The sequence below is a fragment of the Carex rostrata genome, chromosome 16, assembly GCF_964058835.1.
Source record: "Carex rostrata chromosome 16, lpCarRost1.2, whole genome shotgun sequence".
NCBI lineage: Eukaryota > Viridiplantae > Streptophyta > Magnoliopsida > Poales > Cyperaceae > Carex > Carex rostrata.
Window position 1 is genome coordinate 4837496 of NC_135933.1, and position 117434 is coordinate 4954929.

General features: G+C 34.1%; 13 protein-coding genes, 1 long non-coding RNA gene and 2 pseudogenes across 29 annotated transcripts in view; 8 read left to right on the forward strand and 8 right to left on the reverse strand.

Annotated features, from left to right (window-relative positions):
* Positions 1–1371, forward strand: part of LOC144567697 (RNA polymerase II degradation factor) — a 6437-nt gene extending 5066 nt beyond the window's left edge. The window contains exons 14-16 of one of the 2 annotated variants that reach the window (XM_078317862.1): positions 1–118; positions 1003–1068; positions 1161–1371. The exon at positions 1–118 is cut by the window's left edge and continues 244 nt beyond it. In XM_078317862.1, the coding sequence (XP_078173988.1) occupies positions 1–118; positions 1003–1036 (152 nt within the window). In that variant the 3' untranslated portion in view covers positions 1037–1068; positions 1161–1371. Of the gene's footprint in view, positions 119–1002 lie in introns of both variants that reach the window. The other variant, XM_078317860.1, reaches the window with a different exon arrangement.
* Positions 1372–2594: 1223 nt separating this feature from the next.
* Positions 2595–4715, reverse strand: LOC144567498 (S-adenosyl-L-methionine-dependent methyltransferases superfamily protein). The gene is made up of 2 exons (XM_078317642.1): positions 3863–4715; positions 2595–3444 (listed from the first exon to the last, which is right to left on the reverse strand). Exons 1-2 carry the CDS (start codon positions 4456–4458, stop codon positions 3057–3059), a joined length of 984 nt encoding a protein of 327 aa, XP_078173768.1. The 5' UTR covers positions 4459–4715; the 3' UTR covers positions 2595–3056.
* A 6042-nt stretch (positions 4716–10757) lies between these two features.
* LOC144567240 (Major facilitator superfamily protein) lies at positions 10758–15164 on the forward strand. Its single transcript, XM_078317329.1, has 9 exons — positions 10758–11044; positions 11358–11502; positions 11977–12145; positions 12772–13021; positions 13208–13296; positions 13858–14040; positions 14128–14213; positions 14633–14717; positions 14857–15164. Exons 1-9 carry the CDS (start codon positions 10837–10839, stop codon positions 14983–14985), a joined length of 1344 nt encoding a protein of 447 aa, XP_078173455.1. The 5' UTR covers positions 10758–10836; the 3' UTR covers positions 14986–15164.
* Positions 15165–31230: 16066 nt separating this feature from the next.
* On the forward strand, positions 31231–34769 carry LOC144567242 (beta-carotene isomerase D27). The gene is made up of 6 exons (XM_078317331.1): positions 31231–31931; positions 32953–33045; positions 33222–33283; positions 33674–33780; positions 34309–34404; positions 34483–34769. The coding sequence occupies exons 1-6, from the start codon at positions 31563–31565 to the stop codon at positions 34530–34532; spliced, it is 777 nt and encodes a 258-aa protein (XP_078173457.1). The 5' UTR covers positions 31231–31562; the 3' UTR covers positions 34533–34769.
* Positions 34770–38039: 3270 nt separating this feature from the next.
* On the forward strand, positions 38040–40762 carry LOC144567241 (endoglucanase 19-like). Its single transcript, XM_078317330.1, has 8 exons — positions 38040–38313; positions 38403–38612; positions 38956–39156; positions 39284–39376; positions 39462–39623; positions 39756–39867; positions 39980–40143; positions 40247–40762. The coding sequence occupies exons 1-8, from the start codon at positions 38113–38115 to the stop codon at positions 40562–40564; spliced, it is 1461 nt and encodes a 486-aa protein (XP_078173456.1). The 5' UTR covers positions 38040–38112; the 3' UTR covers positions 40565–40762.
* Positions 40763–41055: 293 nt separating this feature from the next.
* LIF2 (RNA-binding (RRM/RBD/RNP motifs) family protein) lies at positions 41056–45346 on the reverse strand. 3 transcript variants are annotated; one of them, XM_078317231.1, is made up of 9 exons: positions 45276–45346; positions 44173–44571; positions 43777–43893; positions 43535–43675; positions 43272–43445; positions 42861–43065; positions 42072–42223; positions 41873–41958; positions 41056–41488 (listed from the first exon to the last, which is right to left on the reverse strand). In XM_078317231.1, exons 2-9 carry the CDS (start codon positions 44548–44550, stop codon positions 41386–41388), a joined length of 1356 nt encoding a protein of 451 aa, XP_078173357.1. In that variant the 5' UTR covers positions 44551–44571; positions 45276–45346; the 3' UTR covers positions 41056–41385. The 3 variants fall into 3 exon arrangements, with proteins under 3 accessions (XP_078173357.1, XP_078173359.1, XP_078173360.1); XM_078317233.1 differs by having other exon boundaries at positions 45047–45337; XM_078317234.1 differs by having other exon boundaries at positions 44863–45313.
* A 4546-nt stretch (positions 45347–49892) lies between these two features.
* LOC144567051 (cytochrome P450 89A2-like) lies at positions 49893–53525 on the reverse strand (annotated as a pseudogene). The gene is made up of 5 exons (XR_013515346.1): positions 52828–53525; positions 51817–52027; positions 51337–51494; positions 50965–51089; positions 49893–50481 (listed from the first exon to the last, which is right to left on the reverse strand). The product of XR_013515346.1 is annotated as a cytochrome P450 89A2-like (transcript).
* A 1333-nt stretch (positions 53526–54858) lies between these two features.
* Positions 54859–58537, reverse strand: LOC144567050 (cytochrome P450 89A2-like). The gene is made up of 5 exons (XM_078317092.1): positions 57652–58537; positions 56706–56916; positions 56208–56365; positions 55797–55921; positions 54859–55312 (listed from the first exon to the last, which is right to left on the reverse strand). Exons 1-5 carry the CDS (start codon positions 58297–58299, stop codon positions 54955–54957), a joined length of 1500 nt encoding a protein of 499 aa, XP_078173218.1. The 5' UTR covers positions 58300–58537; the 3' UTR covers positions 54859–54954.
* LOC144567052 (uncharacterized) lies at positions 57065–57391 on the reverse strand. Its single transcript, XR_013515347.1, has 2 exons — positions 57289–57391; positions 57065–57255 (listed from the first exon to the last, which is right to left on the reverse strand). It is a non-coding gene; the product is annotated as an uncharacterized LOC144567052 (long non-coding RNA).
* Positions 58538–65370: 6833 nt separating the features above from the next.
* LOC144567373 (ENHANCED DISEASE RESISTANCE-like protein (DUF1336)) lies at positions 65371–67686 on the forward strand. The gene is made up of 3 exons (XM_078317497.1): positions 65371–65531; positions 66062–67100; positions 67405–67686. Coding segments are annotated over exons 2-3 (1014 nt in total). The 5' UTR covers positions 65371–65531; positions 66062–66087; the 3' UTR covers positions 67406–67686.
* Positions 67687–68937: 1251 nt separating this feature from the next.
* On the forward strand, positions 68938–71058 carry LOC144567750 (MEF2BNB-like protein). 2 transcript variants are annotated; one of them, XM_078317914.1, is made up of 4 exons: positions 68938–69245; positions 69373–69485; positions 69615–69784; positions 70409–71058. In XM_078317914.1, the coding sequence occupies exons 1-4, from the start codon at positions 69209–69211 to the stop codon at positions 70776–70778; spliced, it is 690 nt and encodes a 229-aa protein (XP_078174040.1). In that variant the 5' UTR covers positions 68938–69208; the 3' UTR covers positions 70779–71058. The 2 variants fall into 2 exon arrangements, with proteins under 2 accessions (XP_078174040.1, XP_078174041.1); XM_078317915.1 differs by having other exon boundaries at positions 68966–69245; positions 69373–69479.
* A 4818-nt stretch (positions 71059–75876) lies between these two features.
* LOC144567338 (sphingoid long-chain bases kinase 1-like) lies at positions 75877–80728 on the forward strand. 5 transcript variants are annotated; one of them, XM_078317445.1, is made up of 6 exons: positions 75877–76043; positions 76509–76841; positions 77682–77960; positions 78416–78678; positions 79484–79721; positions 80407–80728. In XM_078317445.1, the coding sequence occupies exons 1-6, from the start codon at positions 76017–76019 to the stop codon at positions 80554–80556; spliced, it is 1290 nt and encodes a 429-aa protein (XP_078173571.1). In that variant the 5' UTR covers positions 75877–76016; the 3' UTR covers positions 80557–80728. The 5 variants fall into 5 exon arrangements, with proteins under 5 accessions (XP_078173571.1, XP_078173574.1, XP_078173573.1 ...); XM_078317447.1 differs by having other exon boundaries at positions 75922–76043; positions 77689–77960; XM_078317448.1 differs by lacking the exon at positions 76509–76841 and having other exon boundaries at positions 75908–76043; positions 77689–77960.
* Positions 80729–83195: 2467 nt separating this feature from the next.
* Positions 83196–85874, reverse strand: LOC144567257 (uncharacterized). Its single transcript, XM_078317351.1, has 10 exons — positions 85547–85874; positions 85303–85381; positions 84910–85004; positions 84687–84791; positions 84510–84589; positions 84332–84422; positions 84135–84242; positions 83792–83878; positions 83631–83699; positions 83196–83501 (listed from the first exon to the last, which is right to left on the reverse strand). The coding sequence occupies exons 1-10, from the start codon at positions 85760–85762 to the stop codon at positions 83379–83381; spliced, it is 1053 nt and encodes a 350-aa protein (XP_078173477.1). The 5' UTR covers positions 85763–85874; the 3' UTR covers positions 83196–83378.
* A 1894-nt stretch (positions 85875–87768) lies between these two features.
* On the reverse strand, positions 87769–98512 carry LOC144567751 (ARM repeat superfamily protein). 7 transcript variants are annotated; one of them, XM_078317919.1, is made up of 28 exons: positions 98216–98512; positions 97829–97921; positions 97168–97343; positions 96751–97003; positions 95969–96036; positions 95785–95854; positions 95336–95665; positions 95138–95217; positions 95012–95063; positions 94504–94657; positions 94242–94329; positions 94040–94142; positions 93867–93954; positions 93666–93763; positions 93015–93200; positions 92088–92345; positions 91899–91994; positions 91683–91777; positions 91329–91392; positions 90922–91009; positions 90775–90842; positions 90505–90590; positions 90209–90290; positions 88996–89069; positions 88797–88903; positions 88549–88667; positions 88360–88437; positions 87769–88227 (listed from the first exon to the last, which is right to left on the reverse strand). In XM_078317919.1, exons 1-28 carry the CDS (start codon positions 98387–98389, stop codon positions 87988–87990), a joined length of 3468 nt encoding a protein of 1155 aa, XP_078174045.1. In that variant the 5' UTR covers positions 98390–98512; the 3' UTR covers positions 87769–87987. The 7 variants fall into 7 exon arrangements, with proteins under 7 accessions (XP_078174045.1, XP_078174044.1, XP_078174043.1 ...); XM_078317918.1 differs by having other exon boundaries at positions 90209–90293; positions 98216–98510; XM_078317917.1 differs by having other exon boundaries at positions 91329–91395; positions 98216–98510.
* Positions 98513–101536: 3024 nt separating this feature from the next.
* Positions 101537–102603, reverse strand: LOC144567486 (vacuolar iron transporter homolog 2 pseudogene; annotated as a pseudogene).
* Positions 102604–116313: 13710 nt separating this feature from the next.
* LOC144567736 (protein RESPONSE TO LOW SULFUR 1-like) lies at positions 116314–116932 on the forward strand. Its single transcript, XM_078317899.1, has one exon. The coding sequence runs from the start codon at positions 116396–116398 to the stop codon at positions 116711–116713; it is 318 nt and encodes a 105-aa protein (XP_078174025.1). The 5' UTR covers positions 116314–116395; the 3' UTR covers positions 116714–116932.
* Positions 116933–117434: the final 502 nt, after the last annotated feature.

Consider the following 117434-nt stretch of genomic DNA (forward strand, 5'->3'; position numbering starts at 1 on the left):
AACAACAGAGAGCTCATGGTTTTAATGTCATTCAAGGGGTTGCTGATGTCAGAATTTCTAATAATGGAGCTCCTGGTAGTAATGCAAGGCAAGGTTTCGGAGGCAAGCAGAATGCAAGGTAAGAAGCAAAAAGAATAAATAATAATAATAATAAATAAGATATAAGTAATTTAATTTAATTGTCTCTTGGGTCTTATACCAAATGTGTGGATATATTGGATTGCAATTGAGTCAATCTAGCTCAGGTCTTGCTGGAAGAGGAACCAAGTTAGCTCCTTGGTTCAAATATTATATGCTCAAAATGAAGCTTATAATCTGCTTGTTAAAGATTCAAGCAGCTATGATAATGGGTGGGGAGGCTTCATTTTGTCATGCATGCTTCTTACTTGCTGGCTGTTTGACAATATAGTTTAGGTGAAAGAAAAATGATGAAAGACTGAAGGGATAATGAGAGGTATCAGGACTTGGGAGGGAATTTGCTAACGGGGGATTGAGCATGGAATGAATGGTTAAGGTCTTTAACTAGGAATGGATTGTTTGGGATTATCTGGTCTCCTAAGTCTGATGGGCTCTAGTCATGGAAGAGCCAAACAAAAATTAAAAACTCACCATAATTTGAAACAATATCAAGTCCATTTCGAATGAGTTGATGCTATTTGAGCTCGGATTGTTTTCAATTCTAACTCAATATCTCAGTTTGAATCTAGTTTGGCATTCAAATGAGCAAAACATGTGCAAAGTTGCTTACTGATTTGAACACAAGCTAGCCATGGGCACCAACAAAACTTGAAGCCTGGCACTGCAGGTTTGAGTCCAATAGAATATAAAACAAGAAAACCTGAGATATATTGTCAGTACTGTTATTGTACAGCAATAGGAAGTGAATGGGGCATATTTATTGGTAGAGGTTAGAATGGCTTGGTACTTGAAACAGTTAGCTTGATTGATTTATTATTGAAATATATCTTTTCTTTTCTTTTCTTTTCTTTTGAGAAATTTCAGGTCATCTACTGCTTCATCAGTTGCAAGAAGATAGTTCTCCTAAAAAAAAAAGGTTGCAAGAAGACAGTAAGTATCATTGTTTGTCTTAAATCTAGGTTTGCACTAGCTGTTTTCTTCATTGAAAATTTTGTTATGTATTGGAAATTTGAATTGTGCAGGACGCTGATGGAGAGTGCAAATGGGAACGGGCTTCTAATGTCATATATTAATTTCTAGTTTTCTTAAATAGCTTCAATTGTTTGCATTTGTCAATTCTTTGGAATGCTGTTTAAGATTTTTGGATGGGGGAGCTCTGAAACCGTAACGCTTCTTCAGAAATATATACTTATCTTGTCATGTGTTTGCAATTTCTTATTTTGCATAGGATAATACTCCGCTATGATCTTTTAATACCTTTAGTCCCGCCCTGCGTGACAACCAATGGTTATTTTTTGGATAGTGCTAGCTTAATGATATGTTACGAAGTTACAAAATTATATCTGGATCTATCACATTGATGCAGTTTCTCGGAAATGTTCGTTCTTTCAGTGTTGAAATGTATAGTTTTCTAATAAACTTGATTTGATTGATGAAGGTCAAAAAGGTCACATTGATAACGTAGCAACTACTCTTTACAGTCTGCTCTCATAAATCGAGATAATTGAAAGAAAATGAGTCACGAATCACGAATCCCAATCAATCCAAATAGAACGTGTATCAACAAAATAAGTACAAATCAATCAAAGTCGTGCCTGTGAACCGGGATTGGTATCCACCTATTAATTTAAATTTTAAAATTATTTGAGCTAACTTCTCTGTTACTCACCTAACCAACTTTCTCTTTATTTATTGTTATTTCGCTTTTTCAGTTATAAGCAATCACATTATTTCTTGAAACTATCCTTGCCGACAACTTTGGCTATCATTTATTTTGATAATATTTAATTTTGAATCCAATATAAAGACATGATATATAACTATACAACACATGTATGTATATTAAAGAATGATAAAATTTTAGTGTGTATATATATATCACCGTACATTAAACAATTTGAAATGCCAACGATTTTAAATTCTCGGTCTTTAATTCTCAGCAAACAATATCCAAATCGTTAGAAATTTGGTTAATAATGTCGAATCACATGCCTATATTTACTCTTTTAACTTTCAGTTAATTAAATTAATTTGAAAACCATTGTTAGGACTGAGGCTATCAAAGTGATCCCTGTTTTTTCTCAGGTTACCGGACTGAGTACAATTGAATCGGACTGTAAGCACAAATAATAACCCCCCCCCCCCCCCGCGAAAGTCATCCCGAAAAAGCACCATTGAAAGTAAATCTGGACCGTCCTTTTCAATTGTTTTGAGTGAGGTACCTGGGAGGATACGGATCCACACGTGTGGGAGCTTTCCTCACTGTATATGCCCTTTATTATTAATTTCATTAAGATAATCATTATCGTTTAGCTTTAAACCAGGGAGGAGAACGAGTAGATTGTTTGAATTTTTACTTTTTGCCTCTAATATTTGTTAGCGTTTATATATTTGCATTTGATAAGAGTTTTATCCTAACAAGCCACAAGCATTTGATTATGTTTATTTATCAATTATAACTAAAGGAGCACGCAAGCTTATATTATTATAAACGAGTTTTCTTCTTTACCTGTTCCATAAACAATTTGTTCTGCTACGAAGTCTATATCATCTTTTCTATTATTCTATATATGCTCCTCTACACTAGTTATAGTGTTATACTCTCTCAATATTCACCAAACACACCAAAAAAAAAATCCATAATATTCCTGTTTCATATCATCTTGCAGTGTGATCAGCCATGTTGCTCATTTCTTCAACATAATCAGACACTCCGCTTGTGGCTTTGCAAGAGACCAAAGTCACCAAATTGAACTAGGCTTCAAGGATTCTCTAAAATCAATGACTCGATTTGCTATATCACTTGTGCCGACAGAAAATTGTTATCCTCTAAAACCAAATTGCTCATATCTCTCAACTGATCAATTGTTTTATAAACTTAAGCCGACAGAAAAGTGGATTTTTTTTTTTTTTGTATGCTATACAAGGGGCTTAGGCGAGAGCACCCAATGCTGACCGTGGGGCCGTATTGTCAGCCCCTTCACCTTGGCAAACAGAGTAACCGCTCGCCGAACTCCCCTATTATCAGCCACTGTGAAATAATCATGCCCAAATAAAACACCACCCGGTCTGAGCACGGCATATGCTCGATTTATGTCTGCCCATGCTGAGTGGAAGTCGTGCCCGGCATCAACCTCAATTAAATCTCCATAGATTCCCCACTCACATAAAGCTATAAGTGCTGAGCCAGTTGAGAAAGGGATTGGGATGATGCGGTGGGATTCACCGGCTGCTTTGACATTTGCCATGAACTGTTGTAGAAGCAATGCGTCAGCATGCCGGTTCTCTGGTACGTCACGATGAAATCTGTGACATGGACATGGAATTGATTTCTTTTCATATTAAATTGGATAATAACGTGCACTGTACAGTCACAATCTTTTTTTTTTTTAAGGTTTATAGTTACAATCTTTATTACCCTGTTTCTAAAAAAAGAAAAACTTGGACTATGAAATATTTAATCCGGTTGCATATGGAAATATCTCAGACCCTTTTTACGATACTAATACAAGCTCAACGTATTTACAGGCCATGCATTTACTTATTTACACTAAATCAATTAAATTTAAACCTAAAAGTGGTTGGGTTCTACTTAACTAACACAGGTAGAAAAGCTTTCTAAAACTATTCATTTTTATACAAAAAAAAAAAACCATGCTTTGATCAATAGCTATCAAAATAGCTTTCTAAACACTATAGTTGTTTTGAACTTTATAGGACTAACCGGAGGCGGAAGTTGGGCCATCCGCGAAAATCATCAACCGCGAGAATCAAAGTCGAAGGCAGCGAGAGGTTCTGTGTTACACCCGCCATGTGTAGTGCCGACGCGCCTAAAAACGAACCGAGCTCAATTATAACACTTGGTCGAACCGTCTCGATCAAGTCACGGAAGACGGCCCCGGTTGAACCCCACCCGCGCGGGTGCTCTGCTGGCTTATGAATAAGAGACTTAACTTCTGAAGATGGAAAACCTTCATACGGTTCAATTCCTTCAAACATGTTCATTCTGATTGTGTTAAGGATCTCCGATTGTGGTATCGGTTTGGCACAACGTGTATTAAACTGGAGAAGGTCATGTGGAGGTTGTACAATCTGTGATTCATGTTCTTGTATAGTAAGGGGTTTTGTGTCTGGATCAGTAATGGTGCAGTTGGGCTTAAATTGGGGTTGAAAGTTAAATTGGGAAATTGAGGAGAGATAACCCATCATATAACCAGCAGAGAAGAGAAAGAGGAAGGGTGCAGCACGGGCCAAGTGTACGCGGAGTTTGAATTGTGTCGGAGTTGGCAATTGCGGCGAAGGCAGCCATGCCGGTTTCATGCTGTAGATGTCAATTGGGGGTTTTAGAGTTATGTCAGAGTGATGCTTCAAGCTGAGCAGGTGTTTGCACAGGTGGTGTTTTTGTTGTACCTTTATTATAGGGAGATGGTTAAACTAAATTATGGCCATTTGGTAAAGGAGACTTTCCTCAAAAAAAAAAATTTGGTAAGGGAGATACATCACTTGTTGGGAGGTTCAAATTGCGTCCCCAGATTAAAATTGACGATGTAGGTGCCTAGGATGATAGCAGAATCAGTGGTTCTTTTATTTTATTTTGTCACATACATAGGGGAGGAGAATTTTAAATTGGAAATGTTATGTAGCCACCAGCATAGCCACGTGTTAGGGTGTGAAATAACATTTCAGGAGCAAATCTATACTACATGAATAAGTCTTATGTGTATTTTTTTTTGTCGTAATATTTTCACTTATATAAATAGAATCAAAGAAGAATTAGATACTTTTGATCTAGTAATTAATTAAGACACTATTTTTTGTATAGAAAATCACAAATCCCAAACTTAATTGAAAGATTTTCTTTATAAATAAATATGTAAAGTTAAGATAATAAAAACAAACAGATTTCCATAAAGCAACTAAATTCACAAATATTTACTGAGCATATTCAAATGCACCTGCAACCTTTTGAACCGTCTTTGGTGTCTTTCTTTTTTCACTTAACAATATTTTCTAGCTATATCTATCTCTCTTTTTTTTACACAATCTTTTTTTTAAGTGTATTTTGACTTTTATGTCTATCTCTTTTAAATCAATATTTTTCCGATCCTTGTGTACTTTTTATGTTTGATAAAATTCTACATGCATTACTTATTTTTCTAAAATATTTGAAATTCCTTAACTCATGTTAAAAAGATATAGTTATTATATAAATTTCTGCAAAAAGATATGAGAAGAACTAGGGTGTTCTTGAGCTCACCAAGGTGTTTGATGAACTTAACTCCAAAATATATTATATTGATTTCAAACGACAAATCTAAGCCTTTGAAATCCATCTATGTCACAAGTGGTGAATTTACATGTAAAGATTTTAAATTTTCGAATTATTTTATTATAAAGTCAAGCGGTCAACAATTTGGATTTATAAATTAATTGTAGTGCATTCAATTTTTTAACACTTTTTGACCACTTGACTTTATACAAAATTAATTCGTAATTTTAAAAACTTTACATGTAAATTCATCACTCATGAATTAAATCGGTTTCAACAATTTGGATTTATTATTTGAAGCTAATCTAAAGATATTGACAACTATGTATTTGCATTATAATTATGAATGAACACTCAGGAAAACAAACACACCAAACACCTTGGTGAACTTAAGAACACCCTAGTTCTACTCAAAAGATATTGACAACTATGTATGAATACCTAATTATATATTTAAATATAATATATTTGTGATTTAGCATGGAAAGAACTTTTTTAAAAATGTGAGTCTGATAACACAAGTCCTTAATATTCTGATCACAATTGAAGATGTGTTTTATGGCTTTGAATGAAAGGATCTTTTTATGAATGAATTATTGTCTTTTCTAATCGCATGTAAATTCTTATATGCAAAATTCACATATGTAAATTCTTAATAGTGTGTCATTTATATATTAACATAGATTAAGAGTGAATTTATATGCGGTTAGAAGTAGTGCCAAAGCCTTCTTTTTAAAAGAGAGAGAAAGTATCAAAGCTTTTTGGAAAAACGAGTTGCATGTACAGGAAAATGAAAGGAAAAAAAATAAAATAAAATAAACCGATACCGATACCGTTAGAAGTAGCTCTCCATCGGAACAAATGTTGCAAAAGTAATTAAATCTAATGTTTGCTAATTTGAATGAATTAGCATTATTTCATAAGAAAACAATTATTGGTATTTAACTCTCTGTTGACACATAAACGACATTTTGGGGATAAATTGATGAGAGAACAAAGCACATGTATCCCCTTTTCTTGTTGCGATATGAGAGGGGGTTGATGGTTGGTTGGTTCCCTTGCAAGTGTGGCATTTGGCGAAAAATTAGTCAATAATGACTACGGTTAGATCTGAATGGGCCAAAAAGGGAACATAAATGGTGGGATCCGAATCTGCTGAAATCCGAAGTCGGTACTGTTCACCCTGAAATTCCTGCAATCCGAATCCAGCTGTCGAACTGTTTCGAGATACGTGCAAGGAAAAACCAACTGTTTCGAGATGCGTTCTCGAAAAAATTCGATGGCTGGATTTCGGATTGCAGAAATTTCAAGGTGAACAGTATCCGATTTTTGAATTTCAGTTGATTTATTTCCTAAATGGTGAAACCGGATCACTCAGGCTGAAAAGGGAACATAATATTTTTTTTTAGTTTATTTGAATATGACTTGATCAAGTGCTGACTTGAAAATATATTAATTTCAAAGAAGTGAAAAATCGGATAAATTTAATAGAAAATGAATGTTGAACTGTTCCCGACGAGTCGAAAAATACGCGTATTTTATAATGCAATTTAATAATGTTATGATTAAGTATCCATGCTTTATTATTCAAATGAGTTGCATTATTTATAATTGGCACATTTAGTTAAAGAATAACGATAATTATAACGATAGGTAGGTATGACTGAACATTTCGTTATCTATATACACATCATCCCTGTCAAGTATTTGTAGTGGAGCTTGAGCCATTATAAAGACAGAGAATTGATTGTATATCATTCAAACATTCTAAATTATCTATTTTCTCGTTATAACAATCAATTTTTTATCTCTTATGTTAAATTAAAGTACTTTCTTATTTCCCTTATGTTTATCAAATCTTAATTTTTTTTTCTTTGAATGAGAGGGTTGGAGGTAATTAGATCTTAATTTTAAAGTTATTATTTAGTTTTATTTAATAGTTTTCTTTTTTGAAAGCTTCACAGAGCTGCGAAGTCGTGAGCGGAGCTCGAATTCTTGACCTTTGAGTAACCAGAGTCCTAGAACTTTTTATTTAATAGTTGAAGTACATATTTTGTCCTATTTTTAATGAACATGTTCATTTGACATGCAACATTCAGTTTCTTTCTATGTGATTATGTCTAGCACCAGTCGTCGTGTGAAGAAAACTACATTTTTGTATGTTTTCTTATAATGAAAGGTAAATGGACGTCTCTATAAAAAAAAATAGCAAAACATGTATTTTAACTATTAAATAGAACTAAATAATTTTATTAAATTTAAAAGTTTTAGAATGGAAAAATAATCTTATTAAATTTTAATTTAAAATGGAAAAATAAGATACTTAACAATTTGATGAGGGAATAAGTAATTTAGAATGTTTCATTGAGTATACCAACATGTTTTTCTTACAAAGAACAAAAAAAAAATGTAAACATTGACTCCCCGTTGAAACATTATTAATTATCTCCTTCATTGCCTCTAATCTTTAGATCACTAACCTCTATAGAAAGTGAACTGATTTCATTTTGGTTGGTAAGGATTTCCTTTTTCGTGGGACCACTCTAAAGCAATCCTTACATTCATCAATGCAATAATATGGATATATTGCAAACTAGCTACAATAGTTCGAATGCAACAAATGGAAATTTCCCTCTCAATAATTTTTTGTGAATCTATCCAAAACTAGAGTTGTCTTTTATAGACACCTTCTTGATCACAAACTTCATTGTCCCTTCTATCTCTAATGTTCCACCTCTTACATCCATGAAAGCACAATAAACTGTCTAGTAGATCATTGTCTTTCCGTTCCACAACTCGGCACACAAATAGCTGCACAACATGGTTCACAAGGGATCAAGACCACCTATATATATATCAAGTATTTTATTTTTAATGCCCTCAAATTTGGGTCATATGTAAGCTGACAAGTGACAATCCTAATATAAAATTTTCAGTAATTATTTATTTATACAAAATCACAACATGAACGGTTGTATGATTGTATCTTGCATATAGGCCAACATATCTGATTAGGTCATTGCTTCATACGGTGAGGAGGCATTGAATTTGATAATTTTGTTTCTTGATAACAACTTTCGACCTACCAAATTAAAAACCTAATCCTTATATCTGGCAAAAGGCAATAACTTACATACAAGTACAAGTTTTTGTCATGCTTAAAAAAATTCTATTACTATGCTTATCCGGGCAATTAGCCAATTACACGTGTGTGGCCGAAAGAAATTAAAATTCTTGACATGGTTTTTGGAATCAACTAGTTAATCTTTGCTGCTGCTTTTTTTTCATATATATATATATAGAGAGAGAGAGAGAGAGAGGCTAATATCAAAACGTTTGCACCACGCCTCCTGTGCAACCAAGTCATTTTTCAATTTTTAAAGTCCAAATGATAAATCTAAACCGTTATATGTGTTCTCCATATTAAAATGTGCTTGGAGACCAAATTTTACATTTTTTGGAATTTTTTTACTATTTATTAAGCCACTTTGAAAATCGCTGATCCAACGGTGGCTTCTGATTTTACTGTTCCAAACAGCCACCGTTGGATCAGTGATTTTCAAAGTGGCTTGATAAATAGTAAAAAAATTCCAAAAAATGTAAAATTTGGTGTCCAAGTAGATTTGAATATGTAGAACACATCTAACGGTTCAGATTTATCATTTGGACTTTAAAAATCGGAAACTCACTTGGTTGCACGGGAGGGTTGGTGCAAACGTTTTGATATTAGCCACTCTCTCTCTCTCTCTCTCTCTATATATATATATATATACATATATATATAGGCTGTGGCTAATTTGCTGCCGGCGGTGCTGCCAGCCTTTTTTTTATTTTCTGATGTCCAAACAACAAATTCAAACAGTTAGATGTTTAATCTATACTATAATCTACTTGGAGATCAAATTTTACATTTTTTTGGAATTTGTTTACTATTTATTAAGCTAGTTTGAAAACTGCTGATTTCAATGCTGCTGAAATTTACTGAAAACAACGGTTTTCAAACTAGCTTAATAAATAGTAAAAAAAAATCCAAAAAATGTAAAATTTGGTCTCCAAGTAGATTATAGTATAGATTAAACATCTAACGGTTTGAATTTGTTGTTTGGACATCAGAAAATAAAAAAATGGTGGCAGCACCTCCGGCTAAAATGTTGCCGGCAGCAAATTAGCCGGACCCTATATATATAGAGAGATTGGCTAAGATCAAAGTGGTAGTTCCTGAGCTTTGGTGCTATCAATTCATTTTTGAATTTTTAAAGTTCAAAACGTCGATCCGAACCGTTCAAGTTGTTCTCCATATTAAATTGTGCTTGGAGACCAAATTTTACATTTTTCTGAATTTTTTTACTATTTATTAAGCCACTTTAAAAACAGCTGATCCAACGGTGGCTTCTGATTTTACTGTTTTGTTAAGCCACCGTTGGATCAGCGATTGTCAAAGTAGCTTAATAAATAGTAAAAAAATTCAGAAAAATGTAAAATTTGGTCTCCAAGCACAATTTAATATGGAGAACAACTTGAACGGTTTGGATCGACATTTTGAACTTTGAAATTTGAAAAACAAATTGGTAGCACCAAAGCTCACGAACTACCACTTTGATCTTAGCCAACCTCTATATATATATATACATAGGTTGTGGCTAATTTGCTGCCGGCAGCATTTCTGCCGGCGGTGCTGCCGCTTTTTAATTATTTTGTGATGTCCAAACAATAAATCCAAACCGTTAGATGTTTAATCTATATTATAATCTACTTGGAGACCAAATTTTATATTTTTTGGAATTTTTTTACTATTTATTAAGCTGGTTTGGGGACCAAATTTTACATTTTTTGGAATATTTTTACTATTTCTTTAGATTTATTGAAAATCGCTGTTTTCAGCAAATCTGGACCATAAAAAAACAGCGATTTTCAATAAATCTAAAGAAATAGTAAAAATATTCCAAAAAATGTAAAATTTAGTCTCCAAACACATATTAATATGGAGAATAAGATGAACGGTTCGGATCGACCGTTATAATTTTGAAAACTCGAAATCCGAGCTGTTACATGAAGGGGTTCTATGCTATGCATAGCATGCTAGCATATTCCTATATATATATCTCTTGAATATCAGGTATAAGCCCAAGACGTAAAGTTCTATAAAATGGCAGAGTAACTATGCCACACACAATTCATGGGCTTTTAAGAAAGCAAGAAACTTTATCGGCTGTAAATTGTAATATAATATTAGCAGTCCAATTACGTCTAATAATTCAAAAAATATCCTTAGAAACCCCCAAGCGGATTCAATTTTAGTTGCGGCCCAAAATTGGAAAAGGAAAAAATTCGATCAACTGTAATTTGGAAAATGTCCAGGGGAAATCATAAAATTCACCTTTCCATTGCTCAGTGCTGCTGATCCGGGGAGAGCTCGAGCCTGGGTTCTAATGGCAGTGGTGATAGAGAGAGAGGAATGGGAGATCCCCTCCTCCGCTTACTATCTCCTCTTTGCCTCCTGTTTTGCTTCGCTCTTCTTCTTCCCATTCTTCTCCAGTCGATCCTCTCCATTCTCTCTCCATTCTTTTGAACATGCGCAGGCTTCGTCTTTCCTGCGTTTCCAAAAGGGCTTCTTGCTCGTCTATTCCCTTGCTTCAGGTACGTTTTTTTTATGTGTGTAGGGATTGGGTGGTTTTGGTCCTGTATCAGTCGATACCAGTTGATAAAGGTGTGTCGTGTTCAATACCGGTTGGTACCAGTGTTTGATTTTCATTTTCAACTGGAAAAAAAACTGATTTTCTAAGGTACCAGTTAAGTGCAGTTTTGTTTTCATCAGAAACTGCAAGTGGCACATCATCACTTGTAAGAATCAGTATTACCAGTGATGTACAGCTTCGGTCATTACAGTAATTTGTTATATTTCTCATAATTTCACTAAAATAATTTCTCTTTTATATGCAAATATTGTTAGTGACTGGAGGCCTGCAGTTGGTATTTGGAGAGGATGAGTTTGGGCAGTTTGGGCTCAGTAGAGACCAAATTGCATTTCTATTTTCTGTGGGCCCTGCTGTCTGTCTTTTTATTGGTTCATTTACAGGAATATTTTCTGATATAATGTAAGTTACATGCAGAATTTTTTTGCAAACACATCAAACTTCTACTATATTTGCACTTAATACCAACAGTTAATTGTTTGTATACCTATTCAGGTATGCCAGTTGTATTTCAGATAATGCTGAAACCATGACAGAAGAATTAAGTCAATAAAGGATTAAGTTGCCATAAATATTGAAGTTACTTGCTACCTATTCACAGTTTATAAGATGATTGTTACATTTTAAAGAAAAATTGTGAATCACCTCAATCAACTGATATAATTGATTTAATAGGGTGAAACAGATTTTTTTTACAGAATATACTTTCTTCATTGTACTAAACTAGTGGTTTGTTTGCACAGAAATTTACAAATCTGTTGCTTTGGTTGAGTTTTGTTCTTTTAGCTCTAAAAGTTAACCTACAAGCGACACCTAGCTTGGCGGGCACCAATTACCACCTCAATTATAATCAGTTGATGTGTTATTTTTCCACAGAGGTCCGAGGAAAGCATGCCTACTATATTGCATGCTTCATCTTTTTGCAAGCTTGTTAAAATGTGTTAAATGGCTTCCATTTGTATGGCTCGCAAGTGCACTCGTCGCAATTGCATCTTCGCTTTTCTCCTTTTGTTTTGAGACTTGGATGGTCACTGAGCATGAGAAGGTTCCTTTATTTTATTATAATTTTAATAAATAATACTAATAATGATAATAATAATAATAATAATAATTGTTATTATTGTTGTCATATCATCATCATTGCTGTTGTTGTCATTGTTACTATTCTTGCGTATGTTCTCTGTGTCCGAATTGTGGTTGTGAAAATTTGAGATACATTGGGTACATATGACATGCATGCAAGAAAATCAAAATGTTACCAATAACCCTCAAAATCTAAAAATTCCATGTGTACCTCTCATAAATCATCAGAAACATTACATCTGCCACACAAAATATGGATCTTGTATATTTTTTTCCTTGCCACGGAAAATTCCAAAATTACTCCTCCATCATAATGTCCCCAAATAAATGAAGAAGAAGAGGTGCCTAGTTTGGATTCCCCTGAAAAAAAATAGTCAATGAGGTGGCATATTTAATATTTGCAATGGTCAAATGGAATAGATCAGATTTTCTAATCTTCCTCGCTAATTGTGAAACTTCAGTCTTTTGTACTGGACAACATTATTTGTCTATTTCATTTTGGTGTATATAATTATCAAAAGATGACAGAGCTAATCCTCTAATAGACAATTAAATATATGTTATTTTCCTTTCTTTTGAAAATGAAAGCAAGGGCACAGAATGGATCTCTTAACCGACACATTTTGGTTGATGACATTTTTCGAGTCAATTTCTCTTCTTGGAAGCCAAGTTCTAGCAAATTTATTAACCACAGATGTCCAAGATCGAACTGCACTTGCTCTAGCAGCCATATTAGCAATTCTAGGGTTTTTGTATATCAAGAGAAAATGGAGTAAAAGTCAGGACACATTGGTCATTTGGAGCTACCGCAAGTCATTTTCATCTCATGTCCTTCGTGGTAAGTTCTTGAAGTATTCAATGTTCTTTAAATGGATCATTGAGGAGCAGTGAACACAAATTTATAGGAAAATAAAATTTATGTGCCAAAATTCCTGAAAAAAAAGAGTAAATTATTTACTAATAAAATCAGTTTGTTTTTAGTCGAGCATTAGATATATTGATATTTCTACTTCCTCTCTCTCAGACAAGAAAATTTGGGCTTTGGGCTTGGCTCAAGCGAGCATTCATTTTTCAACATTCATTTTTTGGTTGTTATGGGCACCTACAATTGTGGTATGTTCTTATATCTATAACCAATTTTCCATTGAATTTATTACTATGCAATGATCTAGAAAAGAAATCATGTATAAACCAAATGTCTTGTATCTCATGTGTCGAGCTACTTTGTCCTACAAAAGAGGGGTCGTGGGCTCAAACATAAAACCCTTGTGAGCAGGAATTATGGATATGGAAGTTGTGAGTGCTTTTAATTGAAACAAGAATACAATCTGAAGTTGTAAACTCAATTAATTTCCATTAATGAACATGAGATGAAAACGAGTTGCAGTAATTGCAGATAGTTAGCGAGCTCTACTATTTACTCCAGTTCCTTCTCTTGAATAATCATATTTTGTTTTTAAGACTACTATGGAAATGCGAAATTTCATGTAGTGTCAAGGCATTTTTGGCTCTATTATTTTTTTCATGCAGCACATTCAGTGCCTCATTGCAGTTTGACTCGGCATGTAGTTTCATATTCATCTTTTTTCATGTTTTTATATATATATATATATTTTGTTTTATTCATTCATTTATTTCTTTATTTATTTTTGCATATGCTTGGTTGTGTCACAGGCAGATGGGAGAGATGTGCAACTGTCAAGACTATATCCTCTATTTATTGGGTCAAGAGTGCTTGGGAGTACCATGTTTCGATGGTTTTATGACACATCTTCACCATACTACAGTCAAAATAGCCTCACAAGTGCATTTGCTGTTGCCTGTTTGGCTCTGTCTATAATAGCTTACGATTATCAGGTGCCAGAAACTGGAATGATAAAAAATTTAATAAGTTAAATCATCTGATCAAGCAATATAATTGCCGTTTTATTTGTGCTTTTCTAGGAAATTGGTGTGCTGATTATCCTGTTTTGCATATTTAATGCTTGTGTTGGTTTTATCTTGCCTTCATTAGCTACTCTTCGTACAATGTGAGTTGATTAGGTTCCCATCAAATATCAACAATTTCTGGTACCGTACTGAATATTTCTTTTTTTATAAAAAATGAGTTAACATCAAAAGTATAGTGGATTTATCTATGAGACCCTAGTTTGAATAAAATTAAGATATTGAGGGGGTTATTTTTTTCTCTGTAAGGTCACATTATGGTTTGGTTTATATTATGATTGGGGTTTAATTTTAGCTAATGTGGAAAAAATATTGAAGGAAATGTGGTCAATATATTAGCCAACCTTTATTTTAGTAGTTGGGTGTTTCAGGCAAACAACTCTGGAGACATGAAAAAGTAGCCTCTTTTTTCATAATTTTGTTTTCATGTAAACAACATAATCATTATATATGACTTCTATTACCCTTTTCCAAAGTAAATCCTGACAGTCATATTATGTAGGTACTTGCCAAATGAGGTACGCGGTGGCATGATAAGCATGTCTTTGGGCACCGCTAATCTTGCAATTCTTCTTGTTTTACTAGCTGTATGTCTCTCTCCCTCTCATAGCACAACTTGCATTTGTGTTTCTTTAATGTCTTGATTCCTGCTAATAGGTTGCATTTTGTTAAAAAGATAAATTGTCTGCTGAATATTGACTTTTCCTTCTTTTAACATTGTTGTAGGGGGCTTATCACCAAGCTATTGTGAACTCGGCAATCATGGCAGGATCAGCTTTTGCTTTACTGACAGGTTGTGGTTGTGTACACATGTTGAAACGGTCAATAAAGAATCAGAGTTGGCATGATTTGTAGTGTATGCAATATTTTTGCTGATTTTTTTTCTTTAAATTCTCTAATTAGATTATGTTTTTGTAATTTACCATTATAGAGCCCTTTGTATATGATATCAATTTTGTAGAAGACCTTGTTCTTTTCGCCCATTAAAACAATGTGATTGATTAATTATAGTCAATTGGAATGATCGGTTAAGCTTACCTTCAGAACATGGTAATTAAAAAGTTTAGTATACAGCTCTTAATTGCAGCACGTTTTGGGTATCATTTTTTTTTTTTTAATTTAGTGTTACCAAAACTGCACCAATAAAGAAATTGTATGGCTGCAGATTTATTGTGCGTCACTTAAATTGGTGTGTATTAACTTTGGTTCAATTTAAAACTTTTTTGTTATTCATTAACAACTCGTTGAAACTCAACTTTGTTTAGGAGTTGCTTCTGATTTTCTCATTACAAGCGAAATCTGATTCTCTCCATTTTGTTATGGCCACAACTCTTCCCTTTGTATCCAACTAGTTGGTTCCGATTTTCTCATATAAAAAACATACTACAGTCTGCACAGCAATAAATAAAAAGAATTAAATCCAACTTTTTTTTTTCTTTTTTGAAGCAAGCAGGCAATCACCAGCTATAAATTTCATTACAAAAAAAAAAATTACAAAGTTGGATGAATGATACCAGTTGTTAGTTAGCAATATTGTAGCGAATTTTCCTTTTTCTTTGTGTATATGTTATAGCAATATATTAGAAGTACGCCTGTATTATCCATTTTTTTTGTATTATTTGGGTACGGTGTTTTCGAATCTCTCTTTCGCTAAATTGACTTGCCTTCAGCGGTATGCTTATTCAAAATAAAATAAAAACTAGCAGCCGAAATCTAGTCTTATTTCTTTCGGTGGCGTCAGCACAACCACGCCAGGGTGCTGCAACTTACTGACATCCAGGACATAGGCGTCTTGTTACTTTTGAAAAGGATCATTTGGGGAAATTGTACAAAGTATAATTCTTTTTTAAAACATAAAATAAAATATTGTCATTTCAAAATAGAAAGGAGGGAGAGAAATCCGAGATTTTTAAAAATACCAAAATAAATATATTATTTTATTAAAAATAATCAGGTTTCAGTCAAATTTTAAAAAGAATGATACTTTGTACAATTTCCCCAAATGATCCTTTTCAAAAGTAACAAGACTTGCTGATTTACCAGCAGAGGTCAAATTTGATATACATATACACATATTTATACATATAAAAAAACTGACTGGAACCTGGTTATTTTTAATAAAATAATTTTTCTTTTTGGTATTTTTAAAAATCTCGAGAGAGAAATAGAGGGAACAAGTGGAGTCTACAAAGACATTTTATTAAGAATTTTAGAAGAAAAGTATTTTGTTTTATGTTTTGAAAAAGAATTACACTTTGTAAAATTTCCCGATCATTTGCAACTTTATTTTATATATTGTTGGATAAAGCTGTCAGTGACTTGTTACATGGTGTGGCACATCAGTAGCTGCACAACGGAGTCTTGTAATTTGTTAGCATTCCCTTTTTAAGTCTTCATCCTTCTTTTGCAGTCTTTCTGGACCAAAACACAATTATATATTTTTATATCATGTCATATCTACTTAATCTCTCTCTCTCTCTCTCGCTATAAATAACAACAGAATCTGAAACACGTAACTCCCTTCGTAGCTCAGCCTCCTCTATCATGGAAAAACAGCAACAAAATCTGAAACAAGAACAACTGCATCCGAAACACGTTTCTCCTGATAACCCGACTAAAGTTCTGATCATCATCTGCTCTCTGCTGGTCTTTCTCTCTGGCACTGCAGTTATTGTGTGCTGGTCAATATTATTTCACCCATCAAATCGGCAACTTTGGATGGTACCATTTGGATTGGTCTTGATTGGTACAACAATTATGGTGTGGTGTTCGGTTTTGGCTTCAGATTCAAGCCGGCTGGTTGAGTTGATGCCACGTCGGTTCGGTCCCGACCACCGCTTGGTTGTGCCAGTAGTAGCAGTTGTACAACCTGACTTAGAGAAGTAATATGTTAGCTGGCTTAGACTTGTCTGTATGATAAGGGATGAATTAATACTATATATTTGCTCATATTTTTTTTCTTAGCTCTGCGTGGAAAACTGGAAATATATGGCTGTTTTAGCATATAGAATATACTTTTTTGAGGTAATATACAATATACCTTTTGTTTAATCCAAATAGGTTTTTCTTTTCTTTTCCGGTTTTAAGCATTGCTAAACTAGTGAGTACTAGACCTGGAAACAAAGAACAAAAAATCGAACCAAACATATCAGTACTTCTATTTTCTAAAACTTGCTTGAATATTCTTATCATTAAATCCAATGTTGTCAAATATTATGCAGTGTTATGACCAAATTACGCAGGTCTCTTCTGATCATCTTCTTTCTTTTCGTCATCTTGAAAGAAACCCATGCTCTTTTCCGGAAATTGATACAAAAATCAGCATGTTTTAACATGACAAAATTGGCAATCTAATCTATCACCTCTTACTATTAAATTTGGGACTCTTAAGAAAAGATATTTGTACTCATCTTGTGTTTGAATTTTGAGAGGAACATAATAAATTTTATTTATTTCTAATATTATTTTAATCTCTTATATGGTGTCCATTTATAGACTACAAAATTTAAAGAACCACTAAAATATTTTCTAGCTACATAATTTACTATATCTGCTAATTAATAATTTAATACTAATTGATCTGATCTTCAATATCTTGTTCTTAATTAAAATAAAATAGTCAAATAATAAAGTAAATTATGTTTTTTTTTCAGGTGGAATGACTAAAGCACACAATTTTTATGTTACCAGAATTAATGGTATGGAAAAGGTACGTGTAGACGTCTAGCTAGTGTTCGATCTATCCATCTATTCTGTTCATGTATTCAACATGTCACTTTACGTGTGTTAATTTGTTTTGGGTTCTTACAGATTTGCTATTTTTTTAAAAAATTACAACTATCTTTGATGAGAAGAAAATTTTGATATTAGTTATTGTTTGAGGAAAATTTTGATAACTGTATTAGCCATCCAGTCTAATTTTAAAATCGCTCGTTGTTTGAGGATTTCGCCCCATGCATTCCATATTTTCTCAAAACATTTGTTTTGTTTTTTTTTTAATTATAAATATTTATGAAATTATGACCAAACCAGTTATGAAACTATAAATTTTCATAACTAAGTGTGTATTTTAAAGGTGTATCAAATATATTAGAAGTTCAAATACTAATATACTATACATGCATGTATACATTCTGCAATGCCAATATACCAAGTGTATTTTATAAGTTTTGAACTACAAAATTACTATATATGTTCCTTCTTTCTTATTCCTATATTTTATTTGTTCATTACAATATTCGATGTAGCAAAAGTTATTTTGATTCCTTATTTCTATTGTTCATCTTCCTAGATATTAAATATAGACCATAAAATTGCTAATTCACAGCAGTAAACATAATAAAGTTTTCGAAGTTAATGTAAATAATATCAGCATAAACATATATAGACCATAAAATAGAAAATAATTAACTTGCTCTAATTAACAGAAACTGAAATTCAAAGAAAAATACGCTCATAGTTTAGAGAAACGCTTATAATTTGTTGTTATTTATTTTATTTTTGAGAAAAGGCCGTAGGCGATAAATTTAGATAGATATATATATATACCCATCATAAATACCTAATTTAGATATTTCTCCATTTAAATTTGAAAATTAGTTATTTACCCATATAAACTTGACTAATTTATTAATATGCCCATCTATTGATTTAATCACTTAAAACTCAAAGTTAGAAGTATTATATATTAATAAAAAAAATGGATTGACAGTTTTGCCCCTTACTCAAAATACAGTGTTGCTAACTCTTGGAGATGACAAACTTGGGGTACATTTAGCATAATCAAATTTAATTCTTCTGCTTCTCCGTTCATTCCGTCTATTTCAGGGAAAAACAGAAATGCAAGAAGTTTCGAGTAGTTTTATTTTTTTTAAATAATGAAGAAATGACATAAAGAAATGTTTGGTTGGTAACTCAGAACGGATTGACGTGATGATTAAAATTCGTTTTGATATGTTTTCTGCTTTTTTATTTTTTTGGTCTACTGCCACGGAATTGAAGCAGAACCTTTTTTTCTTTTTTACTAAGATTTTCCCGTGGTTGATGTTCTGTTTAGATTAGGGTTCTTTAAAGTTCTTCTTCGATTATTTTATGGAGTAGAACAAAGTATACAAATGAAAATAGAGTGAGTCTATGGTACTATGCATATTACGATTTGTTATCGTGCTACGGCTCTATATTCGAGTTTTCAAATCCTAACGGTTGATCCGAACCGTTCATCTTGTTCTCCATATTAATATGTGTTTGGAGACCAAATTTTACATTTTTTGAAATTTTTTTACTATTTTTTTAGATTTATTGAAAATCACTGTTTTTGGATGGTCCAGAATTTTCAGATCAAGTGATTTTCTAAATATCTAAAAAAATAGTTAAAAAAAATTTCAAAATATGTAAAATTTGGTCTCCAAACACATATTAATATGGAGAACAAGATGAACGGTTCGGATCGACCGTTAGAATTTGAAAACTCGAATATAGAACCGTAGCACAGTAACAACCCGTGATATGCATAGTACCATAGACTCACTCATGAAAATATCTATTATCTTTTACTGTTCACGCTACTGTTTCTCGCATTATAGGATCTCCCGAAATTTTTAAAAATACCATTTTTTTTAAATTATTAAACCAAAACACCAATTTTGGCTGGAAATTATATTTTTCGCATGGCCGCTTCCCGGGGAAGCGGGCACTTATTTGGGCCGCTTCCCCTCGCAGCGGCCATGCGAAATTTAATAATTCCAGTCCAATTTGGTGTTTTGGTTTATTAATTTTAATAAAATGGTATTTTTAAAAATTTCGGTAGGATCTCTATTGATGAACAGCTCAATTGGTTCGTTTTAATAACCGGGTTTACACCCTTTATCAAAAGAAGGGATAAAACTATCAATTCAACTTTTCATAATTAAATAATAGTGTTTATAAGTGATTAAATTAATATATGGGTATACTAATAAATTAGATAAGTTTAGACGGGAAATATCTAAATTATGTATTTATCATGGGCATATATCTGAATTTCTCATAATTAAGTTGGATATCATGACAAATTCATAACAATAGAAATAATAATATGGATAAATTCATCATTAAAATTTGAGCGAAGCTAATATGTATTTAACCTTAACAAAAAATTTGATAACTTTAACTAAAAAATTTATTGGATCGTTTTTAAATGACGAATCTAGGTCATTAAAATCAATCTTATATATTTAATTTATAAATGTTAGAATTTATTGAGTACGAAGTCAAGCGATAACAAAAATAAAGCTTTATAAGATATTTTAATGTATTAATGCTTTACACTAAATAAAATTAAAAGTCAACAAATTAAGTATATAAGTGCATCAGACATAAAATACATCTGTATTAATGATTTGTCGTTTGAAGTCAATCTAATATTTTTTTTAAAATTAAACTTACTAATCATCTTAATAAATTTAAGTTCATAGTAGCATCAGTCAGATCTATAAAGATATTGATTTAATAGAATACCGAAGTTAGCCGCTAACTAAAGATCCAGAATAACCGCTAATTCAATAAATCAATAGCATAGCATAATAGCGAGCTGGACTGGATTCAAATTTCAGAAGAATAGTGTCCTGCTTTTAGAGAGAGACGTTTTTTGAATGTGACCGAATTATTGAGCCGTCTCTGCTAGAAGAAAGAAGAAAACTCTAGCCATCTCTGTCGTCTCTTTCCTTTCATCTCGCACCGCAAGCTTTCTCAGTTCTGTCCATCTCTTTTCTCCCATCTCTCCACCAGCAAGCCTCCTCAGCCCCATCCTTGTCTTCCGCTCCCCCTTGAGGGGAGCGGGGGATCCGCACTAACAACTCTCTCATCTTCCTCCTCTTCTTCTTTGTCTTCTCCATTACCTCGTCCGCCCTCTTCTACTCTTGTTCATCCCGTTTTCTCTTTCAAAAAAATCCTAGCCGCTAACAAGCGCTACTCGTTCCTGCCCCCTACCCAGCACCTATCCGTCGGAAAAAGAGAAAGTTAACGATAATAGCCCTAGTTGTTATCTCTCTTGTCTATCAGCACCTTCTATTCCTTCACCATAGTTGGGAGAACTAAGGACAGTTAGCGGTAATAGTTCTAGTCGTCGGCTCTCCTCTCTCTTTGCACTCCCACCACCGCGGCACCCTGCCTTCTCTGTCCATAACCCAAATAAAAAAAAAACAAAAAAAAAGATATCTCATTTCCTTTGGTCACTAGCCAGCCAATACTGAAGGTTATCGATGTCTACCACAAAAGGATATGGTTTATTTCTTTTATTGTTTTAGTTGTTTGTGTTGTTAGATGTAATGCTTAAATGTGGATGTTTTTTTAGATGTTGATGTAGTTTGAATGATGTTTTGGATGTAGAACGATAAATATATTTTATGTTTTAATTAATAAAAATTATACTTGACATCCACCGTCAATGTTTAAAAAAAAAAAACAGAGAGATAGAGAGACAAAAAGAGAGAAAAATATATATATAATTGTGATTTTCTCTATAAAAGACACTAAATTTGAATCCAACTAACTCAAACTAATCCAATAATTCAAAATATGTATTTTTTTCACGCAAACATGAAATTAATAACGATTTACTTTTTGTTATTTCTGAGCTAACTTAAACATTTAACTATTTCAAAGTCATCCAAATACTAGGGCTATATATAAGGTCTAATTGTCTCACCAATATAATGATATCATCCGCTCTAGATCAAATCTATTTGTTTCGTTGTATCAGTTCTCAATCAAAGGATATTTTCTGCACCTCCACTATTAATACCTACCCCCACACAGGCTTTATGCATGTTTAGATTCTATATACCGAATTATTTAACATTTATATATGCACGCTTTTATATATACATATATAAGTTATATTAATTGATATGTATCAGCACTCATTAAGAATTAAAGATTTTCATTTTTAAAAGGAAGCTGATAACAGTATCCGCGCTACAGTATCCGCACTATACCTGCAGGGGGACCACCGAAAATTTAATGTGAAAAAATATTTTTTTGTGGGGATCGCAAAAGCTCCATACAATTCGAATTTTTTTTTCTAAAGTATTAATATCTATGAACGGAAGTATTTATAGCTATGAGGTGAACAATTATTTATTGTGCAGGGTACTATAGCGTGAAAATAATAGTACTCGCAGCACTGTACCCGCACTATACCCGCGGGGGGAACACCAAAATTAAATGCAGAAAGATAACTTCCAGCAGGGACTACAAAATCTCCACAATTTTTTTTCCATATTATTAATATCTACGTAATTTTTTCTTTCCAATGAGATCTATAATGATGTACTTTTAGACTCGTCGTCGCACAAGTATTTATACCTCACCGTACAAGTATTTATACCTATACTTGCAAGTATTTTTTACATATGACACTGAAAGTATTAATATTTAAGTATTGAAAGTATTTATACTTATACATTGAAGTATTTATATGTATGAGGTCAACTATTTTTGTTAGAGGAAGGCTGACGCAGGGATAATTGGAGAACTCGAAAAAGGATAATCATAACAAGTCACGCATCAAAGTATTAATATTTTTTTAAGTGTTAATATCTTATCTTCTACATATTTATTGTTGGCTTTTGGGAGCCCTCGACTTATCTGTTTAACTAGATTTGCAAAACATACATAATTGCATTTTACAGTTTTTCTCTTGAGTATTTGTGCAGGTTCATGACAAGTGAAGGACTAGTAATTACACAACAAGGATGAATTAATGCACTGCAATATAATATCATGGATGTGGTCATGAAGGCACAAGACACTGGATAGCTAAAGCATTAACTCAAGATTATGAATAACGTATATGTAATATTGGTAAAATAAGCTTGAGATTGACCTAAGTGAGGCCTACCGTTTTAACGGTCCAGTGACCGTTACAACGGAATAAATAAATCATGTACAAATTTCGTGATGCATAAAATAGGTTTTACCGTCACCGAACGCTAATCCTTCCAGAGGATTTCCGTGTTGGGAACCGTTGTAACGGTCATCTACCGTTATCAATAGTGACCACCGTTACACTCCAAACCACTCCGATTGACCTACCGTTGTGACGGTCCCCTATACCGTTACAACAGTCAGCACCACTTGCTTCCTTTTTTATCAGTTTTTTATAAATAGAAGCTATACCAAGATTTGGAGTATCACTCTAGCCACCTCCAACTTCAATATTTCGTATTTACAGATCTAGAGAAAGCCATTGTTACTTGTGCACTCCAACTTCAATATATACAATTAATCTCAAGCTTATTCAATCAATCAACCAACTCCTATATCTGTTGGGTTTTCGATGGTTCAAACCCATTGATTTAGCTTAAGGTGCGGAAAGAGTAAAACAAAAAATTTTACATCTACCTTAATCTACGGATTAAATGAATCAAGAAGATCCATTTAATCCTATTTACAGATCTACTCCATAATTGATTTTCTAAAGCTTTAAATCTATTTACCAATTAAATAGATTAATATAACAATTTATACCTTGTTTCCAAATCACAGTTGGAATGCAGACCGAGCGAGAAGAGCTACACCAGGGAAGGAATCGACTCGGAGTATCACACGTGTGATACCTCTATCGGTTATCCACCAGGACTAACCGGAGAGCGGTTTATTTCTTCTGCCAGAAATACCGTAAACCGCGGAATTCTGCAGAAATACTATTCACCGAAAAAGGGACAGATTAAATATATTTAAGACTCCAAGTTATTCTGTTTCACTTAAAAGCAAAACAAGAAATACCGCAGAGTTTGCAAAAATATATTTTTCCGAATCTCGTAATAACCGAAACCGGGGAAGAGAGAAATTCTGATTAACGAAGTAATCAGATTATAATGTGAATTAGTAAGTTTTCTCTCTACCCTCACCCCTCTATTTATAGTGTTTTGAGGAGGTTCGCAAAAGACCGAAATACCCCTCAAAACAAATCTATTTACCAAAAACCCTTGACACCTCATCCTTTAATATGTGAAAAGACCAAAATACCCCTTCCACACCCTTCCACACTCTTCTCCATGCTTCTACACCCTAAGGTGTCATGCAAGGTGGCATAGGTGTGAAATGACCATTTTGCCCTTGGCCCATTAAGGCACGAATAGTAAAAGGCTTTGATTTTGGGCTTTGACTTTGGGCTTTTAATTTTAATTAAGGCTTTGATTATTTTGGGCTTTTAAACCCACAATTCAAATCCATAATTAACAAATTAAAATCCAAATCAAATATATATAATTGTCATATACAATTATATTTCTTTTCGGTTGTTGTTCGGTAACTTTTATACAACGTAACGTGTACGTTTATAAATTAACTGTTGTTTCTGCTTGTCATTCTAAATGACATTTATAATTTAATTATATCACGTATAATTAATTATAACCATCTTAATATTAATTATAATCAATTTATAATTAATCAGTAAGATTCTCCGAGTAACTCCTATATGGTGTGACCCAATAGGATCTGTGTTATGTTGGTAAACAGAGTTAAAACTGTTTTAACTTCTATAATCATGAGTGGTATCTGGCAACACATCATGACCATCCAATTACACAGATGATGCTGTACTGTACAATATCACGATCCAGTAAACTATTTACTTGTGTCAGTTCTTTTGTCTCATAGCTATCAGATTAGTTTCAATGTAGATGTGTGTCATCCTTGCAAACTTAATCTTTTCTTGATCTTGAGCAGATTATCAAATATAATTACTCTTGTAATTATATCGCATGCAGATAATCTAACTCTACCAAGGGGCCCAGTGATGCTATAGCTCGTATAGAGATACGAGAGACAATAGTACTTTTGGTAGACTATCACTTCCTCAGCTAAGCTATACATATGGGAATGCTACCGTTATGACTGCTTTTTACGGACAGCGGTAGATAGCAATCACACATACATATTTCTCAGTGGGAACGATAAACACCTCATACTTTAGAACGTGACACTGAATGAAAACATAAATGACACGAACACAATTCTATTTAATGTCTCATTCGGGGTCTGTCAAATACCATGTTCCTAGAACATGTATCTATGTGATTAAAATGACATCTCGTGTCAGGTGGTTTGTAAAACTTAACCATCTTTTAATCCACATACTAACCTTATAGCGGTAATTAGTGTTCCTGCTAATTACCTTGGTCAGTGACCTTGTAAGAGTATATATTATCTATATTATGGAGTTTCACAATTTCAGTCATGAACTCGAAATGATCCATAAATGCAATAATACTCAAGGCAACAAAATGATATATAAATAAACATTCAATTCATGAACAAAGCTTTATGATAATTTATTGTATTATTGACTTCTAGATTATTACAAACTAACAATCCTATAGTGATCTTGTGTGATCGAATCATTTACTACTTCGAGCTTTACTCTCATCTTGCAATCCTTGTAGTCCTTGCGACTCGGATTGTCTTGTTAGGGTCGTATGACTTCCCAGAAGAATTGTAAGGGATCACCGGTTCCACCTTGTACTCCTTTCTCATTGGGTAAAGAAAGGCGTGCCATTTAGAAGGTCGCGAACCCGGAGACTTAAGCGTTAGTGCCGAACTCCGTAAACAACTCTCGTGTCAAGTGTGGTACATATTTAAGTATTTTTTACATATGACACTGAAAGTATTTTATAACTACGAAAGTATGCATATTTAAGTATTTTTTACATATGACACTGAAAATATTAATATTTAAGTACTAATAGTATTTATATCTATGCATTGAAATATTTATTCCTATGGAGTCAACTATTTTTATTAGAGAAAAGTTGACGCGAGAACGAGTGCGGGGATTGTAAAATGGATACTGTATAATTAGTGGGGACCATAGAGAAATGATGCTGCTGGGATTTTAGAATAATAATTAGTTGAGACTATATGATTAGTGGGGATCATAATACATTATTTCTCTAAGTGCAGATACTGTAGCACGACTACTGTAGCGCAGGTACTGTGCAGATACTGTAGCGTGGGTACTAAAATAATTATTCTTTTTAAAAAACTATTTTAATATTTTGAATAGATGTCTTATAATTTGGGAAATGTTTCAAAACATCTAGCTTTTTTAACAACGTATTCTCGTATATGATTGAAATACATACTCAATTATTTAAAAAGAAAATCGGAAGTCTAGCCGTCATCTTTAAAATAAAGATTTGTCATAGTCATCCACCTCTTTTTATAATATAAAAAATGAGAACAAGGTTGCTAGCTACCTTTAAATATTCATAAAGCTGGATCATATCTAAATTTTAAACATGTCACCTCTTATGTAAAGTTTTTTGAAGAAGAAATGTAGAGGTCAAATCCTATTAATACGAAGATATATCAGAAATGACCCCTCATATATATATATAAATGATATTGCTTTTTAGTCATTAAATCAAATAATGGTTCTTAATACACACTTAGTCATTAAGACCAATATATACTGCCTCTTTAAGCTAGAATGAAGTACTTGTGCATGCATAAATATAAAAACATCCATTAACAATTTAAGATTATTTCTCGAGAAATATTACGTGCATGGTTTAGTAAACTTTTATCCGGTTTGATAATTGTTAGCAATTATTTCGAACCCTATAATTTTAACAATATATATGAACAGTGCATTGTACACTTGTTATTACTAAAATATTCATTTTTCATCTGAAATGCACATACTTAATTCAGTTCTCCTTTATAAATTAATCCAACCTTTTCGTGAGCAAGTTGCAATTGCTGTTTTTTATTTTTATATCCCAGTAATATATGCTACTAGTATACCTTCCGTGATCCAATCTCTTACGTCAAAAAATTAAGAACCGAGCGTAGGTATATGTGTCTCGCCTTTCTAAAAAAAACCATAAATAAAAATTCCTGCAATAAAAATTAAAAAAAAAAAGCAAGTGTTACATTTGACAACAACTTTATTAAAAAAAAAATACACTTCCGTGAAAGATGCACCGCTGGAGAAAGCTACAACGCGGGACACATTTATTTGGTGCAGACATTGAATGGAGCTGTCGTGCTCTTTTTCTAATGTTTTGCTATTCCACTGCTAATTTTTTTTTTAGATGCTGATAGATGATACTTCGGATTAATTTCCATGTGTTGGATAGTTTCTGTTCTAATTGAACTTATTTGTGACGATTTTAAAATAATATCAAATATTTTACAACTAATAATTACAAAAGTTTTTATCTTAAAAATGGATCAATACGCATTGTTCCACATGTAGAAATACAAAGTAGTGCAAGATAATGGTTTTCTGAATTTTAAGGCTGGACTGATTCTCTGATTTTTCTATAAATATAAGGTTTTTTTTGAAACTTTTTTATAGAGTTAAATTCTTTGCAAAATTCTCTTTTCAGAGAGTACAACTATATATTTCTCTTTTGGCTCTTGAGGTTTGGCCAAATTCTTTATTCTAACTTCAAATTCACTTTACAATAAAAAATAGCCATTTAATATGTGTTTTATTGAGCATTAGACTTTATATAGGTCTATTGAGATATTCTCACAATATCGATTACTGTTATTTGATCTATTGTAAAAAGACAAACAGTTCATAAGTTATAATTTGTTTTTTTCTAGAAATAATCTAGTTAAATTAGTCATCCGACATTAATAGTTTGAAAAAAAAAATTTAAGTAAATGTTGGAGATCAACCAACTCAACTATTTAACGTGGGATCCACTTACAACATTTCAAAGTTACAACATCTTACAACAATTCAATTTTGTGATTTTTAAAGTTCAAACAGTTAATCCAAACCGCTAAACATGATCTCTATATTAAAATGTGCTTGAAGCTCAAATTTTACATTTTTTTTGAATTTTTTTACTATTTATTAAGTATTTTACAAAACCGTTGTTTTTAGACAATTCTGAACCATTGAAAAATAACAGTTTTCTAAAATACTTAATAAATAGTGTAAAAAAAAAAAAATGTAACATTTGATCTCCAAACACATTTTAATATAGATATCATGTTGAACGGATTGGATCAACTGTTTGGACTTTGAAAATCGTAAAATTGAATTGTTATAAGATGTAATTTTCAAATGTTGTAATTGGATCCCTCCTCTTATTTAATATTCATGTTATTATAACAAAAGATTTCATCACTTGAATTTTGAACTCATGACCTCTCATATCAGAGACACATTACATTACTAGTTCGAACTTTTTTAACAAGTTTTTGTGTTCTTTATTATTTCTCTCTTTACTTCTATTTGTGAACTTGTTTATATATCAAAACTTATTTGTATTATTATTTTTAATTGTACCTTAAATTATAACTAAACAGAAAATTTTTAAAAATTAGCCAAAACATTCACTCTTTATATAGGTCCCCTACAGTAAATAGTAAAGACAGTTTCATTGAATTCAGATCAGCTGAAATTCTAAAGGAAATTTCAGAGTCCCTACAATTTCAAACTCTTCCTATCTCTCTCCTCTCTTTTCTTTCTCTCTCATGAACTCTTTGATGAGAGAGAAAGAAGAGAGATAGAGAGAGTTTGAAATTGCAGGACCTGAAATTCCAATTCATTTGGGTGATGAACTTCCCAAGACAGGTATTATTTGGGGCTAAAACAATAGGTGACAGATCACCCAGGGAGACTTTATTTTGTCTATCCTACGGGGCAATTCACAAAATGGCCATCTCCAGTCCTACATTTAAGCATGTCAGTACAAAATATGGCCTCTCCAGCTATGGTCTAAATGGAGAGAAAAAATATTTACTAAGAGACGGAAGATAATTTGGATTATGTGATTATACGACTATGACTTGTGGCGCTTTCATCAACTAGCAAGGGTCAAAATCACTTCTTTTTTTTTCTTTTTTTTTCTTTGAGTATAAACAAAATCACAATTTTTTTTTGGGTCATCTGAAGAAGGCTGCGGTTGAGTGCCCGCTAATTTCATTCGTTAGTCATGAGACCATGAAAAGGTTTAAAGACCACCTTTAGTATCTACCCAAAATATAACCATGGTATATGTAGGGCTGGCAAAAAAATTCGAGGTTCGTGATTCGATTCGGGTTTGATTCAGGTTTGATTCGAGTTTAATTCGATTTGAAATGGGTTTGAATTGAAACGAACCAAATCAGGTTTGGTTCGAAATTAATTCAAACCAAACTCAAACCTAGCATGGTTCGATCGAAATACGTTCGTGATTTTTTTGTGGTTCGAATCTCATAAAATCACCGACCATCCATTTACCTAATGAAATTAAAATTCAAGATAGAGAGTCATAATTTAACTTAGCCGACACTCTCTCGCTCTCAAATCTCAATAACCTAGTTCTCTCTCTACCTCTCCCTAACTCACTCTCCCTCTAGCTCTAAAATCTAGCCGACGCTCTCGGCGACTGGCTGTCTCTCCGGCCTAAATGACTGTCTCTCCTCTCTCTTTGATCGTCTCTCATAGTTCATACCAGGAAAGCCGTCTCTGGTGTATTTTTCATGAATAATTTTTCAACTTAAAAACACTTATTTCATAGTTCATACTGGTAAAAGGAAGCCATGTGAATTTTGTCCCGCGATAAAAAATTAATGTATAAACTACCGGTATAACTAGGGCTGCTAAAAAATAATTTAGTTCGTGATTCGATTCGGGTTCGATTCGAAAAATGTGTAGTTCGCAATTGATTCGATTCGAAATGGGTTCGGTTAGAAACGAATCAAACCAGGTTCGATTCGAAATTAATTCAAACCAAACTCAAACCTAAGATAAGTTCGGTTCGGTTCGGTTCGTTGCCACCCCTAGGTATATGTATGTTCTCTAACTATATAAAGCTTAATTTATTAAGAATAAAGTGATAGTGCATGCAGTACTCTTTTGTATTAACTGGGCTAGGTCAGGGCTCAAGTTTAATTAGCTGAGTCCATTGAATTGCCAATTCTAGATAAAGTATAACCTAAAATTTTATTATGCAAGTCTCAGGACATCATAAAAAAAAAATGTACCATCACTATTAATTAGATTGATAACGTATCTTTAAACAATTTTTCTTAATGAGTGTAATAATTTATCTTATTAAAAAGAACGTACTTATTTCTTATTTTTTTGGTTGAAAAGAATTAATTGTAGTCTTTGTAAACGGGTTTGAAAAGAAGAAGAAAAATGTAAATTTTGTAATTTTTGTGAAGCAGTGGTGTAAAAGAGGGAACAAAGAAAAGGAAAAATTGTATGTGTACGCTTTAAATATCTTAATATTACGTATTTCTCTTTCTAAAAGTTCATGATATCAAATTTATTCTTGTAAATTTCAAAAACTCACGAATTTATCCAATTTATAATTTTTCACATTAATATTAATTTAAATTTATAACAATTTCATTTTATTATTGAAAAAATTATTCATATTGTTGTAAGAGTGGAGTTCAGTCCCTCTAATTCGTCAGTTTATGAGGACAAATTAATTAAAAAATTATAATATTCAACTGAATTGTGATAACCTGACGGTAATTTATAGGAACCTGGAAGTAGGCGATGTGTCCGTGCATTCATTTCAGGAAATAAAGAAATGGGTTTTACAGTTCATTTTTCTCTGAAGAATGGGCTTAAGCGGGCTTGAGTATCAAAATTGCTTGGTAGGCTAAGAAAAGGGAAATTATCTTGAACCCAAGTAACCCAACTAATCAGGGCTGAGATCTATTGGGATTAATTTTATAATTTGATAGTAATATACGCGGTAAAAGTACAATACATATGAAAATTATGAAATTTAGTATAGTTTTCTTGTTCATCAAATAATTTTCATTTTTCAATAATCTTGGTGCGTCATCAAACTATTCTACTTTTGCAATAATATAATGAATAGGTTATATATACAGCTATGAGTTTTTCTTTTTATTCCTTTAAATTTTATCGATTAATTGAAGAAATCCTGTCATAATCACCAAATAATTTCATTTTTTTTTTGTCAAATCTGTTATCAGTATCCAAGTGAACATGGGCTTGTTATTTGACTAAATTTTGGGCCCATAATGGTGTTGGCCCGTTTATAAACACTTCTTCTAGCTACCAAATCTGTGGCTGTCATATCTGATCTCTCTAAAAGTTGAATTTCAACAAACTGAAACACTGTTTAGAAGGCTATTGTGTTCTCATAATAGCCTCACAATGGAAAGATCCAATCAAACAATCAGGTTACCTCTCGACATCCAATGCGTGCATACTAGAATCCTTTTAAATTTATTATTATTCTTTTTCTTTTCTTTGTTCTTTTCTTTTTTTGGTTTTTGTATGGTAGATGTTCCCTCTCGAACTCCAGCCATTGAACTTACAAAATAATATTCAGTCTGTTCAAAGAAAAAAAAAATTGATTCAAAAATCAGGGGAAACTAGAAAGTAACATTACTGCTTTCAAAGGTGCATAAACCTCCACTTGTACCCCGAAAAACCTAAAATCTTCCCAATGGCAATGGTGAAACTATCTTGCCTCCCTACCTCTTGCATCCCCGCAAAAAGACACGGCAACGGGCGACATTATCGCATCACAGTTAAATGTGCCGGCATAGCGGATCCATCAGGCATACCGGCACCGATGGGACAGAAAACAGAGTACAATGATGGGTGGTTCGCAAAGGGGTTCATGTCGCTCTTTGCACGAAAAATGGAGAAGTTTGCGAATGGTGGAGAGAGCAAAAGGGGGTTTTTGGATTGGGATTATGAGGGCTTTGTGGATGTCTCGAAACGGGTGATGATGGGAAGAAACAGGGAGCAGCAGCAGGAGGTAGTCAGAGAGGTGTTGCTTTCCATGCTTCCTCCCGGTGCTCCCGCTCAGGTTCGTCAAACCATTTGTGTGATTTTTTTTATTAATTTTGATGCTTATGGAATTCATGAAAAGTAAGGAACGCATTTCAGTGTCTCCCTGTTTGTTCGACTAGTCCGAGCAATTCCCTCTGTAACAGACCAGCACCCCTTGGCAGTGATGTATAATTTACCTATGATATTATCTCTTCAATAGTTTAATGCTCAATATCAGACTAGGCAATAATCTGGATTAATCTGAAATCTGACTAACTCACCTTGAAATCAGAAAAAAAAAAATCGACGAACCAGAACTCACATCACCCAAGACATAATTTAAGACAAAATTTGCAATCTCGCTTACCCAATGTGTGTACTCTTTAATAAACCCGACTCAAAATTTAGGTAAGCTAATATAACCTGAAAAAAAATCAACGGAAGCCTAAAGTATGTTTTATTTTTTATTTTATTTTTGTACGGTAAACTAGACTGACACTAAACCTGAAACTGACCCAACAGAAATCAAGCCTGCTCAAGACATGACCTAACCAGAAACCCTACATATTGGGAGTCCAACATGACCTATGTATGATCTGAAACAACCCAAATCCCAACCAACCAGAAATAAATGCAGCCTGAATCCTGTGACCCAGAAAAATGTGCTTGAGTTCAAACTCCTTACCATTTTGCTGTCTTCCCCTGATTCAAACTTAATCCTGGTCCGTCAGGTGATCGAATCATTGTAGTTTACATATGTGGTTGGACACTTGGCTGTGACTAGAGTTTGTAAATAGACTACATTATTATGCACTCATAAATCTCAAAATGGCTGCAATTCCATCTAACATTGTAATATGTTCTAATTTTGTTTGATGACATTACCTATAAAGAGATGCACTATAATTTCTTTTTTCATCATTAGTTAATTCTTTTCAGGGCAAAACCCCACATCCAACTTATTGGTAATTAAATATTCATTTTCAAATTGAGTTTGGTGTTTTATAATTCCATAGAAGTATATAGGAATGAGCAATTAATGCTGTTACTTGTTACAGTTCAAGAAATTGTTTCCTCCAACAAAATCGGCAGCAGAGTTCAATGCTGCCTTGACAGTACCTTTCTTCCATTGGCTAGTGGGACCATCTGAGGTACTTGTAGTCTAGTCTATAATTTCTTATTGCAAAAGCAGAAGGAAAAAAATCTATTTCTTTCTAAAATCTAAAGAGAAGTTAAATTTTAGTTTTAATGGAAACAATAGGATATTATAGCTTACATATTAAAAATCTGAAGCAGTAGTAACAGGGCCAATTGATCGTCTTTTTAGGTTATAGAGGTAGAAGTGAATGGCGTAAAGCAAAGAAGCGGAGTCCGCATTACAAAATGCCGGTATGAACATATTTCTAAATAGAGCTATTTTTTGGTGCATCATGTTTTATGTGAAAAAATTTAGTAGTTAATATTCATCATCATGGATTAAAAAAAAAGATAAAGAGAGAATATTAATCATTTATATCCTCATCATTTAATTGAGAATATTTAAAAAACATAGCATAATCTTATGATCAAATAAATATGATCCGTCTAATTACAAAAGCTTTTGAAGCAATTTTCTTTTAAATTTATTCTTATTGCAATATTTAACCCAACTGGGTTTTCTAAAATCACCTGATTAATTTGTGGCTACTTCAATCTGATACTGAATGCAACAGGATTAAAGTATTATACAGAACTATTATGTATTAATTATTCTATCTTTGTATTGTTCATATGGAATAGGTACTTGGAGAACAGCGGTTGTGTGGGAATGTGTGTGAATATGTGTAAAATTCCAACTCAAGATTTCTTCACTAATGAGTTTGGGCTTCCCTTAACGATGAATCCTAGTAAGGAGCAAATTGATCCATATTTGCAATTTTCTCTGATTAGAATGAATTAAATTTTTTGGGAAATTGTGAAAATGCCACTACAAAATCTTGAAATTGTGAGATTGCCACTACAAACTTCAAAATTGTGAGAATGCCACTATAAAACGTTTATAATTGTGAAAATGCCATTAATAGTGTATTTTTATAATATTTTTATCAAAAAATAACTGAAAAATACTGTTTTGATATACATAATTCTGTATTCCGATTATACCCTTCATACAAAAAAGTAACACTCCAGTTGATATCGCCTCTTCAAATTAATTTTTGATAAAATATTATAATAATACACTGTTAATGACATTTTCACAATTATGGACGTTTTATAGTGGCATTCTCACAATTTTGAAGTTTGTAGTGGCAATCTCACAATTTCAAGGTTTTATAGTGGCAATCTCACAATTTTTCCTAAATTTTTTATCTTAAAACATTGGAAATTTTCTACTTCAGTAATAAAATATTGACAATTTTGACCCTTTGTTGTAGATTTTGAAGATATGAGTTGTGAAATGATATATGGACAACCGCCACCTCCTTTTGAGGAAGATCCAGTGTCAAAACAATCATGCTATGCCAACTTTTGTAAGGATGTGATATTTATTTGAATCAACATATTTGGTAAATTTAATCATGCTTACCATTCTAAACTTGTTATTTCAGGTTCTATGGCCAACCCCAGCTCCGACATATGTCATAAATTAAAGAACTAATGGATGTTTGGCAGTTTTAATGAAATTATTCCTGGTAAATTACTAGGAGGGTTGAGCTCAATTGAATTCCATTTTTGTGACATTAGAGTAATTTAAGTACAGAAGTTTGTTAAATCCTTACAATGTGTATAGTAAAGAAGAGAACATGTAAATAGTGATTTTGGCACTTGTGATTATACAATTTTTGTAGATAATTGTAAACAAAAAATATTCAATGCCACTTATACTGTTTGCACTTGTGCATGAGATATCAAAACAACGCTGCCACTACAAGCATCCGTTTGATAGGACTTTCGATGCTACCATTTGATTGCTGTGAAAAATTGTCAATATTTATTTGTCAGTAGAAACATGTTGTAAATTGGAGCACACAAAAAATATATATTCAGTTTTCACCGCATGAACCGCTCTCTCAAAGCACCAAAATCTAAAAAGGTCGAATATAATTTCTTGATCAACTTGAGGAACATTTGTATCTGAAATTGAAATTGTCGAACTTGTAAATGATCCAATCATGTCCAAATAATAACTCCTACCTCTTTCCCTTTCCCTCTCCCCAACCAAAGTGAACATTCGTGCGGTACCGCATAAGATAGACAAATATTGAGAGGTCAGTTTCAAAAAATGTGTATATAATCCCAAAAAAATAATAATAACATTGACCAAAGTGGTTTGAACGAATCCACACCCGACAAAAACCATCCATTTGCAACCTCGAGACCCGATCTTACTTGAATATTATAAAAATATATATAAATAACGGACATGGCTTTTATAAGCACACATGATGCATATGTCGGAGGCGCCTCGGCGGAAGAATGATTCCATGTCCGTGACTCGGTGGCAAGTGGGTATGCAATGCACGAGACGGAAAAAACGAAAAAGGATGGTTTCGTAAATGACGACAAGATAAAGGTCCTCTCTGGAAATTTGTGCCCCCATTTTTATCTGTTTATCTTCTCCAATTACGGGCCTCAATTCGTGGCTACAAGTCAGTCTACTCTCTCCGTCTCTCTTCTACGGTTGCTGAAATAAATGAAAATTAGTCGTTCGTTTTGTATAATAGAGACGAACAATATTTGCCTGATCCGAATCCAACATAATCCATTTTTGACACTCATAATTGTATATTAGACTCCTTTTTCATTGATTTGTTAACCTAGGTTTAGGCATATTAATTTATAGGCTAGAAAGGTTATATAATGGTTCTAATGTTTTTGGTCTTTTATCGGGTATTTAAGACATAATTGAGAACAAAAGAGAGATTTATTGCTTCAAAACTTAACGAAAATTGTTTCAATATCTTGATATTCGGACCTTACCATTGCTTTATACAATAAAAAAATTACGATGTGCGCATGACTTATTAGTCATGCACAGTACCATATTGTGTGTGTGTTTTCTCTGTTTTGAGTTCAAATTGAACTAATTTGAGCGGTTCCATTATGCACAATATGGTAATGCGAATGACCAAAAAGTCATGCGTAGATTGGTTCGCGTGGTAAGTTTTTATTTGTTTATAGAAGAATGGTAAAGTAAAATTTTATGAGTCTATTTACGTGAAATAAATAATTTATCAAATTATGGTTTGATGAAATCTGATATAAACAATGACAATAATTATAATATAAATTAATATCATTGTCATTATTAACGTTCTTTATATATTTTAATCCGACGACATGATTATTAACATCTCACTCTTTCACTAGATCAAACAAAAATAATTGATATTAATATAACTTTACATAGAAATTAATCTTGTATAACTTTATTCTCCAACTAAATTAACTATCAAGTAAAAGTGGTCTTTAAATTAATAGTTCCCAAGGGACCTTTAGACAAAATTCTCCACAAAAGAAAGAGAACACCAAAATAATTTCATTGCGTTGAACGGTTACAAATGTCATTATATCCATGCGACAGAAAGGAATTAAGTTACTGAAAATTAGCCATGAAGTTAGCCCCATGCTCTAATTTGGGTTTAAAAGTTATGAGACAGAAATTGGATGAAATATTTTTTTAGTTGCTTCTAAACTAAATTTCTATGAACAAGCTAAGAACCTGACCCATGTCATCTGGGAATTCCCACCTCAGTGCTGTGCAAAAGGTTTTACAACTTAAAGAACTAGCAAAAAGGAGACGAAGTTTATTTTAATGCAAAAAAAAAAAAATACTTTTTGGATTATCTTACTTTATACGCAATTAAAACACTATAAATATGTTCTTAAGTCTTCTGCTCACTGTTTCGTAATATCTTAGTACAATGTGACATGTAAATTGTGTATGTACCGAATTATGTAAATCCTACGAAAGTATAGTCGTCATTTTTTCTAACCGATATATTTTTAGTTACCATCTGCATTCCTTGGATTTATCAAAAATTAAAATCTTAGCATATGCACAGATTGGTGTTGCACGAGTCGTGGTAACATTTTAAAATTTCAGAAATAAATGTTAATGTCAGAATTTCGAAATATTGAAGTGGTAACTAAAATAATTTGATTTTTTTAAGGATAAATTATAGACTACAATTTCTTAATGTTATGGCTAAAAATAAATGTTATTTATTCTGTGAAGTATGGGGATTGTATTGGTCTCCTTTTGCATCTTGTTTTCTTCAGTAAAATTTAAAGAATATTAAATTTAATATTATCATCTCTATTAATAAACTATATATTAAGAATTCATAGTAGGAGTGAGACTATAGTAATATGTATATTATGATTTGACCAGCGTTATGGAACCATATTTTTATTTCAAAGTTCAAACAATCCGAACAATTAAACATGATCTTCAAGTAAATATGCACTTTAAGACCAAATTTTACATTTTTTAAGTCTTTATTATTATTTTAGATAAGTAGAAAATCATCTCGGATAATTCAAATAATTTAGATCAAGTAATTTTCTACATATCTAAAAAATAGTAAAAAGTTTTTAAAATATATAAAAAAAATTAAGTATATTTTTATATATAAATCATATTTAATGGTTTAAATTGATTATTTAAATTATAAATTATAAAATATAAATTCATATTACGGTCGATCCGTAATATGCATATTCCCACAGTCACACTCTTTAACGATAGCTAATTTATTTCCGCCGGTGAGTTCTTCGATATTTTGAGTATCATAGACGATTATCCTCACTTTACGGTTTGAGATTAAATTTCAACCAGTTTGATACTCGGGCCGCAATAGGGGGCAGTATTTTTGAGCTTTTAGATTCGTGCCAAGTTAAAAAGAACAGATCTAGTAATTGTAAAAGATTCCCTTATCAGGTATTGGAGAGGATGTGAATTCAGTATCCTAGGCATGGTCTTATAACTTAGTAATATATAGGCCAAACTTCCACTTTTATCCCTCTGTTATGGCCAAACTTTTTTCTTTCTCTATTTGTTTTTATTGCCTAACTTCTTTATTTATTCACCTAATTTGTCCCATGCCCCATCCATTTTCCCGCAACTGATCCCGCCCAAAAACGGTTAATTACTTGTTCAAACTAACACCTCTCTTATAAATAGCTCTAATACATCTCTCCTTCACGAACAGCACTAGCAAATTAAGGTATAAAAAATGGAGGCTAAGCTCATATTATACTTGGCCTCTTGTCTCTTGTTCCTCCTCCACCCTTCCATGGCAAATGCAATTAATTATGCAGAAGCCCTTGAAAAATCCATTCTCTTTTTTGAAGGCCAGCGATCTGGCAAGCTGCCGTCAGGACAGCGCATGACATGGAGAGGCAACTCCGGTCTCTCTGACGGTTCTACTGACAATGTACCTTCAAAATTTATCTATACTTCCTCATGTAATACCTATGGAGTCGCATAATTCTTATTTTAAAATATTGCATATATGTGTTGTAGGTGGATTTAGTTGGGGGATACTATGATGCCGGTGATAATGTGAAGTTTGGCCTCCCGATGGCTTTCACTACTACAATGCTTGCATGGAGCGTGCTTGAGTTCGGCCGCTTGATGCGAGGAGAGCTCAACAATGCAAAGGCGGCTGTTCGCTGGGGCTCTGACTATCTCCTCAAAGCAGCCACTGCAACCCCAAACACTCTCTATGTTCAGGTGTGTAAACCGACCAGAAACTCGTTTAAAGACCGGCATCAGAAATCAGTTGGTGTGACTTAGAATTATTAGAAACCATGCCGGTTTGAGCTTATTGGGTTCTGACCTGGATTCAATAAGATTCATACCTGACAACGCTGTATAGTTAAAAAAAAGATGTAGTTCATAAAAGAGAACTGCATTCTGGCATAGCCCTGCCTTTTCTCGAGGGATGCAGGTTCAAAACCAGCCAGTTGGTTTCAGCTGAGTGTTAGATATGGGGCATGAACCTTTGATTAATTATTCCAAAAAATTATGTAATTGAGAGACCAGTATGATATGGTACCCTTTTTTTTTTCCATAGGTGGCAGACCCAAATCAGGATCACAGCTGCTGGGAGCGGCCTGAGGACATGGACACATCACGAAATGTGTACAAAATCACAAGCCAAAAACCAGGATCAGATGTGGCAGCAGAGACTGCCGCGGCCCTCGCTGCATCTTCTCTCGTGTTCAAGCATTCTGACCCTGCCTATTCTTCCAAGCTGTTGCATGCCGCTATGCGTGTAAGTCATTTTACTTCACCACATGACAGACATCCACACTTCACCGCCACAAAATGATAATTGCAGTTTTTTTTCCTTACACTTGTTGAGTTGTTTTAATTGAAGTGATATTACTTGAGAATTGCAGGTATTTGACTTTGCTGACCGGTATCGTGGATCCTACAGTGACTCGCTTAGCTCAGCTGTCTGCCCATTTTACTGCTCCTACTCAGGCTACCATGTACAATTCTTTAACCTTACGCTTGCATATTTTGGGAAACTTGAAAATTGGGAAGGATAACTAATACGAATGTGTAAATTAACAGGACGAGCTTTTATGGGGTGCATCATGGCTGCACCGTGCGACAAACAATGTCACTTACATGTCATACATCCAGTCAAATGGTGCCTTATTGGGAGCAGGAGATGATGATTATTCATTTAGTTGGGATGACAAAAGAATTGCTACCAAAATTCTCCTCTCTAAGGTATTCGCCTAATGATTCCAATATCATTTTTTTTTTATCATTTTACTGAGTGGTCTAGACGCCCAGTAAACATTTTAATTTTGACAACTATTAACTGGTATTGATAGTATATATATATATTTTTTAATAAAGGGCTTCTTGAAGAATAAAGTTCAAGGACTGCAGGTGTTCAAAGCCCATTCGGATAATTACATTTGCTCTTTAGTCCCTGGAACAAACAGTTTCCAGGCCCAATATACTCCAGGTTAGCAATCGGTTAAAATAATATGATTCGACTCAAATCAATCCAATCTATAAAAGAAGTAAAGAACCCAATAAATATTTAATAAACTTACTAAACAAAAAATTCCTGACAGGTGGGTTGTTCTACAAACAAAGTGAGAGCAATTTACAGTATGTGACAGCCACATCGTTTCTTTTAGTCACATATGCCAAGTACCTCAGATCAACCGGTGCCACCGTTTCCTGTGGTTCCTCAGTTGTAACCCCAAATCGTCTCTTTTCCCTTGCCAAAAAACAGGTACTTTTTTCTGCAACTTTCATACCATATAACCCCATCAATGTGTGACCCTTGTAGTGTTTCAAACCATAATTAAACAAAAATAAATTCGTTTCCGTTCTAGGTTGATTACATTCTGGGCGAAAATCCAGCTGGCATGTCCTACATGGTCGGGTTCGGGTCCCAGTATCCTTTTCGGGTCCACCACCGTGGATCTTCTCTCCCATCGGTTCACACCCATCCGGGACGCATATCATGCAACGATGGCTTCCAGTACCTACACACAAACTCACCAAACCCTAATTTGCTTGTTGGTGCTGTGGTAGGCGGTCCTGACAACAAAGACAGTTTCTCTGACAACCGGGACAATTACCAACAGGCTGAACCAGCAACCTATATCAATGCACCTTTTGTAGGTGCTCTTGCTTTCTTCGCCCAGTAAACAGAACTGGTTAAATGAATTTAGATTTGATGTAATTCATACGTGATGGTAGAGTGGGAGTAAAAGAATCAATATGAAATTAGCTCCCCCTCCACATTTTATGTTAAAATTTGTCATGTTTCTATATTAATATTATGGCGGAGATTGGCTTCATTTCTCGTGATTTTTATTTCTCTTCCATACAAACAGGAACAAAAAAATTTATACCGAAACAAAATTCTTATTACGAACAGCGATAATTAAGACTCCACAATTAATAAAATTATTTGGAAAATAACCAACAGGCTATATAAATTTAAGTCGTTGACGATTTTCGTTCTCCACATGACAACAATATAACTATGGGTCCTCGTGCAAATACGATTTCATGTTGAGGTACAAATTAACCACAGTACGATAGTTGTAGTCTGCTCTGAAAATAACTTTAGATCCAAAGCACACAAGAAATAAAAATAAAAAAGATAACATTTAAAAGTAAAGTGAACAAACAATGAAACCCAAAGTGGCATGTGCATATCGCGAGTGCATTAACATTAGCAACAAATCCATAACCTCAAATGCAAACCAGAAAGAAATCCATCCTAACCAACAGCCTCTCATTAGCCATCTACCCTTTTCATAGCACACTTACCAAGAGGCAAAAACAAGATCACTCTCATTGTTTCAACAAGTCAAAGCCATCTACCCTTTTCATAGCATAACTTATGGTGTCCATCGGTTTGGTTCGGTTCAAACCGTAACACACCTAGAACATAAGCCAATAGCTCCATTTACTAGCACATACAACAATTAATACCTAGAACTACTTGACTATTTCTTTCTTAATAAGGCCGGTAACGTCGGCCACCGCCTCTACCGCCACCATCACCACCACCTCTTCCCCCTCTTCTTGGTGGGGGGCCAGCAGGCCCACCTGGCTGCTGCCTGTACAATTTAAGAAATTTGAGCTGTCAAAGGATCTTTCTTCGATATTTTAATTCTCTGTCTATTATCATTAAGAATCACCAATGATTTTCTCCTAGTTCTGCTCAAGCTATGGATGCATGAGATGAAAGAATTGAGACTGGTATTTTAGTTTTCTGTCCAGTATCCTCACTTTAAAGAAATACAACAGGAGGTGAAGGATGGATTTATTATTGGCTGTACCATCAAACTGTCCAGTATCCTCATTTTAGTTTTCTGTCCAGTATCCTCATTTTAGTTTTCTGTCCAGTATCCTTGTTATGAACCACTCTCAAGTGTTTTGAGAACATCAAACTGGAATATTATTAAGGCCAAAAATAAGAAGGGGAGAGAAAGGGTACATACAGAACATAGCCAAGTCGACCATCAGGTAGAACCATCGGCACCATTCGCATCCCTGACGGCATGGGTCCCCTTCCATAGATCATTGGCTGTACCATCACAAATAGGAAATACCACAACATCAACCAACTGATGAACTCAACTGTCCACTAAAAGGCTAGCTTAAATCTGGAGAAAATTATAAAAATAGAGGAATGCTGACCTGACTGTACCCTCCTGATCCTCCTCGACTGCCACCATAGGCCCCATACGGGTCAGAATACCCACCAAAGGAAGGCTGAGAAAAACTGGAGCTACCTCTGTGCGAACTCTTGTCTGTCTGAGGTTTTGCCATGCATACTTCTAGTACTTGACCTGTTTAAACAGTGCATGAGCGTTTCATTTTGCAAATCGTGCCCACTTTCTAATTTATTTGCACAAAACTAAAACAATATAAATTCTCATATTTTTATAATTGTCCATAATGACTTGCCCATGTTTGTATATACAAATCACAAAAATAATATAATTGAAAGTTGTCCGCATTGTATAACATGGAAAATTCAGGTTCTAGTCCCTTTGAGCTTTCTCGAGAAAACCAATCCAGTCTTGAGAACTTCATTTACACCAAATTGGTCCTTGAACTTTCAAAAAAGAACTATGTTGGTCCTTACACTTCTCTCAAAATAACCAAATTAGCCATTCTGAGGACAAACAGGACTAACTTGGTTATATGGAACGAGGTTCAAAGAATTTTAAGTTTTTCTATCAAAAGTGAAAGGACCAATTTGGAGTGGTGAAAATCGAGGGACAGTTTTTCTATCAAAAGAAAGAGTTTCTTCAAAAGAGAGGAACAAAGTTGACACCTGACATGTCATAACAGAACCACCCTTGTCCATCACACTAATCTATCACATTAAAATCTGAAATGGTCTCAGTTTTTGTGATGGAGACGTGTTTGCCTTCAATTCAAAACATCCCAAAATAAGTGAGGGATGTCAGAGTAAATTACCATCAACTTCGTATTTCTCAGATCCTTTACAAGCCTTGAGAGCACTGGACCTCTCAGCAAAATGTACAAAACCAAAATCCCGCTTCTGCCCTGGCTTGCCAGGTGGTAGGACCACCTTTGTCACCTCACCATGTTTTTCGAACATCTCCTTCAACTTTTCTTTTGCAACATTCTCGGGAAGATTCTTTATATAAAGCGTCTTCACCTGTGATTAATACAAGAGATTCCACTCGTCAGCTCTAGCGCTTCAAGAAAAGTTTATCATAATTAAAAGAAAACGAGAACATTACTTTCCTTTCTAACGTAAGAAGTGCATACCAAAACAAGGATAGCTCATTAACCAAGAGTTATACATGTATAAGATATAGTGGCTACCATGGTACATGACTAGTAACAATCGAATTTTCTTACCTGGGAAGCAGCTGAATCAGAGGAGCTCTTTGGGTCAGCCCAGGTGATTGTAAGATTGCTTCCTTCAACCTTAAAACTTGAATTAGATAGCTTCTGACGGGAGTGCTCAGCACAGGCATGGTTGTAGAACTCTATGAAAAGAAAACCTCGGTTGCGGGTTGGGTCTTGTTGATCCTACAATAAAACCCAAATGATAATCCACTAATCCTCTAAAACTTGTTGAAAGGTTTCCTCCGAATAAACCAAGCAGAAAAAGAAAATACCTTAAAAAATTCAATGTTATCAACCCCAGGACAGTTGGTATTAAAAATATTTCGAAGTTCCTCTTCGGACAAGCCCTTCGGTACATTTCCAACAAAGAGCCGATGCTTCACTTGGGACACAGAGCATCTCAATGTTCTTCCCTGATAACAAGAAAGAGAAAATACCATAAAAAAACAACTCAGGTTGGGGCAAAACACAGAAAATGTTACTCTATTATACCCAAACAAAGAAACTTAGGTACCTTGAACTCCTTTTCATGAATATCTTCAATGGCACTTTGTGCGGCCTCTTTCGTTTTATAAGTCACAAATGCAAAACCCTTGCTCTCCTTTGTCTCTTTGTCTTTCACAAGACGAACCTGCCAACATTTTTTATTTGCATTAGAATGGTTCTCCTACTTGAAATCAGACAAAGAAAAAGGACCCAAATTTTTTTGTTATCTACCAGGGTAAGATTTTTTCTTCTTGTTGGTGAGGAAAAAAGAACAAAAACTTCAATTAACTATTGCCAAAAAGGATTTCAAAGGGTCTGGATAAGTTGCAAAATGCAAACCCTCAGGAAAAAATGTATTTCAGATTGAAGATTAAACCATTAATTGACCTCAACTGTACTAAATGTCAAATTAGCTGTACCGCACCTCAAATATTTCCCCAAAAGGATCACAAAGCTCACGCAAATCCTCTTCTGCGGTATCCCTTGGCAAGCCACCAATGAAAACCTCAGCACCATGTGGTGGCAGTGCCATCAGATCCTCCCATTTTTTCCTCTCCTCTTCATCCTCAGGGCCCACCCGTGTGTCACCCTGTTTATCCTCTCCCATCTCATCACCCCCTGCATCCCCATCCTGACCTGACTCTGGGCCCTGCTCGTCATCCTCATCAGGATCTACATCCTCCTGTGGATCGTAGTCATTGAACTGGTCCCGCTCATCATCCTCTATCATATCTTCTTCATTGTCTCCCTCTAGGTCGATCTGCTCCTCTGGCTCGTCAGAGTGGTGGTTGCTGTCTGACATTCCCTCTAGAGACTTCTAACTCTACAAATTTGTCTTGGGTTTTAGAATTTCACCTCATTGCATTGCAATTTTGGCCAAAGATATTTAGTTCAGAGGCTTTTGGGGTGTGGAGGCAGAATCAGAATTGGAACTAGCAAGTGAGACGATTGGATTATGGCTTCCTTGGGACCAAATCAAACTGAGACACCATTTGTGAGAAGATCTCTCATTTTTTTAAGATGAAGGATCTTACAGCAGTTAACATTACAGTTTTTTTTTTGGGGGGGGAGATAAAAGTAAACCTATTCAAAATTTGGTAGCAAGAAATTTTACCCGAAATCTAGGTTTGAAGCTTTGCTAGTATTTGGCTTGGCGCTTAATCATGCCAGTTCGAAACAAAGGTTCAGTTCCAATTCCAATTCTGCTTCCATTATCAGTAATCGAGTATACAACTGAGATACCCAAACGTCCCTCCTAATTTATGAATTAAACTATGGAATAACAGATCTAAGAATACCTCAAATGGATAATGGTATAAAAACCCTAATCTCCGAATTGGGGATTTAGGTATGAGAAGGGGGACGAGAATATATAAAGAGGGGAGGAGAATATAGCACGAATTAAGCGTGCCATGGAGGGTAAAGAGAGAGAACATAAAAGAGTGAGCAATAGTAGTCTAGTGTAGTGAGAATTTGACAGATTTTATTTTTTTTTTTTGTGAAAAGGTAGATAAGAACTGAGCTTACAGGTTTCGTTTTAATTTGGGGCTCGGCGAGAGATCGCGGGGTGAGAGAGAAAAAATAGAAAATGTGCGTGATTGTGCTATTTATAGAGGCGAGAAGTGAGGAGACAATTAGGGTGAAAGCTTGATGGTCGGATTATGATCCTACGGTGGGAGTTAGATGACTTAGATCTGTTCTTATGCTCTCCATTTATTCAGAAATGTATCATCAAAAATATTTTGACAACTGAATTTCAAAAATGGATTTCGGAATTTATGTAATATTCCAAAAATTGAAAAAACGGACACATATTTTTCTTTATTTAAATATAAGTAGCAATATCTTGCCGTTTTAGGAGTTGTTTAATAATACGATATTTCAAATGAAATGTGTTTGCAGACGTGACATGGTCCGGTTAAATAGGATTACATGCAGTACTATTATTAAATCCAGATCAGACCGGACAGAATAAATCGGAACCGGACTGATTTTCGGTTTCATTCATTCTTAGAGTGATAGGATATGCGTATCAACTGAAAATATCTAATCAAGTAGATCGGTTTTATCTAATAAATTACATTCAGCTGACCAAAAATCTTTAGTTCATTATTGTTTCATTACTAACTAGTATTGTGTCTGTCTGTTATAATAGAAACATGTTATAATAAAACAAACAAATTCTCATAGAAAATAACATATTTTCATAAAAAAAAAAAAATAGAACGGTGAATAGATTAATTATTCAACAATATACACGAATGAAATTAACAAATATTATTTGTATATTCAAATTAGAAATAAAAAGTCAATTAATATAATAAAGTCTAACGAAAAATAATATCCAATTTAAAATACAAATTATCAAATCTAATTAGGTATTCTGACTTTTATTAAAAATATTCAAACCGCGATCTAAATTCATAGTTTGGAATAAATATTTCAAACTGTGAATTTAGATCATGGTTTGAGTTTTTTTCTTTTCTTTTTAAACCAATGGTTAAAATTCAAATTTTTAGATATATATTATATTATTTTATGATTATTTTTCACCGAAAACCATAAACGTTTAATCGCTGATAGTCTTAAATTAATTTTTATTACAAAAAAGTCCAATTAGATATATATTATTTTATTTTATGGTTATTTTTCACTGAAAATTCTAAAAGTCTAATCGCCAATAACTCTAAATTAATTTTTTATTACAAAGAAGTCCAATTAGATATAAATTATTTTATTTTGTGGTTATTTTTCACCGAAGATCTTAGAAGTTTAATACGCCCATGAAACATAATAAAAACACAAATTACTTATAAAAAGTATTTTTGGTCTTTTAAATCTCCCAAATATATTAATAATATTTGTCAAACAACATGTTCGACAATATTATCTTTCCACCATTCTGCTTTTAATATTAAAATAACACTATTGCAAAACTATTTCTTAATTTGTGCAACGAGCCCTTAAGGCTGTGCTCCAGAAACCTGTCGCACAGAGGAAGGGGACGGGAGGTGAAGGAAGGAGAACACACTCGTGTTACTCTGTTTACATCCCGAATCAGTGGGTACAAATTTCAGGGGCGAATAATAGTAGCGGACAGCTCCGGTCTGCCTTCGTCTCCTCTTCCTTCCCTTTAATGAGAAATTTACCCTCCGTTAGCCTAAACAAAAAGACACTGAAATCAGTCTCTCAGTATAACGAAACAAAAGCCAAAAAGCAATGAACTCAAGCCACGTAGGTTCTCCGTCTCAACAAAGGATGGAAAAAGTAGAAACACAGGCATCGTTGCTTTTTTTCTTGCCCACGGATAAATCACGCCTTTTTAATGAACAAGCGGTACTAGTAAAAACTGATATCAGATTAACCGATCCCAAATCAGTACCGCTTTTGGTACCAGACTATAATTAAAGCATGCAAACTGAGTTGGCCATCCACATACTATACAGCCTCAAGCCCTCAACATTATACAACAACAACAAAAAAAAAAAAATTCAGTATACTTCTGAGTAATTTTGCAATCAGGCCCCTACATGAAAGATGCGACTAATAAAAGCTTAAATGCCCTAAATAAGTTAGAAATTGCTAACTGCGGTTGGTTGTTCTCCCAGTTAGCTGCCTAAAGGTTGATTCGCGTATAACTGAATTTTTTATGCTTAATAAAATAAAACATATAAAATCAAGATGTAAAAAATGAATATATTAAAATAATTAATTGTAGTTAACTGAGTTCGTTTTCGACCACTTGATTTAGTATAAATGAACTAAAAAATTATAAAATTTGACATACATGCATCTCGAATGAATATGAACAAGATTAATGATTTGAATTTGACATCTAAATTTCAAATTTTTATTTGCTCAAAAATGAACTAGATAGATCAAATGCTACTCATAATTATTTTAGAATGCATTGCGTGTGTCGTTGATAGTCTCACTTAATTCAGATCATATTTCTAAGACAATTATAAAATAAAAAATATGAAAGCAATTAATAAATTGTAAAACCTTTTTGGATGCATTTTAATTTTAAGTTCTGAAATATTAATGAAAAAGTTGTGACAATCTTGCGTGACATCCAAACCAAAAGGTTTTATGCTCTCAAAGAAAAATAGACAGGGATCGAATCCTAGAAATGGAAGGCATGGAAGCAATAACTAAAAACGCATTCATCTCAACCTATTATTTTTCTCACAGTCTCACTACAAAGAAAGGAATCATTTTGTTCTTCTCGCATCTGAGTGCCGACTCCGCCTGAAATTGAGACTTTGCTATTGCTTTTTCTTGTCTGATAACACCTAAAGCAAGACCTCCCACCATCCGGTTATACCTTACGCTCCTCTTCTCCTCACAACCACCATCAAAGAATATTGGCGTCGTTTCATGGAATCCCCTTCCTTCATATATGGATGGAGAATATGCATGCCATAGACCAGCTAAGCATCATTCGCTTGGTCAGCCTTTACCTGACAAAGAGTAGATTCGATTTCTACTTGGGGAACTGGACTGACTAAGTTGACCGGTCGCATCGCTAGGGAATGGAATCTACGTCCCTTGGCGGCTTGGCGATTGAATCCTTTACCTTCTGGGGGGCATGAAATTCCTGCCCCAGAGTCAATGCTAGTGGATTCCAATTTCAAAAATTAACGGTAACCGACTCCCTTTAAGAGTGACCGGTCCCAGCTACAGTGACTGAGGGGGCAGTTGATCTGCTTCCCTCTTCCAAATCTTGTAAGAATTTATTTCAGGGGAGAGCTGGTACAAAGTAGACTGAAACTAATAAAATGTATTGAAAGAACGCTCGGAGTTAATAACCAACAATTTATTTAAAAAAAATCAATATCCTTAATATTGATATTTTTTGTGATCAAACGAACCTCTGGCAACTAATATTAAAATTTCAGCATTTAATTTTTTTTTTAAAATAATGCAGTGGCGATTGTCTCATCACATTCAAATGTATATATAATTGCTTACAAAAGAGTTGTAAACCCACAAAAACACATAGTTGTTCACAGTTATTATTCAAGATGGTATTTCCTCCCCTCAAAAGAGGAAGGGGGGTGTCCGATGCTCATCAGACCAACTGCGGTCGATGAGTAGTCTACACCATATGATTTTAATTTTTAAAGAGTAAATTAATTAACGGGCTCGCAATTTAAATTGGATCTATATCTGTATCTATAATTAATCAGCTAACTCTCAATCTTCTCTAATTTTCTTTCACGCTGAAAGAAAAGAGAATTCAAAAGTATTTGCACCGTCGTTCTCCTCGATCCCACCAGTTACGTGGATCACACAAAATCATATAGACAAATATCCTAGGATTTTGGCTTGAATTTGATTTTAAAATCTCATTTTATTTCTATTTCTTTGAAAAAAAAGGTTATTGCTGCACTTTTTGAGTCTTAGTAGGAATTGATTAAAATTGAGGATATGGAGCAAGAATATGGACAAATAGAACATCAACAGAGATTTTAAACTCTTTGTTACGGACCGCATTAGAACCCTAGCTCTTAATGCGGTCCGCATCAGGAGTTCAGGACCCTCTAAAAATTTAAATCGTGGTGTGTAAACTGTAAACCGCCCAACTGTAGTTAGTCGGAAGGGCATCAGACACCCCCCCTTCGGCCCTTTCCCCTCTAAAGAAAGAATTAATGGGCCGCCTCGGTCCATAATCATAGGAAAAAAGAACCGATTTTGGGTTGGTTCACTAGTTTTGAAAAAAATCAGCTGGTTTCCAAGGTTATATGCTTGTTTGGTCTTCTATTTAAACCGAACCGGATTTGCAATCGGATCTGGTTTTTACCAGTCTACTATGGTTCCGTGTGAGCAGCCTTCTATTTACGTCTAGTTCTTTCAAAAGAAAACACAATTGAATTGCTATGACTGATTTTTCTGAATTTTATTATAATATTATTTTGATTTTGATTTATACCATGTTATCTCATTACCTCGATATGATAGTTATATTTATGTAAAGACTTGTTTGTGATTGATGTAGTGCTTTCTATAAGTCACACTTTTGCGGTTGGGTTAGATGTTCAAGTATAACTCCTCTCTTACTTAGCTTAATTAGTAAGTTTCTAAAGAAACAAGTAGTGTTTTTCATAATTCTTTTGCTGATTTAAGGACAAAATAGTCACATTTTGATAATAATAAAAGTTTAAACTAAACGTTACACCACAATCTTCTTAAAGTATTTACAAAACCAAAAAGGAATTTATCCTAAGATTTCCAAAATTCCAAACGAGCTACTAACCCAGAATCTATTAACAAAGGTCCAATCAATATTTAAACAAACTCCTATGCTATGCATACACACATATAATACATAAGGTACAATGCACAACTAATAGTGAAAGCAAAGTTTCACACTTACTTTCGTGACACTACACGAGCCCGAAGAGGATTTTTCATAATGACAGTAAACTCAAGCTTTTCGGTCAGATCGACCTTCTCTTCATCTATCTCTTTCCATTCAAATTCCTTCACTAAATTTGCAACAAAATATTCTAGATGCATTAAGGCAAGCGCCATTCCGGGACAAATCCTTCGACCAGCTCCGAATGGCATCATTTTTATCTCCTTGGTACCCGTTAAGTCAACCCCTTCACCTTCGCCTCCTTCAGTGAACCTCTCAGGTTTGAATTCAAAGGGATCAGACCATATTGATCCATCACAACCTATTTCGGCCACTGTGACATTAATCGCGGCATTCTTTGGGATGTGATACCTACAATAATGATAACTAGCTTAGTAACATGCTAGGTTTTGATATATCTTTTGGTAGATTAACATTCCACTACTATTAAAGTGCAAATAGAACTATCGATGCTCAACTACAAAATTGTACCAATGCCATACTAATCGTCACTTCTTCTTTTGTTTAAAGACTTTCTGGTTTTACCTTACTATTGGTTTCTGCATTCTGTTTTCTTTTTCTTTCTTTTTGCAACCAAATAGATACAACAATAATTTTTCCAATGCCAAGAATTTTCACCGCAGATGGCACCTCTGTAAAAGCTGCTTAATTTTATCCAATCTTTATTGTTTTTGCCTGATTTAAGTTCAATTTACCGGGTACCATACCAGGTAGAATACAGTATGAGTGCCAGCCAACCTTGGTAATACAAGTAAAAGTCCTAGAGAGATTACAAATTGCATTATATTATAACTGCAGTAAGGTAATAAATTGGTTTGCGCGAGTGTACACTACCCGTTCAGCTTCGAATCCTCGGAAACTGTGTGAGGCAACACGAAATGCCCCGGGGGGTGCCGCCTCAGACCTTCTAATACAACTGCCTTCAGAAAAACCATCTTTTGCAGATCCTCCTCTTTCACCTATGGTTTATAAACACCTAAACTTAACCCGGCACGATATATAAAGAAACACTCAGTTTGGAAAAAAAAAAAAAAACTCTTCTTTTCCAAGAATCATATCGGTACTGATTGGACTTTGCAATGTATGGTTTGCTGCAGCTTGAAACAGATGACCAAGTTTTATTTTGGCTGATCAATATGATACGGTTAGTGTGCAAATGTGCTAAATTTTAAAATTAAGCTACAGAAGAAATGATGTTATCCTAACCTCATCACTATCTTTGCCCGCCACCTGTTCAATCTCAGTCCAGAGCTTCTGTTGTATCTCTGGCTGTTTTACAAGGTTCGCCATGATCCATTGGAGAGTAGTTGCTGTAGTGTCGGTCCCACCATTCAGAAACTCTGAGCATAGACTCACAATCTCACCTGTCAAGACAAAATGTCAGTCTGTAACAAGAAGCTGCTCACCTGAGTGCCATGTAGCTAAATAAACGAAATTTCATCCCGTGGTTCTATCCCAGAAAATTTTAACTGATTAAAGAAAAAACAAAAAAACAAAATATCTACCAATGAAACAATGGATATCGCATATTGCTCTGAAATAATACCATGCCTGGCCCCAACAAAGTACAGGAAATATTCCAGGTCCCACATACCCTATATACATTTTTAAATTTGTCCAAACTACCCCTTCCTAAGATTTCAATATATTTGGCAATTTTCAGAGATGCAAACAAATAAAAAAAACCTTCAGTTAATTTTCTGCCACCATCCTCAGGTATTTTCAGATCAAGTAGTGAATCGACATATGAAAAAACAACATCTTTGCTCTCCTTTCTCTCCTTGCGGGCTCTGATAAGTGGCAAGAATATATCCTCTTGCCTCTTACGTAAAGATAAAATTGCATCCCACCTCTTCCTGAATATTATCTAGGTTATTGTCGGGTAAACAGAGAAGACCTGAACATTAGTTCACAGAATTCAACAAATTCTTAGAACCTAATCAGAAGTTAAGTTATTTTATAGAAAAAGCAGAACAATAAAGGATAGCAGAGAGCAGCAATGAAATCACTCAGATAGAAATGGGCTTGGTTGACCATTTAAAGGATCCAAAATAACTTCGCCATTATTGAAGTTTGTCTTTTTTCAATGACATCATTATGGACCTTACCGAATAACACAATTGAACTTACCGAAATCATATCTCTCATTGCTACGGGCAAAGTACAAGTGATATTTTAGTGGCATTTACCAAGTACTTATGCTATGATACATACCAACTTAGTGACATCCACCGAGACCGTTTTTTTATCAAAAGTAAATGGTTTCGCACTATCACCCTTAGACCTTAATTGAATTTTGTTTGTAGACAGCTTGCCAACTTTTGTGTGTTGGTTGCAAAATTAGTATATTGAGCATTATTGCAAATAAGGAATAGATGTTGGGTCTTATTCACAACAACAAAACATTCCAAAATTGTTCCTTTACCAACTTCCATTCTCTTGCCATAGTTGCAAATCTAAACCATTCGATTTTAATCGCACAGATAAAAAAAAAATTCTCCTAAAAAGCCACGGTATGCTCTGTACATTCAATTCAAATCAGGCAATGCCAACAGACATGTCATATTTGTGCTGCAGTGGCAACTATAGCAGCATATGCAGACCGGTTATGTACCTATATCTAATAGCATACTTCATACTTGGGAATTGGGATAAGTTATTACCCCCATCCCCATGGCCCCATGTTACAAAACATACCTGTAATTTAAGGAAATAACTCATCAATTCCTTCTGAACCTTCTTGATTTCTTTAATCTGCGACTCATCCAGTCTCTCCCCAAAGCACATGAGCACCAGCAAGCAAAACATGGCAAACTGGAAGCTTTCCATGGCCACGACACTTCCATCCCTCTCACTCTGCGTCTTCACCCGGTCGATCAAGATGGAAAGCATCCATTTCCTGGCCGGAGCATACATGCAAACACGTGATGGGTGCAAAATCTCGGCTGTTAGATTACGACGCAGCGCACGCCAGACGGGGCCATACTTTGCTGAGCTGATGTTCCTCTGTCCTGAGGAGATAATTCGAGAAGCAGCGTTGTTGGTGGGACGGTCGGCAAACGTGGCGCCTTGCTGAATCAACGCTTGATGGGCCCAAGTGCGATCACAAATGAAGACTGCTGGGCGTGTTATGAGCTTGACCGAGATAATAGGTCCGTGTTTTTGGACAAGGCGTCTAAGGAAGGGCTCGATTTTGAAAGAGGAGCCCTTCAGATATACCAGAAAGGCGCGTGGGCCTGGGGGCAGAGGAGGCTTGCGGCTGTGAAAGATGCGAGAGGAGAGCAAGATGGTAAGAGAGAGAGAGACCGCGAGGGTCAAGAGGTAGAAAACCCAAACCTCCATTGATTGATGCTTTTTGTTTTTGTTTTTGTTTTTGTTCTTCTTCTTTACTGCTCGTTTCCTCCTTTTTGTGGAAACGGATGGTGAGTTGAGACTGAGTGCGTATCCTCTGAGATATCTCAACTTTTACGTGACCGACGTGTGCGGTGCCTATTCGGGGGTGATGTCATGTGGGATTTGAGATTCGTGCAGAACGTCTTTAAACGGTTAGGATTTTCCATAAAGTCACGCAAACTTTGAGATATCTCAGAGGATACGAATTCGAGACTGAGAGAGACGACACCAAGCAGGGAGAGTATCCTGTGCGGAGCTGTACGGATATTTTAATCTGGTCCGTTCGTTTTGATCGGACGGACCAGATAAGAGTGGGCCTAAATTTTGAGATCTGATCTGGTCCGTCCGATCAAAACGAACGGACCAGATTAAAAGCTCCGCAGAGGATAGAGTTCCACACCAAGCAAGGGGCTTGGGTGCGTATCTTCTGAGATATCTCAACTTTTGCGTGACCGACGTGTACGGTGCCTATTCGGGGGTGATGTAGGGGTCCTTATTATTTGTGCTTTGAGATTCGTGTAGAACGTATTTAAACGATTGGGATTTTCCACAAAGTCACTCAAAGTTTGAGATATCTCAGAGGATACGAATTCGGGAGCTTGGAGGAGTGTGAATGGAAGCGTGGAAAGTTCATATTTGGTTGCCGAGTCAACAAACGGTTCGTGCATTTTATTTCGATCTGAATTGATTCAAAATTTCAGATTCTGATTAGATGGTCTGAATCTAAATTCAAAATTTGAGTTATTTCAGAGGATTCAGACTCGTGTAGAAAAATGCGAAAGGAGATTAAATTGTTTATTAGGTGAAGAAAAATTAAGTTATTTTTGTTTGGTTCAAACATGTTATATTTAAATTATTTTTTGTTTAGTTAAAATATGTTGCTTAAATTATCATTTAAATTTAATATTTTATTTTAATTTTTAATAACTTATAAAAAAATTAATTCAACCATCTTTTGTAAAAGTTTATACAAAATAAAAAAAAACTACTTATTTATTATGGATATTTTAGCAATATTAAATGATTGGTACTTTTTAGTTAACAATGTTTCAAATTAAATTAATAAAAAATTCAAATTCCTCTTGTAGTCGCATGATGCCACGAGGGGACAATTTCCTGACACCCGTGTCGACCATGAAAAAAAAAAGAGCATATATTGCAAGAAGTCCAAATTTGCTTCGCAATCTAATGATCTTATGTAAAGTTGAAAATATAAAAGATTTAATATAACCTATTTCAAAACCTCCATTATTCTACCATGGTCAAGGTGGCAAATGGAGTAATTCACTATACAATTATTCCAAACGAGCTCCTAATTAACCAAGAATACCTAAATAATGATCCAATAAAAATTTAAAGATACTTCTTTGCCATGCATACACAAACTATACATAAGGTTCATGGCACCAGTAATAAGAAAAAGTTACACATTTACTTGCGTGGCACTATACGAGCCCTAAGCGGCTTTTTCATTACAGTGGTGAACTCAAGCTTTTCAGTCAAATCAACCTTCTCTTCATCTATCTCTTCCCATTTGAACTCCTTCACCAAATTTGCAACAAAATATTCTAGATGCATTAACGCAAGTGCCATTCCGGGACAAATTCTTCGACCAGCTCCGAATGGCATCATTTTTATCTCCTTGGTACCTGTTAAGTCAATCACTTCACCTTCGCCTCCTTCAGTGAACCTCTCAGGTTTGAATTCAAAGGGGTCAGACCATGTTGAGTCATTGCAACCTATTTCAGCCACTGCAAAATTAATCGGGGCATCCTTCGGAATGTGATACCTATAAATATGATAACTTCCTTAGCAACGTGCTAGGTCTTGATATCTCATATTGGCAGGTTAACATTACACTGATATAAAATTACAAATTGAACTGTTCATGCTCAAGTACAAACATGTACCTCATCTCTTCTTTAATGAGGTTAAAGGTTGCCTGGCCTTTCTATTGTTTTCTGAACGCTGTTTCCTTTTCTTTTCTTTTCTTTTCGAAACCAAAGTGAGGTAAAACAATAATTTTTCAATGCCGAGAAAAGCATAATAGTTGGCACCTCTGTAATAGCTGCTTAATATTATCAGAGTCTTTTTTGTTTTTACCTAAAATTTGTTCAATTTACTGGGTACCATACCAGGTGGGTGCACTAGCTAAAGAGTGCCAGCTAGTCTTGATAATAAACATAAAAATTCTTGTATAGAGATTACAATTTCAGTAGATCATCTGTATAGTGAGTTAATTAAATATATTCGCACAAGTATACACTACGTACCCATTCAGATCGAAGTCCTCAGAAACAGTGTGAGGCAACACGAAATGACCCGGAGGGTGCCGCCTCAGACCTTCTAATACAACTGCCTTCAAATACACCATCTTTTGGAGATCTTCTTCTTTCACCTTTGGTTTATAAACACCCAAATTTAGCACAGCACGATATTTAACGAGACACTCAATTTGGAAATAAAAAATTCTTCTTTTCCCATTAGGCCATAACATATTGGTTGTAATTGGATTTTGCAATATATGGTTCGGTGCAGTTTAAAAGTTAAAACAGTTCAGCAGGTTTCATTCTGGCTGGTTCATGATTATACTCTTTGCATTTTTTTTAGCTCTGCATTCTAAATTTTACAAATTAAACTACAATGCATAATAAGTTATATTGGCTAAAGAGTAAAGACATCACCTCATCACTATCTTTGCCCATCGCCTCTTCAATCTCGGTCCAGAGCTTTTGTTGTATCTCTGGCTGTTTTACAAGGTTTGCCATGATCCATTGAAGAGCTGTCGCTGTAGTGTCAGTCCCGCCTGTCAGAAACTCTGAGCATAGGGACACAATCTCACCTGCCAAGACAAAAATATCAGTTTGTAGCAAGCAACCTTTTACCTGAATTACTCTTAAATGTTAAATGAATGAAATTTCGTCCTATGGTTCTACCCAAGAAAATGTTAACTAGTTAACTAAAAAACGAATTAAGGAAAAGCAAAATATCTACAAATGAAAAAAATGGCATGATCACATATGACCTTGTAGGTTGTAGTAATACCATGCTTGCCCTGCCCTTATTAAGATAGATCCTGCTGACTCTATAAACATTTTCAAAAAAAATGTCCATACTACCCTTACTAAGATTTCACATACTTGGCAATTTTTAGAGATGCGAGCAAAAATAAAAAATAAAACCTTCAGTTAATTTTCTGCCTCCATCCTCTGGTATTTTCAAATCAAGTAGGGAATCGACATATGAATAAATAATATCTTTGCCTTCCTTTTTCTCCTTGCGGGCTCTGATAAGTGGCGAGAACAGATCCTCTTGCCTCTTACGCAAAGCTAAAATTGTGTTCCACCTCTTCCTGAATATTATCTTGGTTATTGCCGGGTAAGCACTGAAGACCTAATATTAGTTCAAATGATTCAACAAATTCTTAGAATTTTACAGCATTTTACAGGCTTTTCAGAAAATTAGAACAAAATAGGATTGCAGAAGCAGCACTGGATATACAAAATAGCTTTGCAATTATTGAAGTTTATTGACCTTTTCATGATATCCTTATGGACCTTATAAATAAGACAATTGAGTACACTGAGATCATACTCTCTTATCGCTACAGGCAAAGAGGCATTCTTTCAAGTACAAACTGATATTTTACTGATCCGAGAATTATAGTATTAATATGTACTTATGTCATATTAGGGGTTCTTAATTGAATATTGTTTGTCAACAGCCAACCAACTTTTGTCTGTCAGTTGCAAAGTTGGCCAATACTGAGCGTTATTTGCAAAATATTTGCTGGGTGAAATTCACATCAACAAAAAATTGCAAAGATGGCTGGTCAGCACTAAGTACTGTTTTTTTTTGTAACAAGTTGGTACCTGTACCGACTCCTATTCTTCTGCCACAGTTTTTGAGCAACTATGGATGTGATCTTAGCCATCTGATTTGAATTTGCATGGATTTCAGAAAATCCCCCCTAAAAAGCCACCGCAAAATCTGGCGCGTTCAATTCAAATCAGGCGGTTCAAATGGACATGCATAGTTGTGCAATAGTGGCAATTGGAGACTATATGGCAGGAGATCAGGATCCATTCAGTACCTATACCTACTAGCACACTTGTATTTTAATGATACCTGTATTTTAACGAAATAAATCATTAATTGCTTCTGAATCTCCTCAATTTCTCTAATTTTTGCCTCATCCAACTTCTCCCCAAAGCACATGAGCACCAGCAAGCAAAACATGGCGAACTGGAAACTCTCCATGGCCACAACACTTCCATCCCTCTCCATCTGCACCTTCAGCCGGTCGATCAAAATTGAAAGCATCCATTTCCTGGCTGGGGCAAACATTTGAACACGAGACTGTTGCAAAATCTCGGCCATTAGATTCCGCCTCAGTGCACGCCAGAGGGGACCGTGCTTGGCTGAGCTGATACTCCTCTGGCCGGAGTTGAGAATATGAGCTACTGCATTGGTGGTGGGACGTTCGGCAAAGGTGGCGCCGTGCTGAATCAATGCTTGGTGGGCCAAAGTTCTATCAGAAATGAAGATCGCCGGACGAGATGCTATATTGACAGAGACAATAGGTCCATGTTTCTTGAAAAGGCCGCGAAGAAAGGACTCAATTTCGAAGGAGGAACGCCGCAGAGGAAGGAGAGGGGCGAGTGGTCCTGGGGGGAGAGGAAGCCCTTTGCGGTGGTGAGAGATTTGGGAGAAGAGAAGAATAGTAAGAGAGAGAGAGATGGCAAGGGTGAAGAGGTAGAAGAGCAAATTCTCCATCGATACTTCTCCTTTTCTTTTTCCTTTTTAATTTTGTCCTTAATTCCTCTTATCCTCCTCCTTATAAACAGATGGTGAACTGAGACAACGGTAAGCGAGCAGGCCTGGAGAACTGGGGAAGGGGTAACTGGGGAAGTAACAGTGTGAGATCGAGTGTGGAAACTGGAAAGGGAAGAGCCAAGTGGTAGTAGGCTGAAATCAAACAAATAAAACACACAAAGAAGGGAAGAAGATAGAATCATAGAAGTCCGTTGCTTTCGGGGCATTTGAATGCTATGGGTACTGCTCGGAGTACTCCCAAAAGTAGCTTGATATAGTACGCAGACTTGGAATATTTTTTTTTTAGTGAAATAGGATGATGTCAGTATACTGAATCAAATTTTCAATACCCCAGTCATGTACCGAAAATTTGATTTGTTACTTGCTAAATTTGTAAAAAGAAAATATATATCAACCATTTTTGTTAAGAATTAATTTTTTATTTACTAAAAAACGTTCCACATATTTGCATGTGAAATTATCAATTGAACAAAGTAGACCATCTTAATTTTAACTAAAAAATAGTTTAAGAATAATAGAATAAGATAAAGGTGTAAAAACAAGCTTATATTTTGACTCTTAAATTATCACATTCGATGCAAATAGTCTTTTTAATTATTATTTTTTATTTTATAAAGAATCAATTTTTGATCTAGTAACAAAGTATAATATTTTTATATAGATATTGTAGGTTTGAAATTCATATAAAATCTTTTATGAATATTGGAATTTAGAAAGTTAGTCCTCTTATCTTTTTCTAAATATATAATTTCCATTTCATTTTATTAAACCATGAATTATTACATTTGATTTCAATCAAAATATTTCTTCCATCTTAATTCTTAACAAATGACGAGGTATCATTTTATCAAAAACAAAAACAAAAACAAAAACAAAAAAGCAACATGACCTTCATGTCATCAAACTCATTACCAAGTACGAAAATGAAATATCATCTCATGTGCCTATCAAAATTATTAATTATTAATGGTAGTAAAAAGTTAATTAAATACACTACATAATCGTATAGGAAAATAACCAATCAAATAATAAAATATAGAGACACAATTGGATGAAGTCGAATAATTTGAGAGGTATAAGTAAACTTTTTTCAAAAATAAAAATACAAAATTAGTTTAGAAATATTTTTTGCAATTGCATCTCCCATGAAAAAAACAAACATATTATTACATTTTTTTATTTTGTTGAATATTTACATAAAAGTCTTCATTTACATTCGTTAACTTGTAAACGATTTTATATTGTAACAATTCATACGATGAAATTATTATGACACTTTTTTTCTAAAATAAAAGTAAGAGCAGCGTCATGGGTGATTTTCATTTAGTGCGTATAGCAAAATTGTTATGGATGAAAAAAAATGCAAAAATCTGCCGCCACAAGTGTCAAGTGGTGATGTTATTTCGTTTTGTGGACATTACTGCGGGAGCCGAGATTTTTATTTTTAACCAACAAAAAAAATATTTTATTAAAAATAATCACGGTTGGGCCGAATTTTTAAAAATATCCGGATCGCGAATTTTTTATTCCGGGCCGTGAAAAAAAATTCGCATCCCGAATCTTTTTTTTTTTTTAGAGTTTGGAGAAAGAAAATATTCATAGTTTGATTTTTTTATTTTATAATATATGTATAATATATGGAGATGGGCTATGGTGCATTGCAATGCATGGAGGGATTTGTGCATTGGACCATAAATCTAAAATTCAAAATCCAAATGGCCGATCCAAACTGTTCATCTTGTTCTCCATATTAATATGTGCTTGGAGACCAAATTTTACATTTTTCTGAATTTTTTTACTATTTATTAAGTATTTTACAAAATTGTTGATCCAACGGTGGCTTAACAAAACAGTAAAATCAGCAGCCACCGTTGGATCAACAATTTTGTAAAATACTTAATAAATAGTAAAAAAATTCAGAAAAATGTAAAATTTGGTCTCCAAGCACATATTAATATGGAGAAAAATGTAATTATTAATTGTGGAATTTTTTAGTTTGCATGTAGAGTAATTTAGATTTTTGTATAATTATATTATGTTATATAATTATACAAAAACCTTAATTATATATAATTATATGTAATTATATTATGCATATATTTATTATAGATACATATACATATATTATATTATATATACATATATTATATTGAGGAGGGTTCAAATGCCTCCATGTTTTTGTGCCTCCATCATGCCTCCATCTCTTTCCATCATTTTCAAAGTTCAAACAGTCGATCCGAACCGCTCAACCTAACCTCCATACTAAAATATGTTTGGAGACCAAATTTTATATTTTTAGGAATTTTTTTACTATTTTTTTAGATAGGTACAAAAATATTATTTTTAGATGGTTCAGATTTACTGATTTTGTACCTATCTACAAAAATAGTAAAAAAATTCCTAAAAATATAAAATTTGGTCTCCAAACATATTTTAGTATGGAGGTTAAGTTGAGCGGTTCGAATCGACTGTTTGAAATATGAAAATGATAGAGAGAGGTGGAGGCATGATGGAGGCACAAAAACATGGAGGCATTTGAACCCTCCTCTATTATATTATACATATATAAATATGTTACATATACATATACATATATTATATATACATATACATATATTATGCATATATTATATATACATATACATATACTATGCATATATTATAAAAAAAATTAAACCATGAATATTTTTTTTCTCCAAACTCTAAAAAAAAAAAAAAATCCGGGGCGCGAATTTTTTCTGAGGTCCGGAATAAAAATTCCGCAGTCTAGGTATTTTTAAAAATTCGATCCGAACCGTGGTTATTTTTAATAAAATATTTTTTTTGTTGGGTAAAAAGAAAAATCTCGACTGCGGGAGGTTCATATGGATATTTACAATGGAAGGTTGAAATGTCAAATGTGTATGTCCATCACTATTATTATTATTTTCGAGGAAAAAATGGTTCTAGGCAACCACTGACGGTTTTTCTAATAAATGCAACAAAATGATAGTTTTAACCGGAGAATTTTTTTATTTTAATATTAAAAATAATAGGAAAAAAAAAGAGAAAGATTACCTTAGTTTCATAGAAAAATAGGTAAAAAAAATTCGATCCACATTGTTTTTTTTTACCGAGTCCGGCTAGTATGACATCGATGTCATATAACACTAATTTCAAAATTGATTGAATTGACTTCAAATGACTAATCCAAACCGGTCAAACCGATTTACTTTATGAGTGATGCGTTTACATGTAAATTCGTTACATTTTCAAATTATTTTAGTATCAAATCAAGCGGTAAAATATGTTGAAAAATGAATGTATTAAAATGAACTTAAAAACTCATACATTTGACAGCTTGATTTGATACTAAATAAATTCAAAAAATTATAAATTTGTATGTAAACGCACAACTAATGAAGTAGATCGGTTTGAACGGTTTGGATTCCCCATTTGAAGTCGATTTGATAGATTTTGAAGTTAGTGTTATATAGGTTGAAATAAAACTGATATTATACTGACCAAACTCCTTTTCACCTATCCTTTATTTATGTACTCTTTATGTACTCTTTTATTTTGTCTCTATTATTTTATAATATATTCTAAAAATAAAAGATTCTCCTTTAACCGGATTATCTTCAAACATGTACCGCAGCAGGCTGAGGTGGTGATACAGAAACATCATTTCTTAACTGTGAAGCTTCTCAATTACGCTGATGCAGTGTACTAGTTTTTTTCTTTTTTAACTTTCTTTATTAAAATATTATTTTATTAAAGTACTAGTTTTCCTATCCAAGTTGGAATTTTTTTTTATTTCAATTAATGATAATTAATTTTAAAATTATTTTTTAGCAATTGGAACATCAAATTTCTAAACTAGGAATGCGGATAAGTCTTTTCCGTTCTTTTTTTTTTATACAACCAATAAAAGACATGTTGGAGACGGAATAATATGAAATATAACATACTGCATGCCATGGTTATATAAATAAATGTACTATATTACACATTAGGTTGAGTATTAAAAAAATATATATATTAATGACAGAATTCCTTTTAAAAATTACATCAAAAAGTAACTAGTTGAGATATAGCAAAGGTCCTAATTTAAATCCCACTATGCATCTATGCAATTATAGAATGAGATAATTATTTTTTCATAGTTAACTTTGATTGAGAAGTTTAAGCTGTGCTCTTTGGTTCTACTTTTTTTCAAATTAAATTTTATTAAATTAAAAAATTATCAAATATTTATTTCTCAAGAAAATAAGAAAGGTTTAAATACTCTTATTTTTTGTGCATTCATTTTTTCTCCATTTTTATAATTGTAAATAACAAAAGTCTGAAAAATCGAAAGCCAAATAAAATCCTAGATGGAATTTACATTATTTAATTTCTCTACGCATACATAAAAATAATTTACTTTTGACATTGTTTTGATGGAAACAAAATTTAAAGAATCAAGGCCGAGAACTTATCCATATTGATGAATTTTACGAGATTTTGTGCTAACAATCTATATTTAATTTATTGTGTGTAGAAAATTTGATAGATTACAAAATTTTGATATTTGAGTTTAAAATTAGATATTAAAAATTAAAAATAAATAATAAAAGGTTAAAACCAGGGTTCTAAATAGCGCGCTATAGCGTCGCTATAGTATTTTCAGACCATAAAAGTTATAGCGCTATCGGCACTATAGCATGCTATTTAGCGTTGTTTTTTTTTAATTGTTCTGCTATGACGTGATAAACGCTATTTAAATCATTGGTTAAAACCTTTAAACCCCTTTAAAAAAAATATGTTATTGTCAAATAAAAAATTAAAAAAAGCTCAAATGCACACTCAAATATCTTTTTATTATGAATTATTTTAATGAGATCGTTTGGTGATATTTAGAACTAGATATGTTTGACCCATTTTTATCTATTTAAAAAAAATTGCTCCAGTGATTCCGCTTCTTTTCAAATAAACAATTTAATTAATCTGATCAGACTGCCAAGAATTCTTACTAACTTATTAAATTCAAGTCTTGGTCGTCTCCCGGAAAAGTATTAACTTCTAGCGGCAGCAAAGGATTTTACGCGCAAACCTTTCATAGTTTCATTGGCAATCATTGCACAATTTTAAGTTGGAAACCTCAGACGCCTGGTAAAACTTAGACATCAAATATTCAATAGTTCCCCAAATTTGAACTTCATCGCTAAACCGTTTATACCTTCCCCTGTTATTTCATGCATGCAGTGAGACTTTAGATGATGTTGACAATTAATAGGAATATAAAATATAATATTAAAAAAATATTATGTAGAATAATTTTTGCTATAATTGTGCTATTCGTAATAGTTTTTTTTAGCTGTGACACAATAATAGCTATTTAAAACCTCGCTGTTTATGCATTCCCCTGCTGTTTCATGCAGTGAGCGATGGAGCCGGTCCTTGTAATTTTATTAAACCGTATATACCTTTCTCTGTTGTTTCATGCAATGAACGACGGATCTGATCCTTGTAATTTTGGTTTTGATACAATATAATAATCAAAACGGACATAGTCCGTTGTTGTCAAGCATCAATTAAAAATTAAATTATTGTTAATTTATAAATCACTATTCGTGCAATTAAGTTTTTACTACATTTAGTGATTATGTCAATAATTATTACTAAAAAATAGTTAGAGTAACAAAAACAAGAGCCAATAAAAACAATTAGATTTTTTTTAAATAATCTTTCTAAATAAAACTTTACGCTACATCTCGAAAAGTAGAATAAGAAGTGTTACCGTGTCAGCGTGTAAATGTTTTTTTTTTTTCTTTTCCTGTACTGTTATTTTGTTACCAATTTGATACGACATAGCTGGTTCAATACGATAAATTTGTTGTGTTCAATTTCATGTAATAAAATGAAAAATTAGATTAAAATATGACTAAATTAATATGTGATAAATTTTCAGTGGCAATGGAATTGAAAGATTATTATTGTTCCTAAGCATATAACATATATTTTAGAAATCGATTTAATTAATTATTATTATTTTAACAGGGAGGCCAAACAGATTTTTTGGAGAGATGCACAGGACTCCAGAAATATCAACCCTAAATAAGTGTTGAACAATGAATGCTTTTCAAACAGTAGTTAGTCATGATGCGTTATTTTCACATTTTCACATTTGCCAGAATATATCTTGCTTGATTGAAACCTGAAAGGTTGATATTTGTTTTCTTAAATTTGGAAAGGAAAAGTAGCTAGGATCAAGACTCACGCGTAATTTTGCAGAAAATTAAGCTTTCCCCAGATTGTAGCAAACATTCAAAGATCTAGTCTTTTCCAACTCTTTCTTTGAATTGTTTAAAGCCGGTATTCACAAACTTCTATTCACAACATATAATCATTCAAGTGTGCATTTAGAGGGTTCGAAAAATAAGATTAGAAAATCAAGATAGCTATTGACGACTGTCAAAATGTAACTTGGCTTAGTTACAATCGCGTAACGGTTGACAGTTATATCTTAATTGAAACTAGTGTATATCGATTACATAAGCATGCATCCACAAAATAGACATGTGAACATCGACATAATAAACATGTGGAAATTTTATGGGAGTGTTTAGCGGATGAATTCGTAATAAAGGTAATTATCGGATCTATTCCAATAATACCCTATTATTTTGTAATTATCTAGAAATTAGACTGGGCCGAATTTGGACGGAAAAGAACTATAAAAGGTGGACTGAAAAAATAATCCAAGTTGGGCATAACGGACCTAAAAATTTAAAAATACAGGCCGGTTTCAGATTTTATACAAATTCAGAAACTCCGCAACCCGGTCTGTTATGTTACAGCAGATCTCCATCCAGAGCGCAGCAAATATGGTATGAATTATGTTGCCAGATTATGTTACAGTTATTCTGGTTCAACTTCTGCGACCCGGAGATCTCCATTGGTCAAAGACTGGAGAGAGGTTAAATGCAAATCAAAGCTCATTTATTGATTGATTATTGTCCTGATCTGCACTAATCTCCTCATCAATTAATTAAAGGAAAGGATCCTTTTCTTTCTCGTCTTCCTCTCCTCCTCCTTCACGCCTCTCTTTCTTTCTTACTCTTCTGTTCTGTTGTTGGATCTCCAGGGTTCATAAGAGCACCAATTCGAGGCGCTAAAGTCATCTATCTCGAAGTTTGATTTTCTTATCGGTTAGTGTTTATGCGTTCCTCTCTGATTAAAAATTAATATCTTTTCTAGAGAGGTACCTTAAAAATCTTCTTTGCAATAATTACTTCAATTTATAGCCATTTAGATACTTCTTTTCTTATTTGGTGATGCACGATTGGATCATTCCTCTTTTATTCGTATTTAGCTATAAATGATCAGTAGTTTGAAATTTTAGTTTGGAGAATAGCTATTTTTGGCTAGGATACAATTAGTTATGTCTCTAGGCAAAATTTGGCAAGGATCTGTTGTAATTTCAGGAATGATTACTCTTTTGTATTTCACCTATGTCCGGAGAGAGAACATTTCATGCTAAATTGCCCCTTGGCTCTATTTTGCATTAGGAGAAAGGGAATTAGGAAAAGTTGCTGTAAAAAGTAAAATAGATATGCTGTATGCATTTAGCTGGAAAGATAAAATTTCATAGATAAATGTATCCCATTTTTCCTAGTTTAGAACTAATGGATACGTGTTTCTCATAAGTCTTTACTAATTTTTTCTTACAAATTTGTAGAGGCAACTCTTAAATAAATTCACTTAATGGATTATCAAAATGAAGAAGTTGAGTTTGAAGATGCTAGTGAGTATGACTGGATGGAGAAGATAAAATCTACAGGAGCTGTCCCTTACCTTGAACTGGATGGTCCCTGTAAGAATGGGTGGAGTACCCCGACCAGTGATAGATTCATGGTCAGAGGGCCCACCTACTTCTCTGACAAGGTGAAGATACCAGCCGGTGAATTTCTATTAAAACCTCTAGGGTTTGACTGGATGAAGGGCCCAACAAAAATTTCTGAGGTGTTAAACCACCCTAATCACCGGATACGAAAAACCCTTGATGAACTAGCTATAAATGATACTGATACCAGACCCTTTGTCTGGGCATTTAATTTTCAGCTACCAAATAAGGATAACTACTGTGCGATCATGTACTTTGTATCTCTCGAACCTGTTGAAGAAGGGTCCTTAATGGATCGGTTTTTGAAGGGAGATGATTCATTCAAGAATTCAAGGCTTAAACTAATTGCAAATATGGCCAAGGCACCGTGGATTGTAAGAACAGCTGTTGGCGAACAGGCCATATGCATACTAGGAAAAGCTCTCAAGTGCAAGTACATGACCGGATCGGATTTTATCGAAGTGGATGTGGATATTGGATCATCTATTGTGGCAAACGCTATTGTGCACATAGCATTTGGTTATGTAACATGTGTGACAATTGACATGGCATTTCTGTTAGAGGGACAGAGTGAGGAGGAGTTACCGGAACAGGTATTATGTGCGATCCGGTTTGTAGAGCTGGACCCGGCATCAGCTGAGGTGTATGAGATGCCATCAGGGGAAGAGATTGGCAAGGCACAAAATTTACTAGGTACAAGGTTGTGGAATTCATTTGGAATTTCTCAGCTACTGCATCAGAATAATTCGGATGAGTTGGGTTCTGGACAGGTTCCAAGTTCTGGTCAGGGTTCAGGTTTGCAAATTGTTGCGAATGGCAATTTGAATGAAGGGGATATGAATGGAAGCGAGGAAAGCCATAAAAGTTCCGGATGGTAAGTGCATTAAAATTTAGTAACTGTTTTTATTATTTGTTACTTATGTCGGCTGGTACCAATTTATGCCTTTTTTTAATACAATACAAAGCCATACTGGTACCGTATTGGGTCACTTGGATACTTTTTCCTAGAATGAGTTTATATGGTTCTGTCCTGAGCCTTGTTCGTTTTAGCCTTTGTTATGTTTCAACCCTGCATAAGATCTAAATGAGTGATTATACCAGTTTAGTGTCAGTAAACGACCTTACTATTATACTGTAAAGATAAAAAAAAAATGCATCATTTTTGTTTTCATGTGCAGAAATGTGGACATTGGGATCTTGAAATTCTTATTCTGGCAAGAAGAAAAGCCATATTTTTAGGTCATTGCCAGTATTTGCAACAACCACCATTTAATTAACCTTTCATTCTATTGAATCTCCTTTGTATTTTTATTCGTTTCTTCCTTGAAGATTAGTTTACACTTTACTGCCTTCATTGGTCATTACTAACGGTTCACTATTGTGTATTATATTAGAGTTACAAACTTTGTTATGTACAGAAACATACAGGAAGATAGGCTTGCGTCTCTCATTTTCTCAAATATTGTGTGATGTCAAATATTGTTTCTAGTTCAGATTATTCTCAAGAAAGGATACCAGTGAACTATTTTTTGTTCTTTTTTCACGGTGAAGTAGATAAATGGAGGAACTTGTTTTTAGTTTTGGACAATATTTCCGGCAATCGAAAGATAAGGTTCTATCAACTATCAAGTCTCTAATGGCGCATCATACCAGCGAGGAAACTTGCGTGTTCAAAGCAAGTTTTCACAATGGGTTTTCCAGGTTATTTGCACCATTTTGATCTCAGATGCAAACGGACCTCAATTTTTGATATTTCAGATTAGTGAAGTCATGATTGATTTAGGCCATTGGATCAAGAAAAATATATTAGAGATAATGATTGGAGGATCAACATTTGGATCCTATTTTTTGAGATAAAATGAAATAAAGTCTTGAAACTTTAATAATATCTACAATTTCTCTTTTTGTAAGAAAAAGAAATGGAAAATTCACAGGCGGATCTGGGCCATCTGATTTACATCGCCAACATTTCTTTCGTATTGCTTTCGAGTTTGGTTTGCTCAATCATCTAGCTCCTTGTTCTTGATCCTTTTGGATTGTTCTCAGCTCTCTCAAGTAGTTTCCTGAATTGCATGGTCCTATCTAGTCCTTGAGTGGGTGAACCATTAAATAAAAGAACGTGGCAACTGGCAAGTGTTTAGTGTACCTTAAGGTGATGTGGTACTATTATGATACTAATTGGTGTGCTGATGGTGTGGGCCGTATGGCACGTACTTACCCTATGTTTTTTTTTTTGTTGATATGGTATCACATTTATCCCCTTCGGTGAAAAGATGACTAGATTCGAACCACAGATTCTCGAGAATCTCTGTTTTCTTTCCTCCATTGAAACAACGGTGTACTCCTAATTGGCTGTATTTAATACCAGTGTGCAAAACGGAAATTAAAAATTTTTAAGGTCAAAATAAAAAACTTAGTACCAAATACTCTTTACGTAATTTGTTCAAAAAAGGGAACAAATAAAAAGAAAAAAGAAATCAAGGATTTCCTGATTAAGCGCGGTAGGTCGGAATTCGCATCCTTTGGGATATCTCATATTTTGCGAGACATTTTGGAAAATCTCAACCGTTCAAATACGTTATGCACGAATCTCAAAGTTCAAATAATACTGCCCCTGCGCTATCCCCGAATAGGCACCGGACACGTCGGTCACACAAAATATGAGATATCTCAGAGGATACGCACTCAGTAGGTCGGAGGCTCGGCGACTCAAACATGCTTTCCTCTAAAAAAGATGATATTGTTTTAGATCTAATTCTAACCAAACAATCGAACAAAAAAAAATATTTTTTTTTTCTCCTCTCGCTCTTCACCCGTCATTCAAACACCAACCAGTCCGCCGTCTCCGTCGTACAATCTTCCAAAAATTGATCTTATCCCTTTCTCCAATTTAATTTTGTCCCAAATCTATCTATTATATCTAACCTAACCTAACCTAATAAAGAACAGTTATGAGCTCCCGCCATTCTTCCGTCCTTCGCGATGCACGCTCTCTCCCCTGCTGATGGCTTCATAGCTGGTGCCTAATTAGTTGATTAATCCACATTTATTTTCTATCTTGGGGTTTTTTTTCTTCAAATCGCTGAGGTACATACTGCTTTGGTTCTCTTCTAATGTTGTTATTTTTCTTTGGATTGTTCGAACAGTGAAGGAAGGAATCGATGAGATGATAAAGTGTTTGGCGAACGAGCCCTCTGTGGGGCTTTACTTCGTGCAACAGCATGCTCAAGCCTCCATGCCCAATCTCCTCTCAGTTAAGGTCGTTTTGTTTTCTCAATTTTCAGCAATTTTACGATTGATCTTTTTCCTTCGATATCAACAAGAGGAAACAAAGGAATACAATTAGCACATGTAAAGGTAATTAATTGAGAATTATTTCCATATACAGGAAAAATTAGCTGAGGAGGTGCATGAGGTAACATTTCATACAGAGGATATAGAGGATTCAATATGTATGGTGAGGTCGATGGCAGAATTTGGCCTCCCTATTGCTGATGACATGATTAAAGATATAAATCAATCTCTTCGTATCATGTCTTCTTCCCAACCTAAAAGAGGGTATTCATTTTACAATCTGTACATACATTTTTTTTTTTTGTGCTCGGCCCCTTTTGGTGTTTAGTGGACATAATTGAGGGTATTTTGAAACTGATTTTAGTTAAATTAAGGACAGTCGAAGCTTAATTAGACAAATCAATGTCCAGTGCTTGCTGATTTTAGTAAAGCTGTTAACAATAGAGCTTAGTTGCACAAAGTCACAGACAGCTGGGTTAAATTGAGGGCAATAAGAGGTTGCAAGTTCGAAACCCAGCAGGGGCAATCCTTTGCGGATATTAAATAGTTGGGTGGCTTGACCTCCAACTTTACTCAAAAAAAAATTGAGGGCAATTATGGGCTAAATTAAAAGGTCAATTGTGGCTAAGTGATGCACAACAAAGAATAAATTTGGGTGTTTGGGTAAACTTAGTAAGCTTAGGATCATAATTCAGGATGATAATTAGTAGATGCTGATCTGGTTCTAATTATGCAATTATGGTTGATTGCATAACTAAGGAAATAGCACCCAATTTTGAATTCATCTAATTCTTCTATGGTTGAACTCTCAATCCGTTTTTCTCTTGTCTAGAATATTATTTATTGCTAACTAAACACAACAGTAATTCCACTATATTAAAAATCCAGGTTGATTCAAAACCCTAGTTGGGGTTTTCAATTCTCTCGGGCCAGTTTGTCTGCTTCAGAACCTTCTAGTTCGACTGGACCATCAAATGGCAGTTATTTATCTGCCATGTTCAAATCAGCAAAACAGAAGGCATCCAGTTTCAAATGGACCTCTCAACAAGACATTGATGTACCAATGGAGGAGCAGGTTACCAGCTCGCTGATGTCACCAGTGGGTTTAGAAGGGGTCATCCAATCAGAGGAATTGGCTGAGAGTTCACGTTCCAGTGACACATCTTCAGTAATAGAAGACTATGACAAGTTCAAATCGGAACAAGAATTGAAATTGCAAGAGTGGCTTGAAGCATCTGGAGGTGATAATAGCAAGTGAGCTAAAACCTTTGTAAATGACAATTTTCTTTGGTTTAAATGAGATTATTTTTAACTTGATTTTTCACGATAAACCTATTTTATATGTAATTTAGGTTATTTACGTAATTTGCAATGAGGGACTCAGGGGATTGGAGGGAAATGGTAGTTAGCTCTACATCTGTTCCCATTGGGTCTGGGTTTGGTTTAGTTAGTAACATGTATCAACATTCTTCCACAAAGAAGATATAAGGTCCCTTAGAAAAGGTATCAAAGAGGAATATTTTTATGCATTTGGTTCACATTATGGCACGCTTTTAAGTGCAGATGGAATTAAGTTAAAGCTTTGTAATGGATGTCATATCAAACAAATTCTTAGTATGAAAGGTAGATCCATGTTGTTTGGTTTATATTGCAACTTTGGTTTTTTTGCACAATCGCACCATGATATAATTTGACTAATACGGAATAGTACTAATGTAACAGTGAAAATACTGTTAGGTCACCTGTTTTGCTAAAATATCAAAACAATATCATGGTATAGCAAGTGACCATCATTGACATGTATGGCACTAGCACCTTGTCTTATTGCTAAAACTATTCAAGTAACCTTAAGAACTTCCACTGCAACAAATATGAACATATCCTATTTTCTAAAAAGAGGTGGTTTCTCGGGACCATGGTCCTTGTGTTGGAACCTCAAAATGAAACATGAGATTTATTCCTTTTTGTCATCTATGTAATATGAGCAAAATTTTGATTTTGCACATGCACCTAGGTTAAGATACGGGTTGCTGGAAAACTGGCATTTGATAAACCAGCAGCAGATATTTCCTGTATAAATCATAAATTAGTATGTGAAAATAATATGGTGATTTTAGGTGTGCATAAAACTTCTTATTGACTAACATTTGTGGAAGCAGGGGGTTAATACTAATTGTAACATTGGGGTGCATAAAGCTCCAATCTACGTACATATTCAAGTATTTGGAACAATGTATAGAATTATTAAAGATTTAGTGGAAAGCAATAATTTATATATTTTGAGGGATTTTTTCCATTTTCTGGATGAGTGCTTATGGATAATTAATGCTCGTATCTTCACATAATGAGTATGATAAACATGTTAATAAATTGAGCTGGTCATTAGAAAATTTTGTGCACCATATTTCTTGAGACATTCTATTTAGAACAATTATTTTGGAGAATTCCTGTATAATTCTCTAGAGATTGTAATCATTACATCTGAAATACGTGGTTAGTATTTATTGCATATTTTTTTCTAAAACAATTTCTAAATACCAAGGTTATAAATAGCAATTATAGCGCTATAGCGCAATCATAGCTGGCTATTTAGAATCTTTTTTTTTTTTTTAAAAGCATGGTAGTAGCTACCAGCATGGCTATTTAGAATCATTATAAGAGAAAAGTGGTTAATAGCGTTATAGCTTTTGAGGTCCGAAAAAACTATTGCGTAGCTGCTTTAAAAAAAAAAAGCTATTGTGTAGCTATAGTTAGCAGTGGCGAAGCTAGGATTTGAGTCGGGAATAGGCAGAAATCAAGTTTGAGTTCTAATAAATTGATGGGTTCGAGTTCAAATAACATACAATTTACATAATAGGTAAAAGTTTTGCCTTGTTATTGTTACAAAATTAATACTATATGAGTATGAAGATAAGTAGAGGGAGAATTGTGCAAATATGAAATTATCCCATTAAAGAAAGAAACAAGAAGGCCATCAACCTAAACCGGCAAAAATCTACTTGCTAATTAATACACCAGATCTGGGAATATACATTAATATTTATGCATTCGGCCGGACATGGTTCATTATTAATCAATTCATATTTTCATAACAATATACTACACCAGATCCATTTAATATTTATAATGATTAAAACTTTTTCTTTTCTGAGCCGTACTATCTTCTTTCTCAAGTTCCTTCAGCTCATCATTTTCACACTTATATTTCCTCCCAAATTCAATTGGCTCACCATGAAAAAAATGATAGAATCTGCCCAGCCAGAAAAAAATCGCCACAAATCGTTAGAACTGCCTATCCCGTAGAAGGGTGGCTTCGTCTCTGATAGCTAGCTATTTAGAACCCAGTTAATTACAATTGTCAACTTTTCTTTTACACAAATCAGAAAAATGGGAGACTGCGCCATGGGGTTTACAATTTCCCCATGAGAGATTTGCTTCTATATATTGAAAGGCTATATATGTACCTTACTGATATTTTATGATGTTTAGATGAGAAAAATTATCGCTTAACAACAAATTTACTTTTACAAATTTGATAATATTTCAAATCAATCTTAACAAAGATTAGGATATTATAAGAACTTCTCTATTTCAGCTAAAATAAAAATGATATAAAATTTATGAGGAGGGTTCAAATGCCTCCATTTTTTGTGCCTCCATCATGCCTCCATTTTTTAGAACTTTAATAACTCAAAATTTAAACCTTAAAAGTCAAAATAAAACCGTTAGATGTGATCTATGTTATTTTCTCTATATGCTCATAAAAAAATTATCACATTTCAATTTTGTTTTTATGTGAATCAATAATTTGAAAAATCAACGTCTAGAAATTATCCACATTAGTACGTTTTTTACAAGCTCTTGATGACAACTAAAATAAAATTGAAATGTCATAATTTTTTTATGAGTACATAGAGAAAATGATCTAGATCATATCCAACGGTTTTATTTTGACTTTTAAGTTTTAAATTTTGAGTTATTAAAGTTTAAAAAATAGAGGCATGGTGGAGACACAAAAAATGGAGGCATTTGAACCCTCCTCAAAATTTATTGATTCTTATCCAAATGATTGAGAAGCCGTTCAATCTGATCTGCATGTCAAATTTTGTAAACAAAAAAAAAAAAAAAAAAAAAAATCAAATTTTGTTATATTTCGAACTCTTACTATTTTTTCCGTGGTGTTGGATGGGTCTGGATCCTCTGCAAGTAACTTATTTTTTGGGTTTTGAATTGAGACTGTTTGATTCGAATCCGTCGCTGCTCGAGATTGCTTCGCAATTCGAATTCATCTCTTGAGATATGTGCGCTCCACTTCGGATAGATTATTGCGAATTCTAATCAAACAGTTCCGATTTAAAATTCAAAGATTGAGTTAATTCACTGAATCTGAATTCGTGTTTGATGGGGTGGTCGGCTAATTTGTATGTCCTCGTCCATATTCTAGCAAGGACAAACCATAAACATTTCAAACGTATGTTTATTACAAGTCTAAAATATCACTAACGTTCATAAATTTACAGCCATCCGAATAGGACCCAATTAACTCACACGGCTGAATTCAAATTAAGAATCATGATAATTGTTCCCGCATTTCTATTCCCTCCATTTATCTCTGCATTTAACTTTCATAACTGTATTGGGAACCACAAAAGTTCCAACATAGAATTTTTTTTCTAAAGTATTAATTTCCATACATATTTATACCTATAAAATGAATAATTTTTACATAAATAGTTATCTCTCTAACCAAATCTCAAATTACATGAAGGGTCATACATGTTTTTAGAGGTGGTTTTTTTTTTCTTTATTCAATCTCGTCCGCATTTCTGACGATCGTCTAAGTACTGCGTGCGTTCGCACCAGAGTCGGGTTTTTTTTATTGAATGCTGCAGCCTTCCAATTTCGTCTAAGTGTTGAGAACGACCGCACCGGTGGCCAGTGCGTCCGCACTAAGGTCATTTTCCTTCATTTTCTTCATTTTCTGCAAATTAAAATCAAACAAACGCAGTAACTTGATTCTAGGTGTATTATATTATTTTTGTATGAAAATACAAGATATTTGGTGTCTTTTTGATGATAAAAATCAAATCGAATATGTGTATAATTTAGGTCTATCAGACTGTGACAAATAATCCGGATCAACATTTTTTAGGCCGGATTTTTCGCGGTTGTAAGAAAAATTAATATATTTCTTTAGTGTTATTGGAAAAAAAATATTTGAATTTTGAGTTATTGATCTCAGTTCAAAAGTCACTTCTAGGTAAATACATAAAATATTGTCATCCTTCTAGTACATTTAATTTCTAAAATGTTGTATCTATATTTGAAAAAAAAACTTTAATTTATTTATTGATTGTTATTCAAAAAGAATTCTCAATATTTTATGTATTACCTAGAAATTTTTAGAAATTAAATGTACTGGAAGGATCACAATATTTTTTGTATTACCTAGAAGTCACTTTTAAATCGCGATTAATAACTCACATTCAAAGCATATTTATTTTTTTCCAATAACATATAAATAAATATATTAATTTTTCTTACAGCTGTGAAAAATTCGGTCTGAAAAATATTGATTCGGGTTATTTGTCGCAGTCTTTCTAATAAATCAAATTATATTGTATTCCATTTATTTTCAAAGAAATATATTCAACATTTTTAATATTTCAATACAAAAAAAATCTGTTTTGTAAAAAAAAAAACCCAGTTATTTAGTAACCGGATGATGTTCTTGAAACCGGTTATTTAGTCACCGGTCTCAATTTTTGGATCCGATGACTAAATAATCGGAAAGAGGAGCTTTGTCCGGTTATTTAGTTACCGAAAATGGCAGATTTCGAAATCCCACGACAACGTGGGTAGATTGCGTAATTTTATAAAAAAAAATTGGGTATTATAAAAATTTCAACGAATTGACTGACTCGTTTAATAAATGAGTTGAGTTTGAACACACCCCAACTCGCTCATTAATTACTCGAATTATACAAAATTCATCACAATAAATCACATATTATTTTAAATGACTCCTAAATTGTTGTTAGGATTATGTTTCAACAACTCCTAAGTTTTTGTTAATTATCTTGTTAATTATGTTTAAATTATTTGTATTTAGATAAACTCTTACTAAGTCATTTAAATTATTTGTGTTTAAATAAATTTTTTTAGTATATAATTGTAACTAATGAGCTAAATTTGAGTTAACTTTATAGTTGATTATTGCTAATCTAACTCGAGTTAATTCTCATTAATTAAATGCTATTCTAACTCGACTTAACTGAACTGAGGAAGAATTGAGAGTAACTTGCTCAAACTCGGCTCGGCTCATTTACAGCATTTGGTGGGGCCACTTTGTCAGCCGAGTCTTTTTTTTTTGCCTCCTCTTTCCTCTTTCCCCTTTCCCCTTTCCCCTTTCTCCCTACTTCCCTTCCACATACCTGGCGAAAACATTGTTAAAGTAAATTATGCATCCCTAGTCTCGAACAAGTTACAAATCTCCATGGCTTTCTTACGCGCAAGTGATCTGGTACAGTACTCCCCAGCCTTTCTTAATTTCATTTCAGGCTCCTCTTTTCTTTGTATTGGCATTAATTAGTGTCCGTCCTGTGCGCCTTTGATTGTGTTGGGTTGATCTTTTAATTTAGATCTCAAATTTGTTAGAATTGCCAACTGATTTTGATATTGCAAATGCATGGTATAATAAGAAAATTCAAATCATGGGTATTTTTATTTATAGTTTTATACTGCTACATTTGTAAATCTAGAGGAACTTTAAGCCTTTGTTTAGATGCAATAGGCACAGCTTCAAATTGAGTATTATACCTATGAAAAATATGTGCCAGTTGGCCGAAATAAGATATGTATTTAATTATTGTTACAATTTTAGAAGTACAAACTTTGTACAAATCTTAGGTTATCTCAAGCCGTTCGAGGCAATCAGGTAACTCTGGTTGCTTCTTCTAATTAAAATTAATTCTGTCATCTCTTACAGGTATACGCAAATACCCGTCTAAGGTGCCAAACTTTCGGTTTTGCTCCCTTTATAAAGCCTTTTCGGATTAATTACAATCCCAAAAGATCCCAAATTGAGCAACTCGTTATACAATCAAATAACAAATCTTTGGATCCATTAATTTATAATTCAAGAGAGAGAAAACACTGCTTCAAAAATGTAGAGTCTGAATTTGTGTCTAGCAATTACTTGAATGATGATTCCTCTACCAATTGGAGAATCCCACGGAAGGTTCTTGTGGTATTAAACCCTAATTCGGGTCGTGGTCGTTCTTCACAAATTTTTCGATCAAAAGTGCAACCCATACTTCAGGTGTGTGTATTTTTTGAAAATGGAACTCTTGGATTGTGTTATTATATGAAATGGATCAAATGGGTCCATATCTGCTGCCATTGGACCCCATGGATTGACACAACTGATATCTTATAGGCAAGGTTTAATTCTTGGCCGATCATGAAAATCTGATCTGAACTGTAGGATACAAAGCAGGTGGTCCAAAGTTTCCGTCTGCTAGTCATGGGGTGAAAAGCAGCGGAAAAGAATCCCAGTTTATCTAGGTACTGTACCAGACTATTACTCCACAGGATCTCAGGGATTTTAGACAAGTTTTAGCCAGAACCCTATAATTATGACCCACGGAAACAAAAGTGCAATCAATCAACAAAAGAAAAATATATGTGTTTGCTGTTATAGCAATAGCACCCGAGATGTTATCTTTTTGCCATAATACTAAAATCTCTAGGTTCAGGTAAAAACAAAATGTCACTATTTGCTTTGTTTAATTCATCTAAACCTTTCGATATTTTTGTACAATTACAAATCATAAATATATTTTAACTGGGCTTGATTTTAATTCTTTTAGCTCAGGAGCCTATCCCAACTTGTTTGAGACTAAAGGCTTTGTTGTTGTTTAGCTCAGGAGCCAAAATTTTACCACAGATTGGGTCAGAATTGTCAATAAGTAATTGAAATATGCATCCTCCATTGAGCTAACAAGCAGTTGTGTGCTCAGAAATTTTGAATAGTGTTAGGTGTTTCCATCAAGTACGATAGAAGTATGGGCTCTTGTTTGCAAAAGTACTTCCTAGTTCAGATTATTTGTTTTTTCATTTCATAGCAGGTCTCTTTAGTCATATTTTTAAAATAATTCAGCATGCAGGTTTTGAGATGGAAGTTATTCAAACAGCTGAAGCCGGCCATGCACTCACACTTTCTTCTACAATCGACCTTAGGACATGTCCCAATGGTATAATATGTGTAGGAGGTGATGGCATCATAAATGAAGTGCTTAACGGGTTGCTTAGGAGGAGTGATATTGATAAAGCTATTTCGGTGCCGATCGGCATTATCCCGACTGGCTCTGACAATTCTCTTGCATGGAGTGTTCTTGGATATAAGGATCCAGTCTCAGCCACAACAGCTATAGTAGAGGTACTAACAATTTTGTTGATTGTTGATTGTTAATTGTTAATTGTGTGGATTGGTAAAGCACCTATCAGGTCAGGTACTAATCCAACTCCCCCACACCCCAAAATTCTCTGTATTTTCTTTGCCTTTATTTGGTACTGACATACTGTCCGATTACGATCCGGGCCAATCTGGCTTGAGGTGGAATGCACAGGGTCCCTTTAATATTCATGCTAAAGCAGATCGGACGGTTAGGATCTAAACTCAAAATTTGAGTTATCTCAGGTGATATGAATTTTTTGTATCTGGGGTTGAGCAGCTAATTATGGATGCCAGGAATTACTGTGCACACGAGTGCTGTACTGGTCCAATCTGGTACAGGTGCACACTGGTTCTCCTTTTTGATTGACTTAAAATAGAACCTGCTGAAGTGTTTCTCTTATTACTTGTGAATTAATTTCCATGAACTTGTTTGTCAGGGAGGTCTGACGAGTGTTGATGTTTTTGCGGTAAGATGGGTTGATGCTGGTTTGGTGCAATTTGGTGTAACAGCTGCCTGCTTTGGTTTTGTTAGTGATGTTCTTGAACTATCAGACAAATACAGGCAGTACTTTGGGACTATTAGATACGTGATTGCCGGCCTTATGAAATTTGTTTCCTTGCCTAAATATAGCTTTGAGCTGGAGTATTTCCCTTTGACTGGAGAAAAAACAAAACAGAATGATGCTTTGCTACCTAGCAGGTTCATTTCCAAATTCCTATTAAAATCAGTTTATTCTTCTGTTTTATATTTTTATGTTTAAGCCTAACTGGTGCATAATAAGGACTAGACAGTGTCAGCATAGCTAAGAGAAAAGATAGGGTATATACTTGGTATAAAAGGGGTATATGGGGTTTAGATTAGGGATCTAAATACGTGCCGTGATGTGCAATGACTAGTCACGTGACCGACTTGGGTCACGTGGTGTACCATGACCAAGTCATATTTTTACTTTCTGTGCCGTGACCAAATTGGGATGGATGGTAACGCACGTTGGTCTTGCTGTGACAACACGTGATATGTCCAAACGTGACCAATTAAGCGTGTCACGTTTGGTCACTTTTAACTATTTTGTTTTTCGTAATGTTAGTTAGTTTATTCAAAATTCACTATTAGATCAAGATCTAACAGTCCTGATCACGCGTGACCACGTGCCGTGTTGTAACAACCAATTCGCGTGCTGCACCATGCCAATTTTCTGAAGGATGGCCATGTCACGTGAATGGTCACAGCACAGGATACACGAGTCACAGCATGTGACCGGCACACGTGCCATGCCGTGCCGGATTCGGTCACTGCATGACTTTATCTCTACATAGTAGGACAAAATTGATTATAATCACAAGGTTTTTTGATAAAAGTTTTAGGTTTTTCAATACTAGTAAAAGCTAGGGTTTAGATATTAGGACAAAATTGATTGTAATCACAAGGGTTTTCAGTAACTTCTTTAAAAAAAAATAAAATGTTTTAAGCCCTAAATGAGCTTGAATCTTTGTGGAAAATGCAGGTCAGAAGAGAACTGGGTGAAAAGAAAAGGAGAATTTGTTGGCATTTTGGTATGCAATCATGCTTGCAAAACAGTTCAGGGATTGAATTCTCAGATAACTGCTCCGAGATCTGCGCACAATGATGGAAGCCTGGATCTGCTGTTAGTGCATGGGAGTGGACGGTGGAGATTGCTCGTGTTTTACATTGCATTATTGATTCGCCAGCATCTGTTACTGCCTTTTGTTGAATACGTTAAGGTACTTTTTGCCATGTTAGGTTAATAGGTTATTGATTGGCCATGTATAATCAAGTACTGTTTATAGAAAATAATTAAATATGCTGTTCGGTTAACATATGGGAACAGGCACATTAAGTTTGAATTCTAGAGTGATTGGTTTTTGATAGGATGTCAATAATAAGGAGTGAGACTACGGTACTATGCATAACGCACTTTGGTCTGTACTACGAATTCATATCTTCATTTTCAAAGTCTAAATAGTTGATCCGAACCGTTCATAATGATCTCTATATGAAAATGTACTTGGAGACCAAATTTTACATTTTTTAGATTTTTTTGCTATTTTTTTAGATAGGTAGAAAATCACTACTTTTGAATGGTCTAGAATCTTTAGATCAAGTGATTTTGTACCTATTTTAAAAAAATAGTATTAAAATTCTGAAAATTGTAAAATTTGGCATCCAAGCACGTTTTCATAAGGAGATCCTGTTGAGAGGAACGGATCAACCATTTAGATTTTGAAAATGGAGATATGCATCTATAGTATGAACCAAAGTGCGCTATGCATAGTACCATAGCCTCACTCTAGAATAAGTGCAGAGTTTCAGTCGGAAAATCTTGTGTGTTTGGATGATTTGTCTGTTTATACAAATTGGTGCTATGTAAAAGCTTGATTCGAGTTAAATTGTGTATCAAATTTGTAGGTTAAGTCAGTGAAGATTACTTCAACTGGCACAACTCAGAAGGGATGTGGTATTGATGGAGAGCTTATTTATGCAAATGGGCAGGCAACATGTTCACTGGTTCAGCATAAATTAAAATTGCTTGGTTACCATCATAGGAAACAAAAATGAGCAATACAATGAACATTTCAAAGTTTGCATTCTTCTTACGAAATTGGTGCACTATTGCCACAACCATAACCATAAGGGTCTTTTCATATTATTTTTCATAAAGAAACACAAATCAGCTGGCAAAAACTTGGAATTCATTCTTTAATGCAAATCTTTATTGGATTACCATAAATGCAATCTGTTCGTTGGTTATTCAGAAACTGGAGATGGTCAAAGGCTCTGTTGCGATACTGTTTTTTTGGTGCTATGTCTAATATTAATAATTAAAGAGTTAGTTACTAGAAAAATAGGAAAGGCAAGTCAATTTCTTAAGTATTATTTCTTGGACCATGATTAATTTGTTTGCTCCAACTAACTTTTTTTGCGATTAGAGACCTCGGGCTGCTTCACTTTTTTCTTAGTATTGAGGTTAAACCAAAAAATGAAGTCCTCTCCCAATCCAATTACATAAAAGGATGTTCTCGCCTTCTCGGTCGAGTCAACATGCAAAATTCAAATCGTTATTCCTCTCCAATTGTACCCAATACTTCTCTTTCTCGATTTGATGGAGATCCTATCGACAATCCTCATCTAGAGTGGATCTAGAGTGGAAAAAATGTGCTGTGTTGTGACTAACATGCCGTTATTTTGATTTCGTGCCGTGGTATGCTGTGACCAAGTGAACAGTGACCCGTGCCGTGCCGTGTCGTAACCAAAATATCAAGGGGTGGTCACGGCACGCGAATGGTCACGGCATGCGAGTCACACCGTGACTATTCACGTGCCGTGTCCAAACGTAACTAATCACGTTTAACTATTTTTTCATAATTTAAGTTAGTTTCTTCAAGATTCACCATTTGATTAAGATCCAGCGGTCCTAATTACACGTGACTCGCGTGATTACGTGCCGTGCTGTGCCCGGATCTTTCGCGTGTCGTGCCGTGCCGTGACCAAAATGTCAAGAGGTGGTCACGGCACGCGAATGGGCACGGCACGGAACAGTAACACGTGCCGTGCCGTTCCGTGCCGTTACCGTGCTGTTCCGTAACGGAGCCGGCTCTGCCGTGCCATTTTTCCCAAACTATCCTCATCTATACCATTAGTTCTGACTTATTTTATATGAGATTTTTTAATGTCAAAGAGTTTGACATTCACAAACTTTTGATTGAAAAAACAAACAACACTGATGCAAATTAAATGTCAACAGCTCGTGCTTTTCTATTATATTTTTCTTATTTTAAAGAGATTTAAAATGACAATAATTCGGAAATTAGGGTGTAATGCTAAATTATGCTCTAATTTCATAATTATTGACTCTAAAGCAAAAATATAAAACGAGCCATTATGCATACGCTATATTATACTCTTATTTCATTATTATTAGTTCTCAGATAATAGTAATACCAATATAAATTTTGAGTTTTTGATAATTCTTTAATATCTTATCATCAACTTGTATAAAACTGCTACGAGAGTATTACTAGACCTAATTATCATATTCTTTCATATTTTATATTGGCCTTGATATCATAATTTATAAAACTATCTAAATTTTGTGCTTGAGCTAATCAGGCAATTTGTATTTTTGGTCATCTCTGCCTCATATCACACAACTTCCATTTTCTATTTATTTTCGTCAAACCTTTCAGAACATGCAAAAAATATTGCTCCAACATTCATGGAAATCCTACGGTTGGTGCAGAGATTTGCGTCGCAAAATTGAAGGGAAGAAAAAGGAACAGAGACCTGATTCGCAATTAGCGAGCACATACTTCGGCCATTTAAATGACGGGTTAAATTTAGCCCAAAGTTTATGATAAAATAATGTTCATAGTATCTGGTTAGTGCCTAAAGATGCTCCCATCCATTCATACATGTACGAAGAAAAAAAAAATGAACTACATCGAAGTTTTCTCAAATTAATTTTCAAAGTGAAATAATTAAAATAAACGAACAAAAAAGTAATATTTATGTTATTTACTTCTTGAAAAAAGTGATGATGTACTTATCCTCTTAATACCTAAATTTATACCACTCGAGCAACTCCTCTCCTTTAGCTCTTAGTGCTCAGAAGATATAATTTCATGTTAAAAGTTGTTAGAGAAGATCTATTATATATACTTTCAAATTCTCCCTCTTCATTACCTTCTAACTGTTTTTATAAATAATAAAGTTTTAACAAACAAGTATGTTTTTGACGTGAAAATTAAGTAATAATCAAATATTAAGAGCTTCAGAAAACGAATATGGAAGATAAAAATTGTCATGGCAATTGACAGTTGTCAAATATATTTTAACTTGATTACTTAATCAAGTATTTATAGTGTAAGTGCGTTAAGTAATAATCTAAGGGATTCAGAAAATGTATTGAAGATCACAACTGTCATTGACAGTTATCAAATATATTTTGACTTGGATTATAAAGATACTGATACTTAAATTTTATTTTCTAATCTTCATTTAACCTTTTGCATTTCACGTGGTCCTAGACAATGAAGACAACAATATATTGAATTATTATTAAGTTCCTCTTTCATGGTTTTCATGCCATTTTGTTAATAAGGTTAGTAACGGTGCAAAGGTGTTGGTGTTATTGGATCAGTTAAGAGCTTAGATGCTCTAAATTAGAATTCTTATATGACAAGTGTTCGGGTCGAATATGACATGTGGTATAAAACTTTCTTTACCATGTTTCCGAGGAAAAACTTTTGAGGTCCAAATGTTTGCAATTATGGTATTAACAAGCAACATCTGAACTTGCACTTTGATCAAAATTTGAAAAGCATTATTAACTAAAATGTTTTTACTATATAAGTCGAGATGACTTTAAATCAGATTGGAGATCATGCTTGGCTTTTTAGTTTCTTCGCCTTTGCCTTGAACCTAAATTTAGAAATTAGTGTTTGGACTGTGTTGACAAAGTTGCCCGCTGCCATCACTACAAGCAGTAACCCACACACTATTACCTGCCAAGAAACAATTTTGAGAGAAACAAGTTGTCAGTATCCCAGTCCATGGATATACATGGGACAATATGCTTTGCATCGAATAAATTAAAGAAAATAAAGTGGACGAAGCAATGAAATTTTACTTGCCTGCCATTGAGGAATAACACCAACCAAAGCCGTCTTAAGGAGTAACATCCCAACATATGCCTCAAAACCCTAATAATTAAGATTAAAATTTCAAAAATACCTTTATCAATCATCTTAAGCTCTTATCTGAGGAGAATGATTATTTTAAAAGATTTTGGTACCTGTAAAGTGAAAAGGATGGGATAAAGGAGCCATAGCTGACCCTCTACACCAGCTGCTTCACCCCACACCACATCCATCCTTTTTGCCTGAAAAAAATTTAACTTCATAGGTCAGTTAAAGACTTAACATAGCAGCATCTAAAAATTGCTGGAATTTTATTTGCTAACGAACAGTCCCATTTTGTTTCTTGTTTTATTCCCTTTTCTTTTCTTTTATTCCCCTATCTACAAGAGACTAATGGCAAGCTGAATTTAAACTCAAAAATGCTTACCATATGCCAGTAAACAAGTAACAGCACTATGAAATGCCTAAAAATTACAAAAATGCTTAAATTAAGATCACCTTTCCTAGAGCAATGCGAGTGTAGAGCCTCTGGCGCTGATACCTATTTTGTAACAGCATTGCAATGCCTTGCAGAATAGCCCATGCCAAAAACAGCTGAACACCCCTCTGTGGAAGTGTTACAATAAAATTGAAATATAAAATTATAAATTCATATATTAGCTGTAGACAAATGGGAAATTGGGAAGCAAAAATACCTGCTTATTTGCACAATCAGGTTCTCCCTTTATTTCCCATGTAAGGCTGACAAGAGCCATCAACATGGTACAGTAGTGATGATATATCCACCTAACAAAAATACAAGTGTATCTTTTATGTATACTTAAAACACAACATAGTATTATAATTAGAAGATCAAGATAAAAATTTCCCTACCAGGGACGAATGTCACTTCCGTTAGCCCTCAAAATGTTTTCTCTCAATGCTAAGTTTGTATACAAAAATAGCAGCCATGCCTATAGTAAATAACCATTTCTCCATGAAAAAATGTTGTGAATATAAGAACTGGAAAGATAATATATGTTTGTATAATTTGTTTTATGGTATTTTTACCTGGTACAATTGAACTGGTAAAGCTGGGAAGCATCCATTCCAAATCCAAGACCTCAAAACAAGCAAAGTCGATGGGAAGAGAAGAAACAAGAAAGCAGTTCTATCCTGCACAGAAAGATGATTACTTCTTAAAATTACAAAAACCATTCAAAAAGGAAAAAGGGAACAATTGATGATGAAAAACCATCAGTTATAATCATATGAATATGAGATAGCATGGTACCCTGTATCTGTAGTACTCTTCTTTAATTTTAAGCTTCTCCTCTTTCCTTGCGACATGTACATCTACTGGTCCAAGGAACATCTTTAAAAACCGACCTAATAATTTAAAACAAGTTTCACATAAATATTTTGATAATTATTTAATGAACAACAGACCAAAGAAGCAGAGTTTAACTTGACTCTTTCAATATTGCAACACATCGATACCTTCCCTGTAGAAATCTCAACAGAGTCAAGGATATAAATGTTGTATCGTTCAACCAAAATTAACTATTAAAGTAACTCTTGACATCTTGCATGGGCCTCAAGTTACAATTAATTATATTTCTTCCAAAAAATGAATTGAGTTATGGATTTCCTTCTATAGTCAATATAAAGAATATCAAATGCAAACCATGAGCTTTGCTAGGAAGGATAGCAGCCACATCTCCCTCAGTGAGGACACACCGTACCTTGTTTAATTCTTCATCAATCTGCAAAATATAATGTAAAATTAAATACAATCCTTATGCATGAAGATAGGCCAATTAGTATTTTTTTTCTCTTCATGTTTGAAGTAAAGATAACAAGTTCGTTCCTTCCAGCTGTTCGATTCTCTTCCCAATCACATAAAAGAAGGGAGTTTGCAAGCAATTCACCTTCTCTAAAATTTTAGGATCAAGCTCCGCATGCCTAGCCTTAAGAGACGAGACATGGCGGAGGATGGAGTCAAGCGCGGAGACGCGTTGTCGGAGAGATTGCTCCTCGCCTGACCTCCGCCCCGCCGCCGCTACCACCTCCTCTTGAAGCTCTCGCACTCTGTCAGTCACTCGCGAAGCTTCTTCAAGAAGCTCTTCTCCATTCAAATCCCTCATGGTTCTCTCCGATTGAGCTCTTCTATCTCACAGCCAACAATTGAAAAGCGCGAGATGCATATCTATCCTCTACAATCTACACTGCGTTCGGTGCACGAGGTACGATGCACGGCGCATTCTGTTTCTTTTCTAATGTTGATCACTAATTAGTTTTTAGTAATCGGATCCCAGACGAGAGATAATGAGCGGGCAGCCGGGCACCAAGAAGACGCTAATCAATCCGTGCAAATTTATTATAGGACCAAAGTGCTCCAGGTACGCGAGGGGAGGTAAAATGAGCCCTGACCCTGACCGGATCTGACCAGGGTCATTTACTTGCTCTAAAACAGTTAATTTTAGAGGTGAACGTATGGGAGTGAGAGAGGAGGTAAAATGTGTATAAAATTTGACTAAAACTTCGAAGATTTTGTCACCTTCAATTGTAGAGGAGGATTTTGTCACCTTCACTAGTTATTATCTTTTCCTCCCATCCCTTCCCTCTCTTTTAATGAGCTTACTGTGGTGCACAGCCTAATTCTCTCTTTATAGTAGAGTCATATGCGTATTATTTCGATATTTTGCGATTCGAACCGTTTGATTTTGCACATATATCCTACGAAGTCCCTCAAGAAAAAAAAACATATATAAGTTTTTGAGAAGCGGATATTTCTGAAATTTGTAACGAACAGATCACATGACGTTTGTTACAGTGAAGTTAAGGTGTAAAGCCTAGAGGTTTGCTAATACCCTAAACGGGTTATCCGAACCCGGTCCGCCCGTACCAGTTACCCGAGGTACCTGTACCCGTGTCCGGGTATAGGCGGGTAAACGGGTACGGGTTTGAGACGGACTAGACACCAATTTTTGAGAAAAAAACCCGTCCAACCTGTACCCGTCTTACCCGTACCCGAAACCCGTTGTACCCGTACCCGCACCCATTTATCTGAACCCGAACCCGCATACTTTACCTGTTCTACCCGCACCCTTTACCCGTTTAACCCATACCCATTAACCCGTTTAATTTTGAAATTCAAATTTTTAAAAAAAATTCCCGCCGGTTTGTAAAAAAAACACAAAAAAAAGAAAAAAAAAACACAAAAAAAAAAAAAAAAAAAAACAGTAAAAAAAACACAAAAAAAATCCGTACCCGTTATCCGAGACGGGCACGGGTATGAAACGGGTAGGGTACAGTTTTAAAAAAAAATACCCGTCCTACCCGTACCCGTTCTACCCGACTACCCGTCCCGGATTTACCCGAGGTATCCGTACCCTACCCGACAGCACAACACTATGTAAAGGTATTAGAATCTTCTCCGCTGTTGATTTAAAAAGTGCTTCTTGAAGATTTACTGCTTCTTGGAGATTTACTTTGTACAAATCTCCGAGGAAGCGTCTTGGAGATTTACTTGGCACAAATCTCCGAGGAAACGTTTTGTCACTATTTGATACTTGGGGATACATTGTGTAGTTTAGTAACAAGATGCAGATCTGGTACCAGGTATGTTTAGTTCCTTTTTCCTATGTGGGATATAGTTGAGGGTACAGTCATACAGCTTTTACAACTATTTCCTTGAGACATTTGTAACCGGTACTTATGTTTAATGTAAATTGGGCAATTGGCGCTTAGAAATTTTATTAAAAATAAAAAGCTATTTCTTCTCTGCCAAGAACTATTATCATTCCTCTTATTCTTATTTTCATTGTTCGACCTTTTCCCATTACTAGTGAAGAGATGATAAATTCACTTGCAATCTTCTTGACAACACATCACACATCATAATGACAATAATTAATCAGTAATCTTAATCTATGCGATGAACAATGATTGTGCACTAAAAAGTATAAAATTTGTAGATTTAGTATGAACTCAATACTTCGGACTCAGCTGCTAGTTGCACTTGTAATTTTCGGTGTACAAATACTCGTGATATAGAACAATACCATTCAGATTTTAGAACCTAAAATATTAATGCACCAAAAGGTGCCATGATGCGTTACAAAATAGAATATTACATACGTGTTGATCATTCTCATCCTAAAATAAAACTTGCTCATTTAATATTTTTACTTTAACTTAGACCTAAGTCCATTTCACTACAGATATTTGTCCATTGCAACATAAAACAAAAATATATTTACATAATACATTTCCAAAGCAGCAACTTATTGAACTAATGGGACATGAATGAAATGCTAAAAGAAAAGAAAAGAAAAAATCAAAATTATACAATGTACACGAGTCCCCATTAATGCAAACTGGTAACCAACTTGTCAAACCTGTTTGCAACAATTTGATGTCTTGAGCTCTCATACAGATCGTACAGTGCCTCCAGAGCTTTTAATAATATATTTTTGTTTGCAACGTGCAAAGGTGCCCCCTCATCTCTCTCCTCAGAACTGTTGTCGTTGCTTGAAGAAGGCTGATTTATATCATTTTTGAAGGATGAGCATAAAGGCTTTAACCAATCTTCTAGAAAAGTTGCTTTCTGAGAAGAAAATGAAACAAAAGAAAGCATATTTAATCAAATTGTTCTCAAACCATAACTTCATCATTGTTCCATAGGCATCTTGCCGAGGAATTATAAAATAATCTGTAGAAAACTATGCTTTGTACACACCTTGACCAGAAAATCTTTGAGAGATTGTTCTTCTTCACATGATATAAGTGCAATCAAGTGTAAGGCAGTAAATGCAATCTATAGGCACAAAGAATTTCAAAATTCTGATTATTATCATTAGAAAGAGAATAAGAACAAGAAAAAAAATAGTAATTATCGTAATCGGTATATTAGATAATAAAAATGGACCTGCTTTTCAAGGTTGTCCTTGTATTTGTAACTAGATGGATTAGATAAACTGTCAGAACTCAATGACTCCAGAACTTGCACTATTCCTTGTACCACATCAGAAAACGAGCTCCCGTAATCTATCATTGCAAAAACAAAACATAAGCACTGTCAACCTTGAAAAGTTTTATGTCTTGAATGTTGGTTAAGGATGCAGTGTCTATATGATAAAGATTGTATAGAAACATGCACACAGTCAAAAGACTAACCAATCCTGGAAGTAGGAACAGCTAAAGCAACAGCTGAGTGTATCCTAATCTTATAATTAGTAGAGTCACGGATCAGTAACAGAAGAATACGAAAGACGGTTGGTGCCCTGCCAGAAATAATTAATTGTCTTAGCTATTAGAAGTTATCATTTCTTATAACCTTTCTATAAAAGAACACAATATAGATAGAAAAGTTTACCAAGACATAGATTGCAAGTTTAATGTGTCATTCATAAACAAATTGCTCAATGCATGACATACATTCCACTGGACCTAGATAGACAAAGAGGTTAATAATAATATACAAAATTTATAGATAAAAAAACATTTCTCATCACAGCTTGACAAGTATTTTGGCGATGTCAAGAAAATCCAAACATCCCAAAACATCTTCTGCCATAGTGTAACAAACACGCGTCACAATAAAACAAAAAGAGAAGCAAGATGGAATCACCTCAAAAGTTCCCCGATAGCATGTTTAATAAAAACATCATTTAAATTTGCATTTTCTGTTTTTCAGAAAATATGAACTTCGCAGTTATAAATAATACAAAAAGTAACCATATGTGTAATCATAAGCTCGTAACCTACCCGATCTATCAGTAAGCCATCTTAGCAAGACCCATTACTAGCATTTTTCCTTCCCCCAAGAAACCAGATTGATTTCTAAGAAAATTCAATTTAATTCATGTATTTAAATGTGAAATAGGAACTACAAACAAAATGTATATTTTCACTGCCTGGCTGGACAGCACCCCTGTCCTCCCAATACCTTCTTGCAGCTGGATATTTCTGATTTTGCACTTTCACTAGTCCTTGCCAAAGCATATACCTAAACCAGGCTTGCCATTCTATAACTAAGGGAGCTGCTAACTTTTAATAGAAATAGAGGATACACTAGTCCACAATTACCAGTCTCAATCACGTATGAGCAAAGCTAATTTTATTTAGCTGTTAGAAACTAGAAATACTCTCAAAACACTTATAAATCTCTTATTGCTCAATTATGATTGACCCATTCATACAATACCAAGGACTGCCCAAGGATTTAGGATAAAGACCAAGCAATATTTTTGCTGAAATGGCTTCGAGAGATACTGAATATTCTATACGCACAATTGTTGTTGCTTTCACTGATAGCTATCATGCCATACTGAATATTCTATACGCACAATTGTTGTTGTTTTTCACTGATAGCTAAAATGCAAAATACAGATGCTGGATTTTTTACATGCATCAGAGAAACTGCATATAGAATTAATAGTTACTGAGCTTTTAGCAGTATTTTGTTTTTCCATTGTGTTTCCGTTTTGCAAAATCTTCACGCAGTGCACGGATAAAGGTTACAAGGTGACAAGGTCTTACAAAGATAAAAAAAAATAGAGGTATTTCACAAGCCTCGAAAAGAATACCTTTACATTTCCAGTTGTGACACACGAGAGAAAGGTTTGCACCATTTTTTCCAGCCAGTTAGTATCTCCATTACTAGAAAAACTGCTTTAGAAAAGTAAAATAAATAGAAGTACAATAAAAGAAGACGGTCCCTCAGACCTGACTGCAATGTGTCTTTGATTTTTTATTTTCAAATATTGTTGGTGGAATTTAGGTTTCCAACATTCATTTATGCCTCCAGCTAAAAGGATATTAAACACCACCAAGTCGGGGTAAGAATTAAAAACTATTACAGATAAGTATGATAGAAAGGTACCTCAGTTCATTATGTGCGCGAGAGGGATCATCAAATCTGATAAACCTGGAGAGATAACCAAGAGCTCGTACAGCATTTGATTTTATCTGATAAAAGATGAAATTCAAAACTATATCAGATTTTCAAATTCCTAAAAACACGTGCTAACAACTGTAGTATGTCATATCTTTACATTTCGAGTTGCATTTAATTCAGTTCATTTATTTTCTCTCTTCTTTTAAATTTTTAACAAAAATACCATGGCAATCATTGTTCACAAGTAAAGCATACCTTGTCACCATCCTTGGCCAATCTCAATGCACTTTCCACTAACAAGATGGTAGGCTTAACTATTTCACCTAAAAATTAAAATAGGTATGGAGTAAAATATTCAGCTACGTTTACTAGTATAATTATGCAAAAGATGATTACTCTTACAAGGCAAATCTTCTCTAGGGAACTCAGCTGCTCTTAAGCGAATAGAATCACAAATATTTGCCAGGGCCCAGGAAGCAGTAATGCGAATCTGAATAAAATTTTAAACTGAATAAATAAATAAATACCTACAGAAACAATATATCAAATTTGTTAAACTCTTCAGAAGAGCCATATTGGGTTGCATTCAAATTATACCGGGGCCATTGAAAAACTTTTAGCAGTCTATGGTACCGAAATATTGCATTAAGAGTCGAACTATCAATGTATCCCTGTTTTGGGTAGATTTTCTTTTTCTTTTTTCCCTGCCGTTTTTTCTATACTTCCATGTATACATTTTTTTTTATCTATGAGAGCCTTACCAGCTACTGCAATTGAAAAGTACAGATATAAGGGACTATAGATAATACCGAGGCTAACTGACTCCGCGTGTTCAACTCAACTGCATGAATAAAATCACAGAGCACACTTGAACTGCTAAAAAAATTAAATGGTTAATCATAGGATAAAGGTATTAACAATTTGTAGTCGCTATAAAAATAACTAGTGCATAACCCTTTAATATCAAAAACTAAGCTCTAGATGCGAAACTATCCATTTTTTTGACTAATTTTGTACAATCTAATATTTTTTTCCCGTCTTCCTAATCCCATGACTGCTTAGCACCTATGGATAAATAGCTATTGAAAATTATGAAGGTCATCTCATTCCTTTTGGTTTTGCAATGGCAGAATTTCATGGAAAACACCAGACAAAAAATATACTTGGAAATCACTGGCGGAAAAGATGATATAATTCCAATAGCACGGCAAGCAGCCGATCTGAGGGGAGGTATTGCTTCTTTTGTTGCAGCTCCAATCTACCAGTGAACAGAAAGTTAACAAGTATATTAAAATGTGCCACTGATACAGTTCAATTAATAAAAAGTTCTGGAAAATAGTGACATATGCCAGCAGTGAAAGAAACCAAAAAATAATTACAGATGAAGAAATCACAAACTCCTGCTTCTGTCTTGACAATGAAGAGAAAACAGCTGAAGTCATGCCAGCAAAACATGTAACAGCTGCAGCCTTGACCTAAAACAAATTAATTATGTTCACTTAATTGATACCATTTGAACATAACCATAAAAAAAATAATCCAAGATAAAAAAATTCAGAAGTAATTACTGCTGGAGAAGAATGAGACAAAGCAACTGGCAGATGCCTTTCAATAGCCTCATTCCACAATGCAGCACCAAAGGAATTGTCAACATCAGATTGACTATTTGAGGTATCCAGGCCTTGTTGGAGTTCAAAACATGGAGCAGATGAGACCCGTTTCGTACGGGTCTTATCTGAAACTTGTTGGATGTCCATTAGCCTGAACTCCAAGCGGTCATCTGCCCCTTGAAACCCAGATGCTGCTCTGAGGCACTCATCCATAACCTGCGTTAAAAGTCATATTCAAAATTACAAAGAAAAGAAAAGTCCAAAGAAATTCATGATATTAACTTTGAAGACTTGATTAAATTGAACATAGCTTCCCCAGACACAATCAAGGTAATCTCTCTTTACCCGCCATCAGTAAGCAAGTGTGCATTTTTTATTTTCTTTTGCAATACAACCAAGCATTCTATCTCAATTACATGTAATTTTTGGGATATTTTCTGATCATTAAAAATATGTTCATTAAGAACAACTAAATTGCCTTAAATTTTCAACTTGACTAGAACCAAAGTGCTTTATAAGCTGCTGCTTACAAAAAAAAAGTTCCTTATTAGTAGGGCCAAAATTGTCAACATTTAACAGCATTTGCCCATAATATCATATTGTAAAAGTTAAATGCAATTTGCAAAATATCTCAAAAATTTGGGTGTCATACAAATATTACAAATATTGGTGCTATCTGTGTAATGGCAAACATTAGGTCCAATTAAAAAGTGATAAAAAAAAGTAACGGTTTTATTTGGAATTAATTTTGTCTTTGAAAAGGATGTATTTTTCCTCCACAAACAGAAGTTATTTATTTTCTTTGTCATTGTTTTCTTCACCAAATTACCACAAACAGAACCAGTATAATTTTAGCTTCCCAACAAAAAAAGGAAAATATATTACCTTAATGACAGATGCAACGCATCTCTCAAAAGTAGGAAGTGCATTTTTGTCAGCATCTCCTTTAGAGCGATAAGACATAGATTCATCAAAATTTCTCATCTGTAACAACTCATGAACGACATTTGAGACTCGTTCCCATGCTGCACGAACTGTGCTCGGATAATTGTGATATATTGCCTTCAATACCTAGTCAACCAAAAAATTACAACAAAAGAGAATAAATAAATTAGACTATTAGTTCAACTTTTCTGCCAAAATAACCTACCTAACAAAAGACATTTTCATCTGAACCCTGGAAAAAAAAAATCAAAACATCACGCACAGCCCTGAAGATGAGCAATATCATGCATCTTGTTAGTGAATCTTATTTACCTTCACTTTCTCATTTTTAATATACAAATTGTTCCTCCCTAAATAGAACTACCTTCACTTTCTCATTTTTCTTCAGTTTTTTCTCGATGAAACACTTATAGTATAATTACCAGTTTGTTGCATAAAAGTCCTACAGTTTTTTCTTCAATTTTTTTCTCAATGAAACTCTTATATTGTTCAGTTGTTATTCTTATCTTGTTTTATTGCTATTGCTATTAATTATTATCATTGTTACTGTTTGCTTTGATACGTGATCAATCAGAGAGAGAGAGAGATAACCTGGAGAGCTTCACACTTTATACTTAGATGCATATCTTTCTCTAAGCAAGTAAATAGCATAGTAAATATACTTAATTCCCCTTCAACTTGTACAAGGCCTGATAAAAATCATGTGATTGTGTCATTGCAAATAGTACAAACAAAGAGTATATTTACATCAAAAATGCTTTCTAATGAAAGAATGAGAGAACAAAGCCTTACCTTGTAAACCGCCTTCTAGTAACTTCAATGCATCAACTGAAGGTGGTGACTTCGAAAATGCCATCTCCAAGCAACTAAGCACATTCACCTAATCAATTGGGTACAACCAATAAGCTGATTAATATCAATTCATAATAAGTTATAATGTTAAGGAGACTAAAAAAGATGCTAACCACAAGACCATAATGTTCATTCTTAAGCACATCATTCCTCGAAATACGATCACAAAGAGAGGAAACAACTGTTGGCAACAACTCACCAGGCATTCTACCATATCTGTTAGTTTATACATATAAAATAGAGAAAATAATCAGTTTGCACTGTCAAACATGAAAACTCGGTAACACAGAAGCTGAAAAATATAAAGGAACATACGGTGTGACTGATATTAAGATAACCAGAAGCTTGTACAATGAGGCTAACAATGTAGTATGGGTTTCCCGCTGTATCAAGTATAACACACCTGTCAGACAAGACAACTATAATCATGAGACTGCCCTTCAGCCGGACATATGACATAAACTAGCAAATTCTCCATGTCCCCTTTGTTGCTCTTCTTTTCAATAGTTTTTTTGATAGAAATTATTTTCATAAGTTGCTGAGCAAGAGCCAGATGATTCAAGTAATGATAGCATACCAGTGTGCAATTGCATAAGAATTCTGCCAAGGGAGCTAGAAAGAGTTGTGAAAGAGCCAGGTTTGGATGATTCCTTGTACTCTGCAACTTGTGAGAGCACTAGAGCCTGTCCCTCTAACATAGTAACAATAGCTGATATTGCTTCAACCCGTACCTAAATAGAAATGGAAGGAAATATTACAGAAATATGCTTACAGTGTATTCTGGTACACTCAATAGTTCCCTAAGATACCTGATTCCAATTTTCTTTTATTCTGTTTTTTTTTTTCTTTTGTCAAGATTTGTTGATTCCAAAAAACTAATTTCGCATGTATTCAAAGGAAAACAGTGATTTTCAGCAAAGCTTAGATAAAGAGTAAGCAAGTGGTACAGATTGATATTATGCCCAGTCTTACCCAAGAATATATATGAATATATAAACCATACTGACTTTAAGGATTGAATTTGTTGGTTAAAATACAAATAAGTAACAGAGCAATGTGATTAAAAGGACAATAACTGAATGTACCTTAACTATAGGATCAAAAATTAGTGATGTCATTAGAGTTGCTTGATTCTTCCTGTAAAGAGGAAACAAATTGTTGAATGCAAAGAGAGAAGAATTCTCAGAATTTAAAACAAATCTTTTAAATACCTAGGTTGAAGTACATCATTCTCAGGCAACAGCAAGGGCCAAAATGAAGTGAGAGACTTCGCATCAGCGTGGCAGAGATCCTTAAGATCAAGGAAAAGAAAAAGAATTAGCAAAACCTCGGCTACTATCCCAATGAATGTCATTTAGCATTCTGAACATATCAGAGATACGTTATAAACTTCTATCCCAAGCACAAACCTGTATGCAATAAATGGCGTTTAACCTAGTTTTCGAGCTCCTGTAACGGTCACTGCCTTTTGCATATCCATCCGTATCACTATGATCTGAGTCTGACGAAGAAAAATCATATCTTGAACTAGACTCCGAATCTGACGAATTGTTATTCCTAAATGCCTCTTTTCTCCTCAAGTGAGGTGGCTTATAGGAAGTACTAGTGGTTTTACTAGTCGGCCCCAACTTCACTGGCAAGGATGAAGACCGACTCTCCTTTGACTTGGTGGTAGTTGTACTAACGGCTGAGACACCATACATGAAGAATAGTGGGAGTGCTGGCACAAAACCTGCCATCTTAAAATTTAATAGGACAATATTAACTGCCTGAATGAAGAAAGTACACCCTGTGGTTGACAAGTACAGAATAAAAATTCTCTGTGGTTGACAAATTAGGAGATCAACTTGGCACTCACATGACTAGCTAGAGGGCCCTTAGGATCTGATAGAACCAAGTGCAGACAATAAAGAAATGCGCTTAAGAATCTACAAAACATGTTAATAGCAACAAGTACATAAACATCAGCACTTGGCATTTTGAGTGCAAAAAATAACATATCTTTTTAGTAATTAATTAATAGATCAAATCATAGGAGTTACCTTGACATGATATTATCCTCTAGCAAAAGGTTATTCGATGCAAGAAAGTCTATCACCTTTCTCAAAAGCTAAATTAAAAGGAAGAACATTAAGCAGCATAGAGCTAACAACATAGGAATCATTTCAGTTTTATTCCCTTTATAGGACTGCAATATGAGAGATCAGAAAAGCACCAACAAATCAACTATCAGGTACCAAAAATTGGTAATAATTTGAAGGTGATAAAAATATAATTACTACCTAGCTTGCCTCTTACAATAACTGTGCGATGCATTTTACTGAGATAGTTGATATGGGGAAGATCATTTCACAAAGAAGGCATGACTGAGAAATATTATGTTATAGTTGAAGGAGGGGCTTGAGGATAGGTCTCCTGATGAGAAATTGAGAAGAGTTCTTTTTAAATTTCCTATGTCAATACAAAAAGCCCTTTTCGTGTTCCTTTGTGGTGGATATAGGGTTAGAAAAAAAGATTGAGTCGATGATGGTTGTTTTACTGAGACTGGTAGCAACTTCCCTTCTTCTCATGTCAATTCAATTATGAAAGGTTTAAATAGGGCAGTCAGAGGCCAAGCAAGTGAACTTATACTAGCAGAGCATGGCAGGGGTATGTAAGTGTTTTCATTAGGGTTTCTTCTTTGACAGTGTTGTTGCTTTGAGATACAGGTTACTATTTTGTTATTGTCAATGTGGTTTTTCAATAGTGAAACTGGTTGTACCAGTGCATACACTTCATTTTAAAAACTATATATATAATTAACACCACATAAGACAAAACAAACCTCAATTATAGATTGCCACAAATCAGCTGATATGGTCGATCCAATTAGTGCTAGCACCTTTCCCAAATTAAAAAATGCAGTAGTTTGCATATCCCACAAGCCAGAATGCTTTAAATTTACAAACCCGGGATCACCAGATCGATTTATATTGAGTAGCTCAACATGCAAGAATGATATAATGGACAGGAGAACTCCAATTAACTGCAAATTCTCTGATAAAGAGGCATTTCTCTCATAGGCCTTGACGATGGCACTGAAGAGACAGGAAAAAAAAATAATCTTCATATCTAAATTCTAATATTCTTTCCTAATACTTGACTAAAGGAAGCAACTGTGTTCAGTCAATTTTTTTCAACAAAACCATAGTACATCCTGAAATTAAATGAAATAACCACCTCACAGTGAATCTGAGCTAACCTTATAATGACTAAGGAGTCAGTTGCTGTACCAAATGTACCGGATCCAACAATGGAAGTACCCTTCCATGAAGAATTTTTATTTAGACATGCAAAGCTTGCTTCTAGAAAGTTCAGTAGGGTACTCCGAGAAGGTGTATTGATGTCTAGGCAAACTTTGGACATTGTGCTATGAATCTGCACAATAATTACCCAAAAGATAAACATTTAAGAAAGGGCAACAGATAAAACTAAAATAGTGAAGATAAGAAGCTTAAGCTCACCAAGAGGGCTTATGAGCTTAACCTCAAAAAACATCAGATTGGCTTCAAATGACAAGTTCAAACTATTTATCTTGAAACCGGTGAGCCAAGCAATTATGCTTCAAACTTTTCACCTTTTGAGTTTGTTTTACTTTAATATAGATCAAAAGGTCAAAATGAAGGCACCAAACCACCAACTCACAATGCCTCAATCTTACAAAATGAACTCAAAATTAATAAATTTGAGATGTAAACTCTTGGCTTATCAAGTAGATCAAAATCTATGGTTTAAAATTGTTGTTTGAGCCCAAATTGACAGTTTTTGAAGTTAAGCTCATAAACCCATTGGTGATCTTAAGCTCATACTAGCTTTACTCAAACTATCGTAAAGAAATTCAAATATAAAATATTTATTTTTACCAAATGCAAGATGAAAAGTAATGCACTCTCAGAATCTTCGCACTTTGAGACTGAAATTCCCAACTCGGTGAGAAACACCACATCTGACATCACCTGGAACAATGTTGAAGCACCATTTTTCAATCTGTACCAGCTATGTTAGTGAAGCAAATACCAGTATTCCAGTGATATAGTGATCAAGTAAATCATTACATTTGTTCTTTCGTGTTTGAGAGAGGTGCTCGGTTGAGCTTATTTGCATAATACAACTGAACTAGCGCATGTGCACTCCCTAATGCTCTGATTGATCAGTCTAAACAGTCATCTGAGTCTTAATTAAGGTTTAAACCAACCTGACAAACTAGCAACAGGGAGATCTAATTTTAAAAGAGTTGTAGTAAGGATGACCTCGTGAGGGGGGAGGAGAGCGGCGGCGGAGATGAGAGAGTTGGACGGAGCGGAGAGGAGGAGGCGGCAGAGGAGGGATAGGAGCGCCGATGGCTCCGGCGAAGCTAGGGTTTCGTCACGCAATGTCAGAAACGTTGTTCGCCATAGCCTCGTACCAGATGAGGCCGACGACATCTCAGCTAATGGCGCAGCCAAAACGCAAAATCCTCGAATCCCGATTTCTCGAGGGAATAATGAGATGGGAGTTCGCGGGGAAGCAGAAAATAAGACTGACGTGCCTGCTCGATTGATCCCTTCCTCCTTAAGATTCTTAAGCTTTTAATCCATCTTACTCCAGCCGAACGTCTCTTTTAGTCGGAAGTATCCCTCCTTAGACTCGCTCTTAATCCTGCCTATTTTTTTTGGACGATTTTACCCCCTTCCAGCTGACCTCCTTGAGACCCATTTAATAGATTTTTTTTATAAAACATAATTAGAAAAAAAAATTTATCAAACCAGCATGCTTATTTTATTTTATTTACAAAAACAACAAAAATCGAACAGCTAATTCAGTCCCGCAATTTTTTTTTAGATCAAATTGGCAATTCGATCCCCACTTATTTCATACATTTTCATACTAAACGATGTGGCCATTAGTGTAAATGCCAATTTTATTTTGGGACCGAAATGCCAATTCGGTCCCCAGTGTTTTTTCAGCTGGGGCCAAATTGGCATTTCAGTCCCATATTTATTTTTTTCTTTTATAAATACCCTTCTTCTATAATTGCCATGATCTTTGAATAATCATAGATAATTTCAATGATAATTTCAATAATTGTCATGACCGAAAGGACATATATTGAACAATGATAGATAATTTTAATGATCTTTGAATAATAACTGAAACTGTAATCCATTAAAAAAAAAGCAAATGCACAAAATAAATAGTAAATGTATTTTAAAATAATTATATGGATAATTCTTGAATAATCTCTTAGGCTTTTGAAAAATACTAATACTGATCATTGTATGTCTACCGTTGATAGAAAACCTAAACTGAATTTTTGAAGCACTAAACGATATTTTTTTTTGCAATTCTGATTCCGTCGGGTGCCCAGGGGAATTGGGGTCATACGCGCAAATCCAACTTTCCTAGCCAAAGTTATGGATGTTTAAAGTTTTTTCAAAAAAAAAGAAACGATGCTTCCATGCAAAAAACACTGATAACGTACCGATGCTTTATGTCCGGCTTAACGACGGCAAAAGTGCATTGATGTTTTATTGCAAAACATCGATGACGCGCCCATACTCTCTAAATGGCCATAATTTTAAAATTCATTTATTATTTATTGTGTGTGTTTGCTTATTTTTTTAATAGATTACGGTTTCATTTATTATTCAAAGATCATTGAAATTATCTATGATTGTTCTATGTGTATTTTAAATTTTATAATTTGTATTTTAAGTTAGATATTAATAAAAATGTCAGTAAATTACTCCACATGCAAACTAAAAAATTATACAATTAATAATTACACTACAAAAAACTAAATTACACTAAACAAAAACCTAAATCACAGTTTTTCCAACACGCGGTCACAGAAAATCCGAAACCACAAGGACCGAATTGCCAATTCGGTCCAGGGTGTTTTCAGATTTTCTGTGGCCACGTGTTGGAAAAACTATGAAATATGTGTGGACCGAATTGATATTTCGGTCCCAAAAAAGAAAAAAATTCAGGACCAAATTGGCTGTTCGATTTTTGTGGTTTTTGTAAAAAAAAAAAAAAGTAATCATATTGGTTTGATAAAAATGAATTTTCTAATTATGGTTTATAAAAAAAATTATTTTAAATCCATTTTCATTTTATGTTTCCACTTCTCATGTAAAGGCAAAACAGAGGAGAAAGACGGAAGCAGAAGAGTGACATTTATTTGCTTCATAATCGAAAATTTTGAGGGAAAAGAGAGGAGAGACAAGATAAATTTTATGTATAAAATTATAGATTCTATCATCTTTGAATAAACGTAGAAGCGAACTTTGTGATGATGCTCCCTCCTCTCCCTTCCCTTTACACAACGAATTCTGGAGGATGGCGTAAGGAACTCTTTCCTAGATGCAGGAATAGATGGTTCTAATTGCTCCTGCATACATACACTTTGGCAACTCTTCGGCGACAAACTCTCCAATCCGACACCACAAGCTAGTCCGTATCGACATACTCTAGCTCCATTGATACCCTTTTTCTGGCATGCAGGTGCCCCTCTCCTTAGGCTGTGCTCCACAAATTGAGAGTAAAACCTTATTAAAGGGAAGGGAAGGGAGGAGACAGGGTGAAAGCTCTCCTTCAAACAGTAATCTGTACACCCCGATTTGGGAAGTAACGATTTCGTCAAAACTGAACACGGAGCTCACCTTCGAACAGTGTTTTCTCCCCTCCGCTCCCTCTCCGATTCTCTCCTTCTGGAACAGTGTTTTCACCTCCGCGCAGTGATTTCGCCCTTCCTCTCCCTCCATGTACCCCCGTCTGGAGCACGCCCTTACTTCCATTGATACCTCTCGTGCTAGTACAATGCTGGAACTTAATTTTGTGAAATTCATACAATAATTGTATCTTTTTTGCTTTTCTTTAAAATGTAAATCATTGTACGTTGAACTATTTTGTCGATTTAAGCTGAATCTCAGGCTGGTACTAGACAGATATTCTAAAAACAATGCAAGCATGCAACACTACCACTTCGGGGTTTAATTAAATTGACAGATGAATGCAGTGTTTCTTTTTTCTCTTTTTGGGAAGAAATGTTATAGATTAATAGGTGAAATAATAATCGGAAACATTAACTATTCTAATCAAAATAATCACAATAACTGAGTCCCATATATATATAGCGTAGTAAATAAATAGTGGCCTCATATATATGTGGAAACCAAAAGGCGGGATAGAATGATCGATGGTGACCAACTCGGCGCAACTATATATATATAATAAGCACATGCATAAAATGGCATGAGCAACTAAATTTTTTTTTTAATGGGGTGAACTCTTGGTAATTAAGAACTATTCACATTTAAGGATTATGCGTTTTAATTAGATGGCAATTAACTATATATAAAATGATTTAAGAAAGTACTGTGATACTACATGTTTATTTTTTTCAAAAACAAAATACATATAAAAGCGAGAAAAAAGAATTAATAAGAAAAACAAACATATATAATCTCTTTAATTCTCTTGAAAATATATTATGACATGCTTTAGGAAACTACGAATTAAAGTGTGTTTTTACTTAAATATGACTTGGAAGTTTTAAATCAATATATATACCTGATCATTCGGCACAATAAATTAACTAGACAATTAATATGACATGCTTTAGGAATTAATCCTCCACCGACATGTTTTAATTTACACTTCTGCTTTCTGCTTTCCCGGAATTCTTGTCTTAATTTTAAATTTAAAAGAAATATACCCTTAAAATATCAATCATTATAACTTCCTTCAAAAGAAAAAGAAAAGAAAAGAAAAAACCTAGCTGTCGACTTTATTATGACATACCCATAAAATATATAAATCATATATATATTGTGACATGATTTATATATGAACCTAACATATGTTGGACTTTTAAATTATAGAAGAGCTCGACTCATGCAAAGCTAAGGCAAACAATCTTAGCACTCCAAATGATATGGCCATGGCTGCCCAACCCCCCAGCAAAACCCTAGCTGCCGACTTTTTCGCATTGGCGCCTCCCAAAATTGCCCCAGCTGCCCCAAAACCGGCCAATGCTAGAGTCGTCACGACACAAACAACCGCCAACCTGATCTCCCATGGCCGAATAAAGGCTCCAGACAGTAGAGGCAACAGTGCACCCGTTGCGAATGCCAGTGCTGAGGCTCCAGCTGCTTGTGCCGGGTTTGGCAAACTATCTTTCTCCTCCTTGGTCAACCCAGCCTCCTTGTCCTCCTTTTCTCTCTTAATCTGTGCCAGTTCAATATCGTGCTGTGCGTAAACTGAGACAAACTCGCCGATTGCCATGGAACATGCTCCTGCCACAAGGCCAGCCAGGCCCGAGACTATCATCGGTCTTGAAGAGCGGTTCACTGCTCCTACACCGAGCATAAGTGATGCAATGGAGACTAGGCCGTCATTGGCTCCTAGCACGGCTGCTCGTAGCCACTGTGCCCGTTCTGAGTAATTGATTTCCTTGGGGTTTTGTGATTCTTGGATTTGAGATTGTTGATGCTGTAGGGATGGAGGTGGGGAGTTTGAGTTATGGACTTGTGAAGCATTCATGTTGAAGGAGGCCATATTGTGGATTATATACTTTAAGAGGGGGAATGAAAAGATATGGGAAAATTAAAGGAGTGTGTTGAGCACGCGTTGCAGGAAGGATTTGAGGAGAGAGTCAGAGAGATGAGAAATATTAATTTGGTGAATGATAATTGGGGTAAGGGTTGGGTATATATACATGCGACTGAGGTTTACTTCTTATTCTTGAGAAAGACTTCTTTTAGGGGCCTTTTTTATTGTTGTAACAGCTCACAAAATTGGATCACAAAAGCTGGAACCGTTTCCCACAACTTTTAATGAAAAAGAAGAAGATAGTGGTCTTGAATTTTATATGGGCAAATACAACTCCCAAATATATGCATAGTATCACATGATCTGTCATCTGTGCTTAATTAATTCTCTCGAGTATTTGTTACTTGTGTAAACACGGAAAACAGTGCTTGTATATATTATTAATTGATTGTATTTTTTTTTTTTACTGTTGTTTAGATTTGAGAGACTATATATATGATGTTGTAAACATATGTACTTTTTTTTAATTTGATAGCCACTACTAAGTAATTTCAAAAAAAAGAGTTCGTATTGAGGTCGTCCATTAATATCCATATATAGGATAAGTTCAAACAGTTAAACTAGTTACAAAATTAAATTTGAATAAGTACAAATTTCGGATAAGTATAATATTGTATTAAAATTTATACATAATAATTATTAAAAAATAATAATACTACGAACTTAAAAAATAAAGAGGGAGGTAATATTACGGATCAACCTATATTATGGATTTATATTTTTATTTTGAAATTTAAATAGTCAATCCAAATGTTAAACATGATATCTCTATGAAAATGTATTTGCACACTAAATTTTATATTTTTTAGAATTATTTTACTAATTTTTAAGTAGGTAGAAAATCACTGCTTTTGGATAATTTTGAATTTTCTAATCAAGTGATTTTATACCAATCTAAAATTTAGTAAGTATATTTTTATGTGAAGATCACGATGAACATTATATGTAAACATCTAGATAGATATTGATAGGGCCATGTGCCGAATGCCCTTATAGAACCAACCTTGGGCCACAAATGAGAACTTGGGTTGAAAGCTACCTTAATGAGATCAACCCAAGGACAAACAAAAGGCCTAAGATGGAATAAATATAGGCGGCCTAGTTACACGGTCCAATCCGAGATGGGAGCATTCTGATTCAAGGCTTGGCCCAGAGTCAGCTTAGGATCCCTCTGACATTTCTGATAATGCGGAATGTCGAAGCTGGAGGAGGCTATTTAAGGTGAACAGTTTCATTGAATAGGGGGGCACTTTCACTACTTGAGACACAGCATAGGGTAGAGTTATAATGTCTCACAACTATTCTCAGGTTCCAAACCCCGACTTAGACACCCTCATGTTCCAAACCCTGACTTAAAAATCCTGGACCGTCTCCCCGAGACGGGCCGTAACACATACGTACACGCCCAGTCACAAAACCCATTACGAACCTCGAGTCTTACCTCGACATAGTCCGTATCAGGCATGATATCATGAATTAAATAATAAAATAAAATAATTTTATAAACATCTCATGTTATCCCGGGCAAATTGTAAAACAGTTCCTTAGGTACAATCAATTAATACCTCTCAAACGCCTCACATCATACCACCACAACATCAATCTTTAACTGCCTGAATGTGCCACTCTCTATTCCTTTCTTTTTACTTCTTTATATATATTTTTCTTTTCTTGGTGGTAGTTCTTTTATCTCTCTTATCTCCAACCCACAGATGGAGTTCCCAAATTAAAAGACCAAAAGATTCACCGTGTTTCCAGGTGCAAACGCACCAAGTCTAACATCGGAAAGCTCATAGTTTTATGAGGAGGGTTCAAATGCCTCCATCATGCTTCCATCTCTCTCTATTATTTTTAAAGTTCAAACAGTCGATCCGAACCGCTCAACCTAACCTCCATACTAAAATATGTTTGGAGACCAAATTTTATATTTTTAGGAATTTTTTTACTAATTTTTTAGATAGGTACAAAAATACTGTTTTTAGATGGTTCAGATTTACTGATTTTGTACCTATCTAAAAAAATAGTAAAAAAATTCCTAAAAATATAAAATTTGGTCTCCAAATATATTTTAGTATGGAGGTTAGGTTGAGCGGTTCGGATCAACTATTTGAACTTTAAAAATGATAAAGAGAGATGGAGGCATGATGGAGGCACAAAAACATGGAGACATTTGAACCCTCCTCTAGTTTTATAATGTGTTATTGTTTCTTTAATTATTCCATTACGTCTATAATGCTTCCCAGTGTTCTCATTCTTTTCGTTGTTCTTTTTTTTTCAACATATTCTGTTGACTACAAATGCAAATCTTTCAGCGCGTTGTGCTACTTTTTTTGAGCAAATTATTGGGCCAGTTGCTAAGTGTATCTTTTGAACATGTTTGTTGTCACATTTTAGAAAATTAAACAATCACATCATATTATTCTTATTGAGGAGGTCTGAAATGTCTCATTAATTTATCCTCCAATTATATTCAAATATTTTTATCTTCAATTTCAAGGTTCAAATAAACTATCCGAACCGCTCAATATAATATCGCATTAAACATGATAGGAGACCAAATTTTATATTTCAATATGTGGACCATCTAAAAACAATAATTTTGTATCTATCTTAAAAAATAGTAAATAATATTCAAAAAATATAAAATTTGATTGTAAGCACATTTTAATGTGTATATCATATTGAGCGGTTCATGTCTTTTATTTGAACTTTGAAATTGAATATAAAGATGTTGGGGTACGATTGGGACATTTGAACCCTCCTCTTATAATAAATACCAATGTTATCAGAACCGGACCGGACGTCGACCCGGTAAAGCTCTAGTTTGACGGTTCACTGGTCGGACCGATGGTTCAACCAGTTTGACTGCTGATTTTTTAAATACTTGCATATTTATTTATAAGATATAATTATTATTATAAATAATTATGTTTTATGTAATAAAATTTCTAATATACATATTAACAATGTACTATAAAAATAAATTTATATATTACAAATAATAATTGTTTATTAGAAAAATAATATATTTATTGTAGCTCAAATGTAGAACTCGTTCTTAGAATTAATAAAATAAAATATCATGAAATATTTTTTTTCATCAAAGAAATTTTATAGTTTTATACTTCATATTAAAATTGAATAACTGCATAGGAATTCTTTAGTTTTTATGATCAAGTGAACCTCTAATAATTCATATTAGAATTAATATTTTGTTTTTTTTTTTAAAAATATTACAACAAATATTGGATTATTCTCAAACACGTAATTATTTACAAAAATATATTACAAAACATAAATAACTACATAGAGTTAGCCACATAATAATACATATTATATTTCACTTTTTCTCCTAAAAAGTTGCTACATTTTGTTCTCAAAAGATGCTGCTTACTTTTTAAATTTGAGAATAGATGCATGGCTGTGGACACAAACCATAACAGACCTGGTTTTTTTTTTTGTTTTTATTCCCTTTTTTTTTATATAAAACTGACCGGTTTAATTAATTATAACCGGTTCTATTGCATATCCGATCCAAATAGCGAACCAAATTGTAAACCTGTCCGGTTCTGATTTATTCCGACTGAACCGGCCGGTCCGGTCTGGTTTTGATAACAGCGATAAATACTTATTTATCGCTTGGTAAATTAAATTTTAATATTCTTTCTTTGCTTGTAAATAAGCAAAGAAGATTCAATTTCAAATTACTGCATGTGTTGAAAATAAATGTGATCTCATAGGATAATTTTATCATTGACCAAGGGTCAAGATTAAATCAAACACAGTAGTATCAGATTTAGAAATAAAACCAACAGTACATTGATACACTAGTACTACTGCATACCAAAGTTAAAAATAGAAACTGGTACCATAAACGGCTACACAAAATTGAATCAAATACTTAATTTTATCTCCTCAGAAATTCATAAAATCAACAGAATCTTGATATCACTTCGTCTATTTCTTAATAAAAAAAATTATCATGCACCAGGGTTATGGATTTAACACGCCAGAAAAAATTTGATCGAGATGATGTCGGAATAATGGGTAAGCGAAATTTTACTTCAACTATTTGCAATTTAAATTTATTTAACTAGGAGTCTAGGACAGCACAAGAATCTAGATTCAAACACGTATCTCCAAGTTAAAGCACAGGAATCTATATTCAAACACGTGTCTCCAAGTTAACCGATCGAGTAAATTTGTCCAAGTTTTCGCCATTCAACTAATTCATGTTCGACATTCAATTGAGAATGAACATGGACACAGAAATTAAATTGAAAAATATTGTTCTCATGAAAAAAAAAATTCAGTTGAATTGAATTTTTTTTTCCCACGAAAACAATAACGCAGTCGAACAGAACCTTAATTTGATGCACACATTAAGAAAAGGTAAGAATCGGTAGTGGGTAGCCTGTTAGGATCGAGTTCTCATCCTCTCTCGTGCACTTGACACAATCGAACAGTTGGAAATCGTGTTCAAAATTTGCCACGCGACAGCAGAGTTGAAAAGGATAGGATCTCGCTCGTTATAATAGGGATTCGTATCCTCTGCATTACCACAAAAAAATGAATTTTTTAAGTTAATGTATATGGACCGTCCGATTCGTTTTAAAATTTGTAAAGAATATATCTACACTAATATCAAAAGACTTATGAATTATAGAATATGGTTGAATTTACTCTATTTAAAATCAAACGGTTGAGATGCATTGCCTCAAGAGATTCTTTTGAGTTAATGCAGACGATACAGACCCTTATAATAGAGTTGAAGTGGGTAGAATGTCTCGATGCAAATCAAATTCGCATCCTCTGAAATATCTCAAACTTTGAGTGCTTTTTTTGAAAAATCTAAACCGTTTAAATAAGGTTCTGCACAAATCTCAAAGAATAAGTAATACTGGCCCTTGCGCTATCCTCGAATAGACATTGTGCACGTTGGTCACGCAAAAGTTGAGATATCTTTTAGAGGATGCACTCGTGCAAATCATGAGAGGTCAGATGTTAGATAAGAATTTGTATCAAGATTTACCCGAACAACTTTAAGAATTATACAAATCATGCATGCATAAATTTTGTTACAAATTGAACAGCTCTGATTATACAACGAACCGAATTAAAATTTACCCTGCAACAAATAGTTGAAGTGAGAAGGATATCTTGATGGGAATTGGAGGCGATTTGATGCTTGGTCACGATTTGATACTTGGTCAGTGTCTTCCAATCTTCATTAAGATTTACAAAGATAAATTTAAGAATTATACATATTAAGTGCAAATTTTGATGCAGATTAAGCAACTCTGATAGAATAACAAACTGAATTACAATTTTCCACGTGACAACAGAGCTGAAGTCGGTAGGATATATATCGCAATGCAAATTGGGAGTAGGAGTGTCAATGGGTACGATACGGATAGGGTGGAATCATTTTCATATCCATACCCATAGGGGTGTCAATGACACCCGTTTATCCTACCCGTATCGTATTCAATAAGATGGGTATGAGTAATTTTTTTTTTTCGTTAATTTATTGGGTATGAACATCGAGGGTTTGGGAAAAAATTGGATTCTTTGGATCAAAGAATGGCTGTTTAGCTCTCAATCATGTATAAACATAAATGGTGAGTTGACTGATTATTTCTTTTGTAAGAGAGGAGTTCGACAAGGTGATCCCTTGTCTCCTTATCTCTATATTCTCGCGGCCGATACCCTTAGTAAAATTTTTAATAAAGGTAGATACAACAATTCTTTGATAGGACTAGGACCACCAGCGATGGATCATTTCCCTCATACCAATTGTCATTATGCCGATGACACCATTATCTTCTTAAAAGCTGAGGAAAGTAACATTGAGAAAGCATGGTGGACACTTTATGCATTTGAGGCCTTATCGGGCATTAAAGTTAACTATGATAAAACCTTCATGTATCCAATCAATATTCATGATATTACTAATTTAGCTCAACTTTTCAACTGTGCAACTGCCTCATTTCCTTTACAATACTTAGGACTGCCTCTCCATACCCACAAATTAAAGAAAGCTGATTGGTTTTTTCTTATTGATAAAATAGAGAAAAAATTACAAAATTGGAAAGGTAGCCTTCTGTCCATAGGATGCAGATTGACTTTACTTAATTCAGTGTTGACTGCTGTTCCCATGTACTATATGTCTCTGTATAAAATTCCTAAGTTCGTGATCAAAAAAATTGACCAAATTAGATGTCGTTTCCTTTGGCAAGGTACCACTGTTAGGAAAAAATACTCTCTTTTGAATTGGCAAACTGCTTGCTTAGCAAAAGAATTTGGGGGATTAGGAATCCTTGATATAAAACAAATGAATATTGCACTTCTCATGAAATGGTGGTGGAAGTATAAAGACCACACTTATAATAGTGCATGGAAGTATATGCTATTACAAAAATACAGACATTCCTCTTTAACTACCATGTCTGAATTTTGGTCAATAATTTCCTCTTTAGAAAATTTAGGATCTATCAGTGTACAATATACCCCTGGCCTCCATACTTCTGTTCTGTTCTGGTCGGATATATGGTACCAAAATTGTCCCATGGCAACCAAATTTCCATATCTTTTTGAAATTTGCTCAACACCTGATATCACCCTACAACAAGTAATTAATTCCCAAGGAGATGCCCTTGGATTTAGGAGATCCCTTTATGGCATATTATATGCGGAATGGATTGAATTGCTTGATATCATTAGTCATTTATCGTTTACGCATCTAGAGGATAAACTTAGTTGGAGATGGGATGCAAATGGGAAATTTACAGTCAAGTCCTTGTATAAATTCTTGAATTATAGAGGGGTCAAACTCAAACATACGATGCTTTGGTGGATAGTACCAATACCTCTCAAGATTAGAGTCTTTATGTGGTTAACTCATAAAAATAGAATTTTGACCACGGATAATTTGTTGAAAAAAGGTTGGCAGGGCAACACTATATGTCAATTCTGTAATCAGCCGGAATCCATTAACCATTTGTTTGTTACATGTGCATTTACTAAACAAATATGGTTTTTCATGGGGTCATGTCAATCTGCTAGTATATTGTGGACTAAATTTTCTGATATTGTCCATTTTGCTAAACAGTTACCTAAACATCAAAGAGCTGCCTTGTTGCTTGTTTGTAGTGCGGTTTGTTGGACACTTTGGAAACATCGCAATGAACTCTGCTTTGAAACAGGTAAGAAAAAATCACCACGACATATCATTCTTCTAATTATCTCCCTTGTGCATTATTGGACAGGTCGGGTCAAACCTCCAGTACAGGACTGTCTGTCTCTCTGGCTGCCGGTGGACACGGAGGCTATTCCAATCTCTAGTTGGTATCCAGATGATCACTCCATGGAGCAGCAGACGACATCATCACCTGAGCAATATGGAACACCATCCCCTGTTGAGATTGAGCTCCCGATGGTTCTTTATGAAGAAGCTGCGCAATAGATGGCAGACTCTGGTTCTAATGGCCAATTTTGATTTAGCTAAAATTTACCCCAGCCCTTGGTGGCTTGTTGTCAGGCCCTTCTTGTGGCTTAGAGTTATAAAGTTAGATTTTATATTGCTGGTTTTATATGCAGTTTATCTTGTGGATTGCGTTTATCGCTGTTATTGGGCTCTCTTTTGTTGCGGATATTAGGTAATGAACACATGATGCTGTAAATTAACTTTTTCTTGAATGAAAAGGGCTTCGGCCTCTCTTATCAAAAAAAATTGGGTATGGGTATGGCTAAGAATTTTTTTTTGTTAGATAAATGGATAACGGGTAATTATACAAAATAAATTATATCATAAGAAGAATATTATGCTAAACATTTTACTTTTTTATTTGAATGTTTTATTATTTAGTTAAGTAATTGAATTTGTTAGAAGAGATAATTGTGATTTGATTTTATTTTTGCTTAATAGAAAACTATTACTTAGAATTAATTGCATATTTATATTTTAATTTTATATTAGTAATTGTGATTGCATATGTATGACATGATAAGTTTTGATGGTTTATTTGTAAAAATACTAAAACTATTATATTTGTATTATTCGTTATTCGCCCACTACCGTTTCGTTACTCGCTAATCTTAACGGGTATGAGTAGGGTAGGGTAAGGCAAATTTTTAACATATACGGATAGGATATGGGTAAGGTCAATTCTTAATGGGTATGTAGGGGTGTCAATAACACCCGTTTACTCTATCTATCTGTATCACATTCGACAAGACGGGTAAAAATATATAAGATATTTTTTCGTTAGCTTATTAGGTATGGATATGGGTGAGGATTTTTTTTTGTTAGATAAACGAGTATGGATGCAGGTAAAGGTTATTTCGTACCCAACTAATTATATAAAATAAGTTATATCATGAGAAAATGTATGCATTTTATTGTAAGAATAATATTATACTAAATATTTTACTTTTTTATTTGAATATTTTGTTATTTAGTTAACGAATTGAATTGGTTAGGTATATTTTACTAGATATCACAGGATAGGTAAATTGGTTGGTGAATGCCAATTAACACACCCGGTCATAAATTGAATTAACAGCTCCTTTTTCAATTACCAGTCTCTCAGTATTTCAGAGAAATAGTTTAAAAGTGTATACTCATATTCAATTACATAAAAGTGATCAGTTAAATGCAAATAACTGTAGGATTTTTTTTTCTTCTTACATTTAATTTTTCATTTTATTTATAAAATGTATTTGAATTTTGACATAACTGATGTTACGATTAATGAAATTTGAAGACAAGATCTCCGTCTTTTTCTTAAAAAAATAATTATTTCGATTGAGGCGAGATAGTTGAAAGAAAATATAATAAGTAAAAATTATGTATAAAGCTTAGGGTGTCAATGATACCCTTTCAACTGTTTATTCAATCCATAATGTATTCGGTTAAATGAGTATGGATAATGTTTTTTTTTTCATTAACTTATCAGATATAAGTATGGGTAATAAATTTTTATCGTTAACTTAATGGGTAAAAGTATGAATAAGAGTTATTTCGTACCCGTTACCATATAGGATAATTAATGCATATAAAATTATATAAATAATTTTTTGTTTATATATATAACTATAGTAATTTAATTATTATAATTAGATTGATTTATATTATATTTTATATAATTTTCTTAGTAATTTATGATACATTTAAGTTATCCAACATTGTATATATTATTTTTAAAATTAGTCATTTTTGACATAATTGATTTATAAAATATTTTATCATTTGATTTAATTAATAAATTATATTTTAAAAATAATGAGATTAAAAAAAATATTGTTTTATATTTTGTAATCTTGAGCACTATTTAATATCAGTGTTGTAAGAAACGTGGATTAATCGTTGGCGGAAGATCAGACCATTATAAATTTTTCTAACTAATTGATCAATTATTTTCGATTATTTTTAATTAATTGTTTGGTGATACTATGTCCGTGCGCCGAATACAACACTGTTTGATATATTTTATTATTTGTGTTAGATCGTATCCCAATTAACACCCACGCCGGAATCCAGTATAATTCGGATACTAGCTAACTTAAAATCCCACCTGATTAGACTCAAAGTCCACAGAATTCGTATCCTCTGAGATATCTCAAACTTTGCGTGACTTTATGAAAAATCCCAACCGTTTAAATACGTTCTGCACGAATCTCAAAGCACACATAATTCTGACCCCAACATCACCCCAACATATCTCAGAGGATACGCACTCAAGTCCACATCCAAACCGTCGAACATGTCAACCACCCAACTCGATTTGGGAGCAACAGAATTGTACGATATGAAGATTTGGAGACATTCCTTACCCAGTCTGCCAAATGCCAAAGAGACCATCATACTAGAGCTGCTAATAAGTCAAGTCGGATCGCGAATCAATGAGTTGAGCGGCTCAATATTTTATAACGAATCGGACTCGAAACTGGAAAAAGCTCAAACTCGGCTTAGCTCGATTTTGAAAGAAAAAGCTCGATTCAACTCGGCTCAGCTCGATTTTGAAAGAAAAAACTCGATTCAACTCGGCTCAGCTCAATTTTGAAAGAAAAAGCTCGATTCAACTCGGCTCGACGAGCCGAGCCGGCTCATATTTTTAAACTATTAACTAAATTTTGTTAACAACAATCTTTGCGAATCGGACTGCTTGAAATGGTTATTGGACTAATTTGGCCCAGTGCCCATTGTACCATTTCCAATAGCAAATAGCGAGGTCTATTTAGAATGAATAGGTTAAGTACTGTTATAATGAGTTGGCTCGCGAGCCGAGTTTTTTCTTTCAAAATTGAGTCAAGTTAAGAGCTGAATCATTTTGCTTCTCTCAGTGAGCCAATCTGAATTTGAACCGAACCTTAATAATTAGCAGCTCTAAGCCTCTAATCATACAAGGTTATAAATGTACACAGTACACTTGAATGCCAACCCATGGATCTCATCTCACATACAAATTTGAATTAGACCTCAAGGTGTTATCAGGCCACGCGCGAATAAAATTGAGCCTTAGGGATGTTTGAACTTTCAAGGCCTTATTTCATTATGGACTCGGACCATGAGTTCCAACAAGGCTCTTCTGATATAAAAGTATAAAGCCCAGCTTTCTTTGATTAAAAGTACCTGCAATCCTATCATCATATTTGATCTTGGAGCAAGGAGTAAAGAGTTAAAGAGAACTTTTTACTTCATATTTAAGCGGTTAAATAAAAAGTAAAATAAAAATAATATAAAGTACGAAATAATTTAGTTGAGAATAAATTATTCTAATTAGATCTGCCTATCGGACTTTGTTTCAATAAACTAGTCAACTGCTCATGGAGGACATGATTTCTAAAATAGATGATAAATAAATTCAACTTATCAAATAATAAAAAATTTCTTTCTCGGTATCTATAATAATATCGCTGCAATAAAATAACTATCCAATAAGAAAAATAAGGATGAAATTGGAAATTGAACTCCGAGAAATTTTAATACCTGAAAGAGGATGGAGATCTGAACCTGCGAGTAATATAAACCATAATGGATAAACAAGATGCAGTTAACAACTTAACATGATGGAAGAAAATATGTTGCTTTTTTTTTTTTTTCAGAGTTCCAGCTTTCCTCATCCAACTGTTGAATTTTATCGAGATTTGTTCAGAAAAAATGTAAATGGTTCAATGAGAAAAAACAAGTTTCTGATTTTTCAAAAGAAAAACATCATATTTCAATCCTTGAAAAAAATTTAGTTACCACTCTAATGATTCGAAATTAAACAACCACCACCAAAAACTCCATATTTCAAATCTTACCACCCACCCACGCACTTTGGAGACACGCATCAAGTTTTTCGGTGCGCATCAAATTATTATTTTTCATTTTCTGTTCTTAACTTTTTGGTTAATTTTTTTTGTTATTTTATGTTATATTTAAAATTTTTGGACTACATTTTTTTTATGTTCTATTCTATTTTGTTCTGTGGTGTTTAAAATTATATGTACACATCAAATTTTGACGGTGAAATTATAGAAAATAAAATGCACTTGTTTAACAAATAAAAATTTGTACTAAATTTGAACTAAAAATTACTACTACAACAAATTATGCGCACAATCTGAGCAGCGTTTTGTACTAAGTAAGTTGGTGCACAAATTATTACAAATTATATGCACAATCTGATCAATGTTTTATACTACAAATTATACCCACAATTTGATTAACGTTTTATTCTACAAATCATACGCAAAACAGAACATAATATAACATAATATAACTTTTTTTTAAAAAGTTGGTGCACATCCCAAGAGTGCGCGCACAAAAAAAAAAAAAAAAACAAATTGATGTGCATCTTAGTTGGTGCACCGAAAAATTTGGTGTGTGTCTTTAGATTGTGAGGGTGGTGAGATTTGAAATTTAGAGATACGAATGGTTGTTGTTAATTTTGATTTGTTGAGGGTGGTAACTAAACAATTTATTTTTTTGGGGTTTCAATCCTAACATGATGGGCCAAATTTGCATCGAATTTTTTTTTATAATTTTTTAGGTTTTCAAAAGGCTGCTCCAAACATAATAATACGAATAATCATAATCCATATCCCGCTTAGTTCTGGTAAACTAGGTACACTCCGGATCCAGCTCAATTTCTAAGCAGAATATGATTTTTATTTTAACGTCAAACGCATCTATATTTCAGCAATTCTGCTTGAGATATCAGTTTATATGTACATTTTGAATACTTAAGAATAACCTCCAAGGAAATTATTTTTTCTTTACTGATTCACTTCCAAACCTCAAATAAAATGTTCATAAACAGCAATTATTTTCACTTCGAGAGTGTTAAGGCTTAAGCGAGATTTTATCCCAATTGCTTCTTTTAATGGACAGCACATTATGGATATGTAAGAGGGATTCAATTACATCTTTTTTGGTGATACCGAATTGCACTCTTGATTTTCAAAGTTTTCAAAGTTCAAATAGTCGATCCAAACCGTTCAACATAATGGATACATTAAAATGGCTTGCAGATCAAATTTTACATTTTTTGGAATTTTTTTACTATTTATTAAGTATTTAACAAAATCGTTATATTCAGACCATTGAATTTTTGTACTCATCTTAATAAATAGTAAAAAAATTCCAAAAATGTAAAATTTGATTTGCAAGCACATTTTAACATATCCATCATGTTGAACGGTTTGGATCGACTGTTTGAATTTTGAAAATATAGAATGTAATCCGGTATCACTAAAAAAGTCGATCCAAAACGAGAGACTTTTTTGGTGAACTTAATTAAAAAACACTATGGTCAAATCAAGATGAACTTAATTACATTTTAACACTATATAAGCATATTTTAATATATCTATAAACTTAATTAAAAAAACACTATATTTACTCATTATATTATATTTGAATGTTAATTTTTTATACTCAGTTGAATTATTTTAATATTCTAATTTCTAACTATGGTCAAATCGAGAGAACGAACTGTTACGTAATTGGCCCCATTATTAGGTAGTAAGTGCTGACCAACTGACTTAAATCGTATCTAAATCAACCTCATAATAGTGATATTGACAAGATTCGTGTATTATATATGAATTATATTTGAATAAATTTTTTTTTTGTGATATCGAACCGATTGCCGAATTATTCGGTTGACCGAATTTTGACCGGATTAAACTCGAATAATTCGCGAATTTTACGAACTTTCCCAAATTTTACCCAATTTTTTTTCATAATATATATTTTTTTAGTTTTTTTTTTCTCTCTCTTGTAGGACTTAGATCTCTTATCTGAATTATTCTCGAATTATTCCTGAATCATGAATTTTTGACTTCGCCGAACCGCACCCGAATAATTCATTTGTCACTATGCCTCATATCAACAGAATGAACCGTTACATAGTTTTTCTGGTTGACTTGTCACAGCAAATACAGAGCACAATTGCGCCGATTATTGGCTAGTAAGTGCTAACGTAACCACATAGCTAACACAAACTCATTTCGGTCACAAATTCAGATACATCGAACCTAGACACATTTTCAGTTCCCAATTCCATCTGCAGCCTCCTATAAAAATATAAAATATAGGGAGAATCTAATTGGCCCATTACTGAGCAGTAAGAGCTGACGTAACCTCATATCTCCCACAGCCTCAGATCCATTCAGATACATCGAACCTAGACGCCTTTTCAATTCCCAATTCCATCCACAAGCCTCCTATAAATTTGAACCCGATCTTCCCTCCGTTCAACCAAATCGAACTCAAAGTAATCTTACTTAATTCAAAATCTTCATCTAAAACCTCATCCAAAATACTGATCAAAGTTGCGAATCCGATGGGTGTAGAAGATGAATTAAACTATCTGAGGAGGAGGAATGCCGAGTTGGAGAGGGAGGTGTGTGAGAGGACAGAGAGGGAAGGTGCTCTAATGGTGGATTTGGAGAGAACGAGAGAGAGGCTGAGGTTTACCGAGGAGGCGGAGGAGAGGCTGTGTATGCAACTAGGAGAGCTAGAAGCAGAGGCGTTAGAACAGGTGCACATGTACCAACGCCATATAAAGGCGTTGTCTGATCAGCTTGAGCTTGTGAAGAAGGTTCTGGTGCGTTCTGATTTGGCTTCCATTAATGGATCTTCTCTGGTTTTAGGCGATTGATTTTGGTTATATTATTAAATATTCTTTTAATCCGTTGGAGGTGTATTGGGTTGTTCGAATTGTGGAAGTTTTGATGTAGTATAGATGGATTTACATACTGTATTTATTTATAGATGGATCTTCTCTGGATTTACAAGAAATTGTACACTGCTGTATTTGAAACTTGGAAGTGAATTAGTAAATAGGATAATTTTTTTGAGGTTATTCCTAATTAAAGTATCCCATTTCCCCATGTACAAATAAGGTGATATTACAATAGATGTATCATGTATGGGTGCGTTCGAACTTTAAATAAAAATCATATTCTACTTAAAATAGATCCGTATTGTACCTAGTTTAACATAATTGAGTTCGGATATAAATTGTGATTATTCTTATTATTTATGAACGGAACAACCTTTTGAAAAATTATATTTTATTTATTTGGTAACTCGAATTCAATTATCATGAGCACTTGAATAGTTTATTGAAACAAAGTCCTAAAACCAGATCTGATTATCAATTATTGAATGAAAACCACCTTGATTGGTAATTTAATTTAGATCTACCATCCTTCCTCATCAGAACTTAACAACAGACAGGCCACAAGTCCACTGTAGGTTGATCCTTGAAAGAGAGGTTCCTCTTCCAGTGTAGACCCAATCAATTTTAGACTTATTGATCAAACAAAGCTGGATTTTTATCATGATCGAATCCATTTTAAAATAAGGCCCTCTATACT

Coding starts and splice junctions, on each gene's coding strand:
- LOC144567736 (XM_078317899.1), top strand. CDS start 116,396: ATGGGTGTAGAAGATGAATTAAACTATCTGAGGAGGAGGAATGCCGAG.
- LIF2 (XM_078317231.1), bottom strand. CDS start 44,550: ATGTCAGACAGCAACCACCACTCTGACGAGCCAGAGGAGCAGATCGAC. Junction 43,894..44,172: donor CTTTTGGGGAAATATTTGAG/GTGCGGTACAGC, acceptor AAATGTTGGCAG/GTTCGTCTTGTGAAAGACAA. Junction 43,676..43,776: donor TTCATGAAAAGGAGTTCAAG/GTACCTAAGTTT, acceptor TCTTGTTATCAG/GGAAGAACATTGAGATGCTC.
- LOC144567498 (XM_078317642.1), bottom strand. CDS start 4,458: ATGAAACCGGCATGGCTGCCTTCGCCGCAATTGCCAACTCCGACACAA. Junction 3,445..3,862: donor TGGCCCAACTTCCGCCTCCG/GTTAGTCCTATA, acceptor TCCATGTCACAG/ATTTCATCGTGACGTACCAG.
- LOC144567257 (XM_078317351.1), bottom strand. CDS start 85,762: ATGAGGGATTTGAATGGAGAAGAGCTTCTTGAAGAAGCTTCGCGAGTG. Junction 84,243..84,331: donor CTGATTGTGCAAATAAGCAG/GTATTTTTGCTT, acceptor ACACTTCCACAG/AGGGGTGTTCAGCTGTTTTT. Junction 83,700..83,791: donor CCATCCTTTTCACTTTACAG/GTACCAAAATCT, acceptor CTTAATTATTAG/GGTTTTGAGGCATATGTTGG.
- LOC144567338 (XM_078317445.1), top strand. CDS start 76,017: ATGGCTTTCTTACGCGCAAGTGATCTG. Junction 76,842..77,681: donor AAGTGCAACCCATACTTCAG/GTGTGTGTATTT, acceptor AAAATAATTCAG/CATGCAGGTTTTGAGATGGA. Junction 77,961..78,415: donor CCACAACAGCTATAGTAGAG/GTACTAACAATT, acceptor CTTGTTTGTCAG/GGAGGTCTGACGAGTGTTGA.
- LOC144567240 (XM_078317329.1), top strand. CDS start 10,837: ATGGCAGTGGTGATAGAGAGAGAGGAATGGGAGATCCCCTCCTCCGCT. Junction 11,503..11,976: donor GGAATATTTTCTGATATAAT/GTAAGTTACATG, acceptor ATTTTTCCACAG/AGGTCCGAGGAAAGCATGCC. Junction 13,022..13,207: donor TTCATCTCATGTCCTTCGTG/GTAAGTTCTTGA, acceptor CCTCTCTCTCAG/ACAAGAAAATTTGGGCTTTG.
- LOC144567751 (XM_078317916.1), bottom strand. CDS start 98,389: ATGTCGTCGGCCTCATCTGGTACGAGGCTATGGCGAACAACGTTTCTG. Junction 97,922..98,215: donor CTCTCCTCCCCCCTCACGAG/GTCATCCTTACT, acceptor ACATTGTTCCAG/GTGATGTCAGATGTGGTGTT. Junction 88,438..88,548: donor AGGACAACCTTGAAAAGCAG/GTCCATTTTTAT, acceptor TTGTGCCTATAG/ATTGCATTTACTGCCTTACA.
- LOC144567241 (XM_078317330.1), top strand. CDS start 38,113: ATGGAGGCTAAGCTCATATTATACTTGGCCTCTTGTCTCTTGTTCCTC. Junction 39,157..39,283: donor TGTTGCATGCCGCTATGCGT/GTAAGTCATTTT, acceptor TGAGAATTGCAG/GTATTTGACTTTGCTGACCG. Junction 39,624..39,755: donor CCAAAATTCTCCTCTCTAAG/GTATTCGCCTAA, acceptor TTTTTAATAAAG/GGCTTCTTGAAGAATAAAGT.
- LOC144567050 (XM_078317092.1), bottom strand. CDS start 58,299: ATGGAGAATTTGCTCTTCTACCTCTTCACCCTTGCCATCTCTCTCTCT. Junction 56,917..57,651: donor TTTATTTCGTTAAAATACAG/GTATCATTAAAA, acceptor AACTAATATTAG/GTCTTCAGTGCTTACCCGGC. Junction 56,366..56,705: donor AGGCAGAAAATTAACTGAAG/GTTTTATTTTTT, acceptor TTGTCTTGGCAG/GTGAGATTGTGTCCCTATGC.
- LOC144567242 (XM_078317331.1), top strand. CDS start 31,563: ATGGCAATGGTGAAACTATCTTGCCTCCCTACCTCTTGCATCCCCGCA. Junction 31,932..32,952: donor CTCCCGGTGCTCCCGCTCAG/GTTCGTCAAACC, acceptor TACTTGTTACAG/TTCAAGAAATTGTTTCCTCC. Junction 33,046..33,221: donor GGCTAGTGGGACCATCTGAG/GTACTTGTAGTC, acceptor TCGTCTTTTTAG/GTTATAGAGGTAGAAGTGAA.
- LOC144567750 (XM_078317914.1), top strand. CDS start 69,209: ATGCACGCTCTCTCCCCTGCTGATGGCTTCATAGCTG. Junction 69,486..69,614: donor CCAATCTCCTCTCAGTTAAG/GTCGTTTTGTTT, acceptor TTCCATATACAG/GAAAAATTAGCTGAGGAGGT. Junction 69,785..70,408: donor TCTTCCCAACCTAAAAGAGG/GTATTCATTTTA, acceptor TTAAAAATCCAG/GTTGATTCAAAACCCTAGTT.
- LOC144567373 (XM_078317497.1), top strand. CDS start 66,088: ATGGATTATCAAAATGAAGAAGTTGAGTTTGAAGATGCTAGTGAGTAT.